General features: G+C 31.3%; 9 protein-coding genes across 11 annotated transcripts; 4 read left to right on the forward strand and 5 right to left on the reverse strand.

The window, feature by feature from the left end:
- Positions 1,499 to 17,295, reverse strand: LOC109325084 (mediator of RNA polymerase II transcription subunit 23-like). The gene is made up of 22 exons (XM_019557233.1): positions 17,138 to 17,295; positions 17,010 to 17,038; positions 15,916 to 16,015; positions 14,801 to 15,781; positions 13,222 to 13,456; positions 12,324 to 12,541; positions 11,463 to 11,670; positions 10,340 to 10,620; positions 10,139 to 10,222; positions 9,537 to 9,631; positions 9,186 to 9,348; positions 8,832 to 9,077; positions 6,984 to 7,154; positions 6,661 to 6,774; positions 6,448 to 6,573; positions 5,064 to 5,212; positions 3,961 to 4,201; positions 3,078 to 3,852; positions 2,331 to 2,512; positions 2,089 to 2,192; positions 1,790 to 1,999; positions 1,499 to 1,609 (listed from the first exon to the last, which is right to left on the reverse strand). The coding sequence occupies exons 1-21, from the start codon at positions 17,216 to 17,218 to the stop codon at positions 1,798 to 1,800; spliced, it is 4,785 nt and encodes a 1,594-aa protein (XP_019412778.1). The 5' UTR covers positions 17,219 to 17,295; the 3' UTR covers positions 1,499 to 1,609; positions 1,790 to 1,797.
- Positions 19,907 to 31,590, reverse strand: LOC109325094 (lysine--tRNA ligase, chloroplastic/mitochondrial). Its single transcript, XM_019557245.1, has 14 exons — positions 31,325 to 31,590; positions 30,431 to 30,649; positions 30,053 to 30,164; positions 27,832 to 27,940; positions 27,391 to 27,448; positions 26,377 to 26,445; positions 25,622 to 25,729; positions 24,235 to 24,327; positions 23,329 to 23,433; positions 22,542 to 22,748; positions 22,249 to 22,343; positions 21,355 to 21,445; positions 20,837 to 21,010; positions 19,907 to 20,163 (listed from the first exon to the last, which is right to left on the reverse strand). The coding sequence occupies exons 1-14, from the start codon at positions 31,568 to 31,570 to the stop codon at positions 20,071 to 20,073; spliced, it is 1,779 nt and encodes a 592-aa protein (XP_019412790.1). The 5' UTR covers positions 31,571 to 31,590; the 3' UTR covers positions 19,907 to 20,070.
- On the forward strand, positions 50,570 to 55,270 carry LOC109325101 (patatin-like protein 1). Its single transcript, XM_019557256.1, has 7 exons — positions 50,570 to 50,827; positions 50,964 to 51,145; positions 51,635 to 51,800; positions 52,381 to 52,527; positions 53,480 to 53,755; positions 54,204 to 54,379; positions 55,000 to 55,270. The coding sequence occupies exons 1-7, from the start codon at positions 50,651 to 50,653 to the stop codon at positions 55,118 to 55,120; spliced, it is 1,245 nt and encodes a 414-aa protein (XP_019412801.1). The 5' UTR covers positions 50,570 to 50,650; the 3' UTR covers positions 55,121 to 55,270.
- LOC109325113 (patatin-like protein 1) lies at positions 56,588 to 58,406 on the forward strand. The gene is made up of 3 exons (XM_019557266.1): positions 56,588 to 56,891; positions 57,340 to 57,515; positions 58,136 to 58,406. The coding sequence occupies exons 1-3, from the start codon at positions 56,619 to 56,621 to the stop codon at positions 58,254 to 58,256; spliced, it is 570 nt and encodes a 189-aa protein (XP_019412811.1). The 5' UTR covers positions 56,588 to 56,618; the 3' UTR covers positions 58,257 to 58,406.
- Positions 62,529 to 63,353, reverse strand: LOC109340478 (AT-hook motif nuclear-localized protein 28-like). Its single transcript, XM_019578213.1, has one exon. It carries the CDS (start codon positions 63,345 to 63,347, stop codon positions 62,529 to 62,531), a length of 819 nt encoding a protein of 272 aa, XP_019433758.1. The 5' UTR covers positions 63,348 to 63,353.
- On the forward strand, positions 67,467 to 71,016 carry LOC109325155 (ras-related protein RABD2a-like). The gene is made up of 8 exons (XM_019557330.1): positions 67,467 to 67,599; positions 68,763 to 68,835; positions 69,548 to 69,595; positions 69,677 to 69,724; positions 69,933 to 70,004; positions 70,106 to 70,261; positions 70,407 to 70,510; positions 70,613 to 71,016. The coding sequence occupies exons 1-8, from the start codon at positions 67,586 to 67,588 to the stop codon at positions 70,707 to 70,709; spliced, it is 612 nt and encodes a 203-aa protein (XP_019412875.1). The 5' UTR covers positions 67,467 to 67,585; the 3' UTR covers positions 70,710 to 71,016.
- LOC109325147 (plasminogen activator inhibitor 1 RNA-binding protein-like) lies at positions 73,025 to 77,654 on the reverse strand. The gene is made up of 7 exons (XM_019557318.1): positions 77,410 to 77,654; positions 75,549 to 75,864; positions 75,395 to 75,460; positions 75,128 to 75,260; positions 74,604 to 74,759; positions 74,457 to 74,510; positions 73,025 to 73,417 (listed from the first exon to the last, which is right to left on the reverse strand). The coding sequence occupies exons 1-7, from the start codon at positions 77,597 to 77,599 to the stop codon at positions 73,229 to 73,231; spliced, it is 1,104 nt and encodes a 367-aa protein (XP_019412863.1). The 5' UTR covers positions 77,600 to 77,654; the 3' UTR covers positions 73,025 to 73,228.
- Positions 84,935 to 87,740, forward strand: LOC109325142 (serine/threonine-protein kinase D6PK-like). Its single transcript, XM_019557305.1, has 2 exons — positions 84,935 to 86,451; positions 86,703 to 87,740. The coding sequence occupies exons 1-2, from the start codon at positions 85,103 to 85,105 to the stop codon at positions 87,559 to 87,561; spliced, it is 2,208 nt and encodes a 735-aa protein (XP_019412850.1). The 5' UTR covers positions 84,935 to 85,102; the 3' UTR covers positions 87,562 to 87,740.
- On the reverse strand, positions 89,961 to 96,464 carry LOC109325121. Of its 3 annotated transcripts, none has more exons than XM_019557292.1 (5): positions 95,860 to 96,464; positions 95,347 to 95,700; positions 93,966 to 94,150; positions 92,811 to 93,034; positions 89,961 to 90,851 (listed from the first exon to the last, which is right to left on the reverse strand). In XM_019557292.1, exons 1-5 carry the CDS (start codon positions 96,425 to 96,427, stop codon positions 90,056 to 90,058), a joined length of 2,127 nt encoding a protein of 708 aa, XP_019412837.1. In that variant the 5' UTR covers positions 96,428 to 96,464; the 3' UTR covers positions 89,961 to 90,055. The 3 variants fall into 3 exon arrangements, with proteins under 3 accessions (XP_019412837.1, XP_019412828.1, XP_019412822.1); XM_019557283.1 differs by having other exon boundaries at positions 95,347 to 95,649; positions 95,740 to 96,464; XM_019557277.1 differs by having other exon boundaries at positions 95,347 to 96,464.

Here is a 116,282-nt window from a genome sequence, read left to right on the forward strand (position 1 = left end):
AAAATTAAATATAATTAGTGGAGTTAATGAATTAAATTAAATCAACTAATTAGAATTCAAATTTGACTTAAAGAAAAATAAGATTATTCAAACTTAACTTTAGTGAATGAGCTAAACTGAAAGCTTGATCATACATTTTTTTCAAATAAACTAAGATTTTAATTTGGTTTACTTGACTATTTTAAAATTTGATAATTAACTTATCATTTTTTTGAAGTTTCTCTAAATTTAATATTTAATGAACATTGGACATATTATGCTTGTCTTTTAGCACTTTTTATTTCGATTGGTATGTGAACTCGCAACTCGAACCAAATTACAATCAGTGAGCAAACCGAATACAAGATCGATAAAGACATCACATAATAAACCCCAATATATCACATAGGCTCCAAGAGATCGATAAGTTATGCTTTCACAATCCAAATAACATGTATTTATGGCAATAAATATAACATATTATTAGGATTTATCATGATGTGGTGATATTCATAAACAATAATATTATCTTTCCATATTATGAGACTATTACTAATGGATAAATATATTACAAAGATATATTAGCATCTTAATAGGATAATCATAAACCCTACAATTTCAAAGGAAAATTTAGATGAGAGATAAACTCAAATGAGTCGTGAATCAACCTATAACACTCCCATATACATGTACATATATGTATATGAGAGTGTTATTTAGGCAGTATTAACATCAACATTTTCCACTTTTGTTGTGGATGTAGAGAAGAAATTGGTCATTACACGTCAACAAATAAGTCTATCAAATCTGGTCTTAAAAGAGAATGAATAGAGTCAATGTTATTTATTAGACTCAAGTTCATTGTTATAATATTAGAACATCTTGTTGAAGAACTCAATCATGCACTTAGGAACCGTTAAAACTCGAGTTGAAGCATGTGAAAGATGGAAGGAGCCTATGAAACTTAAAATGTTCAAAAGTTTCTACCATCTTTGAAAAAATGGTTATTGAAGGTCATTATTCACAAAGGAGCTTGATGAAGCATTCCAATGAGATAAACAAAAGATGGTTGACCATGTTAAGGAAGCCGCCGAAATAAACAAGAGTTGCTTCGGAAAAATGACGATCTTCCATCTTTCCGTAATATCATTATCCTTTACCAAGATTTTTTCATCTTCATCTTTAATACATTTCACTTAATCCACATCTATCGCATTTCTTTTCCTACCCTCCGCAAACTTATAGACGCTTCTTTCGCATAAACCTTAAACCAAACTAAAGTGTCAAAAAACCTCAAATGGTGTAAAACATATTTGTTACATAAACAAGAAGAAACATTACCAAGTACAAAGGTTTCTGTCAGCATTTTAACACTCACTACTGTTCCAAATTGAATTTGACTCAACCCATGTACTTGCTACATAAGATATGCAATATATATATATATCATGCTTTTCTGGCACAGTTTGTGAGAAATGGATAGAACATAGATCAATTTATACATAACTCTGGACTCTTACAATTGTTAAATTATGTTATCACTGTATAGTTCAGAGACTAATTACTGTTGAAACATGTTCACTACTATATGCATTTACACCTAACAATCCTGAAAGGAAAATGTATCAATCTTGCAGGTTTGAATAGTTTCTATAAAATGGAGATGCTTACTTCTGAAATTGACATGCTAGACAAATGAAATGGATTACAGAGAAATTCTAAAATGAAGAATTCGGGCTAAGATATATTTCTCTTTCACCATTTTAGAACTGGAAATAGAGCTATGTGCTGATTTGTTCAGAGTATATACTCTTGCACCTAAGTTGTATTCTGGACTATCTTCGGATGAGATGCCGCATAAATGGAAGAATTCACATCGGGCTTTAGGTGTGAAAGCAGATGTTGAACATCCGGACGCAAACTCTCTGATGCCCTTCCGATGAGAGCCAAAACATCTGGTCGAGGTTTGCTGCTAGCTTGCACAGACCCTCCCTGCCCTTCATAATGGACGACATGATGGCTGAACACAAAGTGGTATCAAGAAATAAGTGGGGAGGCAGAAGAACAGGATTTCAAAACTTGTGAAAAGAGAAAATGACTAGAACTTACAGGAAGTCAATAAGATCTCTTATTTCGGATGCATTAACAGCAATTGGTGTCTGCGAGTTTTTTCCAAATGCATCCACCAATATACTTAATAGTAATGCGAGGGTCTGTAGCATTTTTCGAAAGTTACGAGGAAAAACATTAATACCCGAAAGAAACAAGCACGCGCAGTTTATAACATAAAGAAAAGGATAACATACACATGAAAGTTTTCTTAAGATTATAAAATTGATGATTTTCGGTACCTTGTTGAAAAGTGCATGAGCATTGGCAAGTTTTGGAAGGACTGGACCCATTATACGGAATGCTATCCTCAACATTGCAACTGATGTTACTGGCCGAAGTTGCTTGATGATAACATGGGTCCCTTCTAGCCATTCTTGAGGGAGGTTACTGAAGAAAGAATGAAGCAAGGCAACCACATTTCCTACGATTACAAGAATCCGGGTTAACTTTCAGGCACAAACTCTATTACTAAAAAGATTGAATTTCACCTAGCTTTAACTTAATAAGCAGTATATCATACTCAGCATAAATCAAAGTAATAGACACTTAAATTTCCAGATTTGTTGATAGTTTAGTACTAGAAACTCATAGTCATCTAAAAAATATTAAATATTCTCGGACTTTTAATCCTTCACTATTTCAAGTAATTAAAATAACTGTCAGAAATATCTTCTCGGACTTCTACCGTACAAGTTATTAATCCTTACATAGCTATAGAGCCTTCTTTTTGGTCCACTAACATCTTGTCCAATTATTTTATCCTGTCCTGTGCCTTCTTGTATCTATCTCAAGACAAATTATAGTACATATTGCATATTTCGACATACCAATACTGCAACATAGCAGTGTATCATAAAGTATATCCCTTTCGTAAGGCACAAGTCATAAATATTTCAGATAGAAACATATCTCAAACACAAGTCACATATTTTAATATAAACGATAGATTTATGATATATAGATTTCAAATTCTACTAAAACCATACCGATAGCTGTGGAGGTATTGTCCTGGGCAGCCCAAGTTGGATCTAACAAAGCATAGCCAACAGCAGAGTCTATTTCCGCAAGCGACCTTTTCATATCTGTAAGCCACCAGTTCTCTTTTATAATTCGAGTTGTTTCCAAGTAAAGTTGCAAGTGAAAATCAGAAGGAAGCTGAGCCAGAAGGAGACCACAAGCTTGAATCAATAAGCAAGACAATTGTTGGCATGTATAACCACTCCGTGAAGCAAAGTTAGACGTATTTATTCCGGAAACTGAAGGAGTTGATCTGCTTGCACCTAAGGAATCTGTGCTCCCCCCTGAAGGTGATGTTGGCAATGCTGAACCTTGCCCTACGCCATTTGAACAACCTTGGAAAGCATTGCTGGACTGGATCAATGTTGGTTGTATATTAACAACAATTTGTACAAGTGATTGTACGATCTGAGAGGCAGATACGGGAAGGGAGAGTATTTCAACGACAGCAGTCTCAAGAACGAGCTGAGTGTATGTTCCAGGATCCTGAATTTGGTAGAATGCCTTTCGGCCCTCAGAAGCATTTGCTGGCCCAGATTGAGATACCGTTGGAGGTTTGTTTTGTGATGTATTCTGTGCATTGCTTGATGTGTCTCCCGTAGGTCCAGATTTCGAATTGTTATGTAATGGAGGAATAACATTATTCACTATTCCCAATAGTAGAGTCATAAAATAATCCAGAGGAGGGCACATGACAGGATTTGACGAACTTATTTGCTGCGGAAATGACTCTGAAAAGGGAATCTGAAAGAAATGCAGACCCAATAGTCGCAGAATAATAACATTTTAAAGTTAAACAGAGCCTTGAGGAAACAAAATAAAGATAACGGGAGAAAAAATAAAGTTTGTTACCTTACTGATATCAAGTACATTGAGTATACGAACAATGAGCTTTCCAGGAAGATGACCATAGAAGTAAGCAAGTATATCACGAACAAACGTAAATCTTAGAGGGTAATAAGCAAGCAATGGAGAATACATGGCCAATATTCTTTCTGCTGGATCCATTGCGTCATTTTCAATTAGTCTATAAACAATTAGAGGAATGACTGGAAGCAGACGTGCTGCAATATCATCAAAGAACACTGGATACCTGGAAAGTTTATTGCAGGTAGTTCCGGTGAATGCAAATTTCGTAGTGATGGCACCGGAAGATGCATTATATCTTACCAACAATGACAAACGTACATATCAAATTTAAAATGTAAAACACAAAATTAGAATTAAAGAAACACTTCTATCATTCCAAACAGGAATGTTGGATGCATTAACAGGGGAGTGCTATTTGCACCACCCCAATCACTATTCACATCATGTTTCCCCCTTTTGTAATTTTTTACCCAAAAAATACTCACCCCTTCGTTGTTTTATTTTTATTTTCCTGAAATTTGTGTATTTCCGAAATGTACTTCTAAAAGCATTTCTAATAATTACAGAAATTGTAGGCATTTCATTAAGGAGAGTAGTGTACAAGTCTTGGTTATTTTATTCTATAAATACTTCCTCTATATCATTTACCAAATTAATAAAAAGAAGATACAATTCCACAGGGTGGACATCTTCTGTCCCATAAAAGTGTACCACTCCATGTGCCACTATTTATGATCGGTCAGAAAAATACTTAATCATTAATTTTTTAACTTAAATGCACTTTTTTCAACCAATAACAAACAGTGCCACGTGGAGTGGCACACTTTGTGGTATAGCAGATATGCTCCCAATTCCGCAATAGGTCTCCATTTGTTAATTTCAAGAGTAGACAAATTTGTGAATTCTTAAAAAACTGAAGACATAAAAGAGCACAAGCTACTTTTTGATGCCATAAACAACATAAAAAAGGTTTGGAAGTTCCATTTTCAAGAAATTATTTATCAACCACATTGAAGCAAGTAAAAAAGATGCTTGATTTCAGCAACAAAAAAAGACGAGGCCACTCATGTTTTAGAAGAACCTACCTATCTTTCCACGAAAGGTGATTTCCAAGAGCTTTTTGTAGTTCAACACGCTTGAATACTCCTGAGTATAGCCAATGTTCAGGATGCCCACGAGTCATACAAAAGAGTTTTACTCTTTGCTGAAGCTCTTGCCTATCAAGTAAACTAATCTGCAATAATTGCCATAAAATTGTTCATCTTCGTATAAAAAGGAGAGAAAAAAATTGCCTCAGTTTTATAATAATATAATAGATAATAGATAAAATGATATATTCAGGGAGTTCTGCACTACAAATGCAGGAGGACAGATGACCTTCACAATATCGATCATTTCTTTGCATTCTCTATTGTGTTTCATCTATTCGGGAGGGAACAAATAGATTATATGAATGTTCTACTTGGATGGTCTAGGTAACATGATAATAATTTTCATCTGTTTGGAAGGGAAATAAGTAATGAATATAATGGATGGTGGGAAGAATATGATATTTCTGACAATTGAAGAGGAGCTGGAGGACACATAAATTGCATCCTCGGAGTAACACCAGCTTAAGAAATCCAAAATATGAAATCTCACAAGTATAATATTATTTCTTTTGTAGAAAACATAATGAGCAGTAACTTTTTAAATGGTTCAAAAAATTCATCATTTACCAAACTTTAACAGTTACTGTATCATATTTCATTAAGTATCAATAGGGGCTGCAACCAGTGAGCCAACTCACCTGACCACATGTTCAAGCTCGGTTGTGTTTGGTTATTTGTGAATCATAAAAACTCAGATTGCCTCTGACCGGGGCCATTTGACCCACAGGCTTGAGCCATGTTGACTCACCGGGTAAGGAAATTAACAAATAAAAAAATGAAACGCACACATCTGGCTCAGGACAGGAACTAATGTTCAGACATTTTCACTTAGCTTCTTCCTGCTCCCTCCCTCTCGCCCACGCTCCGGTAGACACTCCAACTGCCAAACCCACACTGCCAACCCTGACAGACAACGATGAACTCTTGAATCCAAAATAAGAGTTCTCTCTCTATGTTTTTTTTTTAAATATTTCCACAACTGTGGTCACCCAACCCGTTTAACTCACCAACACAACCACGTTAGTCAAAATTTAGCTCACCACCAAAGTGAGCCAACTCGGCCTTGCTCTATTTCGGAGAATAGAAGTAGGCAAAAACTGAAACAAATAGATGGAACAAGATCTAAAGGACAAATGAAATTGACCATTTAGCATTAGGATAAGAAGACATTAACTATTAGCAGGTTTTATTATTTTCTCATATATCATTTATTCTTTTATTTTTTGTTTTTTTTAGACAAAGGTTAAGAGTTTTGCACATACATGTTCCTACGAGAGAGAGATAAATACTATCATAGATAGAGTTCAAATGCACATACCACAATACGCAAAGCATGCGGATCATCATCACGATCAATAAGTGCTAGAAGCAAGATATCCAAAGGAAGTAACTCGTTTGTCCAAACAAAAAAGACAAGGCTAGCACAAGCTTTTAAGAGAAGGTCCTGTAAAGGTAAACCATATGAAATGTGATAAAAAAGGCGCTGATCCACAGAAGTGTAAGATAAGAAAACCTCATTTCAACCATTCACCTGTAAGGAATGTCCTTGTTGAAGTTCCACCTGAATATGATGAAGTAGAACATCCACCATAGTATAAATGTTAGATGTCACCTCTTCAGGGGAAATTTCCCGCAGCACACGTCCCTAAACAAAAATGGAAAACAAAATTGTTTGGTTAATATGAGAGTTTTTTAAACTAAAAAGAACCATCTATACAAGAAGTAACATAAAGTGACAGTGACATACAACAACGAGAAATTTCTTTATAACATGAATTTGTTTCAATGCTGTAAGTTTTAGGAGGTACCAGGAAAATGGTAAGTATTAAGATAGCATTTAAAAGATTTAAATACCAGGTTTCCACTGTTAATCTTTTCTGCATGGCCATGCATCAATATCAACGCACCAGCACACAAATATTGCCGATGCTGAGGGAAACTATGACTGATATATGTCATAACATAACTAGGATCAGCTGATGGTGAAAGGAGCTGGGTGCACTGGTGTATAACAGTGGTTTCTGCCTGTTCAAGTGTGTTAAATGTTAGTTCACAATCCTGGAAAACTATCAGCATATAAAAAAAGACAAATTTCTACCAAAGTATATTACTAGATTCTACACCACTAACCAAGACTTATAATTGGACTGGTTGTTACTATAATGCTTAAAAATATCTAATATGGAAACACTTGAATCAAGGTAAAAAGAGTTTTAAAATGAATCTGCATCAACAGTGCAGTCCATATTATGCTTACTTTGGTAAACATTTTCCAACGTAGACCAGAGAAAACTGTCAAGATTGAAACGTATGAAATTCATTCATAATCAGATGATACATCAATAGGTTAGCAATATACACCGACAACCCTAGCAGAAATGGAAAAAAACTGAAATGAGACTTGAAAAGGACAATTGTTTGAGTGATTTGTGCACTCAACCTTTTCTATTTATAATACGACTACATACATAAATCCCTTAATATTAAGGAAATAAAATCAAAGAGATATATACAAAATATGATTTCATAATTATATATGTATATTCAATCAAATAGAGAATCTTCTAATTATGTCAACAACCTCAACACTCCCCCTCAAGCTTGTCACATATATATGACATTCTTGGACCTCGGAGAGACTTGGTGAAGATATTTGTTAATTGATCAATGGAATACACAAATGATGTACTGATCTCCCTAGCAATAACCTTTTTCGCGAATATAATGACAGTAGGCAATATATAAAGCTGCCCAATTATTACATAAGAGGTACATAGATTCAATTTTGCAGAACTGTAACTTAGAGGGGAGATGTTTGAGCCAAGCAAGTTGTGGGTTCGTGTTTGGGCTTCATCATGGCCAAAACCGTGTCGTTTTAGGCAGATGTTATCTTTGTTCTCTCAGACACAACTAGTTGCGCCTCATTGAAGCCCCTCCTCCATCACGACTTCATTGAAAGACTTGTCCTACACTATCACGACTATATTGAAGGACAAAGGCCATGACTCCATTGAAGCCCCTACCCTACTCAATCATGAGCTCATTAAAGCCACTACCCTGCTCCACCGTGACTCCATTGACGATTTTTGTGGCAACAGCACTTCGCGTATGATGGGAGAGGAGGAATATCATGGCTGCTTCAACTTGCTGATTGGTGAACAATGGTGGTAATGTAAGAGTCATGGATGGTATGCGACGATTTTTTGTAGATATATATGTTTTATAAAAACATAATATATATATATATAGTTGTTATTGCAAGAAATGAGAACAATTAATATGAACTAGTGGATCTTATTGAAGTGTCAAGAAAAATGCACATGACTTTTAAGTGATATGTGATCATTAACTAACTTTTAATCTTAATCATCCACGTATGATGTATGGTTGTATATGGCCCATATTTATGAATCTTACAATTTTTATATGAAAATTGTTCTCAGTTGAGTCACCCTATATATATATATATATAAAATTATGTATATATCAATGTACTCGTACTTTACTTTTAAGAAAATGTCGAACCATGTACCCGGTAAGTAGCCGAATTGGTGCAACACAGCACCTATATATGTAAGTGAATGCCACTCTCCTAATTAACTTCCACTCGCCTATATAAACTGACTACATTATGTGTCTTTATGATTTACTGATCTAGAAGACATGTCTGTCAGATATGGAAATACAACTTGTATAACAAACCTGCTGCCAAGCTTGTATTGCAAGGCTTCTATTATCCATTCGCCCACTCAATGCATCACGCAGAACAGAAGGGAAGTAGCGTAGTGTTTTTTCTGACCAGGTGTGCTGGCTAGTTCCCATTATTTGTTCCAACATATTTTGGAGATACAGAAGGTGATCAGCATCTGCAATACCACGCGTTTTAATAAGGATAGCAAGTGTTATAACAGTCGCTCGATTCAAAGTTTCAGTAAATTCCGTTGGGCCCTGCAACAAAAATAAAATGTACACAAAAAATAAAGCATTAGCCTTGTTCAGAATGACTAGTAAGCTCAAATGAAAAATGAAGTTTCAGCTAGGAGACCAAAAAAACACCTTTCCCTCCCTTTTAACCAAGAAGAAATCTCTCAATGAGAAAATAAGATTCAGGCACAGATTTTCAGCTAATCTAAATGCTCGATGATCTCCTCGTTTTCCTTTTAGAGCAGAAATAATCTTTGTAACATCATACATCAAGGCTTTGCTTTTTCCCTGGTACCTACATAAAATTTAAAATTTAAATTTAAAACATGACATTCAGCATTGTCTAACTCCCTGCAAGTGCAAGATGAAAGATATCTCCTCATATAAGTCCATTTCTGGAATCTATAGACACTGTTTGGGTCAAAGTAAAACTGTACAAGTTTTCATAAAAAAATTTATCTTGTGGCTTACAAAAATAATTACCTGTAAAGTGGAAGTAATCGGTAGTTCAATATCTCAAGCACCAAAAGAGTTACCCCGGGCTTGCTCAACAAAGAAGGACTCCGTTGCACTAAATGCTGTGGTAAGTTTTGTTTTCAAGAGACAGTTACAATATCAACAGGTGAGCACATAGTAAGTTAAAAATATGAACAATACAAATGGGCAACAAAATATCAAAATGCTTCATGAAACCCCAAAAAGGTTAGGTGAATGCTTGACACTATAAAATGAACAAGACAACTTGAGATATAGAATAACTATATGTTGCAATTTTCTGGCAATCCACCAAAAAAATTAACATTATCGGACTGACTGTAAGAAGAAGCCAGATTAATTACTTTTTATTGGTCCATATTACTAGATTCCTGGAAATAAAAAATAATAGAAGCTGCAAGCTAATTTCCACGAGATAATGGAGTTTCACTGTGGGGCTTCACACAATTAGTATTCAATTTCAGCAAAAGTAGAACCTTCAAAACAGATAATGGATTCATAAATATAACCCATTTTTTTTAGTTTACAAATTACTGAATATAACAAAATTAACACAAAATGCTATATCATTGAAGGACAATGGAAATTACATGGAAATGTGAACGAAACAGTGAATGAGGGGAGATTAGCAACAATCTAGTATAAGTTTCAACCATTGCAATGCTGGGCACGACCTGCACATGATATGGATGGTTAATATCAAAAGGCAGTTATTTCTCTGACCGATAATCACACTAGCACGGGTATACAAGAGCAAGACAATCTCGATGGTAAATGAATCTATAACCAACCTGTCCGGAAAACAGTGAATCTTCCATCTGATAAGACAGCTTCGTACATAAGTTCATTGCAAATCCTGATAACAACGACATGGGCAGTGGGCTCACTTCTCGTGTAGCCACTAATCTCTCAGCAGATTGTAGATTTGTTCCAGGTATCAAGTCAACAACTCCTGCCGAAGTTAACCAATTTATTACTGTTTCACAAGCAGGCTGTGCCATTGTGTAAGACACAACCCAAAACATCCCTATTGAGCGATCATCCATATTCATATAATCCATCATCCGGTCCCCTGAAAATTCAAGTGTCTATTAGAGGGGAAGAGTATATAACTAATGTGCAAACTGCCAAAAATTCAAGTGTTAATTTATACTTTAAACTATAATTGACAATATTTCACTCTGCAAACTGCCAAAAATTATAGAGGGGAAGAGTATATAACTAATGTGCATATCTGCATAGAGTGTGGCAAAATAAGAATTTTATAAATAAATAAAAAGTTACAGAGAGAAAGGGATAAAATGACATAAAGAGAGAGAAGGTAGGCGAAGAATCGGAAAATGATACCTATACTAATGTTAAATACAAAGAGCAATATTACAAGTCTAGCTCCACTAAGTTACAACTACATTTAACCACAGTAAGTTTTTTTAGGATTGACCATCACATTCACATCAACCAAAAAACAAGAGCAGTACATTAACATTGATGAAAAGATGTCAAATAATAATGTTGCTAAAGTCAGGAGATCAAGATAGACCAAAGTTCTTCATATAATTACTTGGCCAAAAAACTCATAACTAGAAAGATGGTATAAAAAGGATAAAAGAAGTGAAAAGAGAAGGAGTAAAGCTTCTTTAACGAGTGACCCTTCATAAAAAAAATTTATATGATGTGATATTGTGATCATACAAATTTTATAAGGTAATGAAGCAGATAATCCAAATAAAAAATTAATTGAAATCTTCCAATGTTCTTGAGAGGCATTGATTTTCAGGAAAGAAAACTATAGAGTAATCAGCACATGTTTCTGAAAATCCTTACATTGGAGCATGATGAAGAGGCAGCAAACCTTTTAGTGAATTAACGCTGTCAAATGCAAAACCAGAATGAGATAATCATATTTTAATCTACCTTTGATTGCTTGTCGCCACCATTCATCTATTTGCTTTCCTTTTTGAAGCTGTTCATTGTTCAGATGTTCTCTGGTTGATGTGTTCAATGACCAAATACGTAAATTTTGACAACTGCTTACAAAATCAAGCAAGATACTTTGAGGGTTATTAGGATCTGAACTTCTCTCCTCTCTATGAAATGATAAAATCTTTCTCGTTGTCTCCACCTGTCATGCAATATTCAGGCCATTAGGAAAAACAACAACCATGTCTTTATCCACTAGGTGGGGTTGGCAACATTGATCGAACAAGGCATAATGTTATATTGTAAATCATGTTCATCGACAAAGCATTAATATCTAAGTCTTTCTTAATCATTTCGTCTATGATTTTTCTTGGTCTCCCTCTTCCTCTAAGAATTGGACGAGCCTCCATTTGATCTACTCTCCTTACAGTGGCTTCTACTGGTCTCCTCCACACATGTCCAAACCACCTAAGGTGCAATTCTACCATCTTTTCTACTATAGGAGCGGAGCTACTCCGACTTTCTCCCTAATGTATTCATTTCTAATCCTAATACTAGACAATGTAGACTCATTAAATTACTACAATACAGCAAACTAAATATTAGTCCCAGCATAAACTATTTCATTAAATTGATGCAAATTTAGAAAGTCTTGATATGAAAAATATTAATTTCTTGAGAATATTTTGCACTAAATACCCCCATCCCATATTAATTTTGCAACTAATACAATTTGCTCTGGATATAAAAAAAATGTATCTTTGGATTACAAGATAAGTAAGAAGAACAAATTTGATTTGCTTGCCCACAATAGAGGCTAGAAAAATTAACAAAAATTTATATTTAACTAACTACCTTTCTAGAATCTGAATTCAAAGCATTCATGACCAGCTCGATTCGAATTATTTGAGCAAGCAGCCAAGTCACGTGATTTGTCTTAAGTATATGATGATCACTTTCTGAAAGACGTAAAACCAGCTTGTCCACAAAGTCAACAAAATCAATGCACCCACTTTTCATTAGGAAAAAGAAAATATCAGAGAAGACAAGCCAATCCTGCCAGCAATTTACCTCTGCAGGATATAATATGAAAGAATCAGCTTCTGAAATATAACAAAATCTTTCCAATACTTTAGATATGAGAAGATTACATTCTTAGAGAAAGAAAAAAGGAGAGACGGTGTTAGAGGTAGGAGAGAACCAGAAAATCTAGCAACTAGAAATAGACTAAAAGAAGACTGATCCAAAGTAGCACAAAACATGAGCAGAACACCAAAAAGAAGCCATAAGCACAATCTTAGTACGAAACAGATGCTGAGTGAAGAGACACCCATGAAAACATGGAGATTCCTATCCCAACCAAATACTCCATAGAATCTGTACAAACATTGCAGTAAAAACCTTTATTTTTTAAATAATAAATTTCATTGAAGATAAAAGGTGAATGAAAACTAATAGAAGGATAAGAAATCCTCCAAAACAAATAATACTAAATACAACAACAAAAGAACCAACAATCTGAGAAAGCAAAATCTCAGAACAGCCATAAGCAGAAGTCACAAAGAAGCCAAATCGTAACTCCACCCCAAATCAAACTTGGGGGTAAAACCAGCAAAGAAATCTCCTTGAACATACAACTGCACATCTCCAACCACAGACCAAAAGACCGCTAAAACTGCACAATATGATTGGCACACATAATATGTATGTGTGTGTGTGTATATAGAAAGAGAGATACAGAAGAGACTATTGCCTGAATTTGTCAATTTCAGTAGTTCAACAATTCGATCAATAGTTGCCTCACAGATCATGTCTGAAGAAAAAACAGCACCAGGAGTAGGCCCTTGAGATGGAGGCCTATAGCAAGCAGCCAATAACAACACGCGTCTCCACCAATCTGGTGATGGTGTAGTGCGGAGAGCATGCCTTATACAACGTACAGCTCTCTCCCAGTCCAAACTACCCTTCTGGATAAAAGATGCAATGTCCTACAAAAGGCAAAGAGGGGCTAATTTACTAACTTAGGACAAGCCATCGTCAATTGCAAAAACAGATTTGAAGTATAGTTGTAAACTGTGTATACATGTCAAGCACATTTAGGCATTAAAGAAATAAATGCACAATAATGTGATATATTCGAAGAAAATAGAATAAGACTGCAGAATATTGGTGAGGAAAACAGTAGAACTTGAGTAGTACGTGACAGAATAAAATAAGGGAAATAAAAATACTTGGTCAAAACAGTATGTTCGTCTCTTTCTAAGCGCACCAAGCAGATATAGTTAGGTTCTGGATAAAATTATTATCTAATTCAGTATCATCATTCATCAGTCACAAATACATGGTTAAATCAAACAAGAAATTTGAATATTGAATATATACAACATAACAGAAGAAAATCAATAAGTATACCACATTAAAGACATGATGAGTCTCTGAGTTTGTAAAAACATAAATGATATGAATATAATCATTGAATCCATAAATCTGTAAGAATACAAATAATATTAAAGATCCTACACCTGTATGGCACAAACAACCAACCATGAAATGCATTTTAAAAGAAATAAAACCAAAATGAACAAATCAAGTTTAAGAATAGGTGATCCTTGTTGATTCCTCCAAGACAAATAATTTCATACAAAAATTTGCTACTGCTAATCACACATCAGTTGCAAAAGTGTTTAGGTATAAAAATCAGAATGAAACAAGGATATAATAAATCTACATCACTTATATAATTGTGATAGTTGCCTAGATTCTCTCTAATTTTCTAACTCATGGGGAATGTTATGGAAAAATAAGTAAATAACTGGTATACACCTCAGAAACCAGCGCAACAGAGGAAAGACAAAGAAATGGGAATCTTCTGCTCTACACCAAATGGGCTTAATAAACTGTTATGAAAACCCCTGCTAGGTCCTTAAATTGGAACAGTTTTTTCCTAGAGATGCTATAAAGGCATTGGTTGACCAAGTATGTTCCTGTCTAACTACACAGCCACAATATTACGGTTAAAATTTCAGTATAAATAGTGTTAAGTTGAGGATAGGTTTTATATTTTAGCAAAAGATAAATAGGGTTATAGCATGTATATGTATATGTATTTTGCATGACTTATGAGAAATCATGTGTAAGAGGCTAAGAGCATTATCAAACGTATGAAAACCATTTATCAGGCACCTAATAGTATATGCTTTTATGTTAAGTGGTCCCTTGACAATGTGCAAACTCGGTTGTTTTAAGCATATTTCCAGAAAAATACAATATATTTAAATATGTTCTCAAACATCACTAATGAGCTTCTTGAAAATAGTCATTAGAATTGTCACCTCTCCGTGTAATGGTTCTCCAAGTACACTTAAGTATGTAATTGGTGATAGTCGCAGTTGTGCTACTGCATCACCTGAAATATTAGGTGTTGTTTGATTCAAGATCCGAGGAGTACCAAATGTTGGGCAATGAAGATGCTGATCTAACATTTGCATGTGCATAGCCATCATATCTCGTCTCCGGTGGATCTCCAAGATGAGTGTAAACAATGCTTCATCATCGGGAATATTCTCTATGAATTGCAAATCACTACGTAATAATTCATAAAAGGGCACCCGGCACTTTCCCTCGTCAACTAAAAGCCAGATCACATCCAAACAACTGTGTAGCCATGCACTTAATGCTTTGTCGGGTCTCCATGATTTTAGCATATCAGATTCGTCAACTCCCTGTTGCCTCTGATCCCAATTTACCAGCCAATTCAGCATATGATGGAAAATTTCAGTATAAGTAGTAGGTTTTAAAGAGGCCTCGAGGCCGGCTAGTATAATCCTGCAACATAGCTGACGAAGGCTGCTAATATCATTATTTCTAACAGATGGGGTGCCTCTAAGTTTAGATTGTTGTCCAGTGGAGGAAATATCGGACAATTTGACAGGAGATAAAGTTGCACAAGATAATGGTTCAATAATTGACTGTGCCGGGGAGCCAATAGGATGAACAGAAGGCAGTGGAGATGCAGGATTTGACGACTGGAAGTTAGACGTATTAGCAATCGTGCCTGGAGGTGGAAGTATTCCTGACTGTGATAAGCTTGAGGACGAAACAGTTGGCATAGCCTGGTTAAGTTGACCTTGCACTTCTGCCGAAGAAACTGAAGAAAGAAGGGATTGTAGGAATGTGTCCCAGTTAATGTACCCAATACTGCTCAAGCTCTGTAAAACAAATAGAAGAAAGTCCGACCGTGGTCCATGACCACTACACTGCCCGACTAGCAATATAAGAATAGATTCTGTCACAGAACGTAATTGATCTTGGTCCTGGAAGTAAAACATAGCATTAACATGAATAATTAGAATAAAGCCATGTCATGTTGTCCCTTCAATCAAGATACATAAAAGAATAAACAACGGAGGGAGATGTAAGAAGCTGCACAACATGATTTCAAACTCACAGGGAACTGGCTCTGAATTTTTTCAAAATCTAGAATGAACTGCTCATTTGGTGGAGGGAGATCTCGATTAAGAGCATGTACACGTTTTTGTGCTTTGTTCCTGAAATTAATTAACAATTGAAAAAGTGAGAAGCAGAAACAACAACAACAAAAATCAAGCCTTAATCTCACTAGGCAGGGTCAGCTACTGAAAAAAGTGAGAAGCAGAGACATACAAAAATTAAATATATTATAGGAATACCCAACATTGAAAGATCACTGGTGTAGGAAAAAAACATCAGAAAAGGCCATACAGTTACAAGTGCAAAGACATTCATTAAGCTGGGAAGATAGAAATACAATTAGATGGGCAAATGTAATGCTCTTTTTTTGTCTACGTCGGTGTTTGGTTCAGATTATTTTGTAAGAAAAACAGTTGTTGCTGCAACAAAACAATACTATTCCATGAGGAAGACATTTAAGATCTGTTTGCGAGTTGGTTTTTGAAGGGAATGGAAAGGCTTAGGAGCCATGAAATACATTTGTGACATGGCTCTAAAACCTTCTATTTCCCTTCCCTTTCTTCTAAAACCTAACAAACAAACTCTTCGGGTCTGTTTGCGAGTTGAGTTTTGGAGAGGAAAAGAAAGGCTTCAAAGTAATCTCACAAATAGAGAAAGACTTGGGATTGGAAGCCCTGAAATACACTTGTGAGATGACTTTCAAATCTTCATTTTCTCCTCCAAAACTCAACTCGCAAACAGACCCGAAGAGTTTGTTTGTTAGTTAGGTTTTAGGAGGGAATGAAAGAAAATAGAAGGTTTCAGAGCCATGTCACAAATGTATTTCTAGCATTCTCTTCCATTTTTCTCCAAAAACCAACTTGCAAATAGCAACATCATTGAACATACCCTAACTCTCTCAACACACCTATTTTCCAATCACAACACTCAAACTCAGATACCTAAAAATTGAATCTTGGAACCATTAACAAGCCAAGTTTATTGTAATTTTTTTTCCATTCATTACATAGAATCAATCAAAACATAGTTAAAAACAAACATAACTACAAAGCTGGGTAACTAAAAAAGATAGAAGATTTATTATGAACTTACGGTGGTTCTCGAAATGGGTATTGAGATTTCTGAAGGAAAAGAATAAAATTTGAAAAAAAAAGTTAGAAAAATAATATAAATAAAAAAAGTGAAAGAAAAGAAGAAGAAAAAAAAGTGAGATTGAATACTCCAAGTCCTAAGTAAAGGTTGAAGAGATCGAGAATTGAAGAACGCAATTGTGTTGATACTCTTTCACTTTGATCATTCATCTTTCAAGAAATTTTGTTGCATTCAATAATCAATAGAGAGAGAGAGAAAGGAAAAGAGTGATAGTGTTATAGTATCAAACACTATTACAACTATTTCACTGCCTCAATTTTATCATTTTTAAAACTATTATATATCGGCTGGTTCAACTGATAATGATAAATTGGTGTTAATACTGTATGATATAATAATTATTACAATCATTCAATCGTATCGATCAAAACCAGCTAAAATCGATCATATCGGTCAGTTTACAATTGAATCATATGTGTCATACTGGTCGGTTTTATTTAAAATTAATTTTTAATGAAAATAAATAAATATTGGTTTTTTATTGATTTTTCAACATTAATAATTATATATGTATATCTAGTTTCGCTGCTATGAGGTTTAATTAATGAACCACCGATTAAACTGTTACATCACCAGTACAATATTAATAACATTGTGAGTCAACTAATATCTTCTCATCCACTAGTCTTACATCTTCTTAGATATCAAGATTTCATTAAACAACTTTGTGAGTCAACTAATACCCTACTCTCCAAGAACCTTTCACACCTCAATATATATATTATCCGATTCAATCATTATCCATCATTTTTAAAGTTTCTTTCACCTCTAACTCTTGAATTCTACAATAAAAAAATATAATTTTGATCCTCACCTTTAATGTTTAGTCTATCATAACACAATAAGTTATATTCTTTATTGAAAAGCTTGTGAAAATAGGTTTTCCATCTTTCTAAATATATTTGTCATTCACCCGACTTTTTCACATTCATCTTTAATGTGTTTCATTTGGTCCAAATCTATTGTCTTTCTTTCCTTACTTTTACAAGCCTATAGATATTTCTTTCCCCATCTTAGTATTTAGAGTTTTGTATAATTTATCACACACTATATCTCTAGCTTCATTCACAGTTTTCTTGATCTATTTCTTAACAATCATGTATTTTTCTCAACTTTCATTTTTATACACAAATGACCATGATTTATAATTCCTTTTCTAGGTTTGCCTAATATTTCCTTTACTATATTCCAAATTCCTTTTGTCATCTCCTTCCACGTATCATTAGCACTTCATTGTACTTCTCAAAACTCTTTTTTCAAAACATTTTGCTTGAAGCTCATATGTTTCAACCTCTTCAATTTTCCCTATTTAATTTTTAGGACTTTTTATTGTCTCTTTCTCACTTTTAACTCTTATATTTGTAACCAAAACTCCATGTTGGATTGTTAAACTCTAATTAGTTAGATATCCAATCCAAGCAAAACTTCTTACCCTATTTCCTTATAAGAAAGAAATCGATCTAAGAATGTGCAATCCCACTCTTATATGTGATAAGGTGCACCTCCCACTTCTTAAATATGTGTTGGTTACTGTGAAATCATAAGTTGACAAGAAATTTAGAATAGTTATACTTTTAATGTTTGCTCTCTCCTACGCCATAACCCCATGGGAACCTCCAAATTGTTTAATGTCTTTCCATACATGTCCATTAAGATCATCTTCTAGGAAAATCTTTTCTCAAAAGGTATTACTTGGACTACCCCTTCCAAATCGTCTCAAAAATTTATATTGTGATTTGTGCCTACCCAGAATGCATAAGTACTACTCACATAAAAGTATCCTCATATGTTACAAGCTTTAGCACTATGATTCTATTTCTTATTTACATCCACCACATTCTTCTTCCATTTATTATTTAAATTATACCCACCCTATTTCTCGACCTTGTCTATAATTATACACAATTCTTTTCTCGACCTTATCTTACTAGTATATCATAACTTAAAACTTGAAGAGTGTAAATATCTTCTTTTCCTCAACCCACTTAGCTTCTAAGCACTTTCTAACAAATTTGAATAAAATCATTGTATCATATTCAATCATAATTCCACAGTTAGAATTGTTGTATTATTTAATTAATTACTCAATTATTTGTTTAAAGGTATACACCACTATTTTGTAAAAATTTAAAAGGTAATATTGTATATATTAATAAATGCTCTTATTGTTTCTAAAAAACTAATTCAAACAACTTTTCAAAAGCTAAAAACTCCATTCTTAAAAGCAACAAATTCCATTTACAATTAAGAAGCTATAAAAAGTTACATAACGGGTATTGTGTAATAGATCATTGATTAATGATTGACAACTGTTACATTTTTTAAGTAACAAATTTTAATGGTCAATTTGGAAAGTATCAGAAATAGACGGATTATTTGCAAATAAATAAATAAAAAGTTGATTTATAATTGGAATTTAATAATTAAATACAACCAATCAGTTACCATTCCTTAAAAACTTAAATATAATATCTAATTAATTATTTATGTATTATCACCGTAAAGATTTATGCATACTCAATATATTATCCACTATTCATTTGTATTTTTTTTTTTGAAAAATCAATGCTAATTAAACATAAATAGTAGATAATAAAGTGACAGTGTAACAAACTCATACGTCGTTAATTGCATATATTGTTTTCTCTAAAAACTACTGTATATAAGGTTTTAAATTACAGAAACTAACTAGAAAATCAAGTCAATTCACGAAAAAAGGAAAGAAAATTGACACTGTAGGAAGTGGAACCAACAAGATAATAAAACGTTGAAGAAATTACAGCCATAAAAATTAAATATGATAAAAAATAAAAATATAAGAAGAAATGGTACAAGAATGATGTACATTCAATCTCTTTAAGGTGACAACACCATTGCTGGGATCAATATTCTTCCAACACCAGTGCAGCAATAGTCTTTGACATGTCCACCCACAAGATAAAATAAATAATGTAGCTATCATTATTTAGTTACTATTGTTATCAAACTCGCAAACATACCCTTATTGTTGGACCTTAAGTACCGGAAAGGCGATTACATCTCGAATACTGGGAGAGTTTGTCAAAAGCATCACCAGCCTATCGATTCCAAGTCCCTACAAAGTGTATCTTCTTAGTAAGTTATAGTTCAGAAGCATCAAGTAAAATCCCTTACAAAAAGCTATAGCAAGCAACAAAAGCTGAATGTGGTATAAATAATGTTGATTATATCATTGTAATACATAGACATTGTTCATTCACATACAAAAAGATAAGAGTATATACCACGTTGGTCATTCAAGTATTTTGCATATACCAATTTGGTTTATGAAAAATTGAAAAACTTAATGGTCCCTAAAGATAACAAATGTGGGTCAAAAGGGTAATTTTAACATTTTTTTACCACTGTCAGGGACTATTTTGACTCATATTCGTGATCTTTGAGTACTAGTTTGGACTTTTACTTTTTTTGGGACCAAATTGGTACACGAAATTTTTGAAGGACCAAAGTGGGTATTCAGATAATGTTTTTAGTAATGCATCATAACTCATGTCTTAAAAAAATATGTTCTTTAACAAGAAACCCAATAAGGCAGGCACACATAAAGGAATTTGACATGACACATTTCAAGACATGATAATGGTAAATTGCTTTAGACATGATTAGTGCCTTCAATTGGGGACAGTTTTAAAACATTTGGATCAAAGAAATCTGTCAATAGAAACCAGTATTCATTCACATCAAGGTAGTCCCAAACTATAAAAGGACATGGAAACTAAATATGGTACCATTCCAGAAGCTGGAGGCATTCCATATTCCAAAGCTGTTAGAAAGTCATCATCAAGAGTCACTTCATATGAGTCATCCTCATTTTCTGTTCCTTCCTTCTTATCACTAGTTCTTGAAGCAGCTTCTGCTCTCTTCTTTTCATGCTGTCTAATTTGATCCTCTAATCGTCCTCTCTGCCGAGTACAAAACATGCAAACATTTGTTTACCATCAAACTGTTCAATCTTCAATAATTAACTTTAGACAAATTTATGGTTTAAATTATCCATACATAATCACTAAACTGCATTCATTTTCCTGAAATGTTGGCATGAACAGAGCACCGGTGTCTAGTGTTCGAAGCAGACTAGTAAATATTAAATAAGCAGTAAAAAGGAAAAACTTAAATCTTCTAAACCAGCATCAATTAATGTTGAGAAATAGTTTAATGATAACACTATGGTTTTTAGTCTATGATCGGTAAAATCTACACAAACTATGAAGGGTAGTACCAGAATAAGAAAAGTATGAAAGCTCACCTGATCTATAGGATCAGTCAATTCAGAGAATGCATTGCCTAGCTCCCGGCCGCAAATGAAAAGTTCAAATCTCTCGGTCAAACCTGCGGATCTAATGAGGGAGCAGGTGTAAGATAGAGGATAATGTCAAGAAACATGAAACATATAAGACTTTATTATTGAGTTTGCTTAGATATCTTTCTAAAAGAAATTCTATCACTGCATGGCAGAAAATATATAGTAAAGCAAAAATTTCAACAATTCATTCATAAATATCAAGTAAAGGACAAAAGGAAAAGAATAGCATCTTACTATTAGATGCCAATATAAATGCTACAAATTTAAACCTAGAAAGTCCATACCAAGTTTATATTTTCACATATTCATAACCTCTGAAGAATCGATGTCAACTTCACGGGGAAAAGGGAATGGTTCAAGAGATGAAAGATTATGGGAAAAAGCTAGTTGAGAAATCAAGCTAAGACTGAGAGATTACTTTGACCTCAGTGAACTAATTGAGAACTTTGCATTGCTAGGAAAATAAAAAGTCAATCCATTTCTCTTCAACAAAATACCTACAAAGCTTCCCCAAGCACTAAGTTTAATCATAAACCATTTTCACTTTCACTAAGGATATAATTCATATGGAAAAGCCACCTCAGGGATTCACTGTACCTTAAGATATATAATCAAAGTTTTAAGACCAATATGTAAAAACCATGGACAATGTTAATTCACATAAATGCAAAACAGATTTTATATGATATTATCTGTCATGTATTGACTCCACTTAATATTAGAAAGTTGCAACAGAATGTTCATACCCTTTATGGATCCTTAACATATTAATAACTCATAGAAAAACATTTAATAACAGCAAGTAATATTACTACATAATTTCTGAGATTTTTCTACCTTCGGTGTAGTTTAGCCAGCGGAGATATTTCAACTGGATAGTCTAAAACAAATGTAGGCTGGATGAGCTTTGGTTCTACAAAAATCTCAAAAACCTAATTAAAAAAATAAAAAAATGCTTAGTGCCTGCTAGTAACAAACTCCAAGAGTGCAGTCAGAAAAGAATGTCAATATGTAACTCATCACCTAGAAAGAAGAATGATTAATTGCAAAGATAACTAAGTTTATCAAATAAAACGAGTAAAATAAACTGACGCACATATGAAGGGAAGGAAAATGGCAAACTAACTAACCTCATTAAGAAGGTGGCCAACAGATTGGCATGCTTCAATGGAAGCTTTATCCTTGTTATCAAGATCCTTTCCAAGGGTACTCAGAGTAGTTTTTTTTGCACCCTCAAGATCATTTCCCAAATCATTGAAATCAATGCCTGAAGCTTCTTTAACAAGGTTGTGCATGGTCTCCCTCCTCCAGGGCCTCTCCAGACATATCTCTACTCCCTGCATAGAATCACTAGACCTTAGCAGATTTTCTGTTTACAAAGAAACTTCAAATGACGTATTAGAAATTTATGATCGGGCCCTTGTCCAAGTTTGAAATGGGAGTTGGTCTTGATTATTAATTGGTTAAGTACACAATTACATAAGTGGACTAGACAACATATCTTGACCCAACACCTTAAGGCATTAGGTCTATGGGCACTTTTACTTATATGTTATTTAACTTGCTCAATTTTAGTCAATGTGAGACATCATTATTTCCCAACAAGAAGAATGGCATCACTCGTGATACACAAGAAGAATGTTAATCCAATTAGCCTCTCAGTTAGCTAGATGGCTGGTCTTTTTGGTGTTTTACAGCCATCAACACTTAAAATTGACTAAATCGCAAATCTCAACAAGGAACTAAAGACAAGTACCTTCCCAGAACAAAAAAAAAGTGCTCCTTCTTGAAGGGAAGCATCTCAACTAGCAAGAGACACTGATCCCTTCTAGCACCTAATCCCAGCTATTGAGGCATGCCCTCTGATATCTTTGACCAATACAATTCTAGGTTATATTTAGGAAGAACAATGTCTACCTGATAATCAATGGTAAGTTTCCCATTAATTGCAAGAGCACATCGAGTGACGATCTCCTCAGACAAATTCATCATGCTCTGGTAGTCTGAGTATGCTTCATACATCTAAAATTGAACTAAAATATCAATAAATATGCTAAAGTCATTCAAGATAAAATGATAATTTTCAATTACACAAATAATTATGAAGATAAAATTTAACTAGCATATCAATATACATCAAAATGTCATAATGTTCTATCATAAATTATATCTATTGACAACATTAATTGCTAAATCTTTCCTAATCATTTCGGCTATGATTTTTCTTGACCTCCCTCTGCCTATAGAAATTGAACTAACATTCATTTGATCTACTCTCCTTATTGATGCTTTTATCAGTCTCCCTCACACGCCAAAACTACCTAAGGTGTGACTCTACCATTTTTCTACACTAGTAGCTACCCCAACTTTCTCTCTAATGCATCGGTCCTAATCCTATCTTGTCTTGCGTGTCCACTCATCCAACACAACATTCTCATCTTTGCTATAGTGAGTTTATTCTCTTGTTGACATTTTACCATCCAACATTCGGTTCAATATAACATTGTAGGTTTTGTAGTGCGGTAAATTTTCCGATTAAACTTTAGGGGCACCTTTCTATCACATATGACACTTGGACACTCCTCCATTTTATCCACCCAGCTTGAATCCTATGGTTTACACCTATCTCAATTTCTCCATCATTTTGTATGATTGATCTAAAATACTTAAATCTTGTGACATGTCATATGGTATGATCACTAATTTTCACCTCTACAATAGGGTTGGATTGGCTATCTATAAATTGGAGAGAAATTGTTACATTCAAAAAGTAATAACTGTGGAAAAACAATGTTGGTTTAAAAAAATTGCCTCCTGATTTACCTCTATGGTTGTGAATTCAGGATTGTGACGAGTTGAAATTCCTTCATTTCTAAATATTCGACCAATCTCATATACTTTTTCGAACCCACCCACCTGCCATAAAGAAAAAATCAGTTTCAAATTTATTGCTTCAAGAAATATCCTCTAGGGGGACGTAAAAGGCAAAGATTATTCATAAAGTATGCAGCTACAATAAAAGATTTCTCCTTAAACAGAAAGGGCAACAATCTGATTAGTATTGTATAGAGAGCAACATTTCAGAAGGCCCTAATAATTTTGAAAATTTCATTATATAAACAAGATAATGACTGGTCATCTTTCTTTGTTGAACATTTATCTTGACCAAAGAAAATTAGCAAAAGTGTTATTTTGGTTCTCAACTTTATTTACTTTCTCAATTTGGACCCTCAACTTTTTTTCTCACTTTGGTCCTCAACTTTGTTTGCATTCTCACAGTAGTCTTCCGTCAGTTTTGTAATGCCATCAACAGTTTCCGTAGCTTTGCAGATGTGTCATCAAAACAACAATGTTTTACTCTTCCTTTCCATCAAGACTACACCATTTTACTCTTCCTTGGCACTAAATCAGCATCATTTTGGTTTTCTTCTCTCTTGATCCACTTCTGTAAGGAGTCACTGCTGCTTCTGCTCCAGGTGCGCTGCTGCTCCTCTAGGCTGTTGGAGGTTGAGTCCACCATCACCATCCCGATTCCCGAGACCCTCAATTGACCCATTTGTTCTGGAGATTTGAAACTAATTCGGTGGTGTTTTGTAGACTTCTTTTGTTTGGTCTCTCTTGTGAGAAAACAAGAACAGTGGCAGCTGAGAGAGAAAGCGGGAACATCAACGATATTGACTTTGGCGGTTATGATCCTTAAGTTTCAGTACAACATCGTTTTGGTGGTTGGATCTGGGGACCAGTGGTGGTGTTGCAAGGAGGAAGACCTGGATTTGCAGACCATGGAGAAGAAAAATATCCAAAACAACGTCGTTTTGAGGGCAAAATTGATGATATTACAAAATTGACTGACAGAATGACTACCGCGAGAGCGTAAACAAAGTTCAGGGACCAAAATAACAGTTTTGCCAATAAAATATAGATCAAATTTGAATGGACATCGTTAAAGTTTTTTACATTGTCACTCAATCATGCCTTGTCAAATCATAAAAAATATTTGATTGTCACAATACTAACCTCAAAAGCTATTTATGTGTGATATATGATTTTGATTGGTGGTGTAAAACTTTACACTAACTACATACCAAAATTAAACCATGCAATATAAAGAGGTTAATCCACAAAATTCCCTCCCTATGGAAAAAAGGAATGCTTTTGTAGAATTTAGGCGAAACAAGGACCTCACAATAACAAATATTTTAAATCTCACCAGCATTCTCTTTAGATGCAGTTCAGTTGCAATTCTCAGATATAAGTCCCTTCCAAGAGAATTATGATATGTAACAAATGGTCTGGCTTCGGCTCCCCCAGCTGCTCCCTAGTCAAGGAAACTAATCAAGAAAGAGGGAAAAAGACCTCCATGTATAAAATGTCATAGACACCTTATATATTTTATTATATTGTATTAATAGTTACAAAAAGAAGACATTTTATACAGTAATTAGATCACTTTAGTTATCAGTATGTTTCTACACCCAAAACTAAAAGAATGTATGGAAAGGTACAAAGCAATCTACAAACGAGGACCAATATTTGTAAAACTAAATGTACTGTAAGTGTCAAAGCTGTGACTAACTAACTATAAGCTATCTGGATAACATAATCATAAATAACAGTAGCAAACCTACAGTTATCATCAAAGGTTGTGTACTGAGTTAATAATGACAAGGAATCAAACAAACTCAGAAGACAGGTAAGGGTTCCACTTATAACCAAATAGTTAGCCTTGTAAAATAACATTCAGCAATGATCAAGGATTCTAGTCAACAGTATAAGACTGAATTGCCACAATGCGGTTCAATTAAAATCTTATAACTCACCATATCAACTATTAAAATCTCAAAACTATTTCTGGAATGTTGATGTCCTAAGCATTTCGTAAATATTAAATAAGACCATAACATATACTAAAAACTAATGGATTCTACAAAATTTGTGAAGGGTAGGTACATCAAAACAACAAACCTGCAAAACTGGAGTTTCTACTTCCACGAAATCAAGAGAATCCATTGTCTTCCGTATCTCTGATACAACCTATTTGAACAAAATTAATCATGTTAATAAAATAGAAGCTATTTCCTCAGGCACTAAATAAATGGTGAAGTATATACAGAATGTGAGGCTACAATCTCTAAAACCAACATTTTAATATCTTTTTTCAAATTAGTTGTTTCAAATTAGTTGTCAACAGGATAATTAAAAAATAACACTGCAGATTTACTGATTAGAGCTGGTGCTTCATTTTCAACTTTTTTGTCAGTTTATTTTAACAAAGTGGAGGAGAAAAACACAAATTCGACATTCCCTGACTGAAGCTGAACTGAATTGAACATGCACTTCCTATATACGTTTATATGGAATTGTAACCTATTGTTATTCCACTGAGCCCAATTCTGGGACTTTATTGTTTTAGATTGTCTTATGGGCTATGGCCCCTTCATATCCTCCAACGAAATAAAAGAAAAATATAGTTCAAGTTGAAATATTTCATATTTAACTTTTTCTATAGAAAAATTTATGAGAAACAGGTGGACGATGTCAATAAGATGGACCCAGGCATTATGAAAATCCTAGGACAACCATGAAGCAAAGCACCAGTAAGAAGCCATAAAACCAACCCTGTCCAATACAAAATCTAGCAGCAAAGGAACACCCTTAAAGATGCAGGCATACCCCTCAAACCAAATAAAACGATGAACTGCATAAACCTCAAACTGCCAAAAACTTTGTCTCAGTTCTAACTAAAGCCTGATCATGGGGGAAACTGCTTCAATATAAAAGGATGAATTCAATATTCACCAAACATGCTTAAAAGTTTACATAAAGGAAAAGTACAACAACTAAAGCATGGGAACAGGAAAATAGCCAGATAAAACAAATTATATGAATACACAAGAAATTATAAATTTTTAATATTAAAACTAACACAATTCAGCAACATTTGTCTTGAGACAGAAAATAATTTGGAAGGTAAATCACCTTTGCTCTTTTCCGGAATACATCTGCTACCTCTGGATTAGCAATCATATCTACATACCTAACCACAACAAACATGAAGAAACATTTGAACACAAGGGCTAGCCAAGTTGCTGTCCAAGGGGAAATTAGAGATAACTTGGAAATATATGAAATAAGAAATAAGTTCATCAAATAAGGGCGTAAGTAGATGAAAATGTTTATGAAAGAAGAGAAAGAAAAACATAGGATAAGGTATCCTCCTACAAAAATAGAAAAAGTCGGGATAACCAGAAAAAGAAAGCACCCAGTTTAGAAGAATTTCAGTCATACTTCTCACAGTATTAAATGCACCATTGTGTAATAAAAGATGCTACTGATCACCCCTAACCCCCCAAAAATATTAGAACAGTAATTTCAATAAGTAAAGGAGACAAGCACACAAATATTGAACTATGTGCTTACCTCTGGCGATAGCGTTTATCTATATCAGTTAGACCATGATACTTGTCAGGCAATGGAAGCAGAGATTTTGTAAGGATTGCAAAAGAAAGCACACACACGGAAAGTTCTCCTGAAGAGTGAAGACCAGAAAGCACATGAGAAGGTGGTAACTGGTACGGGTATATTAACAGGAAATTCCAAAAATCTGCCCTACCCCTTTTGCACTTTTTAAGTTGTTACTAAATATGCCTACTGTACACCCACACAGTGAGTATATTAGAGAATAGCGCAGAATGTAATAAGGGTTAGGAGTTAGTATCTTAGTATAGAATTAGTTAGACATAGAGATAGCTTGCTGTTCAAACTATCTCGTAACTTTTGTAACTAACAACTCATTAATCAAATTTCAGAGATTTAGTTTCTCTCTTCTCTACATCTCTCTCTGCTTCACTCCTTACAGAGTACAACCCATCCCTGGATCCTGCTCATATAATGAGCTTTATTTCACCTTCCTGACCTTTGACTAAAAAAGGAAAGCAGACATCTAGAAGATAACATTTAAACAAATAAGGTAAAGATCAGATTCATTAGGAACATGAGATTTTTGAAAGACCAACAAGATGAAAATCAAATATGAAGTGAAGTTAATCTCCCATCTTAACTAATCACCACTAACCACTTTATTATCGAGTAGTTCTATACTTTTCTAGATTTCTTGCAAGTATCCAATATAGGGAATGCAAGGCAGTGAAGTAAGATGGACATTCCTTCACTGCATTAACTATCCAATAAAATGAGTAGTAACTGTCGAAGTAATAGAAAAAATTAGCTATCTTTCTTGATCGGCCCATCCAAAATGATCTAACAAGTCATAACAGAACGAGTGAAAAAAAGTAGCCAGGATGGTTGTTGTTTTCATATTTAAAAATAGGGATAAGTTCAACAGAAAAAACATGAACTTAGCATCATGTGCAATTTAGTCCATAAACTTCAAAAATGTGCAAAAAGGACTGCAAACTTAGATTTCGATGCAAATTGTTCCATGGCCATCAAAACCATTAATAAAATGGACAAAATTTCCTTTCTCTTACAAAGTTAAACAACATTAGATATATAAATATGACAGAAGATTCACAGTAAAAAGGGCAGCCCAGTGACTTCATGGTACTAAGCGGAGAGGCTGTTCTAGGATTTAAACCCAGGACTTCATGGTCACTAAGCAACAACCTTACAATTGTCATTGTGCCAATCTAATATAATAAATGATTTTGATGGTCATGGACCAATTTGCACCATAACCTATGTTTAGGGTCATTTCTAAAGTTTAGATGCACTGAGCTACAAAGAGAAATGCATCACATCATTAAATAAAGGCCAACTATTTTATTCTAAATTTTTTGAGAAAAAGATACTTCAATCTTAACTGAAATCATGGTTCCATTTTTATTCATGAATGATAATTAACTAAAAATACACCAGAGGACCAGCATGCAGAAACAGGTATCCCTAATAGGAGAAAAAATGTAAACAAAGGCAAAGAACAATTATGTTTATCTACCACATTTGCCTAAGGGTGATTTTGTCCTAGCAAAGACGGTAATATCAACCTTAAAAGGTGTCAATTATTTGAAAATCAACTTTCTACTATCATAAGTAGCTCCCAGTCAGTCTTTGAAATGAATGCAAAATACTTCAAAGAGTAATTACTGGTGTGACATCCTAGAAATCTGCAGCAGAAATATTCTACAAAGGCGAAGAAAAAGGAAACACGGTGAAGCCAAAGATGGCTGAGGCTGAGCAAGGTCTAGTTGAATAAAATAATAACACAACAATTGGCATAACTATTCACAAAAAGAAATTCTCCAACAAAGATTGTTTGGTTTAGTCCAACTAGAGACATTATGAAACTTCCAGTTCAAGCAAACATGTCAAATATCGACATGCTAACTTTTCCATAAAAAGAAAAACAATTTCAGTACCTCAATTGTACGTATGTAACCAAAGCAAGGGCACATGCATATGAACTCAAGGGAATAAAAGCCATACAATTACTAAAAGCTCATAATCTTGTTCACATTGAGGTAATATAAAAGTGGATGGAATCTGGGATAAGTGATAACTTCTGGGCTTCAAGATATAGAATGTTACAAATGCAAGCCATATCAATTCACTAAAAGCTTACTTCTTACCCCAAAAAGATAAATAAAATCCATTTAAGATGCGTATGAAATTATCTAATAACCTTTTTCTGTGCGTTTTATTGAACCTCTTGCACCTAGTATATCACCAATATCAACATGTGCCTTCAAATCCTCAAACTGATCACCTATGAGTCTCTCCTTTTCGCAGTAGAGCTGAAATAATAAATTTCACCAGCTTCAGATTATTTTTGTTTTTTGACAGAAAAATAAATTTCAACAACTTCAGTTAGCATCTCTCCACAACATTTATTTCAAGGAAGACAACTTATACGTTATTTATGAATTAAAGCACAACAAACTATTATGACTTGAATAAGAATGAACACAGTATCACATACACTTAAGTACAAAGTCCCAACATTCCTGTGTTAAAAGTTACAAGGAACATACTGAAAGCAATGAGAACTCTAAAAGAAAACCTGGATTGTCCCCGAATCATCTCTTAGTGTCAAAAAGGCAAGTTTTCCAAATGCCCTCCTAGCAACAATCCTTCCTGCAACAGATACATGATCATTCTCACTATTTGATTCCTCGCCATTTCCTAAATCTCTGTATATATCTTGTAGCTGAGTAGCACTGTGAGTTTTGTCCCATTCATAAGCATATGGATCGAGCCCCTTGCTTCTCAATTCTTCAACCTACAAAACAACCAAGAAAAAGGGTAGTAAAAAATTGTTATCTTGCATCAAATGAGAAGACAGTCTCAAAATTAAGACCATTAATTTTTAGCACTCTGACAAGCCACCAACCAAAAATCTGTAACATCCTCCAAGCTATCTTTATAGTGGGTATCTAATCCAAACTACAAAGCAAACAATATTTGAAAATATACAAGTATGCATTCAATTTTCCATCACATAAATCTATCTGGCCTGGGGAAACACAATGATGCATATAAAATTTAGCAAAAATGATTTGAAAATAATATCAAAGAAAGACAGACATGCAACTCTCATTTTTCCCAAAACCAAATTTCGCACCATTCTTCTTCACTTCCACAGATATTTTGCCAGAAAATTAAAACAACACAAGAGAATAATAGAATCACATATAGATAACAAAATGTACTCACATCTAGTCATTCATGTAGTTCCATGTAATCAAAATTATTTGACTCCTAAACACACTAATCAAAAGTCACATTACATTAAATGTACACTAATGTAGCAGTGCATAAAAATTAACTAACTAAAGCACAATCTTATGCTATAGTTCAATGAACTATATCTCGCAATTTGAAATTTTCAAATCCAAACTCAAAGTCAGTCCCATCCCTCTCAATACATAAAACACACAAGTTCTCCATTACATACCTTCTTCAATCGAATGGCTCGAATAGCCTCCCTATCGGAAGTTGAAGTGGTGGAGGGATTACGGCGGTTGCGAGCGGAAGCCCTGGCGGCGGGTTTATCGGCGGAGGAAGTGGTGGTTGAAGAAGAGGATGAACGGATAAGAAGGGTGCGAGGTGTTTGACGAAATGCGTAAGAGGAAGAGTGACGAAAGAGAAGCCTAAGTGGGTAAGATGTTAGATTCCACACTCTTTGCACTTCCATTCTCATAACACTATCTCTCTTCCAATTGCAACCAATTATTTATTTATAAATAATTCTCTCTTAAATATATTTTATTTTATTTTATATTATTTTCAAATTTCATAAAAATAACTCAATTATAGTATCTTGAGTAAATTACACTCACACCCCCTGAGTTTTAGTGAAATTATACAAATTACCCCTCACTTTTTTACACCTACACAGACCTTCCCTAGTTTTTATACTTTCATTATATCGATGCATAAGAAATAAGGGTAATATTTTAAACAAAAAATGTGATAAATGCAATTAAGTTAAACAAAATATGATATATTGTGCAGACAAGTCTAAATAATATACAAATCAATGTATCTTTATTATAGGTGTAGAAAAGTGAGGGGTGGTTTGTATAATTTCACTAAAACTCAGGGGGTGTCAGTGTAATTTACTCTAGTATCTTCAATGGAGAACAACAAATTCATTCTTATTTGGATTTCACACATTATTTTATAATTTGCTATAACTCCCAATGAAATAAAAACAACATCTATTCTTTTCTCACAATGACAAACATTATTCTTATTGTTATTTGGGTCCTAGAATATCTACTATTTTCCCAAATATCTATCTTTATTCTCACTTTCTTTTGGTTAAAAACAACTAAGAATTGTTGTTATTTAATAATAAAAAGTAGAAAATAAGAACGATACAATAGAGAACATAGTAAAAATGTTGTTATTCCTTGAGAACAACATTAGGAACAAACACTATGGTTGCTCTGAGTAACATTATCATATGAATATGATACAACAATTATATCAGTCATATAATTTTATTACTCATATTATTTAAATTATTATTGCATGTTTTCATTTAATGTAAAATAAATGACTTTATATTTTACAAAAATGTTGTTATGAGGATTGAAACACATCATTATTACAATTGTTTATACTTCTAAAATATGGTCTACCACAAAGTTGCAAATTTTATTTTAACAATGATGTAAAAAAGTATTTATCACTTTTTATTAGATTTTCAACATAATGCTAATTAGTATAAATGTAAAACTATTTTTTATTGGTGAACATTTTAATTAGTAAATCATCGGTTGAGTCGTTATATCAACGTACTTGTACCCTAACCGATGTAATAACCAATATGATGTTAATAGCACATATCACATGATTAAAGACCAATACCAAAATTTTAGAATTTATAAGGATTAAAACCCAAAAGAAAAACAAATTTTGATATATTTTCAATGATTAAAAATGGGAGGGGATCCACTTACTCTAAGAGTAAGTGGAAAAAACCTACACGACATCTTACTCATCCATTCTAAAAAAATTTAATGGTTTAGATTTACTCCATAATTCAAACAATTAGATTTTCTTAGAATAAATAGCTACGACGTGAAGTAAGTTTAAATATATTTAAATCAATAATTACTAACAATCAATTAGTATCATATGAAGTACCGAATCGCACGCATATTTGGAAATGGACAATAAACTTAATTAAGACTTACTAATCGACCTAAAACGGACACCTAACTAGTCTCAGGTACTCATTCAATCAACCATGAATTAGAATCAGTATGAATCGATTCGATTCAACTATTTTACATATAAAACCAATGACTCAGTCGATCGAATTGGCTGATTCAATCAATTTATGTATAGGAAGAAAAAATATCATGCTTTCAAATTATTTTTAGTTATATTTGTCATTATTGAAACTTTGTTTGTCATTTGTTAGCTTGTATTTTAACAAAATCTTAGTTTTTTAATTAAGTTTTAAACTTAATTGTGTGTTTTTGTTGCAATTAAAACATAGAACTTATGTTGTTATTAGGGATGGAAAAAATATTAGATTCTTAGGTACCCGTAAAAATACATGCAATAGGTACCACAACAATAGCTCACTGAATGGAACATGTATTATAATACTCACCTCCATGAAATTATCATATATTTACCATATACATATTATATTATTCAAGTAATAATTATTTTTATATATTGATTGTTATAAATATATAATTAAAATTGAAAACACATTGGGTACTCGAAGAAACCCGCTAACTGCATGAATACTCGCAAATAGTGTGGTATGGGTACGGGTAATTAAGCAACATCCATGCTCGTCCGACTCATTTGTAATCCCTAATTGTTTGGTGATGTTTTCAACTTATTTGTGATATTTTGTCGTATTAAAATTTTCTTTGTTGATTATTTAACTATGTAATTTTGTGATAATAATGTTTTCTCTTTTAAATTTGAAGTATAAAATTATTAAATAATATTAATTTATATTTAAAAACTTAGAACTTTTTTATGTAAACTAATTTCACGGATCCTATCGGTGATCTACTAATCTGATTATTAATTAAATAACTCGACTGAATAGAATACTAGTCCAAATTTAATAACAGTGTATAAGTTGTCCCTAATTAGAACATGACAAATAAGTGACATAAATATACTTTATATAGCTAAGAGTACAAAAATATTAACTATAAGGATAATAAATACAACTTGGAATCATAACACTAAAAATAAATCAACTTAATTTTTCACTAGCTTCTAACAATTTTTCTTAGGCACTCAAACTTCTATATAAAAAAAACATGAATTAGCCAATTTTATAAAAGAAGAAGTAACAAACAATCTTGCTTTAGCAACCAATATGTAAACAGAACAAATCAATTTTTTTAATTGTGTTGTAGTTATCATAATTATGGAAAATATGGTTGCAATGAGCAAAGCTAACCTTGAAACTATCGGAACCAAAACAATAACATGCATGAAGTGATAAGTTGATATAAATTTATGTCTAGCAATTATATCAAACCGATGAGTTGAATAAAATTAGAATTTACAACAAGGATTTCTCCAATATTTCCGTTTACAATTCATACAATAAGACGATCAAACTTAAAAAGTAAACATTAAGCACATACACAACACATAAGTGTTGGAAAATTCAGAACCAATTTTCCTCCTCTGTGTGATGCAAAATGGGCACTTGTGGAAGCGGCAAGTGGAAAAAAGAAAATAGAGAAGAGTGAAGAATAAAATCAAGAATTTTAACGTGGAAAAACCCCCTCAATGTGAGAAGGAAACAACTACGAGACCTAGTCCAGAAAATATCTCCACTATAGAAAGTAGGATTACAATATTTGATTCTCTCTTACAAAGAGGATAACACTCAATCTCACTCAAAAGGATGGAAATACAAACTCTCTCTAGTATCTCACTAGGAATACGAATCTCACACTATGTGGATAAACTCTCTCACTTTCTCTCTATGATGTTGTTTCTCACTTGCTTGTTGTATATCTTCCTCACAAGTCTCCTATATATAGTGAAGGGGAGGAAAGCCCCATCATAAAGACATAGTGAATGATTAATTGTTGTCATACTTTTTAAGACACTTTGAAAAGTGCTACTCCAACTTTCTAAGTTGAATTTCATAATTCTCAAGCGTCAAAGAATAATTTCAAGACTTTGGAATAGCCATCATTGAATGATTCAATGGTTCCTCTACCAAGATTCATTGGTCTTGCGGAAGGATTCTTAACAATAAGAATCAAATCATAACAAATTAATATAAAATCGAATCAATCTACATAAATTAAGCTCATATTACATTCAATCCTGACAACAAGGAGATTAGCTACTCATATTTATAGTAACTAAATGCAAATAAAAGCATTAGAAAATACAACTCATGGGTAGTTAATAATACATGAAGTGACACACTTTTGGGACAACAAATGTCATCTCGTGTTCAACCCTAAATCTATTTTACAAACCCAAGTTAAACTTCTTGTAAAGTGTCTAAGTTCTACATCATGCGTTCAGTGCACCGCCTTGCATTGAGTGTTTCACCTCATATATCTAGGATCGACCTTTCAGTGCACCTCTTTGCGCTCGGCGCATGTCCTTTGTCGCGCCCCGATTTTCGGTTATGCAACCTCTTTAGGAGTCATCACCATGTTTTTTGCGATTAAAACATGGAAAACTCAATTTAAGCCAGCTTTCAATAACCGAATAACGCTCAAACTTTTTAACATAGACTACTAGACATAGATATATGCTTAATGATTCATATTTCTTCATCTTGTTAGTTTAGTTGTTAAACATAGAGCTATTTTGATGAGCTACTAATATGACCAAGACATCGACGATTAATATATTTTAGGTGTTGCATTTAACTCAATTTCACATGGATATATATGCATAATTTTGTGAGTCATAAATCATCATCTTGTATGAAATTTACTAGACATAGAGCTTTATTGCATAAGCTACTAAATTGATTAAGACATTCATTTTTAGTACTCTTGAGGCCATTTGTTTGGAAGAATCATTACTAACTGAATCAATATTGTTGAATCGTGTGCATATTGATAGTGACTAGAAAGTTCGATCTCAACATCTTACCCAATTATTTTAATCTGATAGTCATCTTAGTATAATCAAACAAATTAAAAACCCTTTTGAAAACAACTTAGAGTAACAATTGTTGGTTCAAAGGATAATATCCACAATATCCTTGTGAATTTGACAACCCCATTTATACTTGTTTCCAACACCCATTTGATATTTTATAGACCAATTTACCAATTCTCTAGTTCTATTGAGTATGTGGCCGATTTCAGGTTCAAAAATTAGATGTGATCAATATTTAGGGTCAGGTAACAAACAAACATGATCCAGCTCGACCTATCCTAAGGTCACCCATTCATCTTGTTTGTATGTGTCTATTCAATTACGTATGAAGTAATGACATCTCTTTGACTCAAAGTATTACAAGATTAATTTTTTCATCATTTCATATGTCAAAAATATATCCATAATAATATGCAATATTGAGAAGACTTTATTTAAAAGAATTATGCATTATATTTAATCGGGTATAGGGTCATATTTGAGTTCAAAACTGGTCCGACCAACATTTGGGTCGCGTTAGCCTTCGAGTTTAGAGTCATGATTAGGTTCAAAAGATAAACGAACCAATATTTAGGTTCAAGTAGGTCAGGTAATTAGGGAAAGCCTTACCCAAACCATGCTCATCCCTAATATTAGCCATAAACCAACCACCAACTAGTAAGGTCCAAGACCAAAACACGAAAGGCATAAGACTAACCCAAGATTCAAACCGACCCGATGAGGCTCGACAAGGTCTAACTTCTAGTTTGTAGATTTACAAGGTAATATTCCCCTGTAGGGGGCATGTAAGAGCAATCATAGGATTAGATATAGGCTCACCAAGACTGATTCATTGATTAGATAAGAGCATAACCTCAACCATGACTTCAGTATACCTTCCTTCAGAGCAAAACAAACATATTCCTCTCAATATAAATAGAGGAAGCCATTTCAACAGGAAGTTAATTCAATTCTTCATATCTGTTTTCTCACTATTATGCATATATGCCCTATATAAATATTGATTTGAGAATCAAAGTCCATTTTCAAGTAGTCATTCAAATTAGGTCATCAGTTCAATTCAACATTGTTTCAACATTCCAAAGTTGATTCTCAATTCAATTCAACCCAAAGACATCAATGTCACGTCATCCCTCCAACAGATCCGAAGAACTATCGAGGATCACATTGTGTAACATTTCCATGTATTTTTCTCTAGAAAGCTACAAACAAATTAAATTTAGCTTTGTTTCTTAAAACCTCTCTCCTTTAGCTTTCCTCATATGATAAATCATACATCTTCAATGTCTCTTTCTTCTGTATTAAAACTAACACCCCATATTACAATTAATAAACCATATCTAGCATGTACAAACAGATCCATTATAACCAAAATATTACAAAGATATTTCCTTCTAATAGATAGCTTAAAGGGTGTGCTTGCTCCAAACTCTAAGCAAAATGAAGGTCCAAAAGAGGATACAAATTTTGTTGGTGCATAGTATACTCACCCCATTCAAAAGAAAATGACATGTTATACTAAATAATTAGATAAGGGATCCACTTACTTTAGGAGTAAGTTAAAATAAAAAAAAACATATTCTATATCTTACTCACTCATTCTATGAAAATGACATGTTATATTAAATAATTAGATAATGGGTTCACTTACTTTAGGAATAAGTTAAAATAAAAAACGTATTCTACATCTTACTCACTCATTCTATACTTCGATTCTTAAGAGTGATATTTGTTGGGAATGACAGTCACGATCCCCGAAATAGATTAGTTCCTTACCCAAAAAGTGAGTAAATATCCTTAATAATACTAAAAAATTGTTAATACTGAAAAATTTATTTTTTAATTTCTTCTTTACATAGAAGTGCTACTCTCGTAAAACTAAAACATATTATCAATACAACCATATTTGATGGTTAGTAGTTTATTAAGTTAATAATTTCAATTAATATATAATTGTTCTTTTTTCTTGTGGAGGATATATGGTTATCTGAAAGGGTAAAAAGAAGAAACATAAATAGAAAGAATTTAAGGGTTTAGGGCATAGAAATCTATAGAACAATAAGTGGTGGGGTACATCAAAACTTGCATTCATTTGAGTGACATTTTGATGAAAGAATGAAGAAACAAAAAATAAAACCTTTCAAATCCTTGCTAAATCATATTCCAATATGTACACACATGTGTCCACTTAGATTACACTTAACATATCACATCTGGTGTACTACAAAATATGCTACTCTATATGACACTGTTTGTGATTGATTGAAAAATGCATTTAAGTTAAAAAAGTAATAATTAAGTATTTTTCTGACCAATCATAAATAATGACACATGGAGTGATATACTTTTATGAGACAACAGATGTTCACCCATTCAAAAGGGAACAAAAAAACCCTCCAATTATACCCCCACCACCCTTTCTTGTCAAAAAAATATATACATGTTATCTTAAACCTTGTCCCGAATTTTATCTATACCAATAAAAACATATCATGTTAATTAAAAAATTAAATATTAATTATTTTTTTCTATTTTGCTTCAATATCATTAATAAAGACATAATTTGAGACATGTTTTAGTACAACATATTTTTTTATTCTTCTCCACTTCCTCTCATCAATAACTTCATCTATATTGTAGCTCTCTCTCTCTCATATCAAAAGTCTCTCCTTACTCTTAGGATCTTCTTCATTAATGGAGATACAAGTGCTTCAAAAAAGAAAGGAAAATGCAATTTTCAATGACATATTTATCCATTTGATTATAATAAAATTACACTTTTGCTAATAAAAACAAATGAAAAACATGTACTTGTCTCTTCATTAATTGAGAGTATTCGAGAATAGCCCTCTTTACTCTTTTCTTATGACTCATATATAGAATCCTTAGCTGAAAAAGTGAGATTGTATACAAAAGGTGAAATATAATTTTCAGCTCAAGATGATCTTATATAGTTGAAATTTCTACCAACAATTGCATATTTGCTTAAATATGATATTATTATTCTCCCACAATTACTACTGCTCATATTCTTATATAGATAATTAAATATGTTTTTAGTGATAAGGGCTCTTTTGATTTTGATTCCTGAAAAATGGCCTAAGTCTATGATTTTAATCCTCATCATTAATCAGAAAAATATGTTAAGTATTGATATCACAACTGGAATATCAACTACTAAAATGTAAATAATCAAGGCATAGAAAATTATACCTTATAAAATGCTACTCAATAATAATAGAGTACATGCATTTGAATTGATTCACACAATTAAATAATAATTAAGAACATGCACACGAATTGATTCACACAATTAAAAGATACACCAACAGAACCAAGACCACAATTTCTTTAACCTTTTATGGTAATATAAAGCTCCATTAATGCTTTTTAATGTTGACTATTTTAAGACAGATTATTAACTATGGAAGCCTTGCTTAGACGAGATCATACCCTATGGCGGCTCTTAATCAAAACTTTAAGGGGACAATAATATTTAATTACAATTTATAATTGAATAACAAAAATATTAAGAAATATACATGATTGAATTGAAGCTAAAAATTTTAACTATTTCTTTTTCAATATAAATCACTATGTTTTCTGCAAGAAATTCATCTTTTATATTACTATTTAATTTTGTTTAGTTGATTTCATTGTCGAAAATGATATTTATGTAGTAGTTGAACTACAATAGATAAGATAAGACGAATAACTTGATTAATGCAATATATGACTAACAACATATGATAGAAATTTTTTCAAGCTTGAATGGCTAACGAAACCAATAATAAAATGTTGACATGGACATCTCAAACTAATCTTATGTTGCTCATGGAAACTCATAGGATAGAGATTTTGGACAAAAATATACATTATCAACATTTAATGACTTATGCATCTTTAAGGTATATATTAGCAATATATACATAATCTTTTTCATCAAGTTTAAAATAATTACAAACTCAAATGAAGTCATATTATTATGAGTAGTATCAACATCTAAACGTGTAAGAAAACTTGATCATTATGCATAATTTTTAGAATGACTACACAAGTTACACTATATTTATTTATCTAGCTACAAATTAAAGAAATATTTAAGCTTCAACTAGTATATCCATAAAGACGTCAATTAGGTGTAGGTAAAAGGAGTATATGTTGTGCAATGACTCATATCTCTAGATAACAGCAATACAAGTTATGGGTTTGGGCTGATGTAAAAGGGTTGGGGTAGAGGGCTATATATATTGATGTTATGTAAACCTATTGTAACAAGGAGAAGAATAGTAAAACACTAATCCTTATTCTCTAATAATATATAGTGGTAGCCGCTCAACGCTCCTGGGGACGTAGGCACAATTGGTCGAACCTCGTTACCAAATCTCTTGTGTTATTCTCTTGTCTCTATACTCTTTACTATTTGATTGTTCGCTTGTTCCCAACAGTATATATGCTCCAAGAAATGTGTCTCTCTATGTGTCATATTTTATAATTTAAAAGTTTACTAACAAAGTATTTTTCTAGTCAAATATAATAAGTGATACACTTTTTATGACAACAAATATATTTGAAAAAGATAAAAAAAATATTTTTTAATATAAATTTGAAAAAAAGACCATGGAGGAAGCTGCCACCTGTTCCTTCCATACTCTGTCATTATCATACCATGACCATTGATAGCCTGGCTTGGACTCTTGAGCGCTTCCACAAGATATAATAAGTCACTTTACCTTGTATATGGATATATCAATTAATAAAAAGTATAGGATTGTTATCTTCAACTTAAACAAGGTGTCTATACAATAGATTGTAGAAATATTGTAGAATTGACAACTATTCCAATGTTAATTAAATCTAGAAATTTTATAGTTCGCAACATATTTTAATGATTTTTTTGGTAGAGAACATATAATTATTTGGTTGTTTTTATTTTCAAAAGAATTATTTGTAACAAACTTAAAACTTACTAAGATTTAACTTGAGGAGCGTGTTAGATGATATTTGGAGTGATAAAACATTATCTTATCTAGGATTTAGTTAATAACATTTTATTTGATTCTATCTATAGTTTATATTGTTAGTTATTAATTGAGTCATTATTATCTTATGGTTTGTAATATTTTTTTATCTATATAATAAATTATTTAGATTACTCATTTTTAAAATTTAGTCAATTTTTACCATCCCAAATTTATACACAAATGATATTTTTAAAACATTCTTTTGATCAAATTTGCAATGTAATTATACCATGTAGCTTTTAAATTGATGTAATCTCAAATGTTCTTATATCCCACATGCTCCTAATCAATCTAAATGAAAACCTATGATGTTCAATTTGAAGAAGTTGTTTAGCTCATGGAGTTAAAACATCTTTAAATATTGGTTTATATAGGTAGAATTATTTAATTTACTTTAATTTGTGTTTATATAATTATTGTTCATGAATATGATTTATGATATGATATTATGACGTCGTTCGATCAATGTAATCGATCTCTAGAATAAATACTTGATTTTTATTGTTGGATAATTAGCTAAAAGTATTGTGATTCTAACATGATTGTAATATATTATACACTAGTATTTGTGGACTAATGTCATTTATAAAATCAATATAAATTAGATTGTAGGTACTCAAATACAATTATTCTTCAAGATTAAAAAGAAAACAATTTTAATTTATGGAATTAAAATTATATTTAAGTCTTAATGTCATAGAGAAACAATATTGGGATATCAACTTATGTGTCGGAAGAGAGCACATATTATGTATCATATTTTGTGTCACTTCATGCGTTATACTTTATGATTAATTGGAAAAAAAATATTTAAATTAAAATTTCAATTATTGAGTATTTTTTTGATCAATCACATTTCTTGGCATATGAAATAATACAATATTGTAAGACAGAAGATGTGATCTCTATTATAAAACACGTGGTACACACTTGAACACTTTATGCAAAAACGTGAACCAAAGTCATATATAGTGGTTAGACAAGACAAACACATGAGTTCACATTTCATAACTTCCAAATGGTAATAGTTATATATGGTCCACGAACCCATATAGTGTAGTGGTCACATATACAAGCGTGAGTTCACATTTAATAACTTTCAAAATGGCAATAATTAATTAAATGGTCCTAGATTGGGTAGAGGTCAATATTTTCAAGTGTTGATATATATAGTGGAAAGATGAAACTCGGGACTACTTACGGCTATGTTTGGGAGTGTAATTTTGGAGGGAATGAAAAGGAAGAGATTATTTTGGAAAAAAATTTCTTTGTTTGGGAGTTGGTGAAAGTGAGGGTAATGTTTTGAAGGGTTTTTAGAGCCCTTTAAAATCCTCCAAGTGCTTGTTTTTATGGTCTCCAATTTGAGGTTTTTTTGGAGAGAAAATATCAAAATACCTAAACGATTTTAGTAAAATTATATAATTATATTATTGTCCATATTTCTCATTGTTAATTAGATGTTTAAAGGGAAAATAAAAAAATATTCTTGCATTTGATAAACCAACAAACAGGTGTAAAAATATAACCCCTGTACCGCAAACAAGCATAGAAAATGAATTAGTATCTCCACGAGGAATTGCTTAAACTATAGTCTTTCAACTTAATTACTATTTCTCAACTCAATATTTTGTTTTTGGGTTGTTTGTTATGTGACACAAACACTTTGAATATACTCTATATAATGATAAATGTAGCTGGAGTTGAACTCATACTCACTCTCAGTTTCCACTTTGATTCATTATTTCATACCATTTAGAAAAATCAGTCCATATAATTACCTTAATATGACTAATTGCTAATATCTTAGTAAGTTAGTCACTTATGCAAGAAAAACTATGTCCAATGACTTTGATGCATCAAACTAAGAAAAATGACTTACAAGCTCACGCCACTATGTTTAGTGAATCATGCATGTAAGTTGAGTAAAATTCAACACCTCAATTATGCTAGTCGACAATGTCTCGGTTTATGCTAGTACTTTATCATAAGTAAATCTATGTCTAGTAACTACAATGACAAAATTCAGTTTTATGAACCTTCAAACATGTCTCTATGTCTAATAACACATGTTATTCAGTTGAAAGTTATGAAATCACAATATTAGTTGTATGTCTATATACCAAAAAATGACATGTATGTAATGACAATTAAACCAAGTCTATGTCTAGAAAATGTAGAAATTGTTGAGAAATATAAGTTCATAATAGTGCAAAAATATTTAAGCAAAGATTCTAAGTTCATGCAAAAGTTGATCAATATTAAGGCATGCATTAAATAAAGACAAGACTCAAAATGGAAATGAGCTTCATGGAATATTATTGAATCAAAATGTGGTTACATCAAGTTTGTGCTACATTCAACCCCAACTAAAAGTTGCTTAGCTACTTATAGTCATACAATGTAAGAATGATAAAGATAATACACTCATAGGGCAGTAGAACCACACACAATTGAGTAACGATTATCACATATGATATTTACACTTAGTTTCAATGAACTAAGAGCTAAACTCTCTAAAATAAAGCTACAAAGAAAGTACAATTCGAAGAAGTAAGTAAGTAATTGAAATGACCTAGAGTCCTATAAATACCGTTCTAAGGCTCGCTTCTATCCTGTAATTGAAGTGGAAGACTCATTTAGACCGCAGTTCAAGACCTCCTCTAATTGGTCAACAAAAGATGCCTCATCATTGGCTTCCATGCATACTTCAATGATAACATCCAATGAAAACCAGTACCCCTTATCATTAAGGTGGTGCATTGCCTCAAAGACATAAAAAGTGAGTTCCTCATATTGGACTCTCACTTTTAACTTCTCATTATCCACATCAATGATCACCTTAGCGGTCTTCATAAATGCTCTTCCAAGAATGAGAGGTACATTGGCATTCTCATCGATGTCAAGGATAGCAAAATCAATGGAGAAGACAAACTTGTCCACTCACGCTAGAACATCCTCTACGAGTTGGCCTGATCTCAAGGTTACCTATCCTACAGAGCATGGATAAAGTCATTAGGTTGATGTTAGCTCCTAAATCTAGGAAGGTATTTCATATAGGTAGGTTCTCAATAGTAATAGGCATGGTGAAACTACCATGGTCTTTTGACTTAGGTGGAATAAACTTTTGAATTATTGCACTACAACTCACATCTAATTCCACCGTCTCATTTTTTGGAAGTTAGTGTTTCTTGGTGAGAAGTTCCTTCATGAACTTGACATAAGCAAGTATCTTCTCTAATGCCTCAATAAAAGGGATGTTTATCTACAATCTATGGAATATATCCAAAAATCGCTTGAATTGTCGTTCATGACATTTTTTTGTTTGTACATCCGGGTGAGGGACAAGTTATGGTGGTTTCTCAGTTAGCTCACATGTTCCCTTGTCTATCATTCCCTTACCATTTTCTTTTGAACCACTTAATTCAGGGTTTCCTAAGGAAGTATTAGGCTCATTGGTTTTTTCTAATTCAACCATCTAGTATTTTCCTCACCACCTACATCATATCCAAATACTTTCTCCCTCTAATGGTTATAGGTTGACAATGCTCTTTGGGGTTTGACTCAGTATGTACCGAAAATGAAACCTTATTATGGTCGATAACTTGTTTGGCAATCTGTCCAACCTTAGTATGTGCTGAAAAATATAAGGTTTGTAAAAAATAAATTATAATATCACATCTTCAATATGCATATGATATACCTTGTTAGTAGAGGAGAGGTCAAATTATAGTGTGATGGTGATTAAAAGTCTTCTGAAGTGCATCTAATTGGCATCAAGTTTAAAAATACATATCCTTAAAACCACCCTCATGAAATCTAAAATGTAACATGTTTAAAAATAAATATCCCATTGATGCTAATCCAAAAAAGGCTTTCTAATTGGAATCATGTCATCAATACCAATAAAAAGTAACATCTATGGTGGCATAGGCTTATCGCCTTTAGTGATTGTGTCACTCTCTTAAAATTGGTATTATCCTCTTTACCTATTTTTTTTTTCAAAGCATATATTTCACTTATAAATAACATTGTTAAAATTCAAAGATAAATTAATTTATGTAGGAGGTACAAGAAGCAAAATATATCATGGGTGTATTGGAAGAATGTATATAGACCGAAAGATAAGGGTGTACTAGGTATAAATTTTTTGAATATGTTTAACTTTTCCTTATTAGGCAAATGGAGATGGAGAATGATTAATGAAAAATAGGCCCTTTGGATTAGAGTATTAGTTTCTAGATATGGGGATGTTTTTTAGGGAGTAAACATGCTACTTGTTTTTTTTAGAGTGATTCATCTTAGTGAAAAGAGTTAAAAAATCTTGGTCTAGCCAAAGAGGGGGTGTGATTGGTTTGATAAGGGAATCAGAAGGGTGTGGAATCCGGGAGTGATATTAAGTTTTGGGAAGATTTGTGGTTATAATATGAGCAACATAAAATTTCCTTTGGAAGACTTTATCACGTGACTTTGGATAAAAGTGTCAAAGTAATCAACTCAAGAGAATGAAGAATAACTTCGAAATATACAATCGACAAGTCGGTGTTATGAATGTGAACAAGAGGAAGTTAAATAACTATACAAATTAAAGCTTTAGGGTTAATAATGCTTAAACAAGATGAAGTTGATATATGAATTTGGTCCATGACAAAGAAAGATTGTCTAAGGTTAGGAATGCTTATTAGACACTACAAAGGAAAATAATGACAATAATATTTTCAATAAATTATGATTAATGTTTGTACCGATAAAGATAACATGCTTAGCTTGAAATATTATCATGAACAAAATGCCTACAAAATTAAATTTGTGAAGAAGATGTGTTTTGGCTCCTAATATTCCGGCAAGTTGTGTTTTATATAGTTATTTGAATGAATTAGTTAATCATATTTTTTTCTTATGCCCAAAGTCATGAAATTTGGAAACAATTATACTCATGATTTAATCTTAATAATTTTGTACTCCATAGCTATGTTAAAATATCTTGCATTTATTTGAAATATCTTGCTCGTTAGAAACAAGATTATTTTTTAGGATAATATTTTTCACATGAACCAAACAATAAAGTTAAAATACTTCTAACTCTTATTGTAGTATGAAAGCAAGGTGTAAGACTTTTAATTATTCTTATGTAGAATGGATATTAAATGACTTAAATCCATTAGACCGTATAAATTAATATCTATCAATTATCCATTTAAAGATTTATATATAATTAGTATATTATTTGTCATTTGTATGTATTACTTTTATGAAAACTCAATAATAATTATATAAATATCAATAATAGATAATACAATAATAGTATATAAAAGTCATATACTATTATTTGAGAGAGTACCACAACAACAACCACTAGCAGCTCTACAATAAGGACACCACCCACTATTATATGAATGAGGATACACTAAAGAGGATGATATTTTTCTTCTTAAAAATATTATTTCATTATACATTAAATAATATAAGTATCACATCATGTTATTATTTATTTTTCCGATACTTACTTCTCTATATATTATTAGAGATATCCTACACCCAATTTCCACTACATTCCAGAATTAGTTATTTGGTTTATTATCTTTTCCAGATTTCACGTTGTATGCACCTTCAGGAATAGTAACTAATAAGTAATAACACAGAACTATTGCAACTATAAATAAAAATGTAGCGTAATATTTATGTACGGATAATGTAAAGATTTATACACATTTAATATATTATTCATTATTTATTAGTATTATTTTTGTGTAAAAGTCACTGATGATTGAAAATGAATCACAGATGATGTAGTAACAACGTAAAAAACTCTTATAGTATCTATATTTTTTCTAATAAAAATATAAGGTTTCAAGACATTCAGATCTTATGAATTGTGTACAGCATGCTATAAAATAAAAATCTCATTTTTTTTTAACTTGTTAAGATTCCGGTCACCAAATTTTCCATGGGATTATGCTAAGCTTCAGAAACCCTAGGTTTATTCTATTTTAAAAGGAGAACCTTCTATGCCAATTTTATTTTCTCTTCCAAAATTAATATAACTGTAAAATTTATATACAATTAGTCAATTATCCATTATTCATTTGTATTACTTTTTTCTTAGAATTATTGATAATTAAACATAGACAATAAATGATATAATTATAGTATATAAAATTTTATATACATTTTTTCTCAATTAATATAGTCTAATATATAAATGTACTTAGACAAGCTTAGTATTATTTAATTTGGCCCAGTCATTAGTTTTACCAAGATACTGGTCATCGTTCAACCACTGCAATGACTTCTACTCCATGCTCCTCACTTAGGATAATTATAATATAAATAGTTTTTTTGTATTATTAAGAGTATCTTTTCACCTTATGAATATGAAATTAATTCCTTAACTCATTTTAGAATATGTGACTGTTATTCCTACCAATGTAATGTAATTAGTTTCAACATATATTTCTTTGACTTCTATGAATATTAATAAAAAATTAATATTTAAATTTAATTTCTTCACAAACAGACTTTCATCATTGTTAACTTAGTTATTATCCTCATAATTAAAAGGTACTATTATTCAATTTTAAGGAATTTATTTTTGACAAGAGCTAGCATTACAATTTAAACTATGATAGCTTATCCGGGATACAACACAACTAATGCAAGGTAGAGATCCAATGTTAAATGGTTATCGGCTTATTGTTAGGTTTATTCAAGTGTGAAGTCATATATTGGATATGTAGTGAGAAGTGAAAGAATTTATAAATAGAAAAGGGTAGAACTAATGCCTTAAGGCTTTAGTTCAAAATATTGTGTCTTACTTGTGGTTTTCGACTTTTCTCATACCACGATAACAATGGAACTCTCCGATAATTGGAGGTTTCCCGATCGCAATCTGGTCCAACAAGTGGTATCAGAACCGATGGTTCGGCTGGAACATGGTGGACTTAAGGGGGAGCGGACCAGAAAAGTTTATGGTACCACACTTGAGGGAGAGATTGTTGAGTTTATTCAAGTGTGAAGTCTCACAATAAATATGTGTGGATAAGTGAAAGAATTTATAATTAGAAAATGATCATAGAACTAATACCTTCGTTCAAGACATGATATCTCACTTGTGGTTCTCCATTATTCTCATACCCTGATAACTTATGTATTGTGACCGACTTGGAAGCTTTATATACATATATTTTGTAAACCTTTAAGTGTACTTGAGAATGATTATCCACATTGCACAATAATTGTTTTATTATATTCTTATAGCTTCTTGATCTTCGAATCAAATTTTCCAAACACATGGATCCAAAGTATAATAACATGTTTCATAGATTTCAATTTTTCCTTCACTTGTTTAGCCATTCAACTTCAGCATCCTGCTAGCTTTGGACGACCCATGGTAGTAGATTGTGGACCACTGCTAGATGGTGGAGTATAATATTGGGGTGATAGTATGTTATCGAATCACAATAATGCAGTTGTATTGGATTTATCAAATCGCATTTGAGTCATATTTAGCTGTATCAAATTTAAAAATGTTTTATTAATTAAAAAATGAATAATTATTCATTTTAATTCTTTATATTTTTCGACCTTATTAGTTTGATACATCAAAAATTGAAAAACCTATAATGTTTTTTAAAAATTTCAAATATAACTCAAATTAGCTATTTTAGCATATTTTACAACACCCGATAAGATCAATTTGACCCTAAAATGACTAATTTGCCCACATAATTTAAAGTTTTTAGGATTATTTTGGATTTTTCAATTTTTAATGAACCAAATTGGTGCCATTTAAAAACATGAGAGACTTAAATAAGTAATTACTCATTAAAAAAGTATACATCGTAGCAACAACCATGGAATGAGATTACCTATATTCCAAAACTATATATATAACCATGTCTCATCCAATAAAATTTTGATATTTATTATTAAAATTTGAGTAGTAAAAATAATTAAAGTATATATCAATTTTTATTGTGTATATCAAAATTTAATTCGATAAGACATAATTGGGAACATGGTTTAGAGACATGTGATCTATACTTAGGAATGGCAACAGGGCGGGTCGGGATCGGGTTTGTGCTAACCCAACCCCGAAGCCAAAATACAAAATCCATACTCAAACCTGAACCCGAACTCTATGGGTTTAAAACTAACACTACCAACCCCGAAACCCGACGGGAACCCGAAATAAATCAAATGGAGAAGATGAACAATGCAGTATATTTTTGAATTAGCGGAGAAGAGGAAGAAGCAAGACTACTAGAGAAGAGGAAGACGAATGGAGAAATGAAGATGGTTGTTCCTTTGCCTTTGGAATCCTTTGTCTTTGTTGTCTTAGTCGTTCCTAAGTATGAGGTTCTCTGTTTCTAACTTTGGCACAAAGTTAGGGTTGGAACTTAAAACAATATTTATTAAAATATTAATTTATTAATTATGACGGGTTCGGGACAGGTTCGGAGTCGGATACCACATGTACCAAACCCGAACCCGAAAATTAACATCGGGTAAAACCCAAACCCGAACCCAATAGCAGCAGGTTTAACCCGTTAACTTCGGGTTGAGTTCGGGCGGATACCCACAGGTTCGATTTTCATTGTCATCTCTATCTATATTTACGGTCATGATTTATAAACATAATTTAAAATAGTGAAACAACCAAATCATCCAAAGCACCATCTATGAGGGGATGAGCCAACTATTATTGGACTTTAATGCAATTTTGGAAGTTGCACATGAATGGAGTGAATTAGAATCCTCTCTATTAATGTCCAGGCAAATACTTCAAAAAGTAAAGAGAAATATAACTTGAAATTACACATATATCCTTTGGATTATAATGAAATCTCACTTTTGCTATTAAAAATAAGTGAAAATTATGAATTTGTCTCTCCATTAATGGAGAAGATCCTTACTCGAATGAAGTAGAGGGTTGCTTGGGTTTCAACAAAAATGAGATGCCATAATAAACCTCTATAATACTCTTCCATTATTTTAGTTTTTTTTGTTGAAAAATATTGTTTTATTATTTAAAAGTTTATGATAATTTTTCCAATTCTATTCTTTATTATTATTATTCAGTAATTATACATGTCATTTTTTATTAATTAATTCTACTTTTCCTCCCCTCTTAAGACATAAATAGGAATATTTTTGTCATAATTCAATACTCCTCATTGATTTCTGTGCATTAAATAAACTCAAGAAGGTTTCTATATTGGATATGTTATTTGTACATTTTTATGATAATCTTTTCTTCATATAAAGCATTTTCATAATAAAGATCACCTGTCTCTGATCTTGTCTTATTCTTTGTTCTAAGTTTATCATGTTTTGCTATATGAATAAAATAAAAATTCCAAAATAAAAAAAAATCATATTTTGATTGGCTCGAGACATGAAATGGATATCGTTTGAGACAGTTGATCTCATTCTGTATTTTTCAAGCAAAATTTGTCATTCTCATAAAATATGTGGCCATTATTAATATTAGTGCAACTAGCATGTAACACAATGTCTATAAATACCTTCACAATTGTGAGGAATAATACAAGCTATAAGGTGTTCATTCTTCAGTGTCTTTCACACCCTTTCAACTTCTCTACTTTCCTTTGAAACATTCATCCATGGCTGCTTTTCTTTTATTTGTGTTTGTTTTTACTAATCATCTCATTTCTGGATTCAGTACACAGTTACCACCTCCTATCTATGGAAACACAATAACCATTCTAAGCATTGATGGAGGTGGTATTAGAGGGATTGTTCCAGCAGTGATTCTTCAACACTTGGAAAATGCTCTTCAGGTACACGGATAGTGTACGAGTTCTATACATTGTCATCGTATCATCCACCATTCATATGAATAGTGGATGATGTAGTGGCTGTATATAAATCTTTATGCCGATAAATTTCTAACATTTGAATTTGGTTGAGTTGCAGGAGTTAGACAAAGATGCAAGTTTAGCAAATTATTTTGATGTGATAGCTGGGACTAGCACAGGAGGACTCATGACTTCATTGTTAACTACACCAGAACCACATACAAATCAGCCTTTGTTTAATGCTTCTACACTTATACAGTTTTATAAGGAACTAGGTCCTCATATTTTCAATCAAACTAGGTATAGTTTATTCTTATTATTTTTTCAAATTAGAAAACTAGGTATATAAATTGAAAACTTTGTTTTAAATTGCACTTCACAACCGCAATATGTTAAACCAGAAAACTCATACTGATATATTATTAGTAAGTCATTAGTTTGATGTGTTGGGAAATAAGTCTCACATCGCCTACCTCAATTTCATAGACATGGTTTAAATAATTGTTGGGTTATTCCTCTCATTGTTAATTGGTTTTTGAGATGAAACCTTAATATGGTATCAGAGCCACATCACCTACCTCATTGTCGTAGACATGCTTCAAATATATGTTGGGTGACTCCTCTCATTACCAAATGATTTTGAGATAAAACCTTAAGACCATAAATAAAGAAACATGAGTCGAAGCAAATAATTGTTGGTTATATTATTCTCTCTTTGATTCTATATGTATATATTTTGCTTTATATGTTGTGAAACATTTGAGTTCTTATGATAAAAACAACATGCAGTGGTTGGAATCCAACATACCCAGGTCCTAAGTATGATGGGAAGTTCTTACATAATATAGCACGTGAAATATTAAAAGAGACACGACTTCAGGATACTTTAACAAATGTTGTAATTCCAACCTTTGACCTCAAGACCCTTCATCCAGTTATTTTCTCCAATTTTAAGGTTAGCATATACCATAATTAGATGTAAAAAGTTGAGAGTAAATATTCATTTTAGTCCTTCGTATTTTTTGATTTTATCAGTTTAGTCCTTCTAAAAAGAAAAGACCTAAAATGGTCTCGAAAAATTTCAAATGTGAATCAAATTAGTCATTTTAGCATGTTTAACAACACTTGGTAGTGACTCATTTGACTCCAAAAATGACTAATTTGACCCACATTTGAAATTTTTTGGGCCCATTTTAGGTTTTTCTTTTTTGATTGACTAAACTGGTAAGGTTGAAAAATATGAGGGACTAAAATTAGTATTTACTCTCTGAAAACTTTAATTAATTATAAGTTGTGTGAATAACTAAAGATAATAAAGTATCTCCAGGTATAAGTAGATAACTTAATTATCTCCTCCGGCCACTAAAATATTTTTAATCATTTTCTACAAAAATATTTTTAAAACTAAACAAAACAATACATATATCATACTTTTACTGATTGGGAGGAGATACATTATATCATGATACGAGGAGATACTTTATTCTCGACTCCTAAACAACATTGAATTTGATTGTTGAACTTTGAGCTTGCAGGTGAAGAAAGTTCCGAGCTTAAATGCAAAGTTGTCAGATATAAGCATAGGAACTTCAGCTGCACCAACTTATCTACCACCCTATTACTTCAAGAATGGTAACACTGAGTTTAATTTGGTTGATGGTGGTGTAGCTGCAACTAATCCGGTAAAGTATTTATGGGATAGCTTCTAAAAATTAAAATAATTTATGTCAAGTAAAATATACATAATCTATTTCTCTTCAAAATATTAAAAGTTAATTATCATTCATGATGCATGGATATATAAACTTTCAATGATTTTTTTATCTTAGAAAATTAATATGATTAGAAACAGAAGAAATTTTCTTAAACATAAGTTACATGCAAATTCAGGTCAAAGTCATGATTTATGGCTCTCTCTAGTATCGGAGAGAGAAATACATAAAAAACAAAAGAAATTTTATTTGATATGACACTTTTATTTATCTTTAAATATAATATAATGACATTTTTACTCTTAAATACAAGTTAAAATTAATAATTTGTCTCTTCAATATTTGAGAAGATTCTTTTTCCAAATTCATAACACATTCGCATGGATTGGTTATCCAATTAGAATAAGTCATTGCATATGGTTGCTCCTTTTCCATTAATCCATAACCAAGACTTCACCTTTGTGTTTCTACAATCTGGTGCATATTCGTCCTGATTGAATTGAAGATGACATTGTTTCTAGCTAGCCAAATAGATCATTTTGTTCCAGTGAATTTTTTTTATAAGCAAATATATTAGAAACGGGAACAAATGTGCTAACCAAATTACAACTTACAAAGAAGATCTATACAAGGGTAAAGATCAATACACCATTGGGCAAAAATGTATAAATTATATCCTAAATTTTTTGAAACCCACAACCAAGATGTAACTTTAAAAGAATCCATAATCTGAATAAAACTAACTTTGCCCCCCCTAAAAATAATATCATTTTTTAACTTCCACAATCGATTTCTCTTTACCAATCTTACAAAGGGAATCATGAGTCTTAAGCGATTCCACAATCAAATCCGGCAAAGTAATATGAATTTGAAGCTAAGAATAGAATTTGTATGTGATAAAAATAATAATTTGTATTTGTAGGCTATGGCTGCTGTGAGTGAAGTGATACAACAACTGAAAGAGGAGAATCCTAGGTTTAAGAGACACACCAAGATTCTGTTGCTGTCTATAGGATGTGGAATTAAAAAAGCTGAAGGGTATGATGCTAATATTGCAGGACAATGGTCACAAGGTTTTTGGGTACAATCAGGGCTTTCAGGTGCTATATATGATTATGCTTCTAAAGATATGACTCATTATAACCTTGCCACAGTGTTCCCAGGCCTACAATCTCCAAACCACTACCTTAGAATTCAGGTATTATATTTCCTACTCCACTTCCCGAAAAAACGGATACCCTTAATAGTACTCAAAAAAATTATTAAATTAAAAGTATTAGAAAATACTAGAAAATACGAATAGTTATAGAAGAAAATTGATGTTGTGGATAATTGTTATATAGAATTATCAAAATGTTAATATCTTAGTTGGAACTTTTGATGTTTTATAAAATTAAAATAAATTATTTTTTTCTAAATCGATTATGTATTTAAACATTTTCCTCGCCTAATTTAATAATCATTATTAATTTTTCGAAAAAACTCTCCACTTTTCAATGTATCACTTATTTTTTAGTAATTTTTTCAATACATATATATGTGGAATTGGGATGAAACTACTTTCTCCATTTTTTTTTGATGTATTGTTTTCTCTCTTAGTAATTGTTTTTAAGATGACACTATAATCTTTGAATCTTAATGTGCAGGATTATAATATGGATCCATCAATGGATTCTCTTGACAATGCTACACAAGTAAACATGGAAAATCTTGAAAGGGTAGGAAAGAATTTGCTGAATGAACAAGTTTTAAGGATGAATATAACCACTTTTGTCCCTGAGAAGGACAAAAATGACATTACAAATGCTAAGGCACTTGAGAGGTGAGTATATTAAGTAACTCACATTTTGTGACTTCTATCTTAATAGTTAATAGTTGAAGTGTTTAACCATTTTCTAAACTTAGCCAAAAAAATTATTACTCTAGTTATTTTCAGTATAGTTAAAATCTATTTACTTTAACTTATCACACTAAGGACTAAATCTGACTCAATCATATAATTTTTTTGTACTGCCTAGAGTATTCTCTCCCCTATGGGTAAGGAACTAATCATTTTCGGAGTGTATATATGGATATCTTTTCCAATAAGTGTTACTTCCAATAATCGAACATTTGACCTTTCTGGTCATCTTGGGGATTGAACGGGGCATTACACCACTAGACAAATTTCTTGTTCGTCATTATCTTTTGGACTAAATTATTTAATACCTAGTTGGAAAAAAAAAATTCATAAATCCCTAGAATATAATAGTTTCTAACAAAGCATGCAAAAAATAAGATTGTGATTTATGAAATGCTGATAAAAGATGAACTTTATATTTAGTATTGGAGTCTAGTTTCCAACAAAGCATGCAAAAAATTGATTATTAATATTTTAGAATATATTTAAATTAATTTGAAATGCTAGTTTTTTTTATATATGTATTTTTTTATTGCATGAAGATTGGCAAAGACTCTGCATAAAGAGAAGCAGCTACGTTTGGAAAATAAATTGATGGAAAAAAGAGGAAGACCATTTATTGAAAATGATGCAATCCCTTTGGGTAGAAGCTGGTCAAGTTAGGCATATAATTGTGCTAGAATAAATGCTATTTGCATGGGTTTGCACTATATATATCATGTGATTTCTATGTTTGAAGGAAAATAAATGTTCCACTAAATAAATCTTGGATAGTGTATCAATGTCAAATTATTATGAAATTGATTCCTTCTATTTTATGGCTTTTTTTATATTGTTCCCTTATTTTTGGTTTGTGTTTTAAGATTTGTTTTCTTGATTGAGAGGTTAGTGAAAGACACTAAGTTAATTACATAATAAAGTGCACAACAAGAAAAGAAATAAAAACACCATTAATGAATATATTTATATATCGATTTATTATGGTTGAATTTTACTATATACAATTGATAAAGAAATCTTCACTAAATTCTTGAGTTCTTATCAAGATATTTTTTTGATAAGCAAAAGATTAAATTAAAAAGGTAGAAGGAGTATCAACCCAAATACAAGACACAAATAATTAAAAGTGATTGTCACTGTAATGTTGTTGAATACAAATTCAAGAGTCACAACACCAAAGAACAAAAATAGAAGAGTTTAAACCATTTTTATAACTAAACCAAATTCAAGATCTAACTTCATATTGAGATATCGTTCATAAATTTACAAGAAATGAACTCTGATAATTTTTTAAGCTAAATAAAATATTTTTATCCTACTAACAATTTTTGTAATTATTCTATGAAAAAATTATCATGAAAGATTGTCTCAGAACCAGTTTTATTTCCTTGATTGTTCGATTTAGTTAGGAAATCTTTGTGTGGCCGACAATTTTATTTTAATTAATTCAAAAAATTAACTAATAAGACATTTGGTTTTTAAAGGTTATATTTTAAATAAAAATCTATGATAAATATGGTGGTTACAAAACTCTATTATAAATAGTAGAGTATGAACTAGAAAAAGGATGTGCATAAAAATTCACTAAAGGAAGAAGAGAAAAGAAAGTGACACAGAAGAGATAAGGAGAAAATGTGCAAATTTTTCAGAAAAAGGAAGATAGACTAAAAAAGCATAATTGCCTTAAATTCCATGCTCGATTATTGGATCATTATTGCCTTTTCCTATCACATAGGATAAACTTTCCAATCGGTCAATATTGCCTTCAATTGCCACCACTTGATAGATTGTATTGGATTCCATTGTTGAATAAGAATCGTGTAAATGTATATTGATCGAATGATTTGATGATTACAAAGTGAAGAAAAGATGATTATATATATACATAAGTTGCTTACAACCCAAATTATATCCTAAATTTTTTGAAACCCACAACCAAGATGTAACTTTAAAAGAATCCATAATCTGAATAAAACTAACTTTGCCCCCCCTAAAAATAATATCATTTTTTAACTTCCACAATCGATTTCTCTTTACCAATCTTACAAAGGGAATCATGAGTCTTAAGCGATTCCACAATCAAATCCGGCAAAGTAATATGAATTTGAAGCTAAGAATAGAATTTGTATGTGATAAAAATAATAATTTGTATTTGTAGGCTATGGCTGCTGTGAGTGAAGTGATACAACAACTGAAAGAGGAGAATCCTAGGTTTAAGAGACACACCAAGATTCTGTTGCTGTCTATAGGATGTGGAATTAAAAAAGCTGAAGGGTATGATGCTAATATTGCAGGACAATGGTCACAAGGTTTTTGGGTACAATCAGGGCTTTCAGGTGCTATATATGATTATGCTTCTAAAGATATGACTCATTATAACCTTGCCACAGTGTTCCCAGGCCTACAATCTCCAAACCACTACCTTAGAATTCAGGTATTATATTTCCTACTCCACTTCCCGAAAAAACGGATACCCTTAATAGTACTCAAAAAAATTATTAAATTAAAAGTATTAGAAAATACTAGAAAATACGAATAGTTATAGAAGAAAATTGATGTTGTGGATAATTGTTATATAGAATTATCAAAATGTTAATATCTTAGTTGGAACTTTTGATGTTTTATAAAATTAAAATAAATTATTTTTTTCTAAATCGATTATGTATTTAAACATTTTCCTCGCCTAATTTAATAATCATTATTAATTTTTCGAAAAAACTCTCCACTTTTCAATGTATCACTTATTTTTTAGTAATTTTTTCAATACATATATATGTGGAATTGGGATGAAACTACTTTCTCCATTTTTTTTTGATGTATTGTTTTCTCTCTTAGTAATTGTTTTTAAGATGACACTATAATCTTTGAATCTTAATGTGCAGGATTATAATATGGATCCATCAATGGATTCTCTTGACAATGCTACACAAGTAAACATGGAAAATCTTGAAAGGGTAGGAAAGAATTTGCTGAATGAACAAGTTTTAAGGATGAATATAACCACTTTTGTCCCTGAGAAGGACAAAAATGACATTACAAATGCTAAGGCACTTGAGAGGTGAGTATATTAAGTAACTCACATTTTGTGACTTCTATCTTAATAGTTAATAGTTGAAGTGTTTAACCATTTTCTAAACTTAGCCAAAAAAATTATTACTCTAGTTATTTTCAGTATAGTTAAAATCTATTTACTTTAACTTATCACACTAAGGACTAAATCTGACTCAATCATATAATTTTTTTGTACTGCCTAGAGTATTCTCTCCCCTATGGGTAAGGAACTAATCATTTTCGGAGTGTATATATGGATATCTTTTCCAATAAGTGTTACTTCCAATAATCGAACATTTGACCTTTCTGGTCATCTTGGGGATTGAACGGGGCATTACACCACTAGACAAATTTCTTGTTCGTCATTATCTTTTGGACTAAATTATTTAATACCTAGTTGGAAAAAAAAAATTCATAAATCCCTAGAATATAATAGTTTCTAACAAAGCATGCAAAAAATAAGATTGTGATTTATGAAATGCTGATAAAAGATGAACTTTATATTTAGTATTGGAGTCTAGTTTCCAACAAAGCATGCAAAAAATTGATTATTAATATTTTAGAATATATTTAAATTAATTTGAAATGCTAGTTTTTTTTATATATGTATTTTTTTATTGCATGAAGATTGGCAAAGACTCTGCATAAAGAGAAGCAGCTACGTTTGGAAAATAAATTGATGGAAAAAAGAGGAAGACCATTTATTGAAAATGATGCAATCCCTTTGGGTAGAAGCTGGTCAAGTTAGGCATATAATTGTGCTAGAATAAATGCTATTTGCATGGGTTTGCACTATATATATCATGTGATTTCTATGTTTGAAGGAAAATAAATGTTCCACTAAATAAATCTTGGATAGTGTATCAATGTCAAATTATTATGAAATTGATTCCTTCTATTTTATGGCTTTTTTTATATTGTTCCCTTATTTTTGGTTTGTGTTTTAAGATTTGTTTTCTTGATTGAGAGGTTAGTGAAAGACACTAAGTTAATTACATAATAAAGTGCACAACAAGAAAAGAAATAAAAACACCATTAATGAATATATTTATATATCGATTTATTATGGTTGAATTTTACTATATACAATTGATAAAGAAATCTTCACTAAATTCTTGAGTTCTTATCAAGATATTTTTTTGATAAGCAAAAGATTAAATTAAAAAGGTAGAAGGAGTATCAACCCAAATACAAGACACAAATAATTAAAAGTGATTGTCACTGTAATGTTGTTGAATACAAATTCAAGAGTCACAACACCAAAGAACAAAAATAGAAGAGTTTAAACCATTTTTATAACTAAACCAAATTCAAGATCTAACTTCATATTGAGATATCGTTCATAAATTTACAAGAAATGAACTCTGATAATTTTTTAAGCTAAATAAAATATTTTTATCCTACTAACAATTTTTGTAATTATTCTATGAAAAAATTATCATGAAAGATTGTCTCAGAACCAGTTTTATTTCCTTGATTGTTCGATTTAGTTAGGAAATCTTTGTGTGGCCGACAATTTTATTTTAATTAATTCAAAAAATTAACTAATAAGACATTTGGTTTTTAAAGGTTATATTTTAAATAAAAATCTATGATAAATATGGTGGTTACAAAACTCTATTATAAATAGTAGAGTATGAACTAGAAAAAGGATGTGCATAAAAATTCACTAAAGGAAGAAGAGAAAAGAAAGTGACACAGAAGAGATAAGGAGAAAATGTGCAAATTTTTCAGAAAAAGGAAGATAGACTAAAAAAGCATAATTGCCTTAAATTCCATGCTCGATTATTGGATCATTATTGCCTTTTCCTATCACATAGGATAAACTTTCCAATCGGTCAATATTGCCTTCAATTGCCACCACTTGATAGATTGTATTGGATTCCATTGTTGAATAAGAATCGTGTAAATGTATATTGATCGAATGATTTGATGATTACAAAGTGAAGAAAAGATGATTATATATATACATAAGTTGCTTACAACCCAAGCAACTAATGCAAAACTACCTATAACCAAAATAACAACTTCACAACTAATCACAAATATCCTAATTAACCCATGTGTTAAAATTTCTCCATTGATTTTCCCATATTCACAAAATTTTCCTTGAATGTATTATGGGATTGCCTGATTCACCATTAGAAATTCTGGTATCCCACAACTTGGCCTACCTGATGCGCCAAGTCAAGGCCAAATTGATGTGCTAATGTTCTTTGCCTCGGTCATTCTGGTGATCCATGCCTCGGTCACTCTAGCCCAAGTTCCTTGGTCAGTTGCGACTTGTCTTGCTAGACTGGTGCGCCACGCCTCTCGGTCACCCTGACCAATGTTCCTCGATCAAGTTGCATATATCGTGGCATGGTTAGAGACCTATCTCCCTTGGTCAACTCTTCTGGGTCATTTTGCTTGCATGAGTCACGATGGATGAACAAAGATGGTTCCATGGGAAATCATATATTATTATCCCCCTCAAGTTGAAGAGTATATGTTGGTTACTCCCAGCTTGGGAAGAAGATAATGGAACATCAAAGGCTCCAAAGTCTTGGTGAGTAAATCTGCAACTTGTTCTTTTGTGGTAATAGATACTAAATGATACAAATTACTTTGTAAATGTTCACGTGCAACATGACAATCAATTTCTATGTATTTGGTTCGCTCATGAAACACTGAACTATTAGTAATGTACTTGGTTGAGTTGCTATCACAGTATAGAAGAGCTGGTGTTTTAAAAGAGATACAAAAATCACCCAATAAGTAGGTGAGCCATTGAACTTCACATGAATCAATGGCATGGACTTTATACTCTGTCTCAGATGATGATCTTGAGACAATGTTTTGTTTCTGGGATTTCCAAGAAACCAAGGAATCCCCAAGGAACATACAATAACCTGAAATAGATTTTCTAGTTATATGTGCAAGAATAGAATATTTTGTAAAATCCACCTTCCACCCATTCAAGATATCAAATTTGTACTTTTCTTCTCAAATTTCATAATGACTGAAACTTCAATGGGTGTATCACAATCTGGCATTTCAATTTCCAGAGTGGCTTGTGCAGAATTTGACTAGCATTCACTAAGGACCAACTTATACTTAACAAACATATTATATAACGTATCCTTTATATTTTTACACAATACACAATACACAGTTATAGCTTATTTGGCTATATACTTATCAAACATATTGTGTTGAATGTTGTTGAAGCTATTGAAATTATGATTGTACTAGATCAAAAACTTAAGTGTATTTTGTCATATATTTTGCATAAAGTTAAGCTATGCACATTGAGAGAAAATACTAAGACTTTACCTTATATTATTGGGATATTTTCTTAGTAAGTTTTCGAGTCAATCGATCTTATTCTTAGTATCCTTACCTAGTGAGTTGTAAAAGATCAACCATTAAATCTCTTTCGAGAGTACAATTCAGAGCCTAGATAGACTTTGTGAGTAAAAGAGTACATGAGATTTAGATCTTAGGGAGACTTGTTATTTGAAAGATATTTGAATTGGTCTAGATCAGTCCAAAAATAAAACCAAAAATTGGTTCGAAATAAACTAAAACAGCAATACCTATGTGATTAAACTATATTTGATTGAGGTTAGGTTTGACTTTGGGATCCAACTCTAGAAACGAGATCGATTCAAACCAGATCGTATTAATTTGGCTTATTGGGAATATTTACAAACAAAGTTGCATGTTTAAGTGTTTAACACTTCAGTTCCATAATGTTTATAAATAAGCTAGAATGCAAATTCAACAATAAATTAGTCATATAGTATATTCCTATGAATCACGGATTCGTCAAACACACTCACGTGTCGGTGTCCGACACGGATACGCTCAGATTCGCGAAGGATACGTATCTATAGAGTATCCAAAAATTAAAAAAATAAAATAAAATAAATAAATATTAAGACACGTATTTGATTTGTTTTCAATAAAATATAAGATATATAGATTCGTTTTCAGTAAAGTATATGATATATAGATTCGTTTCCAATAAAACAGGATAAGATAGATTCGTTTTTATTAAAATAGGATAAAATATATTTGTTATGGAGGGAAATGATTTTAGGATAGATTCGTTTTCATTAAAATAAGATAAGATAGATTTGTTATGGAGGGTAATGATTTTAAATTTCCATTATATTTTTTACTTTGGATATTTTGATTTACACTTATAATTTTATCATATTTTATGTGTTTTTATTATTTTATACGCGTATCCCTGAACGTATCGTATCCTGTATTTTGGAAAATGCGTGTCGACGTATCGGATACGTATCATACCCGACACACGTATCAGTATCCGTGCTTCATAGGTACATTCAATCATGCTCATTTGATATGACTAAAAAATATGTGTTTGTTAAGTAATATATTCTCACAATTAGGTAAAAAATTTACACTATAGAGATGATATTTGTTTTGATAAATATAATTAAGTTGTTAGACTTGTTTTTTCTAATACACAATGCAATCACAATGAAGAAAGAAATCAATTCCAACTACTAGTATATTCATTTTTTTTTCTTTTTTTAATTTTTATTAGCAAAAGATAAATTTTGTTTTGAATATAATGTCATTGTGATATTTGATATAGTAATTTTTAAATTTATACAATAGTTGTTTGTATATTTAAATTAACATGGTGGTAGGAACACAATTGTAAACTTAATTGTAAATTCATAACAAGGAAATATTAATATTGAGTTTACGATCATGAATAAACAACTATGGCAAACCACTTAATAGTTTCCAAGATCACGATTTAGATAACATTTACCAATAAAGAAAAGAAATTAAAAGGTAAAATGCTGATACACAACATATCCTTAGTAATTTCTAGGGTATATTAAGACAAGAAATTGATGTTCGAAATTGATGTCTGAAATCATGTTTCGAACCAATAAAAACATGTCAATTAAAAAGATTAAATATTCATTATTTTTTGTTTTTGCTTCAATATCATTGGTTCAGAACATGGTTTCAGATACAGTTTTTTCGACACTTATTGGAACATATTGACATTAGCATAAGGGACATGTGGAGCATAAGGGGCTTGTGGATTCAGAAAATTACTCATCATCATCATGCTATCATTTCCACTTGCATTAACTTCACCATTCACATTGAATCCAACCCTATGAAATTCTGGTTTCTTGAACACAGTGGCTATGACTGTGACAGTAGATTCAGCCACAACTTTTCCAGCAACAACCCCACCAAGAATCTCACCCTGAGACCCTAAAACTGAAATCCCAAAAGAACTAGCAGCATCTGAAAAAGGATGATTAGGGATTGATGCAGAAGATGGTGTAGCCATAAGAGTGTAAGGATTAGAAAGATTAGATATATAGGTTCCACTTAGAGAAACCAAAGTGAAAGAACCATTTAGGGTAAAATAAGGAGAATGAGGAAAAGGGTTATGAAGGGTTACATTAGAAATTGAACCTGACCCACTAAGCACTGAGATACCAACATTGTGTAGGTGAGCAAATTTCACTATAGCTTCAACTACATCACAGCCAATAGAGACTTCAATGGACACTAGTTTCATGAAATCATCACTCTCTTTTGTGCTCACAGTGGTTGGTTTTGGCTTGTTTTTTGAACCATGTGGTCTTCCTCGAGGCTTCTTATGTGCTGGCACAAGGTCAAGGTTGTGGTCATGGTGGCCGGTGGAGGAGTATGGTGGTGGTATATGGTGGGGATACGGCCAAGCAAGTGATCCACCACCGTTGAAAAAGAGGGTGTTTTGGTCATAGGGTTGGTCTTCAGAGATGTTGGGTAGTTTAGAGAGAGTGATTGGGGTTCCATATTCATCCATTTTATGAATATGAGAGATCAAAAATATTCAAGATTTCTTTTGTGTATTTTCTTTGAGGTGAGGGAACAAATTTATAGTTGGAGGGATTTAATTTAAGATGAAAAAAAATGTGCAAGATGATATTGTATAAGTCTTATAAATTATCATAAATTGTATTATTCATCATTAATGTTTATATATTATTAATTTTTTTTTAAAATTAATATAAATTAATAGTAACTAATTTAGTATGAGTGTATAAATCTTTATATTGTTTTGTTCTAATATACAAAATTGTGATACAAATAATATATTTGATAAGAAATTTATTCATGAGATATCTTTATATCATATAAAATTAAAAACTTATGACATAATTAGTCAATTATATTAAATTTGAAGTCACTCAAATGATATTATTTTAGTATAACTAAGTGTATTTGCTGTCTTATATGTAAGAATTAATCTATTTTAAAATATATAATTTTTTTTTTCTAATAAGTATCGCTTCCAAAATCAAATATTTAATATTTGGCTTAGTATAATATATAGGGATCCAGCAAAACCTTATACTACTAGGCTTTGTTGGTAGTCAAATGATATTTATGGTCATATTTAATTTTTGTGTATATTCTATGTGAAAATTATTAATTATAGTTTTAGAAATAAAGAGTTTTATTAAATATTTTTAATGTATTCCTTATTTTTTATCTATCATATACCATAGAAGAATTTAGAATTCGTGAATCCAAAAAAATATTACAGATTCATGCACACACAAAAATAGAGCATTAATAGGTCATATTTTCAATCTAAATGATTGTCAAACTTTATAATTTTGTATTTAATGAATAATGACATGTTTATCATTTTCTTTTCTTTTTATTTACTAAACAATCAATAAACGTACCTCTTAACTAACCATAATTCTTATATAAAAGTTGCGAAAATAATAAATATAAATCTTATAACTATGTATTAATGGTTATGATTAAAAGTTAGTTATTGATCGCATGATCAATTCTTTTAATTAGGGGTGAGCGTGAGATGGGTTGGGACGGGTTAAGTATGTCATTCACCCTCCCTAAATATTGATCGAGTCAATTTTTGAATTGAACTTATCCATAATTAGGATGGAACATGTAAGGGACGGGTCCAAAATAAGACGGGTCAAGATAGGGACGGGTCCGGGTTGAAAAGGGACAAAATGACAAACGTATATTTTTCTCAAATCTTTAAGCATACACAATGAAAATTATCACAACATGTGTATAAACTTAACTAAAATATGCATCTCACATACATCAATATATAAACTGCAAACCATAAATTGCATCCTTTAAACTAAAAACTATCATAATCACGTGAGTGAAAATTATAAAAGATATTGAAAATTTCAAAACAATTTAAACTATCAAGTGTCAACATAAGCTGAAGTGTTCTTGTATATGATAAGTGTTATGAATATATTGTGTGGGATCGTAACTATTTGAGTTATGTGGGCTGACATAATGTATATTGATAGGTACTTATTCAACTATTCTTGATATATAATTATAAAGGATGAGTCGGATGACCCAGACATAGACCCAAACTCGTCTTTTTTTGACGACGGGTTTGTCCCTTTTAATTGGTCTGTCCTTTTATGTTTATTTGGATGAGTCAAACACGTCTCTAAGTCATCGGATTGAGAGGGTCTACGGGTCGGACTGGTTTACTCACCCATACTTATAATCTTGATTGTTCAAATAAGATTCAATGATTCATATTAATTATTCTCATTTCTCACAATAACAAATATATACATATACTCATTTATATTCCGAAAATATTTTTCTATGTTAAAACTAATCCCTTTCACATGGAATATTATTATTTGTACAAATCATATTTATGATAATTTACTTTTTTTTTTTTATTTTCTATATGAAAACAAGTAATTAAAGTTTTAGAAATGAAAAGTATAACAAAAATCAAACCTTAATCTCATTGGATATAATCAACTATATGGATCGAACAATGTAACATGTATTCTTTTTTATGTGATCTATCAAGGAAGAATATAGAATTTTATAGGCAGGGGCGGATCTCTTCGAGGACAAGTGGGGGCAATTTCCCCCCTGAATTTTAAAAAAAATTAACATTTTTTTGATAAGTTGTCTTAATACATTTACTTTGCATAATTTATTAAAATATCTATTTTATCCTATGAGTGTTTAAATTAAAACTTAATTTATCAATTTTGGACAACACACATGACTGACAAATAATTCCATTATTCTATTTACGTCGTAATACAAAGTTATACAACATTGCAAGCATATAACAACAGTAATATTGCACCTTTGAGAGTGCATTTTTCAATGTGCTTTATTACCAAAAAAATTGTTAAATGATTCTTCTCATCACTCATGAATTCATATAGTGTTTGTAAGTTATTTTCACCACTATTTTCTTTATGTAATATTCTTATTCCCTCAATTGATATTTTAATATTGCAGTATCATTACTTCATATTAGGGTACAATTATAGACATTAATGATAGCTTCCAAATTTTTGTTATAGTATATATTGATTCAATCATTAATCAAAATGAATTTCTTATTCACAATGTGGTGATGTACATGGAAAAATGAAATAACTGAAATTTTTATAGCTAATTCAATCATTGATGAGTTTAAGTCTTTAAAAGTCCGTAAAATAACAATTTAAATGAATGTATATTTTTCTTTGGCTCTTAGTTGTGAATTAATGTTATTTAGCATTAAGAGCAAATATTTATTTCAGTCCCTCATGTTTTTCGACCTTACTAATTTGGTCCTTCAAAAATTGATAAACCCAAGATAGTCCCCAAATTAAAATTTCAAATGTGGGTAACACTAGTCAATTTTATGGTCAAATTAGTCTCTACATGTGTTGTAAAACATAATAAAAATGACTAATTTGACCTACATTTGAAATTTTTATGACCATTTTGGATTCTTAATTTTGTGAGGGACCAAACTCGTAAAGTCGAAAAACATTGAAGGACAGAAATGAGTATTTACTCTAGAATTAGTATGTTGTTTGAAACGTTGACACAAATATATATATATATATATATATATATATATATATATATAATTATGTTTTATTGTTATTCAAAAAATATTATTGTCCCCTCTAAATTTTAGAGTAAGATTCATCATGCCTATTGAAAACCAAAAAAATACATATTGCATATCAAGGAATAAATAAATAAATAAAAACTTGAACATGGTTTCCCCATGGTTTTCTAGGCTCATGATGGTAATACATGAAAGATTTTGTTATGAGAAAGAAACTCAAACTATTTTACTTCCCCAAGTTTTTATTATAAGATATATCTAAAAGTTTATTATTATCCTTTTATAAGGCATTTGATAATTTCTATCAAATATTTACTTTTATTTATCTCCTTTCTTATTATAATTAGTATTCTATTGTATTCAAGATTAACTAGGGTAGAATCTTAAATGGTGCAATATTTTTTAAAAAATCAAGAAAATAACTAAATTTAATTATTTGTCTTCATCTATGTATTTTTTGAAAAATCAATAAACTTTGGTTAAATTGGATAGATAAAATTCCATTGAGTCTGATGCATAATGATCATATATCAAAGAATGACTTTGGTTATCAACTGATTGAACAATCAAGAATAATTTAGTTATGATATTAGTTGACATTCATAAAAAGTATTTAATGAATTATGAGTTCGATGATGATTGTTTTTTGGTATTTTTCACCTTTTTGGGAATGAATTAATCTCTTTCGAGGTTCGTAAATATTTCCCTTAAAAAATGTCGATCACAAGAATTGAACATTTAATCTTTGTAAGATCTAGTAAAGTCTTACACCACTATATCAACGCCTTATTGGTAGAGACATCATAATTATTTTTATTTTTGTATTACCAATGATATCTCCTCACCTTTTCTAGTAAGGAACTGATCTCTTTCCTCACAATAAGTGTCGGTATCAGGAATCGAACTATCAACTTCTTAGAATTCAGTGAGGCCTTACACAACTAAATTAATTCTAGAATAAAATAAAGAGAAGACCAAATGGGGGTTAAGTTAGGTCCACACAAATTTAGTTGAAAAGAAAAAGAAAGCACTGAAAATTAATACAAAGTCTCTTTTTCATTATTCTCTAAACTTCTTTGGTCACAATCCTACGTGGACCACCGCATCAGATCAAAACGCCACCGTTTTACGCCGACTTCACCATCCCCGATATGAATACTGAGTAGTACGTTATTTTCGACCATGCAATTTTCATTTTTTGTTAATCACGTTTCATTTTCGAGACGATTCTTTTATTTTCTCGGTTTTTTATGTTGTTCATGAAAAAGGTGATTTTTTAGGTTCATTTTGATGAATTTTTCGTATTTAATAACCCTATATTGGATCAGCTTTATGAAATATGATAAGATTGTGATTTTTTTAATTCAAATTTAAAATTTTTGTTTATTGATGTGGATTTCAAGGGAATAGTTTTGTGCATGTGTTTTTCTTTTGTATGATTTAATTGATAGAAGTTTTAAATGATTAGGTATGAAAAGGCTCTGTTGTTATTATTGTTGTGATTTTGATTTTGAAGGTGCAAGGGATACCTCAATCTTGTTCTATATTGATTTCAAAGAATGAATTGAGTGCCACGAATTCGTCATTGTGTCTGGGGATGGTATATGTAAGCAGTCTTATCTCAAAAAATGGAGAGATTGTTTCTTCGATTTGAACCCGTGACCTCATGGTTACTAAGGGTCGGTTTGCAAGTTGAGTTTTGAAGGGGAATAGAAGACTTGAGAGCCATTAAATACACTTGTGAAATTGACTCGCAAGTGGACTCTGAGCAGCAACCTTACCGATGCACGAGGCTCATATTCTCTATTGACTAGAAAAAACAGTAAAATAGATTCATGATTTGAACTGGAAGGAATTCATTGAGGAATTCATCAGATTGTGATAAAATCTCTAGCCTTTATATTTTAACTAAATGAGATATGTGAGTTTCATGAAAAAGGGTATAAAGGAATTTCATCAGTCTTTAAGATCATGTGTATAGTATAGGAACCATTATACAAAACCATACCATAAGCAAAGTTAGTTTACCAAATCCGAGTTCTGAAATTTGATATGATACAATGTACAAATATGCACTTGAGTTTCACAACCAGTATATGTCAATAAGTAAGCAGAAAGATAGTGATTGCTTAAGCTACATTACTTATAGATCTTTAAAATTCATGGCTACGCAGTTTTCATTCTTATCTAACATCTTAACATGTATATGTTTCAATATTTTTATCTGTGTATCGAATTGGAATGATTGTCATTGGTCTTAAAGCTGAGTTTCTAAGGCTGATTCTGAGTCTAATGAGAAACTGAATGTGATGTGTTTATCCTTTGCAGTGATTATCTGTTTAAGCTCCTTCTTATTGGAGACTCTGGTGTTGGCAAATCATGTCTTCTTCTGAGGTTTGCTGTAAGCTATTTACTGTTCTTATGCCAAACATGGTATTGTCTGTAATTACTGGCTACTTATTTTATCCCATATTGTAGCTTTGTTTTTTTATTCTTTCCTTTTACCAGTTTACCATGTTTATCCACTCTTTATACTTGTCTTACTGTTGGAAGTGTCAAATCATCTGCCTCATTCTCCGTGATTTGGTTTACATGCCTATTTTGTCACTCATCTCATTGTCAATTGGTTTTGAGATGGAACCTGTAACACTTAATAACGAGTAGTTATTTTTATGCTTTGTTCTTTTCTAATTTGGGCTTATGGGAAGAGGGGGATGGAGGTTAATGAACTCTCTTTTGGTATTCTGAGCAAGTTGTATCTGATTTATTCATCATTTCCGATGTGAAAATATAGGCTATTGTCGGGATGTTCGTTGAACAGCTTCATGGTAACACTGAGATGTCTTTCGTTGCTGTCATTGTTGGTCTTTCTGATTGCAAATATGATGTGTTGCAAATCATCTTAGAAGTCATCTTTATCCAATGAAAACTCATGTGTAGTTTCATTAGATTAGATATGTGTTTCTAAATTATGTTGTGTGGTTATGTAATTGTGTAAGTTCTAACTTAGATGCCTTCACTTCATATTGGTTGATCATGAACATGTTGTACTGCTTCTCAATACTGTAATTTAAACTACTATGATTTATGGTAATTTCTATGTTGTGCTACAGGATGATTCATACATTGACAGCTACATAAGCACCATTGGAGTTGATTTTGTGAGTACAAATTTGCAAATTTTTAGCTTGAATTCCTTTGAAAAAGGTGTGTTAAATGACAATTCATGTTATTTTGTGCAGAAAATACGCACTGTTGAGCAGGACGGAAAGACGATTAAACTACAGATTGTATGTATCTAACTGGCTTTGTTTTGCTTCTGTATTTGCTAATATTATATATCAATAAAGCTTGAGATATATGTTGTAATCTTTAGTATGATTCATTTACTGTGTTGTTATTCATTTCTATTTTAATGCTTCTAGACCTTGTAGGTCACTAAAATTCATGGTTATACTGACACATTCCTTCTTACCTTCTTTACAATATTTGATGCAGTGGGATACTGCCGGGCAAGAAAGATTTAGAACAATAACCAGTAGCTACTATCGTGGGGCACACGGAATCATTGTCGGTGATGATTTTCTTGTCATAAGATTATATATATAGAAGATTTCCTACCTTTGTAGGGGATCTCTTTGCATGCTTTGCTTACTTGGTTCCTCTGGCAGATTGTTTACGATGTCACGGATGAAGAGAGTTTCAATAATGTGAAGCAGTGGCTCAGTGAAATCGACCGCTATGCCAGCGATAACGTTAACAAGCTTTTGGTTGGAAACAAGAATGATCTGACAGCGAATAGAGCTGTCTCATACGATACAGCTAAAGTATAGCTTCCACATATCATCTAATTTTCTGTTCATTGTTAAGCAAATTGCGGGTTCTTGTTTGCTGCTACCGGACTAATAATGTTCATGTCCCTGCTCCAAAACCCCTCATTCGGCCTTTTTATTTTTCCCCCTCATATTGCAGGAATTTGCAGATGAAATCGGCATACCTTTTATGGAAACAAGTGCAAAAGATTCTACAAATGTGGAACAGGCATTCATGGCCATGTCTGCTTCTATCAAGAATAGGTATCCATTTCTCTTTTTACTTCCACTACCCCGGATGAAATACTAGCGTTTTCATAGAACTGACGATAATATTATCCGATCGTAACGTTATTATGAATGCAGAATGGCAAGCCAACCAGCCGGAAATAATGCAAGGCCTCCAACAGTACAAATCAAAGGACAACCAGTGGGTCAGAAAAGTGGGTGTTGCTCTTCCTAATCAGATAATGATATTCATCACTATGCCACTTGTTCTAATGCATGTAAGATTTGTTATTTCACTAAACAGTGTCAAATAACTTGTTATGTGGTTTTGGAAATCCTATATAAATGATATATGCTTGTGCTAAGTTTAGTACTGGTTGTGGTTAATGATAAATCTATATATATATATATATATTTACTATAATGGCACTTCCTAGTTTTCTTTTTACTTGGTTGCTTTATGTGCTGTATTAGAATGGTAGATTTAAGCACAATATGTTACATGTAATAAATGTTGATCAAGTTCTGGTGTATCTCTATGACTCTTCAAAAAAAAACGTAATATAAATGAATGTTGAACAATATATTGTGTGTAAAAATTTGTCCATAAATATTACACTCAAACAATGAGTAAATGTGTTGCTCATTTAATAAACCTTGTTAAATAAGACAACAATCATACAGTATTTCGTAATTTCTGGCAAAAAAAAACTATTATAATATTGCTATGGGATATTTGTGAAAACATATTTTTTATCCAACTTAAATAATGTTATTTATTTAGTCAAACATTTCATATTCTTGTTAACACATTGAATGCTTTTTAAAATATATTCAATAATTATGTTATTATTCCATTGAAACTTTATTTTAGTATGTTTTGTAGTAATAAATAGGTATAGGGTTTAATGTATGGAAAAATATATTTAAAGCATACTATAAAATGGGATGAAAATAAGTAACATAGAAAAAGTTAATTTAAATTGATTAATTAAATACTTTTTCCTGAATTTAGCTGGATTGTAAATAATTTTAGGACATTTTCTTCTATCTCACATAGCCTACGCTAGGGATGGCAACAGGCACGGACGGATGTAGTACTTTCCCGTGCCCAAACTTGAATATTCGCGGGTACCCAACGAGTTTTTAATTTTAATTATATATTTATATATTTTGTAATAATCAATATATAAAAATAATTGTTACATCAATAATATGATAATTTATGATCATAATCAAATAAGTGTAACTTATTATAAAATAATAATAAAGTATACGATATATAATCTTAAAATAATAATAAATATAAAAAAAATTAACTAAAATTAAATACATAAATTTGCGGGTATCATAAAATCCGCTCCTACCCATAAACTATTATTGCGGGTACCCGTTACAAGTACTTCCATGGGTACTCACGGGTTGGGTTTTTTTGTCATCCCTACCTACCGCCATTTGCGAATAGTCATTAGCTCAAAATTAATATCTTGAATATTAACAACCATTTCCCACTCATAACAACAACTTCACACCTTCATACACCTTAATTTTCTATCCTTCCATGTGCCACATGGATTATTTTTCAAAAAAATGAGTTTTGGAAGGAAAAAAATGCTTTAAAAATGTGATTATGAAAATGCTTTCTTGAAAAGTGATTTTAAAAAGGGTATTTTTCAAAAGTTTTTGGTTCCAACTTAAAAAATGAAATGGGTTTAATATTCACTCATCCAATGCATTAAAAGCCACAAGTTTAAATAATAGATGAATGGTATAATTTGAAGTACGATTTAAAACATCTTATATGGATTAGTGGTTAAATTATCCTTCATCAATTAAGCTCTTAGTTATCTACAAAAAAAATGCAAATATCAAATCTTGAAGGCCTTAAATCAGTGATGATATGATCCTTGTTCACTAATTTTTTGGGTTTAAGCAAAAGAAAACATAACAAAAAAATAGTTTGTTGACTAATCTACTATATTTTTTTCCTATAGTTCAAGAGCTAACATATAAGAGCTAGGCTTCATGTTAAATTCACTTTTCACTACTTAAAAGTTGAAACCAGCAAAGCACATTTTATACAATACAACAAAAAATTTGGAGGAAGAAATTATTACTGAATTTAAAATTTTGATATTCACACATTTTTTTACTGACTTTAATTATATCCTCCTAAAAAATTTCTTAACACTAAAAACCAAGTAATAAAAAAACATAATTGTCAAGGGAATCAGATAGCTTAAATTTTAAATACTTTAATTTTAGTTACATGCAAGTATTCATAATAACCTCTCATAATTTATTCTATAAAAAATTAATCTTTCTACCTTAACCAAACAAAACAGATTATATTCAATGTTGAATAAAATATCCAAACATTATAATATTTAACAGATTATAATATGACTATAATAGAAGAACATAAGGGCCAAATTTTAAATCAAAACTGAATCCAATTCGTTCTATAAATAAAACATTATTTGTCTCATCCAACATCATATGATATGACCCTTAAAACTATCAAAACACAGAACAAGCAAAAACATAATAAAACAAAAAGGCTACTACAATGGAATAAGAAAAGTATATGAAGAACAACCTAAATTTACATTGTAACACATAAAGGTTAAATAAATAACCTTTCTATTTAAGGAAATTCAAATATCATATCATAATTCTTTTCCTGCTTTAAGTTTAAACTAGAGAACCCAAAATTGAAAGGACATTGAAATGTCAGAAGGGTACATGAAAATCTCACTTGCCACCACCCAAGGTTGGGAACTGACCAGGATCCTCAATTGCTGGTGCTGGTCCTTTGCTGCTCGTATTTCCGTTGTAACCGCCTCTGAAACCACCACGGCCGCGACCACCTCTACCTCGTCCACCTGGATTGTAGTACCTCTCTCCTTCAGCAGGCTTCAGAAACTCGTTGATGCTCACAGACTAAAGATATGAAATTTCAATAAATGAAACAAAATTAGTTCGGCGAAACAAACGAAACTTAGTTGCCAAGTAAACAAATAAAATGTAATATCCGGCCTCCAAAGAAAATGGCCATAAGTCACACAAGTTTAAAATGAAGTCCATTGAAGGACCAATTTGGTGGACCAATTAAGTACTTTCAAGACTTGTTTTAGGGTCATTTTCTTTGCATGACTAACTTGACCCTTTACTCCTAAGTAAAGCAATACATGAATGATGACAATTCAATCTTTTATGTCGAACTCAACGAAACGACACAAGAGGGAAGAGTGAATTGCTATGCAGGTACAAAAATACATAAAATGGAAGCAGAGCATATAGAAAACAGAGAATTATAAATATGAAACTAACAAAGCACAATGAATACTTGGGTTCTGATCTTTAATCCCATAGTCCAGAGAACAAATGTCAGGGATTATTAAAGGCATAGTTATGAAGTGCCAAAGAATCATTGAGCAGAACATAAATTTAAAACACAGAAACAGATGGAATTTGCATGTATATAGAAATGTGAAGTGAATAATTGCTATAAGAATGCACTTCACATAAATAACCAAAACCGCCACACCAATCACAGAAAAACAATTAGGATCTTTGAGATTGACAAGCAGGACAGCGAAAGAACTAACAGTACCTGACAAGAGACTTAAATGTAGAGAGAGATAACATGGTTTGCTTGACATAAAGAAAACTTAAAGCACCAAATTTCATATTCCATAACTGTGCATCATACTCAACTATGATGACATACTCCAAATACTGTTAATCACAAAGTATTTAGAAGGTTTTGCACCCCAGCTTTGATATTTTGGAATGCAAGTAATTACACTATTGTTCATTAGGCTATCCAAAAAATGGTAATAAGCTAGACTACGGAAACAAGTAATCGTTAAACTAAACTATAGGAAACTGAACTATGATAATTGAGCAGAAAAAAATGGCCCATCATGGGAGCTTCAGATGCAAAATAATCGAAGACAGACAAATGTCAGAGTCACACCTTCTTGGATTTCTCCTTCTCAATAGCATCTTTGTGCTTATCCTTGTCGGATCCCTAGAAAAGAAAATTAAAATGCCAGAGGACATTTAGAAATCACTAATATAGCATCACAAGCATATTTGACGAGCAGGGGCTAAATATTCTCACCAATTTAGCAAAGATTTCATCATTGTCTTTCTTGCTTGGGAGTGGCTTCAGGGATTCAAATTCCTTAACATCGACCTTTCTCTCTTCAGTTTTGAGTGCTTCTAAGGTCTTCCTTTTCTCTTCCAGCACTTTCTCATATTCCTCCAGTGTCATCTCCTATCATGCAGAACAAACTCTATTTAGCAATGAACATACAATAGCCTATAGAATATTAAATTTCAAATATAATATCAAAATCGGAAAGCATATGATAAAAACAGCAAGAATTTAAATGCACCCGAAGTCCCAGTTTGCAACACGGTCAAACATATTTCAAAAGGTAAACCAATATTGGACGAAAACATCAATTCATAACCGGGGAAGGAAAGGCACAAAGTGAGATTTTTATTCTAAGTAAAATAAAGTAGCCGCTAATATTAGTGAGATGCACGTAACAGACAACTTATGCTGAACTTGAATGATTAGAAGATGTAGCAGCAGAATCAAGATAAATGGAGAAAGCTTTAAATGAGTTAGTCATTCACCTTATCTTCCGGCTCCTTTTCTTCATTTTCATTTGCAAGATTCTCCTTCTTTCCAGCTGCAGCATCTTCATCGCTGGCAGGCTTCTCATCGCTCAAATTCTTTTCTGTTTCATTCACCCCTTCCTCAGTCACCCTAAGTAGAATACCAACAGGAACGGACATATAAACAAGAAATACCAGCTGAAAGCAAAAAAATTCTAATGAAATCGTGCGCTGAAATTCATTATTATCAAAGTCACTAGAATTATTAAACAAGGAATTGCTTACTGAGCAGATTCATCAGTCTGGGATCCCCAGTTCCCTCGTCCAGAGCCTTCACGTTTAACTTCATTTCTGATAAATAGAATAACCAACATCAATATTGATATCGGAAATTAGAAACAAAAGCTGACGAAAGAAATCAATCTAGTGATAATGTCACCCGCGTCCAGTTCCACTGCGGCGTTCAAATGCTCTTCGTGGGCGTCCTTCCTCATCAACTTCACCATTGCTGAAACCTCCCCGACGGCCGCCACGATAAGGCCCACGAGGTGCACCATAACCGCGTCTTTCTGAGGGGTTCCCAGCATCTCCTTCAAAAGCGCCCTGATTAGCTGGGGTTCTAGAGGCAGGTAAAGAGTTCTCACCATTGGGAGAGTCACGGCCATAACCACGTCCGCCTCGGCCACCTCCGTAAAAATGTCCGCCTCGGCCACCTCCACGACTGCCATTAGAAGTTTCATTTCTTGCCTCCCTCACTATCAATAAAATAGATAGAAAGAAAACATGAAAATTTGAGAAGTTACGCAAGAAGAATCATCAATACAATAGTCGTTCAGGAATAAGGATACGGAATAAACTTGACTCAGACACACAAAAATACTAATAAGGAACAAAATCATATTTCAACTATTATGATGCCCAACTACGTTGCAAATTAGAACAAGGTGTCAAAAGGAAAACAACTAATTCAGGGGATGCATTTGAGATTGAGAACTGATTTCTAACAGAAACATCGGCTTGAAATGCAACTACCATCAAATTACAGCCCTTCATAGCCTTAATAGGAAAATCCAGCACAGTAAACAACAACCGACCAACAAGCTTACAACAACAATCAAGCCTTGGTCCCACTAAGTGGGCTCGGCAACCAATCAACAAGCTTACATACTGAATTTGACAAGACTGCTATCAGTTGGAAAAACATGCAATTACAAGATGATACTAACATCACTTTTCAATGAAGATGTTACTACCATCACTTTTCAATAAAAGCGTACCAAGAAATATTAAATTGTACATATGACTAAAAACAATGACAATAATGGAAGTATGTTCAGCCGCACAAATAATTACAGAATATGTGATCAGATTCCCAATATAAGCTCTCATACAGTACTAAAAATAATAAAATACATACAAGCAACATGTAACAAAGGATGACTAAGTTCAATTTCATATATGCATGTGATGCAGAGCTTATATTTGATGTATAATGTTGAAACAAGAGAGAGAATGCGAGAAAAGTTCAAATAAATGACCCACCAGACAAGACAGGTGATGAGTTCAATAGTACATGATAAACCAAAACCTCACAGGAAGACATTCCAAGAAAGCCATAGTAGAGTGACAATTAACAAACAATCGACGAAAAACAAAATCAAAAAATTCAAACAAGAAACAGGTAAATCATATTATAACTACATTAACACCCATGAACAAAAACACATTTCCATACCCAAAAACATAAAATACACACACGGATACAAAAATCTTCCAATAACAACAACAAAGCCTTTGAAAGGGTACATGTATCAAAGAAGTCATAAGAAACAGATAAATCCAATTATAATTACATTAATACCCAACGACAAAAAACACAATTTTCATACCCAAAAAAAAAATGCACACACAACCGAATATCAACACCAACAACAAAGCCCTTGAAAGAGTTCATAAATCAAAAAATGTCATAAGAAACATATAAATCCCATTATAAACACATCAATACCCAATAACAAAAAACACATTTTTCAAAATCCAAAAAACATAATATACACACACAACCGAATATCAACACCAACAACAAAGCCTTTGAAAGGGTACATGAATCAAAGATGACATAAGAAACAGATAAATCCAATTGTAATTACATTAATACCCAATAACAAAAAACACATTTTTCATAACCCAAAAAACATAAAATTCAAAACTCTTCCAATACCAACAATATCAAAAGCCTTTGAAAGATATCATAGACAGAAACCATTTGAATAAGAACAACAACAAAGGGAGAAACTAACCAGCCTGAGAAGGTGGTAGCGGTTTAGAAGGCAACTGAGCCGCCGTGAGAGCACCACGACCACCCGCCTTTTCCTTCTTGGGAGCCGCCGCCGCCGCTGCCGCCGCAGCCTTAAGTTGCTCAGCCGCAATGAGCAGAGAAGGGTCATCGACGTCATCATCCAACAAATCAAAAGGGTTAACAGTCGCCATTTCCAAAAAATGTCAGAGCTGTTATTGTTGATAACAGAGAGGGTAGAAATGAAGAAAATATAGAGATTGAAAGATAGAGAATGAAGAAGAAAAGTGAAATTGAAAACCCTAGCCGCAAAAGAGAGTGAGAAATAGTGAAGAATGAAAGAGTAAGAGAGAGAGAAGAAGAAGAAGAACCTAATCTCCAAAAACACCGAAATTGAAATTATTTGTCTTTGTCTTTGCCACTTGTAATGTTACATATTAATCTGTTTTCGGATTTACGGTTGTCGTTCCAACGAGTGTCATTCTCGAGAATTGTATTTATTATGGAATTTTGATCTTCCTAAACTTATTCCAAATTTTATTTATAAAAAGTGAAAATTTTAAATAATATTAAATAAAATTTATAGATGTGTATTACTTTTTAGTCTTAGTTTTCCAAATTGTAAATTTTTTTATTGAAATAAAAATATTCTTCCTTCAAATTTGTTATTCTAAGATTCTTATTTATTAAGAATACTTTTTACGTAAGATTATTTTTATGTTTATTCTTATAAGGAAATGTGGGTCCTAAAGGTAGAAAAATGAAAGAGAAAATTATTTGTTATCATAAAATATAAAAATGTGGATAAATTGTGAGAACCATATAAGAATAATATTTTACTTAATATATATATCTAATGAAGATTGATAGTTACTTAATCAATCAAATCAATAAAGGTAAAAAAAAGTAAAAATACAAACCACAAATCCAACTACTACAACAACCATGCCCAAACTATATAGCACCTACACGATAGTGCATACTGATGCAATACATACAACAGTGTATATAGCCATATATTTAACAATGATCTTTTCCATAAAATGTAAATTTAATGACATAAAATAAGACCATACAAATCAAACTTTGCTGCAAAGAAATTAAGGGTGTTGAAATTAGGAAATTATTACCCATCTTTATCTTTTCCTATTGATTATGATCAAATAAGAGAGCCCAATTTCACTAATGGGCCTGAGAGCTAACTTGACTATGTTTGGTGTAAATATTGTTCCTGCTCATGATTTGGGTCTTTTGGCAATGATAAACCATTTTAATTTCTAGCAAAGCTTTTTTTTTTTTTGTTTCCCACGTGTATTTTCGCACTAGAGGTAATCCTATCCGAGTCAGGAACATCCACATGTACTTGGGGTTAACTCTCCCAGCGGTCATTTTTTCCACCCACAAGACTCAAACTCGAGACCTTGCTTAAGGGGGTCAAACATGCATCACTTGAACCAACGCTCGTTGGTAATTTATAGCAAGCTTTGAATAGAGAGAATTATTTCCATGCCTCATACCATCTTATGGAGGGAAAAACAATATTAGAAAAAATACACTTTGTACTCTAAGATTGTATTTTTGTTGTTAAAATGTATTATTAACAAAACAAAAACATATATCCTAATTGCACTCCACTAAGCATGGATGATTATTTTAAGTTTTTTTTATAAACCATCAATAATTATTCATTGGTTTTACATAGTTGGTTTTAATAATAGGTCTAACATATATTAAGCCTAAGTCAAGTAGGTTGACTTACTAAACCAAGTGGAAGCTTTTTTGTAAGTTTATTTAGATAACAAAATCTATGTTTTTGGTTTTTTTATACACAATAATTTTTAATGGGAAGGTGCATAGAGCAATTATGAGGCTTAAACCTAAGTTGGCACTTAATGTCTCCCAATTTTACTAATTGGGTTAACTCTTGTGAATAAGTTTTATTTCATTTTAAAAAGTCTAGAATATTTCAATCCTATATTTTGACCCATGTGGTGAATATACTAAAATTTCATAGATTCATCTTGGTAAACAAAATTTGAATCTCTTTAGTTTCAACCTACCTCTTAGAAATGTCATCCATTAATCCAAAGTTAGTGTTAAATAAGTTGTATATGCTTTGCTATCCTTTTACCTTAAAAGAAAATTATTTCCCACCCTTTAAGACACTAAAATAAATAAAACAATCTATTTACCTAAGGTCTAGAAGAACCCCAAAATTAATAAAAGGCAAATAAAGAAATGAAAAACAAATAAGTTAACCTATCTAACAAGTTTTTTTGTGTGGCACTGCTGAAGATACTATCTCATCCTATAGGTAATGAGCTAATTATTTTTGAGTGTGTGACTGACTTTCCCAATAAATATCCTTTTCAGAAATTAAATCACTGATATTTTAATCTATTTATAGATCTAATGAAACTTTACATTTATAATCCTTCTACTTATATTTTAAACAAAAAAAAACCTATCTTCAAAGTTAATGCATCATTAATTGTTAAACTACTTATAACATAGCCACTGAAAAAAGTTCCCATGTGGACCAAATTTAATCTTAGAAAAGAATGATTAACAAACCCACCTTTGAATGTCTTCCCACTTTTTCTAATTCCAATATCCCAAACCTCTCACTTCACATACATATAATTTGGCAACTTTTCAAAAAGCAAGGAACAAAAAAGTGAAAACCCATATCAAAAAATAATATAATAATCATAGGGCTCTTCTTTTTTTTTTGGAAAATGTGGGTTATAATTTCTAAATATTATGGTAATCATTTTTGTCACTAAGTGTTAGTGCCTTCATGGGATTAGAGTTCCTTGGTTTGAACACAACTTTTATCATTCCTATGATTTAATTCATATTATAGACATTATAATATACACCACAAAAGTTTGCTAATGATGCTTACCATCATTTTCCTATATTTTATCCACTCCACTTAAATTTTGTTTAATTAATTATTCTCTTTCCAATAGTGTTGATTTTGACTTAACATTGTTATAATTAATAAGTCATTGGATTCGTCTTTTGTTGAATTTGTCATTTATAGGTGCAAAGAGATAAAGACAACATTTGAATTTAATTCACCAAACTTAGCTATATTATTATAGTAGATATATTATGAGTGTGAGAGCCTAAGTGGTAATTTTACAAACTAAATTGATTTGAACAATTTATAAGACTAATTCATATTCAAATCCTAAGAGTTATGTGGTTTTTGCATGTAATATAATTTTCAAAATCTTACACTCATATCCTCCTATCAAAGGATTAAGATTTTATATGAAATGAATGTTAGACAAGTTAGATTTTGATGGCTAATCAAATTAGAACCCTTATTAGTAAACTCGACAATAATCTTAAACAAAAACATTAAAACATTAGATTTATAAGTTAATCACTTATATGCAATTTACTCTAATTATTACTCCTTAACATGATAGTTATTCACTCATTTATTCTTAATAAAATCAGTTCACGTTTTATAGTCATTCTTGAAAAGTGAATTAAAAATCCTAAACAACCTAAGAAGTGTATGCAAAACAAAACCCTAAATATGGTGCCATTTCACATATATTAAACTATCATGATTTGAATTCAGATATTTACACTTTTATCTCTTGCAATATTGTCAAATGAGTTAATTACTTGGGAGAGTTCCCTTTGTTAAATGTGTTGTTACGTTGTATGAATATATTCACCTTTTATTTTTATATCAAATTTTTTACATTAATATATTCTTTTACTAAACATAATTTTACTGATTACCTTATATGATTAATCAATATAACTAACTAAGTCATGTTTATTCATGTTTGTCTATATAAATTTTTCAAAGACCATTTCAATACTCTCACATTATAGGTGAAAAGTCATCCATCAATTTAAATATATTCATTAAATTATATTTTAAATTATCTAATTCATTCATATTCAAACCTAATGAATGAATTGATTTGATTTTTTAATTAAAATCACTTTTGAAGAAAACCATCATTTGAAACATTATTATTTCAGTAAATCATTTTTTAAAATCAGTTTAAAAAAATATTTTTTAAGAAACATTTACAAAAGATTTTTTGAACTTTTAATTTTTTTTTTGCAAAACTCTATAAATTGTGATATTTAAGGTTCTACGTGTAATTTTTTTTAATAAATATTATATATTTAAAAATAAACTTTTAATATAAAGCACATTTGTATGTCCTAATATTGATCCCATCATTATATGAGCATATGCTACTAAAAATATAGACCAATATTAGAAACACATAGAATAAAAGATGAAAATGAGAGTTGAGATAATGAAAGAAATTGTAAAAGAAAAGATACCATTTATGAATGCTTATTTTTATTTTGTGAACAAATTGAATATATATATATATATATTTTGGATATAATGGATGAATTTGTATATATTATTAAAATTATCAATTAAATTATATATTTAAATTTATTAAAATTAACAGATGAATTTGATTTTCTTAAATTTGAATAATTTATGAATTTTTTATCACATCTACTTCAAAGACAACAAATTCATTTGTTTATGAAATCTTCACTTGTTAAGTCTTTTTAAGAATCTTGTCAACTTAGCCATACTTTCTTTGTTCAAGTTTCTTAACCTAAACCATTTCCAACATCACTATTTTGACTCATAGGTCTATTTAAACTATTATTTATTACATAATAATTAGTTTAATCTCCCAGTCACCATGGCATATTCTCTTAATTAAGTTCAAGTTTCTAACTTGGTATTATCCTTGTTTTTTATAGGCCCTAGAAATCTCTCTCTCTCTTATGTTTTTAAGTTTACATATTAGGATTTTAACTCATAGACTTAAAGAATATTCAATTCATTAAGGCTTGAAGATCCATTCTAGGATGAATTTATACATGTATTATACACAATTATTATATTCTCTTAGCCAACTTTACCCTCTTTATTCAAGCTTTATTTTCAACACCAACACAAGATTTCCATTCACATAACATTGCACACAAAAGGCCAACCAATTCAGCATAATAAAATTTAAATAATTCAAGAATCACTAAAAACCCAACCCCAACACAATAATACACGTTTTTTGGGTACAATAATACACATTTCAAATAACTTGGACATAGAAATGGCATATTTAGCACATGATAGTTACAAACCATAATAAATATGAATTTTTTGATAGACAAATATTAATATTTTATGATGGATAAGATTTGAATACTCCACATTTTTATCACTTCATTTTCTAAGTCATCTGTCCTTATCACTTGATCACCTTATGACTCTCCATAATTGATATGAATTAATATAAAAATTGATTAGTGTAATTATTATATAATATTTAAGTAATCCCTTTTGTATTATAAATATCAATATTATTAAAGTTGAATCAATCATTGCCTTGGTCAAGATACTAGCTAATGATTCATTGGTTCGATTAGTGGATCAGTGGTCAAACCAATTGACTTGATTCATATTAAAAAATCTAATAAATTCATAATAAAATACTAGTTTATAATTATTTATTCCAAATATAAACATAATTATTTGATTAAACAATGAAGTGTGAAAATCTTACTACAATAAATATCATAAATAAGTTACAAATATCGTTTTATACTTTAATTACAATAAAAGAGTACAAATAAATTTCAAACTTAATTTTTTTGGTATAACCAAGTGATCTTTATGCTATGTGTATGAACTAATCTCTTTCGAAATAAATGAATAGATTTATCAACAAGTATGGCTCACCATAATCAATTTTTTGATATTTGACTTAATACAATATCTTCACAGTCACTCATGTCTTACACCACTAAATCAATATCTTATTGGCGAAGAGTATAGTTGTATAAATATGATTGAATATTGAGCTATAAACTTTTGTGTAAATATGTTTGTTTTTTCAAACATGAGAGAAGTGGTGTAAGGTCCCACTAGATTCCCAAGGTCGATGGTTCGATTCCTAGGAGCGACCTTTGTTGGGAGAGACAATCATGAACCTCAAAACCTTACCCAAAAAGGTGAATGATACACCTGTTAATAGGGCTGGAAACGAGCCGAACCGAGTCGAACCAGAGCCCAGCTCGGTTCAGCTCGATAAGGATTGGCTCAGCTCGAAACTCGACTTGAGTTCGATACGAGTTATTTTTTTAGCTCGAATTCGACTCAGTTAAAGTTCATCGACTATTCGGTTCAGTTTGAATGGTTCCTTTGGACAACTCAAATAATTAATTAAAATTTGAAAAAATACTGCAATTTGTTTTATGTATAAATATAATTTTGCTTATATATATCATAACAATAAATATAAAAAATAATGTTTGGGTCATAATAAACATAAAAAATTATATATATATTTTGAGCAAACTCATAAACCTAATGAGTCGAATTATATCCAACTCAAGTTCGGCTCGTTTATTTAACGAACTAATTTTCAGTTCAAGTTCAACTCATTTGATTCATGAACCAAGTTTATCAAGTTAAATAATGAATCAAGTTTCGAACAAATACTGAGTTGATTCGCTTAATTGCTAGCCCTACTTGTTAATACCAAAATAATAATATGAGAGTAACTAAATCCATATGCTCTAATTAGAGTTGGCATTGAATATCAGACATGTGATATGGTATATGTCTCTCTCTTAAGAGTGATGATAGATCCACGCTTCACTTTTTTATTCGTCTTCTTCTTCTTCCTTCACAGTGTGGGTCCCACTTTCTGATACAAAAGAAAATAATATTATGAAAAAGCAAAAGGTGTAATAATAATAATAATAATAAAGATACATAGCTATCAACATTGACCAAAATCAACACTTTTCACTCAATCAATGCTCTTTCATTCTTCTACTTTTCTTCTTCATTCCATTTCAATTCTGGGTTTCTTCTTATCCTTCATTCTCTTCCATTTTATGTTCGCTATTTTACTTCTTTACCCAACTTTCTGTTTTTATTACATTCTAAATAACATCAAAAGGTGAAATGTTCGATTTCTGTTAACTATACTTATTGAGAGCGACACGGAAAGAGAAAGATTAGTTACTTATTCATATAGTGAAGGGATACCCTTGTCTCTGGGTAGCACTTTTTCCCTTCAATTATGAATAAGTTGAGTTGCTATGTATGTATCTAGATTCAAAAGCTGTTTAAGTAATGGAAGCTATATTTTATTTTTACCCATGCTACCACTATTGGATTTTCTACATGTTTATTTAAGGCTCTTTTTATTCAGACTTAAAAAAAAGTGATTTTTCCAAAAGTGATTTTACAAAAGTGATTTTTTTGTAGAAATGTTTAGGTCAGTTTCTTCTGAAAGCTGAATTTCAGTTTTTCTCCCTTATAAATGGTTTTAGGACAAGTCCAACCAAGCACATGAAATATTAGAAGTTATGTTTTTGTTAAAAAAGATAGCTTTTTTTAAAGGAAAAAAGCCAAAAAAAATGGATCCTTAATTTATTGTAGGATTAATTGATTCTTCTATAGTTTTATCATATGTTCTTCTGTTGTTTAGTTCAGAAGTTATTTCAGTTATGTAAATCCTCTTGTTTGTTGAGAAATGATTGTTTATTAAAATCTTTATTGAAATGAATGAATCTACTGTTGAATAAGCTTAAATGGATGAATCTCCTATTGAATTTGCTATAGTTCTATTTTCAGGGTTTTCCTAACTAGATGTCTTTATGTAATCATGGAGAGGGTTGCAGAGCCGAAGGGAGTTCCTCTGACCTCGCCTATCCGATTTGAGGTATCAAATTCGAAGATGGTTGCATCAAGAGAGATGAGTCAGAGACTACATAGGCAGGAGGAGGCTTCAAGAGGAAGGGACGTGCCTACGGCGCGCCTGTTATCGGATGCTGCACGGATGATTTTGATTAGAGATGATATAGGATTTGATAGTCGAGCCTCTCAAGAAATGTCGGAAGGAAAGGCTTCTTTAGTAGAATCGGAAGAGCTGATGGCTGACGTTGAGACATCCAATGGAAGCAGTGATTCATTTGAGGATGGTGGTTCAGGTTCATTTGCTGGAGCTAGTCATCCCCCAGAACCCGTTGATACCGATCTTATGAAAACGGTTTATATACCGTTAGGACAAAAAGATACCCAACTTATGAGAACGGTTTATGTACCGATTTGTCAAAATAAACCCGAGGCTGGATGCTTAATGAACAGCTTCTCCATGAAGGGCCCGTTCCAGGAAGATCTCTCAATTGGTATTCCTACCAAGAAACCAAGTCCCAATGTTCTTTCCTCTGAAGACAGTTTGACTGAAGAACTAAGCGACACGGGGAATTTATCAACACCATTTTCAGGTGCTCGAGCATCGCAGAATACCGAGAACTCTCTCCTCCCTCCAGATTCCGAGGAAAAGGAAATTGTGTGGGATGCTTCTTTGCCTCCGAGTGGCAATGTCAGTCCACTTAGTAGCATCGATAGTACTAGTGTTGTCAAAGCAATGAGTATGGTTAATAGTAATGCTAGTACATATCGGAGTGACGCATTCACCAGTGATGGCATGCTTAGTTTAGAGAAAATGAGTATACGGGGGGATTCACTAGAGAGTGCAAAAACCAGTGGTAGTCGAGTAAGTGATAGCAGTGGCCTCAGTGATGACAGCCACTGGAGCAACATAACGGGTAGCGCCAATAAGCCTCACAAGGGAAATGATCCTAGGTGGAAGTCTATCCTTGCCATCCGATCACGGGATGGAATTTTGGGCATGAGTCATTTTAAGTTACTCAAAAGACTTGGATGCGGCGATATTGGAAGTGTATATCTCTCGGAGCTGAGTGGAACTCGGTGTTATTTTGCAATGAAAGTTATGGATAAGGCATCCCTAGCGAGCAGAAAGAAGCTGACAAGAGCACAGACAGAGAGGGAGATATTGCAGTTGCTGGATCATCCATTTCTACCAACTTTGTATACACATTTCGAGACCGACAGATTCTCCTGTTTGGTAATGGAATACTGTCCTGGAGGTGATCTGCACACTTTAAGGCAGCGGCAACCTGGGAAACATTTCTCCGAATATGCTGCACGGTATGCTTTATATTTACGTAGTTACATTTGTTTACCTAAGTTCTTTATCATTTGCTTTCTATGTACTATAGCGAGTCTTTTTTATATGTATGTGTGTGCTTATGTGCATATATTCAAGTATGATAAATCGAGCAGACATACTGAAACTTTTACTATAATGAACTATCTCTATATTGAAGTATGTTTATGTGAATTATTTTCTGGTACACAATTATTATAGTGATTTACATCATTATTTTCTCTATATTTAGCTTCTATGCTGCAGAGGTTCTACTGGCTATTGAATATCTTCACATGCTTGGGGTTGTGTATAGAGACCTCAAACCTGAAAATGTGTTGGTTCGGGATGATGGTCACATAATGCTATCAGATTTTGATCTTTCCCTCAGATGCACCGTTTCGCCTACTCTTATCAGAAGTTCCTATAGTGGCGACCCTTCAAAACGACTTGGCAGTGGTGGATTCTGTGTCCAGCCGGCTTGTATTGAGCCATCATCAGTATGCATCACACCTGCATGCTTTATGCCTCGATTCTTTCCGAAGAAAAACAAGAAGTCATGTAAGCCTAAAGAGGATCCTCGGATGCTGTCCAGCGCATTTCCAGAGCTTGTTGCAGAGCCTACTGCAGCTCGATCAATGTCCTTCGTCGGTACACACGAATACCTTGCCCCGGAAATTATCAAAGGAGAAGGTCATGGCAGTGCAGTTGACTGGTGGACATTTGGAATTTTCTTGCACGAGCTTTTATACGGTAAAACACCATTCAAAGGGTCCGGAAATCGCGCTACGCTTTTCAATGTAGTTGGCCAGCAGCTAAAGTTTCCCGAATCACCATCAACCAGTTACGCAAGCCGAGACCTGATACGGGGATTGCTAGTGAAGGAGCCACAGCATCGCCTCGGGGTTAAGAGGGGCGCAACTGAGATCAAGCAACACCCTTTCTTTGAAGGTATCAACTGGGCATTGATTAGGTGCAGCACACCACCCGAAGTGCCAAGACCGGTCGAAAACGAGCTACAAGGAAAGTTAGGACCAGTCGATACTGTTCCTGTAGGAAGCACTAGTAAGAGGGTAATAGGTGGTAAATATTTGGACTTTGAGTTCTTTTAGTTTGGATTCTCCTATGTTGTTTCTATTGTAATTGCCATTATCAGTTATTTTCATGTTAATATAGCTTAGTTGCTTTAGAGTAAAATTCCATATCAGTTGGAAATATGATACCTTTAAGTGTAGGTTAGTCTTGAATGTCTTTGTCTAATACTAGAATTCCTATACTGAATTTAAATGCTTTTTACATCTTTGGGCAAGTTTCTTATGTTATCGGGTAAAGCCGATAGCATTAACGATGCGTTGGTATAGTGGTCTAAGGCCCCGCCGAGTCTCCAAGTATTGTATGCTATTTCTGTTTTAAGGGTCTGTCTTCAAATGAAAGGGATTGCTAGTTTGATTTCCATCTCAGCTAACTTGGGGTCCCTTAAGTTTTTTTTTATTTGAAAAAAGTGATTTTGAAATGTTTTAAGAATCATTTTTCTGTATAACTTTTTTTGATGCATATAACTTTTTATGTAAATTAGAAGCTATTTTGCATTTAGTTATAATTACAATTTTTTATATTCTCTTATCCCTCTTCCACATAAGCTTTTTGGTGAAGCTAGAAAATATGAGTTTAATTTCAGCTTCATTGTTTTTAGCTTTTGCATTTTTGTTTAAGTCTAAATGGGTAAGTGTTAGAAGTGATATTATAATGAAGAAAAAAACACTTTTTGTGAAAGAAAAACAATGAAATAAAGGGGCTTTAAATTAATGATACTGCTTTAAACAAATCATCAGATATTCTATAAATTTTGTGAAATATGGTGTAAAAATTTTTCAACCATCTTTTAGAAAGAGAAAATTGACTATTAATCAAACTAACAAATTGTATAACAACACATTTATTTTCAGATAATCTTTTCCATAACTATTATTTTAAACTTAATGTTTTCTTGCAATTTTTTTTTATTTCTCCAATGAAATTTATATTTGTTAAACACAACCTAGAAGATCAACCATCAATAAGGTGTTGGTCTAAAGTCTAAAAAGTCAAGTATTCGATTTCTGAGAGCAATATTTGTTGGGATGAACAATTACGTAACCGAACGAATGAGACTAGTTCCTTACCCAAAAAAGTGATAAAATACTATTTATAGGGATGAGGATCACCTGGCTCATCCTCATCCAATCAGAAAATCTTATTTGATTAAATGTAAAAATTATAATAACATAAATTAATATTTGTACACTATTCTATGAAATTTGATTGGCTTGATACACGAGGACAAGATTTTCTTGGGACAAATAATCCTTATCCTATTTATACAAAAAACACAACTTTGAAGAAAAGGTGGGTTTCTAGTGTCATATTCATTTCATCTTCATTGTAGTATTCTAATTTTCAATGTTTTTTTTACATAAAATAAATCAAATATATAATATAAGTATCAAATGATTGAATGGATATTGAAATGAATTAGGATTTGTAGAATCCATAAAGCAAAGTGAGGACCACAAAAGCTTGTTTTCACTTTAATGCATATAATGACTACACATTAATGGTTTTTCTTTGGTCCCCTCTACAACCTCTAAGCCTGCATAATGGATATTTTCTTCTCAATATATTGTATTCTTCATATATAGCTTACAACAATTTTCTAATATCTAAATTTGGGTTTCACATTTGGAAGAATAATGTTACAATATTTCAGTGCAATGCTAATTCTGCATTTGAGATCCATGTAAAAATGGTACCAAATATCATGTGATTTTATGAGGCAAATGCAAATCTCAACTTAATTCATGAGCATAAGTAATATTTTAAATTGTAGTCATAGTTATTCTGGTTCCAGTCATTACGATGTGGATTGCGGTCATTGTACTGCTAATTATTTTGTGATTACAAAATATTTTTGAAATCGATGCGGTTGCGTTGCGACCTAATGCACCCAAAATGTGGTCCAATATAGTGTGATACGGTTGTATCAATCACCATAATTGTAATATTATGGCTGCATCATGTGGTCTATAATTTGAATAACTGATGATAAAATAAACATGTGTGAGAAATATATCTTCACTCTTGTTCTTCAATGATGTCATAAAAAGAAAACAAATATGATGATGAAACCAAAAAGCACAATCCCTATAATTTATTCACATACTGAAGTTTGCCATTTTCTGATAACAATAATCCAAGAACTTTACATGTACAAAAAGACAATCCTCTTTCTCATTAATAAAAATGTAATTACCCATTTTAGTCCTTCATACTTTTCGACCTTACCAGTTTGGTCCTTCAAAAATTGAAAAAACCCAAAATGATCCCTAACAAGTATTTTAAAACATGCTAAAAAGGACTAATTTGACTCACATTTAAAATTTTTGTGTATCATTTTAGGTTTTCCATTTTTTGAGGGACCAAAGTGGTAAGGTCGAAAAATATGAGAGACTGAAATGAGTATTTACACTTAATAAAAAAACAGAACTTCAAAATTCTGCATATATGTATCAAAATAAAACTGAATATTAAGATCAATAAGAACCCTTTTTCTGATCTTAGATCCTAAACCTACTTGATGGAATATGAACTTGTACATACTGATTCCAAAGACTCAGTGAATAAAGAAGAAAAACTGGTTAGTGCTTGAAAAACTCCAGGCAAACCTGTTTGTAGATTGTTGAGTGTCATAGCTCTTGTCACCTCTACAGCCTTTGAATGTCTCACCATTTCATCTTCAACACGCCTTCGGCGCGCTGCTAATTCCAATTTCTTCTCGGCGAGTGGGTCTCGTGCATCCAAGCTTTGTCCATTATCAGAAATAGAGTCAGGAAGGCCAATGCCTACTGTAGAATATGAGTTGTAAAACTTCCTTTCTAAGTTTTGTACCGATGACGATTTCTTCTCAAGTTCCTTGGAAGCAGCCTCTGTTTGCTTTCTAATCTTGAGCTCTTCGGATTGTTTGACAGATATTACATGGACAACATTAATAAAGCTTTTGATTGCTTCAGAAGCAACGGTGTCTGGGACGCGATCAAGAGCGAGCTTCCATTCGTCACAAAAGGAAAACGCATCAGATGGTTGTTCCTTGCAGTTGTTGTTGTTGATGCTGTCATTGCTGACTGGAATAAGGTTGAGCTTAAACCAGCCATGTAAAGACCGAATAAAGTCGCGTTGGAATTTTATAAGGCGACAAAAACTGGAGTGCCAAGCTGATACAGCCGATTCAAGATCGCGAGTTGCCTGCCTGTGCAGCTCGGATGTTGAGTGACCTTTCGATGATTGGTTCACAAGGCCGCGGACTTGCTGCACAATGTTGCTTTGAACTTCATGGTACTGGTGCATTGATCTCCACATATACATTATTCTGTGTTTAACATATCACAAACATGAGATAACAATCTGAAAGAAGGCATGTCATTATTAATTCAGACCAATTAGGTAAATAATAGATCATATACATATGTAGTGAAGTTCTTCCCCCGGTATTTTACAACACTTTAGCTGAGTTCTCCACAATGTTTTCTGTCAGACCGGACCGCGACTGGGGAGCTTACATTCCAACCACCAGGCCATTGTTACCGGTACATGGGAAGAGTGGAGAGCTACAAGTGAGACACCACGTCTTGAACCAAAACCTTAAGGCAATGGTTTCAAGAGTCTTTTCCACTTATAAACTCTTTCACCCTTCTCCATATTCAGTGTGAGACTTTACACTTGAATAAATCCAACATTTTCTTTGCATTAAAAGATATGTAAGGATGAACAAAATAGGAGAAATAATAAAGAAAGACTTAGAGCTCAATACTTTGTCAATGAACATGGTTTATGATAGAATATCATAGCGTTTTTTCGATCTATGTGGTTGACCCCATCTTAAGGGATAAAGATTTGGTTGTTGTTGTTGTAAGAATGAGCAAAATGTAAAATTACAGTCACATCAGGCTATAAGAAGACCTTAAATAACCTGGTTAACAAGTTTTAATTGAAAATTGAAATGACACTGCATGTTCAATTGCATATCCATTCTTCCATGTTTATATACAATCCTCCATTTTGATATCTTATTAACCAAATTGGCCCAAACTAATAATTTGGAAACAATTAAGTAAAATGGACAAATAACAACAAGATTTCTTTTTTCATTCAACCATAGTTACTTTTATGTACCTAACTACATAAATATGTTGTAGTAGGTTATATGTGACATGAATTATGGATCTGCTTCCTCATTATGAACATACCATCAATGAAAAATGTATATTTTTCAAAGAAAATAGGATTTCAGTGGTTCTCAGTTAAAATTCTTTCAAAGGGGTTGTTATAGCTCAAAGTCCTCAAATTCCACCATACGAATTCTATTTGCATACCACAGCATGATTCTAAATTATGGTAACACATCAAGCAGCACATAATTTAAAGTGCTTTTGATCATGAAATCTCAAATGTCTCATTTGTTTCATAATGTTGACTGTTAGGACTTAAGCACATAGAAAAATCCAACCCAAAAGACTAGTCTATTAGGTGGGAGAGTCTCATGACTTAAGTATCATATTGAGTATGTTATGTTACCCAATGTGAGACTCCTAACATTGCCGCCCCTTTAAGGTGGACATCTACGACGACTTTCAATCTTTTGGTGACTTGACTCACCTATCAGTATTCGGTAATATACCTTAATCCAACCTATATGTAGCTCTTTTCATTGCACAACTCTCAACGAAAGCACCAATTATTAGGACTTAAGCACATGAGGAGGGCGCAACCCAAAAGACTAGTCTATTACGTGGGAGAGCCACACAGCTTAAGTACCATATTAAGTTTGCTATACTACCTAATATGGACTCCTAACCTTGACACACAAGACAAAAGACTCCCTATTCTTCTTCTTTCATGCACTCAAAACATTTGGGCCCCATTGAAGCTATTAAAGCCATTCATTGTACCAAACTATAGCTCATCCATTTATAGCTGTACCAATGGCAATTCAATGTGCTCCCATACGCCTTAAATGTTGTACAGCATTGCACCAAGTCCTTGTTGATTGATTATTTTACTTTTTTTTGTGTGTAACAAAGGGTATCCCTTTACCCTATGGGTAATGAACTAATCCCTTCCGAGATGTCTAGTTGCCTCCAACAAGTGTCACTCCCAAGAATAAAACCTTGACCTTTTGGTCGATCCGGGGATCCAATGGGACCGTACATTACTAGACCAACGTTAATTAATTATTTTACTACAACTTCATTGTTTATTATTTAAGTGTCCTCTCATCTTTAGTGCTAATTATACTGTAAAATAATTGAAAAAGTAAGAGAGTTCTTACCCATGACAGAGCTCAACAAGCTGAGGAACAAGATCAGAGTCCCTAAGGCCATTAATGGCATTTGAGGTGGTAGAGACAGCTTGAGATGTGACAATAATAAGTGATTGCAACCTTGTTATACAAGCCTTGGTTTTCTCTAGCTTTGCTTCATTACCCCCTTTGTATTCCTCACTCTGTAGTGCTGACAATTTCTTTTCATGCTCAATCTTCACACCTTCTCTGGCCTAAATATTCAAGGAAATTTTGTAGTATGTATCAAGCATAGCAGATTCAAAACAAAAAATCATATATTCTCCTAAAAAGTTAACTCACAAATCCTTCTACTATATCATTAGAAAAATGACTTGAATCATTCTATATTTATTAATATTAGTTTATAAGTGACAGATATCAATTTCTGGTAGTGTAGGAGAATTTTTAAGCTGATCTTATTGGAAAATATATCATTACTCTTTTCGAAATGACATGACTTAGCTAAAAATAAATGCAAACATCCATAATCCACATCCACATTCTATACATTACTGTTTCTCTCCATTTTTTGTTATTTATATACATTAATACATATATGTAATGTAATATAATCAGAAATTATTTTACCTTCATTTATATCATATCAACAGAATGTGAACAATGAATCACATGTAGGACAAAATCTGAAGAAAGTTGCATAAGCAACTAAACATTACAAACAAATTAAACAATATTTTGCATCTTACAAAACAAAAGTAGATAGCCCCTATCACATTGTTTTTTCATTGTCATTTTCCCTTATTGCAGAAAATAGATTACCTACTTGGACATTACAAAGGGCAAAATGAGGTAAGGGTAGTTTAGTCATTTAATACAGACAAAGGTAACAATGTCCAATTAGTCAAACACACCAAAAGAGGTGTGTCTTTTCAAACTAAACATTAAAATATTTGTGCATCACTATCCTTCACTTTTTTATTGTCTCAATAACAGTAATTTTTTTAATAAAAAAATGCACTAGATAACAAAAAGGACACAAAATTAAGTTAAAAATTGTGAAAATAACCTATGTAAAAGTTGGTACACTCATTATTCATGAACCCATCATTTATTATTAATTCTCTTAAATAAAAAGTAATACACATAAATAAATAATAATATATTGATCGTGTAAAAAATTACCTTAACATCCTTGTAGAGCTTTTTCTCCCAAGCGAAGAGACATTCCAAAGTGGAAGAGAGACTCTTTGGACCGCCCGGTCCGTGAAGTGAACCGGTGTTGAACCGGTACTTAACAGCTAATGGTGGTTTTGAGGTCCAAGTAGAGCTTAGACTGCTCAATAAACTACTTGAATGATACACAGTTTCTGCATTTAAATTATCATATAATATATATTTATACGTTCAGTTTAAAGATTTATACATATTTAATGATGAATGATAAAATAATAACCTTAAAAACTATTACATAGTGAGTTGATATATCAAATCAATTCATTATAACTTTCCTGCAATATTTAATGCACCGTTTTGGATGATGATTAAAAAAACACAAAAGTTATTAGTAACTTTACTTTTACACTTATACCAAGTATCCAATGCTAAAAAAACATCAGAAAGTTGAATGTGATTTATTTATTTTCAAAATATTCCTACACTGAGCACAGTAATCAAAGCAGAAACCCTAAATTTTTACTAGAATTCAACTTGCAGGCCCATTTATTGGATTCAACTTTATAAGGAAAAAATAGAAGTTACAATTAGAAAAGTTAAATTTTGCAGGTGCTAAAAAATGTTACTTTCACCAAAATCATTTTGATAAAATCTCTAAAAAAATCCCCATTTTTTACTTTCTATTGTTGCTTGTTATTTTGGTAGAGCACTTTCTATTCTAATACGTTATTCCTTTCAAAATAATTACTCACCAAGATAATACAAATTTGTTTCAAAAAGTCCCTTTAGAAAAGATGATTATTATATACTAATATAGAGAATAAATGATAAAAGATAATAAAGTTTAATGAGTAAAATATGAAAACATATATTACTTTTCTAAATTTTAATAAAATTAAGAGTTTAATAGTATGTATTATTAGTGTAAATTTTATACCATTTATTTGTATTAATTTTCCATAAGTTAATAATGATTACACACTAAAATTAATTGCATTTCATTTCTTGATATGAAAATTTATGTTTTTTTTTGTACCGGGTAAAGGTAAATAACTAATGTTTTAATGTTAATCTTAAAAATCGAATTCTTAACCTTTCAAATTTTCTGGAATTTGGCATAGTATCACATCACTAAAAAAAAATATGTTTTGAAATACTTTAAAATTTTGCACATTTTCTCACTAATAAAAATTAGAAACTAAATACCAATAAGTTATTGATATAATGGTGTATAAGGTTTCGTTAGATTCCTATAATAATAAAAAAGTTAATTGTTTGATTCATTTAAGTGACATTTATTATGAGAGTCGGTCACGCTTCTCGAAATGAATTAATTTATTACCTAAAAAGTAGTATAAAAAAATTAGAAAATAAATAATAAGAAACTCACTCCTCAATTGTGTGAAACTCCGATCAAGCTGAGCTTTTCCGATCTCAAGAATCTCCGATAACTTTTCTCCGGCAACCGCAGCCTTCTCAAAATTATCCCTTATCGCTTCCACTATTTCCTTCAAATCCTTATGCCTCACCATCACCTTCATCTCCCTAACTTTCTCTTCCTTCGCCGGAGCCACTGCCGGAGACATCGCCGGAGCCACCGTCTCCGACCTCAAATCCTCACCATCCTCTTCAGAAGAACTCGTGGTGCTGTAATGATCCCCCCACTCACTACACTGAACCTCTTCTCTCTCTGTCTCATCGCACTCTTCACCATTTTCGGTTTTTTCGCTCTCACTCTCGTAACCTTCATTTCCAAACCCGGTTCGGTTTTGAACCTTGTTGTATTCTGAACCGGGTTTGGTGTTTGGGTTTGAGTGAAAGACGTTGTATTCTGAACCCGGTTCGTTTGGATGGTGACGTGGCGTTTGTTGAGGTGGTGGTTGGGAAGGGAAGTAGTCTGAACCGGGAGGGGTTGGAGGAGGATAGAACTGATCCCAGTTCCAAACAGAAGAGGTTTCAGAATGTGTAGTAGAATGTGTTTGATGAGCAATGGGAAAAAAGTTAGAAGGAAAATTCGATGAATGGTTACGTGGCGAAGAACAATAAGAAGATAACGACGATTCCGAGAGTATATGAGGGAGTTTAATTTCTTTTTTACGGCGGCGTTGGTGGTGGTTGACGGCGGTTGTAGTGGTGGTGGAAGGAGGGAGTTTGGGGTTTTTAATTATGGGTGGAGGAGAGGGGGATTTTTTATGTTGCGGCGGCGGTGGTGGTGGTGGTGGCGGTGGTGGCGGTGGTGGGTGGTTGTTGGGGTTGAGGAAGACGGCGGGGGTGTTGAGGGAGACGGAGAGGGGTTCACCAGAGGCGAAGGTGGAGAGGGCAGTGGCGGTGAGGCGGAGGGAGCGGCAGTAGTCGGAGTGGGCGGTGGAGAGGTGGTGGCGAGCGTATAAGGCATCCTTAATGAGGCGGCGACGGTGTTTACAACGGCGGACGGTGTCGTCGTTGTCGAGTTTAGAAAGAGTGCAACCCATATTTGAAGTTAATGTATAGTAATGAAAGAAGTTATTATTATTATTATTATTAGAGTGAGTTATAGATACTATTTGAAGTCTATGTTTTTTCTTCTCTTTCTCATGTTATCTCTCCATACATTGGACATTGGACTAAAGTTAAAGTAACTATTAATCCAATTTGGATATTATCATTCTCCCTTTCAAAAATCATACATCCAAACATTTTAGGATATGGGATATTATGCTATATATCAACTAAATTATATTGATACATTTTAGGATATGGGAAATTATATAAATTATTAATTTATTTTTTAAATCTACATAAATCAGAATGAGGATCAGTTGTCCCATATTTTGTTTCTCATTGTGTCACAGTTCAATGGAAAGTTGCCATATATTTGAAAAAAAAAAACATAAAGTAATATTTTTATACTATTTGGTGAAATATGATTGGTTTTGGACATGATGACATAAAGTTTTGAGGACACAGAATTCTAGTTCACACAAATCACCCATAATTATATAGATACATTATATTAACCACCATTGTAGGAAATATAAATGTATTTTCTTAAACAAAAAATGGTGACGACCGTAATTAATTCAAACAAAATATGAAATATCGTGAAGACAATTCAAATAGTATAAGAGTTAATGTCTACTCATTATTTTTTGGTTCGTTACATATTGTATAAATAATTCTAAGGAGATATTTAAATCTCGCTTATACTATATCGTAACTAACTAAAATACGGAATAAACATTTATTCTTATACAATTTGGATTTTTCTTCACAATATACCATATTTTATTTCACTTAATTGCACTATTCATCATTTTTTGTTTAAGAAATTACATTTATTGCTCATACACAGTTAGTCAGTGTAATCTATATATATAACTATGGGTGATTGCGTAGGTTAAAAAAGAAATGAATAATTTATATTATTTCACTAAACTCAGTAAATATCAATGTAATTACTCTATATATAAAGCCAAAATAATTAGTAATTAACATGACATAAAGAATTATAACAAGAATGTGATATTATATGAGAAAAAAATAAAAATATGGAGTGACTAATACACAATATATATTATATTTTATCATCGTGTATATATATATATATATTATATATATATATATATATTCCCTTAAAATTAAAAAAATTATTAGGTACCTATAAACATCCAACTCACACAAATACTATTAAAAAGTACAAGTTTAAGCATATGTAAGCACTCCTCCCTACCTCATGTCATCCTAACCATAATAACTACCTCGTTACATTTAGAGAAGTAGAAATATGAGTATAAAAGTTCGATTCAATTTAGTTTTGATACAAATGAACATAAAAATATGGTTTGATTTATCTAAATTAACCATAAATTTTATTGCATGGACCAAACCAACCAAATCGCTCATAAATGGTTTGGTTCAGTTCCTCGATTTTTCTATTTTTTAATAAAATCTTATATTAATTGAAAGTTCAAAATATACTATAAAAGATATTGTTTGTTCATAAAAATATATTACTATTATTATTATAAAATATCATTTGGTCATTTTAGTATGCCCACGTAAAAGACAGACTATTACTGCTCACTTATATATAATATAAAAAAAATGTAATATTTATCAACTGTTGGTATAAAGATTTAAACACAGTCAATACATTATCTACCATTTAATTTTTACTTTTTTTTAAAGAGTTAATAATGATAAACCGTGAATGTTAGATGATGCAACGACAATGTATAAAACTCTCATATACTGACGCTACATACATTTTTCTCATATAAAAAAATAATTTGAACTTTATGGGCCAAGTTCCCTCACTATAAAGTAGGATTGAACCATATCCGACCCTATCTGCTCACTCGTTTGGTCAGATCATGGTCAGATTCAAATATGATTAAGTCTCATTAGGTCTAGGGTAAGGCTTGAGTTCAAAAATTAGACCCAAACAATATTTAGGACTGAGTATGAAACAAACATGACCCAACCTGACCTCACCCAGTGATTATCACTCATCATGTTTGTATGTGTCCCTATTTAATTGTATGCAAAGTAATAATATGTCATTGGTTGAAAGTATAATGAATTCTCTGATTTTTTTCATTATATATATAATTAACAATATATACATAATATGATTTCATAGGTTAAATTACATATCCATAATAATAAGTAAAATATTGAGAAAACTTTATCTAAAAGAGATATACATTATATTTAATCAGATCCAGTGTTGAGTTCAAGTTCAAATGTTGACCCGCTCGATATTTGGGGGGGGGGGTAGTTTTGGGCCTATGCTAGTTCAAATGTTCAAAAAAATAATTCTACCAACATTTAAAATCGAGTAACTTAACCTATGCTAGTTCTTAGTATAAATTACATACTAAGCTAATACCATACAATATAAGTGTCAATTAAAAATGAACCTTTGATCTTATCTAATAGACCAATGATATTTGGTACTTCCATTTTGTGTGTTAGGTTTCTTTGATTAAAATAATTATTGAAAGGATTTTGCTAATCATTATTATTATAGTGTAATATTTATTTAATCCTCTCAACATGCATATATGTGTAAATGTTTATACATATAGAATTAATATATTATTCATCATTTACTTATATTAATTATAAAGAAAACAATGTATGTGTTAACATGTAAAAGTTTTTTATAGTGTCAATGCATCACTCATAATTTATATTTGATTTTTTTAAATATAAATAATACAAATGAATAATAAATAACATAACCACAGTGAATAAGTAATACAAATTAGGTTTAGGGTCATTATCCTGTGTGCTTTCTTTGTAAATATTTATAAATTGCGAATGATGCACTCATTTATATTATTAATATTTAAAGGTCAAATATAAATTACAAATGATATATTGATAATATAAAAATCTCTTACCATTTTATTTATACGTCACTGTATCATTCACAATTCATATGTGAAAAAAATTAAGCAACCCAACTCAAATATTTTTTTGGTTTGATTTGATCGGTTTATTAGCTTAGTTTATGTATTATTTAGAGAACCAATCATGATTAGTTCGGCTTAACCATTTATAAATTTGGTTTTGGTTGCAACAAACCAATTTAGATAATTAATATAATCAACCACAATAATATTAATACTATATCGTTTTATTAATATCAGCTACACCCTATACACTAGTCTCTCACTTGCTCCTCTTTGAAATAGGATAAATACTCATTTTAAATACTGAATAACCAACTCAATCCATTATTTATAATTTTATAATATAAAAGTTAAAAAAAAGTGAAAGCACTAACTTCACTTGCTTGCTGGGTCTTTACTTGGACAAAATAAAATAGAACTTCTTATTTTATTTAAAATATAAGCATGTTATCCACCATGAATAAAATTGCATAAGGGCATGAGTATTTACACAAAATCTAATATAATTGTCCTCATCATTGTTTTCTTACAAAAAGAAAGAACATGATTTTATATTTGTTTCACCTTGGTTATCTGAATATCTCATCCTTTGGGTTGGCCTCTTCCTCAGTCGGCCAAGAGACGTCCATAATCGGTCAAGGAACTTAGACAGATTCAACACCGTTGATCAGACACATTAGGTCGGGGTGAGGACCCTCCCGCCTGATATGCCATCAATAATGCACTGTAACGATCCTTGCAAATCCCACCTACACTCATGCCCACATGACAAGGACAGACCTGAAATACGGTCGGCTACATCAACAAAACTTGAAGGCGTTTCCAATCCATCCTCACACTATAAATAGGGGTTTTATCCCAACAAAAAGTATCACTATTCTCTCATTACTTATTCTCTAAGATATTCTCTCTGCTTCCTACCATTAAAATATTCATTATAATTTGATCGTCAGAAAACCTTTTTAGGTACCTCTATTGGCAAACCAAAGTCAACCTTATTCCAGATATTAGAAGAATCATTACCCCGAACCTATAGTAATAGTATGACCTAACGATCAACCACAAAAGAAGAATCTTAAATTCACAATATTTAGCCACGGTTACTTTATTTTCACGATTAATCATCAATTTCACCTACTTTCCAAATCAAATAATGGATTCAGCTAACTTCAAAGTTAAATAAAATTACTAAATTGCAAGGGGGAAAAAACGTTAGTTATCACATAAAGTATCTTTATTGTATAATTTGACTGACCCTTCCAATCTAAAAAAAGACAATTTGTATCACTATCATAATTTATTGGCAACCACATTTAATGGAGCACCCATGTTATAATTATTTTGGTTATATGGTTCACACTAACAATAAAACAAATGAGATGCCATACACGATTATTTGTTTCGATTCTATATGATTTAATTTGTGGAGCTTTCTGATCTCACAATTGATACTAAAGTGGTTAATGTGAGGACAAATGCGTTTGATTTAAAGAAAATGACATTTTATCAAAAAATGTAGAGAAAAGTAAAGGATTTTATTAAGATTAATTTCATAATAGGAAAACAAAAATCTTTTTTATTCTCTATTTTTTAGTCATGATAATGATATCCAATTTGTAATTTTGGGATGAAATTCTCTTTGGTACTAGAGATGTTGGTATTAGAATATAAAGTAAATGTAGCTTTGATAATTTTTAATCTTGTTTTGTATAAAAATAATATAAAATCTATATCGTTAAATGGACGAATTCTTAAATTCTAAAGTTCAAAAGGACTATATGGTTACTTAATTTTATTAGACAAAACAAATATAATCATTTAGATTGGCTAAACCTGGCACAGGATAATATGTCAAGTGACCAACCAGATCGACCAAACATAGCCACTTAGCACGAGTCACTATCGAGATAATACAAACATTGACATGGGTCAAAATATGGAACAAGCCGAAGACTAAGACAAAGTAAAGTATGACACACACAAAACTTGGCTAAGACCCATCATGTGGCACACGAACCAGCATCAAGGCAGGCCACACCCGGTCAAGACCAAGCCACGTTTGGCGCATCAAAGTAGGACAAGGGCATAACATTCGACTAGGCAAGTGGTGCATCAGAATAAGCCAGTGGCGCATCAATAGACTAAGCCACCGGTGCACCACTAGACTGAGTCAAAGGCAAATTAAGCCACAACTAGTGGCGCACCATAAGAGTTGACCAAGGGTGCATTAAGCCAATAACTTGGGTTCCAAGTTAACAATTTTAGGAGTGAAAAGTTTATTATTCTTGAACGTAAAGGGTTAGTTAATTATGTTAAGCTATGTCTTTCATATAAAAGGATGAATATGTTGTATCTTGCATTCAATTCAATTCATTCACTTTCAATAATAAAGAGAAGTATTATTAATTCAAGGTTATTTTGCTCTTATTCACTTCTTCTTCTTGATTGAGCATCATCAAGCTCAATTTCCATTCATATATTTTTTTTTGTTAAATTTAGCATCAAATTGGTTGTGTCCAAATGTGGCAAACCATTGGAATCCCCAAAACAAAAATTAATTAATAATTATAATAAAATAGTTATTTTGACAAATTAAATCCTTCAAATATGGAGTGGTATATCAAATGGTACATATCAAAACCCTAAGTTTAGGATTGGTTATTTTGTAGATTTTGGCTATATTTACCATAACTCCCTCATAAACTTGCTATAAACTTAGGAGCTAATTGAAAGCTTATGAGTTAAGAGTAGAAAATTGGGAGCTAATATGATAGTTAATTTTTTTGGTACTACCAAAGATATTTTCTTACCCTTTTTGGGTAAGAGGCTATTCTCTTTTGGAGTTCGTGTTGTCTCTCCCAACAAGTGTCGCTCATAGGAATCAAACTCTTAACCAAAAGTGTTCGATAAGACTAGCTTATAAACTAAATTATAGGTATAAATTAAATAAGACCAAATAAGTTATAAGCTACCTCACGTAGTGATTTACATTGAGAGACTTCAATAAACTATGATTTTGGCGACTTCACTAAATTTTTATCATTTTATGAACATCTCATGACCTAAATTTTAGATTCTACTTTGATTTTTGGTTTATTATTACGATCAAAATCTGAATCTCTTGAATACCAGCTTATAAAAGAGGAGTTTATAAACTCACAACTTAAATAAATTAATTTACCAAATACTAACAAATAACTTATTTTGGAACAAATAATCTAATTATTAACTAACCTATAAACAAAATATTGACTTCATTTCACTACATGTTCATGATGAAAATATTAACTTATCCGTTGGTAATAAACTAGCAAATATTCCACCCATTTACATTTGCATTTCTAAATTTAATAAAATATGTAAGAAAATTAAAACACTCAAAACCAAAAATGGTATATACATAATTAATTCAAGTAGAATCTTAAAACTGAAAATATTTAAATTTTAAAATTGAATAAGCATAATTAAGTTAGAAATTAAATTGAAATATTGAAAAGAGAAAGAAAAAATAACATGTATCATACTCTAATTTGTTTGTGTAAAGAGGGTATTGTGAATCTCAAATTTTGTCGGGCGTATATAGAAAAGAAGAAAAAGACAGAGGGAATTAGGTTGACTAATACAAAAGCTATTTATGTATGATAAAACAATTATTTTATTATTAATCAAATATTTATTATTTAATAAAAACGAAATTTTGTAGTTAATTGTAATTATAAAAAGTAAATAAGAAATAAATAAAAGAAAATAATGAAACAAAAAAAAAAATAACTTATCTGTAGAATAGAATTAAACCAAAAGAGTATCTAAGGTGAGACTACTAGGTGTAATAGTAATTGTTTTTAGCTATGCCAGTAGAGGATTAAATCATGATGAGTGTTCACCGTAGAATTTGCCAGAATATAATGCAGCATTTATTTTCCATTCATCATTTTGATTTGATTTTTAAAATCATGATGGAAATAAGTTTTTATTTATTTTAAAACAAGATACCATTAATAAATGATAATCATTATGACATCAGTCCTAAAGGTACCAATATATTTATAAAGAAATTAATTAAATATTTTACATATATTATATTTTATATTATTATTTTCAGATTATATATTATCTAACTTATTATCATTTGATAATAAATTTTTGTGGTTAACTATTATATATATTATTATTTATGTAAGATTATTTTTATATAATAAATTATTATAAAATATACAAAAATATAATTAAAATTGAAAACCATTACACGAATACTTAGAAATAATGGAGTATGAATATGAGTACACATTATCTGCTTTCCACCAAATTGCCTTTCCTAGTTGTAAACACCTAATAAATTATTACATATTTGTTTACACCTAATTTTATCTAACACATAAAAAAAGAAGAAAAATTAGATAAAAATAAATGAACTGAAAAGAGATAGAATCAATTTGACTATTAAATTTTGATTTGTTAAAGAAATAAATATTTTAGGACAATATGAGTAGTTTATAACACCCGCAATTTTTTAATTCTTGTGTGAGTGAAAATTTAGATTTATTTTGTAAAGTTATCCCACTAAGATTATTTAGATATGATATGTGGTTATTGTTTATGATTATCTTATTTATTCTATTTACTTTGATGATAAATTGAATTATTCATAATCTTAGAAAACTTACATGATAAATTTCATTAACTATATTTGGAATATTTATCATTTTTATCATACTTCACAATTAATATATCCTATATTATTTATATTATAACATTTTCTTCCTTACGAATTTTGATTAAATTGATTATGATTATCATAATGTTTATAGTGAAATGTTACCATGATAACATTTTACTTTTGTATCTTTACCTCTTTATATACTTTTGTCTCTTATCATTTATCTCTAACTACAAATGTTTATCCTTTTTTTGGTTCAATATTTATCCCTTTTATATATACTAGCGTGGCAACAAATATTTCGTGCCTGTCGATCAACATTTTTACTTTTTAGTATCAAATATTTAAGTTTTATATATTTTATTTCGTTAAATTAGAATATTTTTTATATGAATGTATTTTATACTATAGTTTTATTTGTTCCACTTTAATAGTAAAATTAATTAAAGTGAGATGATGGTGACTATATATAATTATGTTGTTTTTTTTGTAGAAATTAAAAAATATCAAGGGTAAAATAAGAAAAAAAATATATCTTGGTGATAGTTATATAATGTTTTTTATGTACCAATGTAATACGTGTGTGGATTTTTTTATGTACACCTCCCGCCTCTCACTTTTAACCTAAATATATGAATATATATTTCCACTACTTGGGAGTTGAAAAACTCACCCTCCCTTGCAAAATATTGATGGCGGCAACATGTAGAGAATATATTTGGTGAGTCTTTTTCTTATATTTTCTTTGAAAACTCATTCCAATATTTTAATCTATATTTGAAAGTTATAAATTTTCCAGTTCTTTGTAAAATCCATGATCTGGACAAATTGAAACCCCTTTTTATTAAGTAAAGTTGTGTGGTGATCATTGTGTTCTTTGAAGTATTCTATTTTTATATATAAAAAAACATAGAATTTCACAAGTTTTGTGATGAAACCTTTTTGTGGATTGATAACCTTTTAATGGCCTGGATTTCTAATATATCTGTGGTTTGGCCAACAATAAATTTTGTTATAATAATTTGATGCTTCATTTATATGTTAAGATAATTGTAGATCTTTAACTCTTTAGATTTGCACTTTCAATTGATTACAAAATTGTTATCAACTTCTTTTGTAGACAAATCGTGAATCCCTTTGTAAAGTAATAATATTTTAATTTATTACTTTGTTTTCCTTGATTGTCCCTTGGACTAAACTATGACCATGAGTGTGAATTCTTGTGGCTGAAATATGAATGATCATATTTTTTTTATAAACTCATTCCCTATATATTTAAACAACTTCTGCTAGAGAATGACTCATTTTAAAAGAATTAATTTGATTCAATCTTCTTGTTAAGGTTGATTAAGTGTATGAGTTTGTTTGAATGGATTGTGTCTTGATTATTGTTTGATGAAGTGACGATGCTTGGTGGATACTATTGGCCATGCTCGTGATGAATATGCAAAAATAAAGCGAAGAGATAAAGTGTCTAAGGTGAGGGAGAAGACCATCTTAGAGTATTTCATTGAAGTTTTTCGTCTCCGATTCCCTCAAAAGTTGGAGAGTCTTGTAGATTAGGAACTCCCATGGAAACTTGTTTTCCATGTAAGAGTCCTTAATCTTTTTCATGACGGTGTATAGAGTCTTAGATATTTGACTGTGCTAGAATTATATGTATTTGAATTTCTTCATGAAAGGTTGTTAAATAATTATGTTTGTATGCATGTGAGTATTGTGATAAATTGACAATTATTTTATGTGCTAAATGTTTTGACAAGGTTGCAATTTAGAAATATCTCAATTGCAATGATTATTGTTTTATGTGCTAAATGATTTATAGAAAGGAATTTTTGGTTGGTCAAAAAGTGTTTGTTGCATTACTCTAGGCTTAGACTCATGAATGGTAAGCTTCGTTCTAGGTGGATTGGTCCTTTTGTTGTTACTAATGTGTTTTCTTATGGTGTTGTAGAAATCAAAAGTGAATCCACAGTTAAGAGCTTCAAAGTTAATGAAAATCGCCTCAAGTCTTTCCTCACAAATCCTTCCTTAGTGGATGAACTTGTGGAGGATGACTCATTGGTTGAACCCACTTTCCTCCCTCCATGAATCAGGGTTTTTCTTTCTCTTCTCTATATTTTATTGCACTAGTCCAATTTCATTGATTGATATGTATGTCTCGATTTTCTGATTGTGCTACATTGGGATAATGTGTAGTTTAAGTGTACGGGGAAGCTATTGTAGGTGGTAGGTTTTGATGCATGCTTTTCTTTGACTTTTAGGTTTTGCTTAGGTTTGTGCATTATCTCTCATACTTTCATTCACTTAAGTCTTGATATCTCGTGGTGTGAATCCATGCATTTATGTATGTCAAGTTGCTTTTGAGAATTAAGAGGTTGAAACAATTGTGATAGATTTATCCCTTGCGAGAATTTGAGCCGTAATTATGGATGAATTATTGTATGCCATCTAATATTGTTTCATGTGTGATTGCACTCTTGATTACTTGCACTCTAGAACTTGACTTGTTTCTTGTTGATACTTGATATTCACATGCACATATTGAAGTGATTTAGGCATTTCTTTTGAATAAACCACTTATCCATATAAGCCTACCTTGAATAAATTTATCCTTTGATAGCCCCTTTGAGACTTTTACCTCTTTCATTGTTATTTAGCTCATTACAAGCTTATAAGCGAAAAACCATGATTTTCCTAACCTGAGGGAATTTTGGAGCTTTGGAATTGTTTTGGGAATGAGTACGAAGTAAGAAATGGAGCATTGTTCTTCAAATTTTGTGGATTCTTGGTTATGTCATAATGATGGTTGATGCAATTGTGTACATAAGTGTTCATAAAATAACGAAAATAAAAAAGAAAAACAATAAAAAGAGAAACAAAAGTGAATAAAAGGTTGAGTAAGGAAAATAATATTGGAATTAGAGATTTGGTCTTATTTTGGGTTGATTTTTACTTCCTTTTTACTTATTCCCCATTGCTCCTCTATTCCATTTGGTTTTACCTACATATCCCATATTTATCTTACATTGTCCCATTACAACCTTGAAAAGTCCTTTTGATCTTTATGTGCATGTGCTTATGATGTTGATGTTAGGGGCTTGATAAGCTTATGGTTGTGGTTGTTTTCATGAAGTGTTTTGAGTGTAAACACTTGCAACCTAAGACACATGACTGTAAACACTTTAGATAGCACATCTTGTGAGGTTCTATCATTGTTGTGACTCGCCTCTTGGTTAGAATGATTTCTTGGCATACTTGAATTCATTGGATGATGTTTATGGATATATGGATTTGATTCTTTTACTCTTATATGTTTGATTTTGCCCATTTCATTGCATTTCCTAGATTTCATTGTGAAGTATGTGATTTTCTTAAGTGTTTCATGGAAGTGGAAGGTATGTGTTGAAATGAATATTATATTTTTATTTTGGGAGTTTTTATTTGTAAATTCGGTTTTAGATTTAGGCTCATTGTTTAGGGCCGATTTTTTGTTTTACTCTTTGTAAAAGAGGGACCCGAATTTCACTCTCACTCTCTATATTCACTCATTTTTAGAATTCTGTTCCCCCTCTTTTGCTCTGCTAGGGTTTGCTAAAAAAATTCGGTTTTCATTCATCTTCTTCATTTTCGGGTTCTTTCTTCCACTCAATGGAAGACTAAACTTGTAGACTAAATTTCTTTGGTAATGTATCACAACTCTTGAGGTTTTGTTATTAATGCATTTTTTGTTTCTTTATTATTGATTTCTTCTATTTTAGAAACTGGTTTATGAGTTTATCTTCGCTTAGTTGATTTACTCTCAAGTGCATGAATGCTTAGTTCATGTGAATTTGTTAATTGTTTTATGCTTATGCTGATTTTGCTTAGTTAAAGGCTTAGGTTTTAGAACTTGGATTATCGCTTAGTTAATTGATTCTCAACAAGTTCAGAAGTTAATGGTTGGAATCTGAAAATAATTTTTTGAAACTGAGGATTGAGTTGTGAACAAACGAACCAAAGGAATTTAGTCTACAAGTTTAGCCTTCCATTGAGTGGAAGAAAGAAACCGAAAATGAACAAGATGAATGGAAACAAAAAATGTTTAGCAAACCCTAGCAGAGCAAAAGCGGGGAAAAAACTTCTAAAAATGAGTAAATGTATGAAGTGAGAGTTGAATTCAAATTCCCTATTTTACAAAGAGTAAAACCGAAAATGGGCCCTAAACAAGGCCCAAAACTAAAACTGAATTTACAAATAAAAACTCCCAAAATAAAACTACAATTTTCACTTCAACACATATCATCCACTTCCATAATGCCCAAAATGCTATTGGTGTCAAATATGATCCGAACATGATAAAATATTTAATCAGGTTAAATAATCACAAATTAACTCATTTTAGGACTATTATTTCAATAAAGTCTAAAACACTAAATTATGTGAAACAAAGTCCATTAGGCACCAAGAATCATCAATCATGCTAAATTAAGGTTGTGAATAGTGTGTAATATATTGTTCATCAATTGCATACTACATTGCATGAGAGAAATATTAATTGTGATTGAATATCCTCTTGTATAAGACACTAACTTCATACATCATTTGCATATATTTGACATTGTTTGATTATATTGTTGTTATAGGGTGTCTCATTTTAATGTTAATTCTCTATATAATTCAATGTTGCGATCATCGTAGTTGATTCTTACTCCATTTTCTTTGTTTTTACTTTTGTCTATGCTATGTGTATGTACAGGTTGGTTGCAGTTGTACTTTGATATCCATTGATGAAAATGTAGATAAGAAGAACTTAGTTAGTGTATAGTTTAGTATCTTGTGTATATTAAATTTATTGGCTTTGATTTAGGAATACACTTGATCTTTTGAAATGATTTTGTATAAGTCACATTATTGAAAAATATTTATGAAGGATTCTTTTCACATATATGATGTTTTTATAATCATTAAATTGATACAATTAAATAAATTGTTTTGTAAAGTTGCATACCTAAAAATAGATAATTATAAAAATTATGGTTTTAAGGTTGAATGTGATACCCTGTTTTTGGGTAATGATAATATCGAGTGTTTCTAAATCTTGAACATGTTAATGAAAAAGGAAGTTTCAATTCATTCTGATTTTATAATATGTTAATGAAAAAGGAAGTTTCAATTCATTCTGATTTTATAATATGTTGCCTTTAATTTTCTATAAAATTTTATGATATTTTTTTTAATGAACTCCTAATTTCTAATGTTTTAGGATTATAAATAATAATGGTAATGTAATTAATAAAAAACTAAATAAATAATTGTAATCACTGAATAATAAACGTTACATTGCGTGATGATTATTTTAAACATTCAAAAATAATTTTATTGATTGTCAAGTCATTTTCTGTAAAATGATTAATTTAGTAGCCACAAAAATATCTAGAATTAATACCAATAAATGTATGAAAAATATTTAATTTCTCCCTTTATATATACATAGGTGATAAGAGAGTTTTCATTTAAAATTTTAAATAGCTGAACCATAACTCGTGTTCAATGTATCGAATATATGCAATTTTAAAAAACATTATTTTCAAACTTTTACATAATCATTACTAATAAATGCAATTTTCATGTTGTTTGTCATTTAAATAAATATGTATATACTGATAATAAATTTTTTTACATTGTCATTACATCATTTACCATTCATTTTTTAATCATCATTAATTTTTTAACAAAAGTAATTCAAATGTAGAATGAGTGATGCATTGAATTGAATAAATTCTTACACTATTAGTATATAAATATTATACTCTTTTGATTTTGGATTATCACTGACAAGGTATTTAAAATCATCAAAAATGTCATTTTTATTTGAAATAAAAATGTTCATGATCAGGGCTTTGCAAAAAACACAGTTTATCTTTTTTAAAATTTGAACTTGAATAGACGAATTATCAAAACATTGAGATATACTTATATAAGTGTTTTACACAAACATCTACCATTCATTTGAGAAGATATCATATAGATTATGAAAGTAATTTTATGGATTTCTTAACACATACGTACACCAGAATACTAAAATTATATAAAATAAAAAACTGTATGTAAATGTGTACCTAGTCATAGTTCCTGAATTTTAAATTTTTCTTCAAAATTATGAAGCCTCTACACGTGTATCCACACCAAGGCCAACCTTTACTATCAACTTTTTAAACCAATATAGCAGAAAATAGATATCCTAAAACTATAAATTTATTACTCACAAAATTCTTTTGTTTGTATGAGTAACAAATTAAGAAAGGAAGAAAGATTATATATATATATATAGTGATACATATCCCTTCCAAATACTTATGAAATGGTGCAAAACAACCATTTAGAAATAAGTTTTTTTACAAAAATTGATTTGTTCATGAGAACAATGCAAGAGCTAGAATTATTTAAAGATAGTAATCTTATAACCCTTCTTTATCCCATTTAATTTATCATTACATACTATCCTATTAGTAACTACTAGTGTATTATCTAGGATCTTGAGAAATTTGTCCATTTGATTCATTAGGTTTATCACATTTATTATTTGCTGGTGAAATCTCCTTTGTGCTCATGTTTCTTCTACTAAGGTCAGAGGCGAATATTCTTCGGGGTAGATGGGGGCAGTTACCCCTGATTTTTTTTTCATTTATTAAAATATTATTTTTACTTTTATATGTATATTGTAACTTTTGTTATTCTTTTAAAAATTATAGATAATGAATCAAATTCTTTTATATGTGTAGATTGATATTGCATATGTTACTTTTATTTCATAACGATTATACTTACAAATAAATTATAAGGATCACAAATTGTATTTGTCAAACTTTGTAGCAACAGTCCTAATATCCTAAGGATTTTTATAAATCATTCATTATTGATAATATATATATTTTTGTGAAAAATTCTACCATGTAGATCACAGTGAGCAAAAGAAGATTAGCTTGAGATGTTAATTTAACGTTGTTGATATTGTTAGTCGTTCATATATGTAAAACTTTTAATCTTTTCTGAATTAAGTATAACTTTGACAATACGAGAAAATTGAATGCAATTTTTTTGCTTGATTGAGTTGTTTGCCTTATCTTAACATAAAAAACTATTACAAAAAGATCATTTTCAACAAAAATACAACAAAATAAAATTACATAGTAAGATAAAAGATGAATTTATTGCACAAAACATGGTATTTTATAATGAAAATATAATACTTGAATTATTTACCACTAATTCAATCATCAATAACTTTAAATCTTTAAAAGAACTAAGAACATTTTAATTGAATGTACATTTTTTGTGTATCATCTTTAATTGTTGATTATTTTTATTTATAATTAGTATGTTATTTTGAAACTTTGAAACAATTATGTATATTTCTTTATATTTCTTGTTATTCAACTAATGTTAATTATAAATTGTAATTAAATATTGTTGTCTCCTCTAAACTTTAGATCAGGATCCGCCACTGACTAAGGTTATGGTTATTTCACATGCCTTAAAAGATTTCTTAAAGGCTTTTGGTCTTAAGGTTTAATCTTGATAATTCTCAGATATTTTCCGGCCCAATAGTCTCTTGGATTAGGAGAGAGAATTTCATTGCTATTTTATCTACTGCCTTTCTTTAGACCATGGAATGTATCTTGGTGTGCATTTCGGAACTGCAAGGGGTGAGAAAACATATATTTCAACATTTTCTAGACTGTGTGGATCATCGTCTGGATTCGTGAAAAGCCAAGTTGTTAAATAGGGATAATAAGTTGTGTTTGGCGAAGTCTGTGATTTCTTTGGAGTAAGGATCAATCTAAAAAGGGCTGACACTTGTGAGTTAGGAGACTATGAATACTCCTAAATCTTACAGTGGTCTGGACATGAGAAATACTAGGATTGCTAATACGACTATCTTGGTAGATTTTGTCTCGAGGATGCTATATGAACCCTATTGCTTATGATTTCAACTCCTTTTGAAAATATCTACCTCAGAGGTACTTCTCTCCATCATTATTTCTGTTGGGGAATTGTATCCCTTACCTGAAGGAGCTTAATTAAGGCAAAGACTGTATTGTCTTATTATGAATACTTAATTTTGTCTGACCTACGAATACTTCCTAAAAAAACTGAATTTTTGACAAAACTATTTTATGATAAAAAAATATAATCTTTGGAGATTGGCCTAAGAAATAAAGTAAAGATTACAATATGAAAATATGGAAATCAAATTAAAAAAACTTCATATCAATTTGATTGTGTTGCACAAATCACTTTGATTTAAAAAATTAAATGTGTAGAGATTCAATCAACCTAGAAATTAAGGTTATGATATTGAAATAAGTCAAACAAATCAAATAATATCAAGTAAATTTGATATCAATTTGATTACGTTACATTTTTAAAACATAATAATTGCAATTAGAATATGTCAATGATATCAAATGATTTTTTCCTCTTATTTTTGTTCTCTAAATAAATTAAAAATAAATATGGGGCATGGAATATTTTTTTTTCCATTTTATAAGATTTAAAAGATTGCTTTTACCTATTTATAAGTGATACAATTATTTTATGATTTTTAGAATTACCAACATTTTTATGCCCAAAAGGAGGATTTCGATAAAATTTAAATGTTAGGGTCAAATAATTATTTTTTACCTGCTTAGGAGTTCTATAATAATTTTTGTCTCAAAAAATATTATAGGGTTATCTTGGAATAAAAAAAGGCATTTTATAAGATGTCCCAAGCCCCAAAAATATATCATTCAAATTTCTTTAATTAAGGAAAGAATTAATTTCAACTTTTTATTTAATAGTGAAAACAAAAGGAAATCTAAATTTGATTAGGGAGGGAATATATCCTCTTAATTTTCTCCAAATTCTTGATGGTAGAGATTTATTTTTAAAGAAAACATGTGTCTATTTCTCTACCATAAATAATAGTGTAGACTAATGGAGAAACTTCTTTGAAAATAGCAAAAAATACTTTGGTGGTTGTACCCCGAAAAATAGAAAAAAATACTTTGAAAGTTTTATCCTTTCAAACAAACAAAAAAAGAAACCAAAAAATTCACAACACACAACAAATTCTCATCACACAAAAAGATATCATAAAACAACCTCTAAACAATCTCCAGTACTCAAAAATCAAGCTCAGAAAAACTAGAAAAATATAGAACACCTAGCACAATAAATATATCAGAATCCCTACCACTCGAGGAGTCATGACCTGAAGTATTTCTCCTCCGCTCTATAACATTGCATGCCTACAGAAATGTAGATGGAGAATTATGGATTGTGTTCTTTGATCTCCTACATCTTAGGTGTTCATGCGCTACATGTTAACAGGTTAGTAATGAATCCTCTAATATAAACAAGGATTAATGAAATAATTGAAATATATTGACGATGATTTTAAGGTATGATACGGTATCAGACACAAATGCTGCACTTCACTTTCTTAAAATTGGTTAGGAATTAATTAGAGTTGTGTAATAATAAAAATAGTATTCTTTTAATATAATGGTGAAATTTTAATTAGGTTTTTCTACTCAATATGAGATGTGGTATCAGATATGAGGGTTATATTTCATTCATTTAAGTTAGAATTAAAGATTAAAATTAAACCTCGCTCACAATAAACTCAACCAACAAAATATTCTTTACAAAGAACTATGCAGTATTGATTCCCTATTACTCATAGGGATAGGTAGGATCAAGATCTTATATTGTCACACACAACAACAAAAAATAAACAATATTTTCCCTTTTATTGAAAATAAAAAATCAAATTGTAGTTGTTAATACTTTCTCTAATTCATAACCAACTTATGAATCCAAATCTTTAATTACAAGACTAGTTAATTCCAAAAATTGGTTCAAAATATAGTTTTTTACGTTGTAACCTAAAAAACATAGTGACTACTCCAAAAAAGGCCGCGTAGCTGAAAACCGGAATGCGACAGCTAGCAACTCCGATGGACACATTTTTTAGAAGAGTGAAGCCCATAATCACTTAATGCATGAATTTAATACCCTATACCTTGTTTGATGTTTTTGTTTAAATTATTTGTCTTTATTCATTGTATATACTTGCTTTTTTTTTTGAAAAATAAAGTTTGCATGCTTCTAATGCACACAACATAATACACTTGCATTTTGCATACACATATGTTCTATACCCGAACTTAGAAGAGACATTTGTTTTGATGGTGTGGACTTCAAGTCTCACTGGTATTAACACGATGAACCATTCAGATTCTTACTAAGTATCATGATTTTTGCCAGTGTGGACCATGCGTCTCACTTTTTATTCATAGGATATTTGGATTTCCTTTTTGTATGATTTTATGCAATTTGGGGACCTTAGAACTCTAAACCTATAAGGAGCATACCATTGATACCCTAATGTCCCGCTCTAGCGCTATGGTATTTAAACAAATCCTAAATTATTGCAAGTGCACCCCATTTAGGACACAATAAGTTCTTTATTTCTCAACCTAAATTGGGACTCATGTCCCTTAAACAAGGTGACATAAGTGTCATCCAAGCCCTAATGAACATTGATATTCCTACACCATAGGCATAAATCACCTGCATGTAAAAAATAGTACCCTTAGTAGGATCCATCGTCCTAAGAGTAACTTTGATCATAAAAAATCATAGTACCCAACTTTTACCTAAGGCTAGTCTGAACTATATGCATGATATATGTAAACACATTATGCCACTTCTTATATTGTAGTGATGGCTAAACCATCCCAAGCATTATCCTAACAGGGACACATTTTGCATTATCACACATTACATCTATGCATGCATTAACTCAAAAAATAAAAAAATACATATCCAGACATTCATTCACTCATTCATTCAATTATCTATTTATTCATTACCTTCAAAAATAATATTCATTGGTTTGCTTATGCATTCAGTCACCCATTCATTCAATTATTCATTCATTTATGCATTCAAGAATAAAAATCTTCATTGATTGATTTATACATTCAAAAATAAAATGTTCATTGATTGGCTTATACATTTATTTATGCATTAAAAAAATCTTTGTTGATTGATTATGTATTCATTCATGCATTCAAAAATAAAAATCCTCACTCATTGGCTTATGCATTTAAGAATAAAAATATTTATTCATTGACTTATGCATTCATTCAAAAATAAAAAATTTCATTGATTGACTTATGCATTCATTCATGCATTCAAAAATAGAAATCTTCATTAATTGACTTATGCATTCAAAAGTAAAAATCTTTGTTCATTGCCTTATGCAATCAAGAATAAAAATCTTCACTAATTGGCTTATGCATTCATTCATGCATACAAAAATAAAAATCTTCATTCATTGACGTATACATTCATTTATGCATTGAAGAATAAAAATCTTCATTTATTGACTTATGTATTAAAAAAGAAAAATCATCATTCATTGACTTATGCATTCAAGAATAAAAATCTTCATTGGTTGACTTATACGTTCATTCATTACATTCAAAAATCTTGACTTATGTATTCATTCATTGGGTTCAAAAATAAAAATCATCATTGATTAGCTTATGCATTCAAAAAGAAAAATCTTCATGGATTGACTTATGCATTCATTCATACATTCAAAAAGAAAAATCTTAATTCATTTGCTTATGCATTTAGTTATGCATCCAAAACTAAAAATATTCATCCATTGACTCCTTCATTCATTCATACAAAAAAGAAAAATCATTATTCATTGGCTTATGCATTCATTTGTGCATTGAAAAATAAAAACATTCATTGCATTCAAAAATAAAAAATTTCATTCACCAAACATGTATTTAAATTTTTTATGCAAAAAGGAAACACATCATACATCATTTTTTTCATCCAACAAACATGTATTTAAATTTTTTACATTATTTATACATGCTTCTACTTATTTATTCATTCATGTACACGTGTATTTAAAAAATAAAAATAAATTATTCATATATTCTTCTACATATTTATCCATTTTGTTGGAGAAATTCCTTCTCCATCCGAAATCCATATAGTGAATGCGGAAGTCCTTATGACCATGGCTTTGTTCCCACAACCGAATGTGTATGCCCATACATACACCCAAATGGAACATCCATGGTCCAGACCGAAGAAACCCCAAATGAGTTCATGGTGAAGAAGAAGAACATACCTTGTTGAGCCATTTCCGGAATCTCGAAGGTATGAGGGTGAGATGATCTTCCAGATGATAGAGCGCCGAATGGTTTTCCT

The sequence above is a fragment of the Lupinus angustifolius genome, chromosome LG01 (assembly GCF_001865875.1).
Source record: "Lupinus angustifolius cultivar Tanjil chromosome LG01, LupAngTanjil_v1.0, whole genome shotgun sequence".
NCBI lineage: Eukaryota > Viridiplantae > Streptophyta > Magnoliopsida > Fabales > Fabaceae > Lupinus > Lupinus angustifolius.

Excerpts from the sequence above, each read along its gene's own strand:
- LOC109325113 (XM_019557266.1), top strand. The coding sequence starts at position 56,619 with ATGGCTGCTGTGAGTGAAGTGATACAACAACTGAAAGAGGAGAATCCT. Across the intron at positions 56,892-57,339 it reads ACCACTACCTTAGAATTCAG|GATTATAATATGGATCCATC; the intron begins GTATTATATTTC and ends CTTAATGTGCAG. Across the intron at positions 57,516-58,135 it reads AATGCTAAGGCACTTGAGAG|ATTGGCAAAGACTCTGCATA; the intron begins GTGAGTATATTA and ends TATTGCATGAAG.
- LOC109325155 (XM_019557330.1), top strand. Across the intron at positions 68,836-69,547 it reads GTCTTCTTCTGAGGTTTGCT|GATGATTCATACATTGACAG; the intron begins GTAAGCTATTTA and ends GTTGTGCTACAG. Across the intron at positions 70,005-70,105 it reads GTGGGGCACACGGAATCATT|ATTGTTTACGATGTCACGGA; the intron begins GTCGGTGATGAT and ends TTCCTCTGGCAG.
- LOC109325147 (XM_019557318.1), bottom strand. The coding sequence starts at position 77,599 with ATGGCGACTGTTAACCCTTTTGATTTGTTGGATGATGACGTCGATGAC. Across the intron at positions 75,461-75,548 it reads CGCAGTGGAACTGGACGCGG|AAATGAAGTTAAACGTGAAG; the intron begins GTGACATTATCA and ends TCTATTTATCAG. Across the intron at positions 75,261-75,394 it reads CAGACTGATGAATCTGCTCA|GGTGACTGAGGAAGGGGTGA; the intron begins GTAAGCAATTCC and ends TATTCTACTTAG.
- LOC109325121 (XM_019557277.1), bottom strand. The coding sequence starts at position 96,427 with ATGGGTTGCACTCTTTCTAAACTCGACAACGACGACACCGTCCGCCGT. Across the intron at positions 94,151-95,346 it reads GAGTTTCACACAATTGAGGA|AAACTGTGTATCATTCAAGT; the intron begins GTGAGTTTCTTA and ends ATTTAAATGCAG. Across the intron at positions 90,852-92,810 it reads CTTGTTGAGCTCTGTCATGG|AATAATGTATATGTGGAGAT; the intron begins GTAAGAACTCTC and ends TGTTAAACACAG.
- LOC109340478 (XM_019578213.1), bottom strand. The coding sequence starts at position 63,347 with ATGGATGAATATGGAACCCCAATCACTCTCTCTAAACTACCCAACATC.
- LOC109325084 (XM_019557233.1), bottom strand. The coding sequence starts at position 17,218 with ATGAATGATCAAAGTGAAAGAGTATCAACACAATTGCGTTCTTCAATT. Across the intron at positions 5,213-6,447 it reads CGCATGCTTTGCGTATTGTG|ATTAGTTTACTTGATAGGCA; the intron begins GTATGTGCATTT and ends CAATTATTGCAG. Across the intron at positions 2,193-2,330 it reads CTCATGCACTTTTCAACAAG|ACCCTCGCATTACTATTAAG; the intron begins GTACCGAAAATC and ends AAAATGCTACAG.
- LOC109325101 (XM_019557256.1), top strand. The coding sequence starts at position 50,651 with ATGGCTGCTTTTCTTTTATTTGTGTTTGTTTTTACTAATCATCTCATT. Across the intron at positions 50,828-50,963 it reads ACTTGGAAAATGCTCTTCAG|GAGTTAGACAAAGATGCAAG; the intron begins GTACACGGATAG and ends GTTGAGTTGCAG. Across the intron at positions 51,146-51,634 it reads CATATTTTCAATCAAACTAG|TGGTTGGAATCCAACATACC; the intron begins GTATAGTTTATT and ends AACAACATGCAG.
- LOC109325094 (XM_019557245.1), bottom strand. The coding sequence starts at position 31,570 with ATGAGAATGGAAGTGCAAAGAGTGTGGAATCTAACATCTTACCCACTT. Across the intron at positions 22,344-22,541 it reads TTGGCCACCTTCTTAATGAG|GTTTTTGAGATTTTTGTAGA; the intron begins GTTAGTTAGTTT and ends TTTTTTAATTAG. Across the intron at positions 20,164-20,836 it reads TGCCTCCAGCTTCTGGAATG|GGACTTGGAATCGATAGGCT; the intron begins GTACCATATTTA and ends TACACTTTGTAG.
- LOC109325142 (XM_019557305.1), top strand. The coding sequence starts at position 85,103 with ATGGAGAGGGTTGCAGAGCCGAAGGGAGTTCCTCTGACCTCGCCTATC. Across the intron at positions 86,452-86,702 it reads TTCTCCGAATATGCTGCACG|CTTCTATGCTGCAGAGGTTC; the intron begins GTATGCTTTATA and ends CTCTATATTTAG.